Source organism: Schistocerca nitens, chromosome 1, assembly GCF_023898315.1.
Source record: "Schistocerca nitens isolate TAMUIC-IGC-003100 chromosome 1, iqSchNite1.1, whole genome shotgun sequence".
Classification (NCBI taxonomy): domain Eukaryota; kingdom Metazoa; phylum Arthropoda; class Insecta; order Orthoptera; family Acrididae; genus Schistocerca; species Schistocerca nitens.
In genome coordinates, this window is record NC_064614.1 from 793,112,764 (window position 1) to 793,256,942 (window position 144,179).

At 39.6% G+C, this 144,179-nt stretch overlaps 2 protein-coding genes across 4 annotated transcripts; one reads left to right on the plus strand and one right to left on the minus strand.

The window, feature by feature from the left end:
- The first annotated feature begins 23,539 nt into the window (after positions 1-23,539).
- LOC126262331 (histone-lysine N-trimethyltransferase SMYD5) lies at positions 23,540-102,371 on the plus strand. Of its 2 annotated transcripts, none has more exons than XM_049958890.1 (10): positions 23,540-23,669; positions 24,009-24,102; positions 40,369-40,496; positions 45,481-45,601; positions 57,104-57,216; positions 72,708-72,816; positions 74,414-74,542; positions 81,922-82,099; positions 96,649-96,871; positions 101,932-102,371. In XM_049958890.1, the coding sequence occupies exons 2-10, from the start codon at positions 24,031-24,033 to the stop codon at positions 102,107-102,109; spliced, it is 1,251 nt and encodes a 416-aa protein (XP_049814847.1). In that variant the 5' UTR covers positions 23,540-23,669; positions 24,009-24,030; the 3' UTR covers positions 102,110-102,371. The 2 variants fall into 2 exon arrangements, with proteins under 2 accessions (XP_049814847.1, XP_049814856.1); XM_049958899.1 differs by lacking the exon at positions 23,540-23,669 and adding an exon at positions 23,676-23,842.
- Positions 102,372-115,106: 12,735 nt separating this feature from the next.
- On the minus strand, positions 115,107-117,638 carry LOC126237104 (WD repeat-containing protein 5). 2 transcript variants are annotated; one of them, XM_049946919.1, is made up of 2 exons: positions 117,479-117,638; positions 115,107-116,279 (listed from the first exon to the last, which is right to left on the minus strand). In XM_049946919.1, the coding sequence occupies exon 2, from the start codon at positions 116,223-116,225 to the stop codon at positions 115,200-115,202; it is 1,026 nt and encodes a 341-aa protein (XP_049802876.1). In that variant the 5' UTR covers positions 116,226-116,279; positions 117,479-117,638; the 3' UTR covers positions 115,107-115,199. The 2 variants fall into 2 exon arrangements, with proteins under 2 accessions (XP_049802876.1, XP_049802882.1); XM_049946925.1 differs by lacking the exon at positions 117,479-117,638 and adding an exon at positions 116,486-116,659.
- Positions 117,639-144,179: the final 26,541 nt, after the last annotated feature.

Here is a 144,179-nt window from a genome sequence, read left to right on the forward strand (position 1 = left end):
GTTGTGGGCTAGCTTGCTTCACGAGAGGCTACAACAGCTTTATGACACCCTTCCCAACCAAATCAGTGCTTGCATCCATTTGGTTGGTTGGTTGTTTTGGGGAAGACCAGACAGCGAGGTCATCGGTCTCATCGGATTAGGGAAGGACAGGGAAGGAAGTCGGCCGTGCCCTTTGAAAGGAACCATCCCGGCATTTGCCTGGAGCGGTTTAGGGAAATCACGGAAAATCTAAATCAGGATGGCCGGACGCGGGATTGAACCGTCGTCCTCCCGAATGCGAGTCCAGTGTCGAACCACAGCGCCACCTCGCTCGGTTTGCATCCATTTCTACGGCTATGTATCGTCGTACCGATAAGTGGGATTATACTGCCAAGTTCTTGCAAATCTGACTCGATGTAATCACTGAAATAACGTTACGTACCCTCTCAGGCTGCGAAGTTTCACTTCGTTTCCTCCTCCCAGTCTGGGTGCCCCACTTCTTTTTCAGGCAGTGTGTTTTCTGTGCAGAACAGATGCAAAGACAAATGGAGGTAAGAATTCAAACGAAAAAACGAAATGTAATTACTGCGCAACTAGCCACCTGAGACCTCGACTCCCTTACACCAAGATACTCAGAAAGTACTCCTGAACAATTTCCGAAATTTTGTCTGTGAAGATAACGTTTGCACTCTAGAGCACAGAGATTAGTACTGAGAGTAGTCACTCGTAACGTACAAAGAGTATCCCTCGACACGGCGTTCCATGCTGGTTACACGTCATGAGGAGGTCGCAGCAAATTTCGGTAGTCATACACAAACCTCATCATTAGCATTAATCATATTTGGCAGAACCTGGCATTATCCTGAGTTATTACAGTTCAGAGATCGGATGGTCCTCCAAAAATAGTCCTTTTAAAATATGTATGACAGCAAACAGAAGAGCCTTCGTCATTTGGCAAGGTCTCTATATTTGTACGAAGGTTGGCGACAATGCAACATGAATATGTCTTGTGGGTCTTCCAGTCTAGTCCTAGCCTGTATTAAGATTCAGTGTCTATGATTCTGTAATTAATTCCGAAGACAGTGTCGTGAAACGTGAAGAAAGAAAGGGAAATACAATGAAAAAGAAGATGGTGGGCGAAGAGCACGCCAATTACTTTGTCAGAGGTGTTTTCACCAAACGCGCTGGAGGCGACCGCAAGTAAACACTTTCTGTTCTTTGCTTTTCTCCGTCTTTAAATTTTGCCGCCTGCGCGGTTTGACAGAAATGTGTGTAACTTCTTTGCAGATTGAAACAATGCCGGACCAAAAATCGAACCTCTTCCGCTGCCAAGTGCTCTGCCGACTTAGCTATCCGAGCACGACTCGTGACCCGTTTGGTACTGGTGGAAGGAAAGGTCTGAGTTGTGTTGGGATAGCTCAGTTGGTAGAGGACTAGTCCAGGAATGGCAAAGGTCCCATTTTCGAGTCCTGCTCCGACACACGTTTTAATCTGCCGGGAAGCTAAAGCGAGCACATACTCTGTTATTGAATCAACATTTATTCAGTAAGGTATGAAGGTTGCAGATACAAAAGACTGCAGTGCTTTCAATAGACAACTATTGTACAAAGAGAACAACTTTCCTCAGAGATTTGTAAGTCGGGCACAATAAAAGTTCAAGGCTCGTAGTTGGCTGGTATTTCCACAGTTGATAACGTGCAACGCCCAAGGCCACTGGGAAACAGCGTATGGAGGGGAAGCAAGTGGTAATAAGGCAGTGCACACAGTATCTCTTTTTATTAAAAAGTCGAAGTGACTACTGATGCTGCCACCAAAGAGAGGCAATCATGGCTTTGCATGCAATCCCTAGGTTGACTACGCACTGCACAGCTTCGTCTGAACTTGACCTTTTTTTCTCCAAAGGGGATGCAATGAAAGCAGAATAACAAGTTTTCAGTATCTGAGATTCCGTACTGAACGTCGACGTCTCTCTGTATGCCAGTGCAAATTGTGTAAATATATTATAAAGACTGACTATTATGGATATGGCCACTTCCACCACGGCAATTTGTATGGTAATAAAAATTGTTTCTGCTGCCATTATACAATTTTTGATTACAAAAGAAGTGATTGATCCAAATTCAAAATGGTTCAAATGGCTCTGAGCACTATGGGACTCAACTGCTGCGGTCATAAGTCCCCTAGAACTTAGAACTACTTAAACCTAACTAACCTAAGGACATCACACACATCCATGCCCGAGGCAGGATTCGAACCTGCGACCGTAGCAGTCGCACGGTTCCGGACTGCGCGCCTAGAACCGCGAGACCACCGCGGCCGGCGAATGATCCAAATTAATTGTGCCTTATTCATGTAAGGTGCACTATAGAAATTAGATTAATCTGCTCTTCTATCAATGTAATGCGAATCTTTAGTGAGATTCCAGAGAAAGAAAGCTTTGTGGATGAGTCGTATCGGCGTATTTTTGGGGGCTGATTCACACTTGGATATCTTGATGCTAAGGCATTTTTCTAAACTTATTCCATAGTATGCCAACGCGACACAGAGAAGTGGATGTGTGGCCCCCACATCCGGGAATGGATCCTCAGCAAACCAGGAATGGTCACCCTACATGCCTGACTTACCAGCCTAGCAGGACATTGTTCGAGGTACCAGACCTCTGCCCCCAACGCACCACGGCAGCCGAGTACGTTGTCAATGGGCCAGCTATAGGGATGGCACGCCACGGGAACAATACACAGTGGACAGCTGCCTCCCCATCCCTGTAGTGGACTAACTCCTCATGACACGGTCTGTCTACCTGCACAGAACCGAGCAGCTAAAGCACTTTGTGGAGGAATGAGGCATCAGCAGAAACCTCTCTTCCAAGACGCCCTGTGCTGATGACTTCAGCCCAACAGTTGTAACTGGTTGCCCTTTGACACTACAGCATGCTGACAAACACAGAGGTAGCCCAGGTTATACTACCTCTGCAGAATGGTGGACAGAGAAGGTTTCTTGGGTCTATATAAAAGTCTGGCCGTGAAAGGGTTCTAAGTATCGATGTGAAACATTATTTAACTTTTGGTCATCTGTAAGCAATGGACAGTTTTGAGATTATTAATCATCTGTAAGCAATGGACAATTTTGAGATTATCATCCAATCACTGGCAAAATCCTGCGACTTGGTGTGTAGAAGTTCGCCCTACACATTAACCCACACATTATTTGTTGTGTTCTGTGAACAAGTTGGTGTGTCGAGAAATAACGAACAATCAACGTTATTGCCATTCTGTGTGTCATGTGCCCTGAGTTCTGTAAGTGAACGGACAGGGTTTCTGTCAGCAAGGACAGTTAATACTGCATTAGACGAAAGATATAAACTGTAAATATAGAAAAGTATACCTTTATCAGTGAGAATTCTGCTGTGTTGGAGCTTTCTGAGAGCCTCCGCCATAAACATAATCAAGTGAGCATTGATGAACTAAATGCTGTTTACGAAACCAGTGTGCTCTTTGTGTGAAGCATGAACATTGAATAAGCTGTCTGTAAGAAACATATACCCTCCATTGATGTGAGGGTGTTGTGGAGATGAGCTGTTGAGGGAATCGGTGAGAAAGAGTAAAATTTGCCAGTGGTGTAAACTTAAAAGGCGATGTTGAGCATCTGGACTTGGTAATCTCTGAGTTCATAAGAGACACATCTGTGAAGTCTAAATCTCATACAGTTTCCACCTCTATCATCTCCATAGTTCTTCGAATCATTCTTTATGTAACAAGTGCATGCAGTGAAGTACTACGATCTAATGTTGTGCACGATGCTTCAGTAGTAGGATGAAGTGTTGCGAAAGAGAAAATTTTATTCAATAAGCATGATTTAACATTACCATTGACTTTGCTACAACTGAGTACCAAGATGGTCATGTTTACCTTTACTACTTTGTAAATCCAATGTAATCTGCATTTGTGTCCATCCTGGTTTCCCTTCAGTGAAAAACTTTGTGCAGTCCAGTGTACTTATTCATGAGCAAGATTTTTGCTATTGTTTGGTTGATTTAAATATTTATACATTGCGTGCTTTGTGTCCTTCTTCTTTGTATTCAAGTTTAATGTGTTTCCATTTGGTGCTTGTTCATGGATGAAAGTGCATAAAGAACTGTCCTAATGACGTGCACCTTCCACCGTGCTAAAACCATTCTCTTTCTTCCTCTCAGTCAGTTATTGTGTTGTTCTAAGTGATCTAATTTGTATCTCATTTGCTCCTTGCCCATAATGACTGCTACTAATTTGTCATTCATATAATGGTTAGGTATAAGACATAATTGGGTGATATGTCTGTGGTCTCAGGCTAACTTAAACAGTCCTCTTTGTGTGTATACTGCTTATAGATATATCAGTTGTATTAATTACTGAGGTCTTCGTGACAGTAGAATCATAGTCATCAGAAAAGATGCTTGAATGATGTATGCTGCCTGATATTTTACCTTCACATAACTCTTTGCTGTTGAATACTTTATTTTTATACTTTAATGTGTAACTTATGTTTGATTCTGCAATATGTAACACTTGAATCTTAGTCATCAGAAAGATGCTCTCACGCTACGTGCTGCCTGATATTTCACCTTTATTTAAATTCCTAAGATTGAATATTTTATTCTTTAACCTAGTGACTTGTATTTGAATTTACTGTCAAGTGGGCCGACCGGGATGGCCGAGCGGATCTAGGCGCGACAGTATGAAACCGCGCGACCGCTACGGTCGCAGGTTCGAAACCTGCCTCGGCATGGATGTGTGTGATGTCCTTAGGTTAGTTAGGTTTAAGTAGTTCTAAGTTCTAGGGGACTGATGACCTCAGAAGTTAAGTCCCATAGTGCTCAGAGCCATTTGAACCATTTGAACTGCCAAGTAATTGGAGACTAGGATCATGTGGTTCAAGGCCAGTTGGGATGGTCAATAATGTTTGCTCTTTATGTGTTATGACAGAATGATGCACCCATTGTGTCCCATAATAACTGACAATTCATGTAATGTTATAGCCTACGCTAAGTCAATGTTCACTGCAAAGGAAATGTGAAACATACGATTTGGCGGTAGAGTCACCTCCATATCTATTTGCACCCAGAGATGAAGGATCTAACAAATTTTCTTGACCCTCCTCCTTTATTAAAAAAATGAATCTCTGTGGAAATTTTTCTGTGGGGATCCAAGTGATGAAAGGTAAATGTTACTTGCGTGTACCTTTCGTAATGTGGATGTTACTTGCATGTATCTTTCATAACTTCGTTTTTGAGCTGTAGGGGACATTTAATCTTCGTATAATCGGCATCGTTCTGTCACTTGTCGATAACTCGGGAAGGATTTCTAATGGAGAAATTATTGTATTTAATTTCCTGGTGTGATTGCTGAGATCAGTGGCCCCCCTTCCATATCCAAATTCCTCATGTAGCCACTTGCATGAAAACAGTAAAATGGCGTCTTTGTGGCGAGTTTGAGGTGATGCTTAGATTATTTTCCTTCACAGTGGGGACAAAGGAAATTCGTTGGCTTCCTTAAAACTTGCATGGAGGGCACGAGCCACAAAGACTTTCACGCTCTTTCCCGCCATTTTCAAGACTCAGTCTTTCGACTTGTGTGGGAGATCATCTGTAGAAGCTTCCAGAAGACAATAGAAATTCCTCTGTCCTGAAGGCACTGTGGTTGTTACATCCTGTACTTTTTGCTGTCCTATCGATTGGCTTAGAGAGTGGCGTGTTGTGTAATAGGCGATGAAGATTGGGCAACACAGCCCTCATTATAAGATTTTTGCTTTGGACTCAGTGTCCAGTGGGGGACTTTAAGTTCTGGGGTTAGGGTATTCCTGTTCAAGGCTTTGGTGAGTACAGACGTTTCTGCTAGAATGTGGCTCTCAGAGTTAATTTCGGTTGAAATTTATACATTAGCTCGCTGATGGCATTAGTTCCATCAGGAGTAGGGGATGGTTTACTATGTTCGTTTTGACTAATGCTGTTGTTGTTGTGGTCTTCAGTCCTGAGACTGGTTTGATGCAGCTCTCCATGCTACTCTATCCTGTGCAAGCTTCTTCATCTCCCAGTACTTACTGCAACCTACATCCTTCTGAATCTGCTTAATGTATTCATCTCTTGGTCTCCCTCTACGATTTTTACCCTCCACACTGCCCTCCAATGCTAAATTTGTGATCCCCTGATGCCTCAGAACATGTCCTACCAACCGATCCCTTCTTCTAGTCAAGTTGTGCCACAAACTCCTCTTCTCCCCAATTCTATTCAATACCTCCTCATTAGTTATGTGATCTACCCATCTAAACTTCAGCAATCTTCTGTAGCACCACATTTCAAAAGCTTCTATTCTCTTCTTGTCTAAACTATTTATCGTCCCTGTTTCACTTCCATACATGGCTACACTCCCTACAAATAATTTCAGAAACGACTTCCTGACATTTAAATCTATACTCGATGTTAACAAATTTCTCTTCTTCAGAAACGCTTTCCTTGCCATTGCCAGATTACATTTTATATCCTCTCTACTTCGACCATCATCAGTTATTTTGCTCCCCAAATAGCAAAACTCCTTTACTACTTTAAGCGTCTCATTTCCTAATCTAATTCCCTCAGCATCACCCGACTTAATTCGACTACATTCCATTATCCTCGTTTTGCTTTTGTTGATGTTCATCTTATACCCTCCTTTCAAGACACTGTCCATTCCATTCAACTGCTCTTCAAAGTCCTTTGCTGTCTCTGACTGAATTACAATGTCATCGGCGAACCTCAAAGTTTTTATTTCTTCTCCATGGATTTTAATGCCTACTCTGAACTTTTCTTTTGTTTCCTTTACTGCTTGCTCAATATACAGATTGAATAGCATCGGGGAGAGGCTATAACCCTGTCTCACTCCCTTCCCAACCACTGCTTCCCTTTCGTGCCCCTCGAGTCTTATAACTGCCATCCGACACCATGAACCATTTGTAAATAGCCTTTCGTTCCCTGTATTTTACCCCTGCCACCTTTAGAATTTGGAAGAGAGTATTCCAGTCAACATTGTCAAAAGCTTTCTCCAAGTCTACAAATGCTAGAAACGTAGGTTTGCCTTGCCTTAATCTTTCTTCTAAGATAAGTCGTAAGGTCAGTATGGCCTCACGTGTTCCAACATTTCTACGGAATCCAAACTGATTTTCCCCGAGGTCGGCTTCTACCAGTTTTTCCATTCGTCTGTAAAGAATTCGCATTAGTATTTTGCAGCTGTGACTTATTAAACTGATAGTTCGGTAATTTTAACATCTGTCAACACCTGCTTTCTTTGGGATTGGAATTATTATATTCTTCTTGACGTCTGAGGGTATTTCGCCTGTCTCATACATCTTGCTCACCAGATGGTACAGTTTTGTCAGGACTGGCTCTCCCAAGGCCGTCAGTAGTTCTAATGGAATGTTGTCTACTCCCGGGGCCTTTTTTCGACTCAGGTCTTTCAGTGCTCTGTCAAACTCTTCACGCAGTATCGTATCTCCCATTTCATCTTCATCTACATCCTCTTCCATTTCTATAATATTGTCCTCAAGTACATCGCCCTTGTATTGACCCTCTATATGCTCCTTCCACCTTTCTGCTTCCCCTTCTTTGCTTAAAACTGGGTTTCCATCTGAGCTCTTGATATTCATACAAGTGGCTCTCTTTTCTCCAAAGGTCTCTTTAATTTTCCTGTAGGCAGTATCTATCTTGCCCCTAGTGAGGTAAGCCTCTACATCCTTACATTTGTCCTCTAGCCATCCCTGCTTAGCCATTCTGCACATCCTGTCGATCTCATTATTGAGACGTTTGTATTCCTTTTTGCCTGCTTCATTTACTGCGTTTTTATATTTTCTCCTTTCATCAATTAAATTCAATATTTCTTCTGTTACCCAAGGATTTCTACTAGCCCTCGTCTTTTTACCTACTTGATCCTCTGCTGCCTCCACTACTTCATCCCTCAGAGCTACCCATTCTTCTTCTACTGTATTTCTTTCCCCCATTCCTGTCAATTGTTCCCTTATGCTCTCCCTGAAACTCTGTACAACCTCTGGTTCTTTCAGTTTACCCAGGTCCCATCTCCTTAAATTCCCACCTTTTTGCAGTTTCTTCAGTTTTAATCTACAGTTCATAACCAATAGATTGTGGTCAGAGTCCACATCTGCCCCTGGAAATGTCTTACAATTTAAAACCTGGTTCCTAAATTTCTGTCTTACCATTATATAATCTATCTGATACCTTTTAGTATCTCCAGGATTCTTCCATGTATACAACCTTCTTTTATGATTCTTGAACCAAGTGTTAGCTATGATTAAGTTATGCTCTGTGCAAAATTCTACCAGACGGCTTCCTCTTTCATTTCTTAACCCCAATCCATATTCACCTACTATGTTTCCTTCTCTCCCTTTTCCTACTCTCGAATTCCAGTCACCTAGGCCGTTTTGGTTAGTATTACAGGGCCAGATCAGTCAATCATCCAGACTGTTGCCCCTGCAACTACTGAAAAGGCTGCTGCCCCTCTTCAGGAACCACACGTTTGTCTGGCCTCTCAACAGATACCCCTCCGTTGTGGTTGCACCTATGGTATGGCCATCTGTATCGCTGAGGCGCGCAAGCCGCCCCACCAACGGCAAGGTCCATGGTTCATATGGGGGGGGGGGGACTAATGCTAGTGTAATTTAATCATTTTATGTGATGTTTTAGATTGTGCCTGTGGGTCTAGTGTTAGCCAGGAACCACCCATATACTCATTTCATGATGTCAGTAGAGCGACCATTACTGATTGTTTTCTTAGGTTTCTCCAGCGCACTTAATGTTATGAAGCACTCATTCTGCAATGCTTCAGGAAATAATGTTGAATGAGGCTATGCCTGTAGAAAGATTGGATCGATTGCCATGTGGTCTTATGATGCCATCATAACGACTGCAGTTTGGACAGTTTAAGTGTGCCATGGGTTGTCTGTTCACAAAATGCAAATTACACTCCTGGAAATGGAAAAAAGAACACATTGACACCGGTGTGTCAGACCCACCATACTTGCTCCGGACACTGCGAGAGGGCTGTACAAGCAATGATCACACGCACGGCACAGCGGACACACCAGGAACCGCGGTGTTGGCCGTCGAATGCCGCTAGCTGCGCAGCATTTGTGCACCGCCGCCGTCAGTGTCAGCCAGTTTGCCGTGGCATACGGAGCTCCATCGCAGTCTTTAACACTGGTAGCATGCCGCGACAGCGTGGACGTGAACCGTATGTGCAGTTGACGGACTTTGAGCGAGGGCGTATAGTGGGCATGCGGGAGGCCGGGTGGACGTACCGCCGAATTGCTCAACACGTGGGGCGTGAGGTCTCCACAGTACATCGATGTTGTCGCCAGTGGTCGGCGGAAGGTGCACGTGCCCGTCGACCTGGGACCGGACCGCAGCGACGCACGGATGCACGCCAAGACCGTAGGATCCTACACAGTGCCGTAGGGGACCGCACCGCCACTTCCCAGCAAATTAGGGACACTGTTGCTCCTGGGGTATCGGCGAGGACCATTCGCAACCGTCTCCATGAAGCTGGGCTACGGTCCCGCACACCGTTAGGCCGTCTTCCGCTCACGCCCCAACATCGTGCAGCCCGCCTCCAGTGGTGTCGCGACAGGCGTGAATGGAGGGACGAATGGAGACGTGTCGTCTTCAGCGATGAGAGTCGCTTCTGCCTTGGTGCCAATGATGGTCGTATGCGTGTTTGGCGCCGTGCAGGTGAGCGCCACAATCAGGACTGCATACGACCGAGGCACACAGGGCCAACACCCGGCATCATGGTGTGGGGAGCGATCTCCTACACTGGCCGTACACCACTGGTGATCGTCGAGGGGACACTGAATAGTGCACGGTACATCCAAACCGTCATCGAACCCATCCTTCTACCATTCCTAGACCGGCAAGGGAACTTGCTGTTCCAACAGGACAATGCACGTCCGCATGTATCCCGTGCCACCCAACGTGCTCTAGAAGGTGTAAGTTAACTACCCTGGCCAGCAAGATCTCCGGATCTGTCCCCCATTGAGCATGTTTGGGACTGGATGAAGCGTCGTCTCACGCGGTCTGCACGTCCAGCACGAACGCTGGTCCAATTGAGGCGCCAGGTGGAAATGGCATGGCAAGCCGTTCCACAGGACTACATCCAGCATCTCTACGATCGTCTCCATGGGAGAATAGCAGCCTGCATTGCTGCGAAAGGTGGATATACACTGTACTAGTGCCGACATTGTGCATGCTCTGTTGCCTGTGTCTATGTGCCTGTGTTTCTGTCAGTGTGATCATGTGATGTATCTGACCCCAGGAATGTGTCAATAAAGTTTCCCCTTCCTGGGACAATGAATTCACGGTGTTCTTATTTCAATTTCCAGGAGTGTATATCTATGTCAGATGGCTTATTCATGGCTTCACTGAAGTCAGTTGGAGTTGGTGATGAAACTGTGTGCGATCCTAGTTCTGTTTAAGTTGGTTCCTTTCGTAGAGTGCTTGTCACCTCCCTGTCACAACATCACATATGCTACATACTGTTTTAAATATATGTCGTACACAGGGTGGTCCATAGATCGTGACTGGACCACATATCTCACGAAATAAGCGTCAAACGAAAAAACTACAAAGAAGGAAACTTGTCTAGATTGAAGGGGGAAACCAGATAGCGCTACAGTTGGCCCACTAAATGGCGCTGCCATAGGCCAAACGGATATCAACTACGTTTTTTTTTTAAATAGGAACCCCCATTTTTATTACTTATTCGTGTAGTACGAAAAGAAATATGAATGTTTTAGTTGGACCACTTTTTTCGCTTTGTGATAGATGGCGCTGTAATAGTCACAAACATATGGCTCACAATTTTAGGCGAACAGTTGGTAACAGGTAGTTTTTTTAAATTAAAATACAGAACATAGGTACGTTTGAACATTTTATTTCGGTTGTTCCAATGTGATACATGTACCTTTGTGAACTTATCATTTCTGAGAACGCATGCTGTTACAGCGTGATTACCTGTAAATACCATATTAATGCAATAAATACTCAAAATTATGTCCATCAACCTCATTGCATTTGGCAATACGTGTAACGACATTCCTCTCAACAGCGAGTAGTTCGCCTTCCATTATGTTTGCATATGCATTGACAATGCGCTGACGCATGTTGTCAGGCGTTGTCGGTGGATCACGATAGCAAATATCCTTCAACTTTCCCCACAGAAAGAAATCCAGGGACGTCAGATCCGGCGAACGCGCGGGCCATCGTATAGTGCTTCGACGACCAATCCACCTGCCATGAAATATGCTATTCAATACCGCTTCAACCGCACGCGAGCTATGTGCCGGACATCCATCAGTTGGAAGTACATCGCCATTTTGTCATACAGTGAAACATCTTGTAGTAACATCGGTAGAACATTACGTAGGAAATCAGCATACATTGCACCATTTAGATTGTCATCGATAAAATGGGGGCCAATTATCCTTCCTCCCATAATGCCGCACCATACATTAACCCTCCAAGGTCTCTGATGTACCACTTGTCGCAGCCATCACGGATTTTCCGTTGTCCAATAGTGCATATTGTTCCGGTTTACGTTACCACTGTTGGCGAATGACGCTACTGGCTACAGTACTACCACCTCACAGGAATCTTCTTTCACCGACTCTACCACAGACAAATTAACAGGCTTACGTCATTCGAATTTTTCAAGTCAGTCACGGCTATTATAATATCACAACTGCATTCACGACAATGTTCCAGAACAGCTCATAACATGCTGGTTGGACCGCATCACCTCATTTGCAGCCACGTCGCTGCTGTATGCATTCTTCTCAGCTGTGGACAGTAAAAATCAAGTTTTGCTACACTTTACTGGACTACCTAAAGAAGAAATGCTGCATATAGTGACAGACACATTATGGGAATAACTATAGAGAATAAGATAGTATTCTGAGTACATGTTGTATGTAAATTCTTCAGTTTCTCATTTCCATCGATCTATACAACATGTTTTGGACTAAAACTATCAGAGAAAACTTGTTTCAAGGAGTTAATTCTGCAGCACTTTACCAATAATTACTTAATGCTGAAGTACACTCAGTGCTTCCACAACATATTATCCATTTGTGACTCCCAGATGACACCACTGTGGAAGCAGAAACCAAAATACTTTATTTTTCCGCATAACTGTGATTTTATTTTCTTCTAGATTACAATAATTAGATGCTGATGCTTTGGCTCTCTATATGATTATCTTTTAGTGTCCATAATTATTCTTGGCGGTTCACTTTTTCTGTAAGTGAAGATGGAGCACAAATTAACAGAAAAGTTAATTTCTTAAACTTTATAAAAAATATGCTTGTAAAGCCATGGTTCTTTTTATGTATTTCTCTTTAAAGATCCCTCAACGATTATTTCAAACTTGCAAACTCCATGAGGCTTTGAAATTGGTGTATTTACTGAGAATGTTCAGTATGAATGTAAATTGTTACAGTGTGCCCCAGTGTGGGCCAGAGGGTAACACATACTGAGGTGCAGTATAACAAGCATGAAAAACTACATTCATATTGATGAATTCTTCTTGGGTGATCAGCCGAGTGGTGGCATCGTCTTGTGTACACCTTGCTTGACCATGATGGGTACGAAACTCACTGAAACGTTGCAACAAGACGACGCCACCACTCAGCTGCTCACCCAATAGAAGTTCTTCGTTGGAATATGCTGAGAAAGCCTGCAATTGCATTTACGTTCATATTGGCATAACTTATTATATTCAACTGCTGCAGAATACAAGCTACAATTATGTGCTAAAGAAAATTAATATTTAACATTTTTCAAAATAATTTCAATGTTTTTACAATTCAATATTCATTGGACATAAAATTTTTAGACTGGTATAACATTTAAGGAACCCTGCTGCCTTTTGGTTTACCCAAAAAAAACAGGTTTTGGTACAACCATTGCTACAATGTTGACTTTAATAACTGTAAATGTCACATTTATTATAGTATTCCACACTATTGTGCTGTGGTCAGACGAATTTCTTGTTCAAAACCACCAACAAGAAATTCGTCCAACCATGGCGTAATACCCAGGAATATTTTAATAAAAGCCATTGCTTCACTTTTTCTGACACACGTATTGTACCATCTGTATTTGGGTTACAAATGTTTGGATTTTTTGTCACCTATGAATAAATTCACTTCACAGTCACCATCATCACCTTGTTCCTGATCACTTTAACTATATAGTGATCTGTGTTCTTGCAAGGGAACTCTATGAAAACGTAATAAACTCGAACAGCTGGTCTAATATTTTCTTCTCTGCCCTTATTTTTATCTTAAATGTCGTCATTGTCTGCATAGTGTAAAGGGGCACACATTTTGTCTTTCATTATTCCAGAGAAATTGTGTTCTTTGGTAAACAGATTTCTCTTGCTAGTTTCAGTTTTCTTTTCCTGTATTATCACCAATCATCTTCAACGATCTTCAAATACTTTTTTTACTTTTTTTATATGTTGTAATGCAACCTATTCCATTCTTTCTATTTTTTGGTTACTCGTTCTTTCATCAGCACTAGGAAAACATCAACAACAAAAAAATACTAAGGCCAACCAGATCTTGGCATGTTGCATATTCCTCAGTTGGTATATAACATAGAAGGATCTACCTGTGACCAACTTTGGCTCTCATCATTGTCAGCGGCTACAAGTGCAGAGGTTGCTCTGGTCACGTCATTGTAAATGTGTTGCACTGTGCCTCTCATTAAACTGATTTAAACTGATTGCTGTGCCCCATAGGTGGTAATTTGTTATTTTGTAAGTTTCGAAAAAAGTGCAAAACATTACGAATTTTTGGAATGCAGTGTGATACACGAGTATATGACTATGACCATAAAACACACAATTACAGCATTTTTTCATGAGTATACATAACAGAGCGAATATTATACTGTGGTAAAAATTTACTCCACATACCTCAAAACGCATTTTTTCCACTACACACCAAAGATGGATTTTAATCACTTCCAAAGAATGCTAGCGAAAAGTGGTAACAATTGACAATTGTAGGAAGGCTTATTCCACATTTCATCCATCACCTTTCTAGGTCACATCTAAAATTATAAACCGACTTTGGAAGACACTTGACCTTTGATCAGACAGTCAAACAAACAGAGGGGTCTTCTATCAAAACAATCCAACGGTTTGGACAGTCACAACAAGCTCATCCAAGTGAAAATACCATTTGGATAAAAAACTAAGGCGAGTCGAAGCGCCTAGCGATGCACTGAATAAACCATCAAGCATGCAACATATTCCACGCAAGAATAGGCTAAAATTTAAGCAGCCAAGAAGTTTTTCCTATTTTGCAACAGTTATTTATGGAAAGCTGGTAAGTTGAAACATCTAACAGGTATCTTAGATCAGCATAAGATAGTTATTGTAGCCCTTCAAGAGACATGTAATAATAATCAGGTTCCAATCGAATCTGGAGGATATCAGCTTTATAAAGGACCACCAGGAGAACGATCAATAGAAAATTTTACCCATTTTGGGATGTGTTCCTTGGTACACAATAGAAAATTGGATTCCATTGAGGATTTTTCATCTGATTCCACATGAATGGTACTGCTAACTATTAACATGCAAAACAAAATCTACATACCAATACATGATCATGTTCCAACTAATATTGAAAATAGAACTGTTAAGGATGGAGTGCAAAAATTTTGGGATGAACTTGACCAGTTGGTAATGACCATACCAGATACTAATATTAAAATTCTACTTGGAGACTTTAATGCAAAGATAGGATGAGAGAAGAAATTTCGAAGTGTGTTGGTGTGGTGGCCAGCACATAAACTTACAAACAGGAATGGAGGACAGTTAATTGAATTTTGTACTACACATGAGTTGGTTTTGGAGGCAACAAAGTTTAAGAAAAGACCATATAAGTTAATGACTTGGAAATGTGCCAATGTCAAGATAGGAGACTTTCAGATAGATCATGTGGCCATGGATCGGAAATTTCATAAGGAAATCTGTAATGTTAAAGTCCTCCACGAAGTCAATATTGATTCAGATCACTACATGTCAAAAATCAAAATCAAACTGAAATCTGAAAGAAAAAACAAACCTCAAAAGTCAGATAGAAAGAGAACTTATGATCCTAGTTATATTATTAATAATCCAATTTATTACAAGAAATCTAGAGCACCTTTAAGTGACAATCTACGAGAAATTATCAATGGATTAAAAGTCTTGGCTGAAGAAGTTACTCCCTTATGGAAACAGAAGAAACATGCTTGGGGGAATGTGATATGGCAATCCCATACCAGCATGAAGTTTGATTAAGTGATCAACAAAAGAAAACCGGAAGTTCCAGGGAGGACGTAATCAGTACTAGAGGAAGAAAAAATTGAAAGGGTCAAATGGAATTTCATCAGGATTCACTAAAATCTATGAAGGATGCTTTCAGTCTCGATAAGATGAGGGATTCCAACCACACATTTAAACAGTACGAATCGAAATATACTCCACCTACTCTTATGATGGAGGATACATCTACATCTACATCTACATCCATACTCCGCAAGCCACCTGACGGAGTGTGGCGGAGGGTATCTTGAATACCTCTATCGGTTCTCCCTTCTATTCCAGTCTCGTATTGTTCGTGGAAAGAAGGATTGTCGGTATGCTTCTGTGTGGGCTCTAATGTCTCTGATTTTATCCTCATGGTCTCTTCGCGAGATATACGTAGGAGGGAGCAATATACTGTTTGACTCTTCGGTGAAGGCATGTTCTCGAAACTTCAACAAAAGCCCGTACCGAGCTACTGAGCGTCTCTCCTGTAGAGTCTTCCACTGGAGTTTATCTATCATCTCCGTAACGCTTTCGCGATTACTAAATGATCCTGTAACGAAGCGCGCTGCTCTCCGTTGGATCTTCTCTATCTCTTCTATCAACCCTATCTGGTACCGATCCCACACTGCTGAGCAGTATTCAAGCAGTGGGTGAACAAACGTACTGTAACCTACTTCCTTTGTTTTCGAATTGCATTTCCTTAGGATTCTTCCAATGAATCTCAGTCTGGCATCTGCTTTACCAACGATCAACTTTATATGGTCATTCCATTTTAAATCACTCCTAATGCGTACTCCCAGATAATTTATGGAATTAACTGCTTCCAGTTGCTGACCTGCTATATTGTAGCTAAATGATAGGGGATCTATCTTTCTATGTATTCGCAGCACATTACACTTGTCTACATTGAGATTGAATTGCCATTCCCTGCACCATGCGTCAATTCGCTGCAGATCCTCCTGCATTTCAGTACAATTTTCCATTGTTACAACCTCTCGATATACCACAGCATCATCCGCAAAAAACCTCAGTAAACTTCCGATGTCATCCACAAGGTCATTTATGTATATTGTGAATAGCAACGGTCCTACGACACTCCCCTGCGGCACACCTGAAATCACTCTTACTTCGGAAGACTTCTCTTCATTGAGAATGACATGCTCCATTCTGTTATCTAGGAATTTTCAATCCAATCACACAATTGGTCTGATAGTCCATATGGTCTTACTTTGTTCATTGAACGACTGTGGGGAACTGTATCGAACGCCTTGCGGAAGTCAAGAAACACGGCATCTACATATGAACCCGTGTCTATGGCCCTCGGAGTCTCGTGGACGAATAGCGCGAGTTGGGTTTCACACGACCGTCTTTTTCGAAACCCATGCTGATTCCTGCAGAGTAGATTTCTAGTCTCCAGAAAAGTCATTATACTCGAACATAATACGTGTTCCAAAATTCTACAACTGATCGACGTTAGAGATATAGGTCTATAGTTCTGCACATCTGTTCGACGTCCCTTCTTGAAAACGGGGATGACCTGTGCCCTTTTACATTCCTTTGGAACGCTACGCTCTTCTAGAGACCTACGGTACACCGCTGCAAGAAGGGGGGCAAGTTCCTTCGCGTACTCTGTGTAAAATCGAACTGGTATCCCATCAGGTCCAGCGGCCTTTCCTCTTTTGAGCGATTTTAATTGTTTCTCTATCCCTCTGTCGTCTATTTAGATATCTACCATTTTGTCATCTGTGCGACAATCTAGAGAAGCAACTACAGTGCAGTCTTCCTCTGTGAAACAGCTTTGGAAAAAGACATTTAGTATTTCGGCCTTTAGTCTGTCATCCTTTGTTTCAGTACCATTTTGGTCACAGAGTGTCTGGACATTTTGTTTTGAGTCACCTACCGCTTTGACATAAGACCAAAATTTCTTAGGATTTTCTGCCAAGTCAGTACATAGAACCTTACTTTCGAATTCATTGAACGCCTCTCGCACAGCCCTCCTCACACTACATTTCGCTTCACGTAATTTTTGTTTGTCTGCAAGGCTTTGACTATGTTTATGTTTGCTGTGAAGTTCCCTTTGCTTCCGCAGCAGTTTTCTAACTCGCTTGTTGTACCACGGTGGCTCTTTTCCATCTCTTACGATCTTGCTTGGCACATACTCATCTAACGCATATTGTACGATGGTTTTGAACTTTGTCCACTGATCCTCAACACTATCTGTACTTGAGACAAAGCCGTCAGGTACTCTGTAATCTGCTTTTTGTCACTTTTGCTAAACAGAAAAATCTACCTACCTTTTTTAATATTTCTATTTACGGCTGAAATTATCGATGCAGTAACCGCTTTATGATCACTGATTCCCTGTTCTGCGTCAACTGTTTCAAACAGTTCGGGTCTGTTTGTCACCAGAAGGTCTAATATGTTATCGCCACGAGTCGGTTCTCTGTTTAACTGCTCAAGGTAGTTTTCAGATAAAACACTTGAAGAAATTTCACTGGATTATTTGTCCCTGCCACCCGTTATGAACGTTTGAGTCTCCCAGTCTATATCCGGCATATTAAAATCTCCACCTAGAACTATAACATGGTGGGGAAATCTACTCGAAATATTTTCCAAATTATCCTTCAGGTGCTCAGCCACAACAGCTGCTGAGCCAGGGGGCCTATAGAGACATCCAATTACCATGTCTGAGCCTGCTTTAACCGTGACCTTAACCCAAATGATTTCGTATTTCGGATCTCCGTCAATTTTCTTCGATACTATTACACTTCTTATCGCTATAAACACGCCTCTCCCTTCACTGTCCAGCCTGTCTCTACGGTATACATTCCAATCTGAGTTTAGGATTTCATTACTGTTTACGTCTGGTTTCAGCCAACTTTCTGTCCCTCGTACTATATGGGCATTGTGACCGTTTATTAATAAGAGCAGTTCTGGGACCTTTCTATAGAGGCTCCTGCAGTTTACTATTAGCACATTAATATTGTTATTCCCTGTTGCATTTCGCCTACTCCTACCTTGCCGCGTCTCAGGGGGCGTCTTGTCGGGCCTAGGGAGGGAATTCTCTAACCTAAAAAACACACATGTGCACTCCACACGTACTCTGCTACCCTTGTAGCCGCTTCCTGCGTGTAGTGCACGCCTGACCTATTCAGGGGCACCCTACATTTCTCCACCCGATAGCGGAGGTCGAGAAATTTGCACCCCAGATCTCCGCAGATTCGTCTGAGCCTCTGGTTTAAGCCTTCTACTCGGCTCCAAACCAGAGGATCGCGATCGGTTCTGGGAACGATACTACAAATACACTCCTGGAAATTGAAATAAGAACACCGTGAATTCATTGTTCCAGGAAGGGGAAACTTTATTGACACATTCCTGGGGTCAGATACATCACATGATCACACTGACAGAAACACAGGCACATAGACACAGGCAACAGAGCATGCACAATGTCGGCACTAGTACAGTGTATATCCACCTTTCGCAGCAATGCAGGCTGCTATTCTCCCATGGAGACGATCGTAGAGATGCTGGATGTAGTCCTGTGGAACGGCTTGCCATGCCATTTCCACCTGGCGCCTCAATTGGACCAGCGTTCGTGCTGGACGTGCAGACCGCGTGAGACGACGCTTCATCCAGTCCCAAACATGCTCAATGGGGGACAGATCCGGAGATCTTGCTGGCCAGGGTAGTTAACTTACACCTTCTAGAGCACGTTGGGTGGCACGGGATACATGCGGACGTGCATTGTCCTGTTGGAACAGCAAGTTCCCTTGCCGGTCTAGGAATGGTAGAACGATGGGTTCGATGACGGTTTGGATGTACCGTGCACTATTCAGTGTCCCCTCGACGATCACCAGTGGTGTACGGCCAGTGTAGGAGATCGCTCCCCACACCATGATGCCGGGTGTTGGCCCTGTGTGCCTCGGTCGTATGCAGTCCTGATTGTGGCGCTCACCTGCACGGCGCCAAACACGCATACGACCATCATTGGCACCAAGGCAGAAGCGACTCTCATCGCTGAAGACGACACGTCTCCATTCGTCCCTCCATTCACGCCTGTCGCGACACCACTGGAGGCGGGCTGCACGATGTTGGGGCGTGAGCGGAAGACGGCCTAACGGTGTGCGGGACCGTAGCCCAGCTTCATGGAGACGGTTGCGAATGGTCCTCGCCGATACCCCAGGAGCAACAGTGTCCCTAATTTGCTGGGAAGTGGCGGTGCGGTCCCCTACGGCACTGTGTAGGATCCTACGGTCTTGGCGTGCATCCGTGCGTCGCTGCGGTCCGGTCCCAGGTCGACGGGCACGTGCACCTTCCGCCGACCACTGGCGACAACATCGATGTACTGTGGAGACCTCACGCCCCACGTGTTGAGCAATTCGGCGGTACGTCCACCCGGCCTCCCACATGCCCACTATACGCCCTCGCTCAAAGTCCCTCAACTGCACATACGGTTCACGTCCACGCTGTCGCGGCATGCTACCAGTGTTAAAGACTGCGATGGAGCTCCGTATGCCACGGCAAACTGGCTGACACTGACGGCGGCGGTGCACAAATGCTGCGCAGCTGGCGCCATTCGACGGCCAACACCGCGGTTCCTGGTGTGTCCGCTGTGCCGTGCGTGTGATCATTGCTTGTACAGCCCTCTCGCAGTGTCCGGAGCAAGTATGGTGGGTCTGACACACCGGTGTCAATGTGTTCTTTTTTCCATTTCCAGGAGTGTAGTTAGCTCTGATACCAACCCGCGAGCGAGGCTTTCCGCCTTCACCAATTCCGCCAACCGCCTGTACGAACTGAGGATGACCTCTGAACCCAGACGGCAGGAGTCATTGGTGCCGACATGAGCAACAATTTGCAGTCGGGTGCACCCAGTGGTCTCTATCGCCGCCGGCAGGGCCTCCTCAACATCTCGGATGAAACCCCCCGGCAAGCAGACAGAGTGAACACTGGCCTTCTTTCCCGACCTTTCTGCTATTTTCCTAAGGGGCTCCATCACCCGCCTAACGTTGGAGCTCCCAATCACTAATAAACCCCTCCCCCCGTGTGCCTGCTCGGACCTTGCTGAAGGAGCGGTCACATGTCCCCTCACAGGCAGAGCGGGTGATGCCACATGGCCAGCTTCCACATTGACCCTCCGCCTCGTGCGCCGCTAACGCCGCTGAACCCGCCACTCCCCTTGGGGTGAGGGTGGCCCAACCGCGCCCAGTACACGCGAAGATGTCACGACAGCAGGGACAGTGGGTGAAGCATGTGACACTTGGGGTGTACCATGCGACGCACCAGACTCCCCACTGCCGCTACACTCCGAGGCAGCAGCCTGAAGACGGCTGACCGCGGCCATCAACACATTCAGCTGTTCGCGAACAGTGGCCAGCTCCTCCTGCGTCCGTACACAGCAGTCACACATCCTATCCATCCTGAAAGATGGCACATAACAATTATGACAATTCAAAGATTTTGGCTGAATACTTCAAATAGTTATTAAATACTGTGGAACCTGAATGTTGTTTGGAATTTGACTCTATAATGCATCTAATAAGAATCAAGTAGTTGTAGAACTTTGGAAGTATGCAAATCTACAAACTATTCTGAATGTACATGAACATCTTATTGACATTTTGAATATTGACAAAATGCCAGAGGAATGTTGCAATAAACCATCTACTACACAAGAAAGGAGATAAACTGGATCCAAACATTCAAATAACTTATGGGTATTCAGCCAGGCAATATTTTCACCGACCACAGATATTTCGGCGGGTGTACACCCCACCCTTTTCAAGCCAAACTGCCCTGTGGGTGTGCTCCCGCCGAAATATCGGGGGTCGCTGAAAATATTACCTGGCTGAATGCCCGTAAGCTGTTTGAAAGTTGTACATGCCAGGAGAAACTCAAGTCTCACATTGGATCCAAATAATTACAGAGGTATGTCTTTGCTGGATACCACTTACAAAATTTTCTCTAAGGTTCTGATTTCAGAATTCATAAACAACTTGATGGTGAATTAGGTGAATATCAAGAGGTTTTCGTTTGGGACTCTTAAATGGATAATGAAACGCCGCAGTATCAGGAGCAACAAGCATAAAAAAAATAAAAAGTAAAAAAAAAAAAACTTATGACAGTATCCATTGTGCATTTCTCCTGTCTATCCTCACACAATTTGGTTTACATCAGAAACTTGTCAACCCCATTGACGTCACTCTTAGAAATATCTAGAGTAAGATTTGGGAAGGAATTCCCTGGACATCTTGACATTCCAACATCATTCGACAAGGTTATGGATTGTCTCCATTACTGTTTAATAGTGTGCTATAGAAAGTTATGCATGAATACTGCAAGATATATCCACTATCTCTTAAGATTGGAAGAAAGACTTGACTTAATTGTCTTGCTTTTGCAGATCATTTGTTGTTGTTAGGAAATAGTATTGATAAATCAAAGTTTCAGATTGAAGAACTTGAACGATTTGTGGTAAAGGAGGGGTGGAAAATTTCTTTTGAGAGAACATAAATGATACCCACCTTCCCAGTTGTCACATCCCACATTACACTCCACAATGCTCAAAAAATTAAGGTGGTGAAAAAGGTTAAGTGTCTTGCTGAGATGATTACTTAGAATGTCAGTGAAACAGCATCAGTAGATAGCAGGTCATCAAAATTGTAATGTGCACAAAGAACTACATGGCCAATTTACAAAAAAGATCACTTTCAATACATGTTAAACTTCAGCATTATTCCACTTATGTTAAACTGGAGGCAACGTATGCAAGTGAAACTTTATTTAAACTAAACACTCAAGCAACAACTGATAAACTGCAGAAAGTTGTTATAAGAATACTCAGAACGATTGCCAATAAAAAAAACAACAAATAAATGGTGAGTGGGAACTATTGCCCAATTCGGTGGTTTACCAAGAAAATGAATCCATTGTAGATACAATGCGAGAAAGAAGGATTGTATTTTTTGTCACATTTCACGCCTACCAAATACCATGCTCCTGAAACAACTTTTTGACTACTTTCGGAACAGTAAGCCAAAAAAAGTGGTTTTAAGAAGTACGTATGGATGTAAATGAAATGAACATTAACAGACATCAGATTGAACACAGAGAAGAGATGCTGCTACTGGAGAAGAAATACATATGACTGACATTCATAGCATCACAACAGAAGACGTATGTTGTATGTGCAGAAGAAAGATCACTCCGAGTGAGGATCTTTTGGTAAGGACTGTTAAGATGTAAACTTATTCATTGTGGACTCTGTTGTATAATGTTTGATTATAGTACTCCAATGTGGGCATAAATTACGTAACTAAACAAACAGATTGAACAAATACAGAAATACAATTTGAACCATGGTTGTCCCTTCCCTATCCATATTTTAAGCAGCAGCAATAAAAGTAACCATGGTTAATCCATCCTCGACCAATAAAATGTAGAAAATTTACTTTCATTCGGTCATGAGACCCAACCGCATAGTTAGCTGTACACAAACAACGATCTTCAGTGGTTTCCAGTTACCATTTAACAATGATTGCGGAACGCTAGTCTATAAGCTCTGCGATATGTATTACAAGAGCAAACGAAGTTGACACTCGGCGCGTGGCTGATGGGAGCGACCGTAAAGGAATTTTCCATTTACAGTCGCTCCCATCAACCACCGCGCCCAGTGCCAACTTTGTTTGCGCGAGTAATAATCGCTTAACACACCTGGAATATACATTCAACGATCTTCTGTGTTGTCAGGATTCAAAGTAGTCTCAAACAATAGACGCAGTATCGTCACATCTTGACAGCCTCACGCTTCTTAGAAAAGGATAATAATAGATTTTATAATCATGTAATATGCCTTCAAAACTAAAGCAGCGTTTGCCCAAAACCTTAACATAGCTGAATCAATTTAGTGCTAGGGATTAGTATTGGAAAAAAATAATAATTTTTCTGAATCTTATCTGTCATCTAAAGTGAATTTTCTTTACTGAAATATTTGAGAACTTTTCGTACGTTCGACACCCGTGACGTCAACATTTGCCAATATAAAACGCTGAAGTGTGTATCGTTAAAAATGAAATCACACAATGGATTACAAAGTAACTGAAAACTTACCGATAATTTTTTACACTAAACTGAGACATACACATAGATAATATTTCCACAACTGTCAAACCAAGAGTGATGTCAATACCTCGAACGAAAGTGAGGTACTCTATATCGAGATTGACAACCAGAGGCACAGGACTCGTAGCCAGAGACGTGTCTGGCTCTGTCGGCGCTGTCAGAAGTTAGCTGGACGTAGTGCTTGCGGGGGTTAGGGGACTTGTCAATTATTAATTTTAGATAGAAAGACAATTCTTACTTTATTCTCTAGCGCCTTTAGCTAATTTTCTACCCCTTCTTTGAATTTTGATCATTTCTCATTTTACGTTTGTTACGCGAACTTCTTACTTGGGAGATCACAACTTGCGTCGAAATAACTACCTGTTAGTTGCGCGTCAAAATGTATTGAATATTTAATACACGTATAGAAAGTTATTAGTAGAATATACATTAATGTACTGTAATGATTAATGCGTACTTGCATTTTATACGCCGTACCGGCTTCGTGCCATAGCAAGGTACCGCACGTAATGTAATTTTCTGTGATAGGTTTTCAAGTGAGGACTTCCCGATGGCTACAGAAAAGGAAGACGCCGGAGCAGAGGAACTGGGTGTGGAAGTGAGAGAAATTGGGGAGCCAAAGGTATGAAGATAAAATATTTTACGTTTGCCGGTCTCTGTCGTAGGGAGCCGCTGTTAAGGCGTGCCACACAGGCGGTGAGCTCTGCTCTCCTGTTCGTATGGCTACGGTTTCAAAGACGCTATAGTTTCCCATAAAAATGTTAGAAATTACGAGATTTAATGGCTGTCTTTTTTTTATTTATTAATTTTTGCGTTCCACAATTGGTGTTTGACTTGGGTAATTCCGGTTTAGAAAGGAATTACAGCCTGTTACATTTAATTTGCATGATCAGACTGGTTTAATACTTTTATGTGTTGGCCAAATAATTTCGTTCAGACCTAAGACTCCTAAAACTGAACTCTTGTTTTAATTGCCAAAGTAAACTGCATGTTCATATTCAGTTTTTGGATATAGAATTGATGATACCAATGACATGGATGTAACTCAATGGTAAACTAAGTACTATGTACGATAACAGCAAAACTGTTTAGCTTTCTCCACTTTGGTTAGTTACATATTGATATAATAGTAAGACTGGGTCTGACAGAGGAGTGCTGTTACGCGATAAAAAGTACGAGTTGCAATTCTTACAGAATACAGAAACTTCTTTGTAACTGTGCACTCACAGTTATTGATCAATGACAGACTGTTTTCAATAGTTCGTTGACTGGAACATTTGAACTATAGGATATAAGATTGTTGTTCAGTGTGTATTTTTGAAAGGAGGTGGGTAATTTTGTTGCTGTGTGAAACTGTTAATTTGGAGAAAGTAATAAGACATTCGCACGCTTTGACTTTTGTAATTGGGGGGCGGGGGGAGGGAGGGGAGACCCCCATGAAGTTTTTCCTAAGATAACTTAAGACTAAGTTTCTGTTTATGTAACAGTCTGCAGCATTTTTATTTATAAATAGTTGTAAGCTTTGCTTTGAGTATTTGCAGAGAATTATAGTTGACAAAGAAGAAAGCAAATGAAACTATCTGGCAGATTAAAACTGTGTGCCGGACCAAGACTCGAACTCGGGACCTTTGCCTTTCGCGGGCAAGTGCTCTACCAACTGAGCTACCCAAGCATGACTCACGCCCCGTTCTCACAGCTTTACTTCTGCCAGTACCTCGTCTCCTACCTTCCAAACTTTACAGAAGCTCTCCTATGAACCTTGCAGAGCTAGCGCTCCTGAAAGAAAGGATATTGCGGAGACATGGCTTAGCTACAGCCTGGGGGATGTTTCCAGAATGAGATTTTCACTCTGGAGCGGAGTGTGCGCTGCAGAGTGAAAATCTCATTCTGGAAGAAAGCAAATGTTGAGAAAGAAAATGGAATAAACTGGATATTATTTTCATATGGTAAAATATTTATTTTTCACCCTGATTAGCTAAACAAATGTTTCTAGAAGTACACTAAATCACCACACTGAGTCACATCAGCCACATAAATTTGAAGTCTTGGTCCAGAAGAATGAAGTTTTGAAAACATTATGTCCATGGTGATTGTAATTGCAGGTCAACTCAATGATCACTTTACTTGTACAAAGAATGATAATTGCCCATCATTCTGGAGGTCTCAAATGAATTACTTTAGTCAGTTTTCATTTTTTATGTACTTTTGAGCTTTTCTCCCTAAAAAGATATCAGACATTAAGCACTTGAGTATTTCATATTAAAGGGTTTCTTTATTGCTAGCAGGATAAAAATTAGAAGAAAATAAAGTAGTATTTTTATTTACAGAGCAGTGATATCTTTTGCAAAGGAGGACATTGTGTTAATTAAATTTCCATCAAATGTCTCTTAAAATTTCCTTCTTTTAGGCCTTTTCCTATTACTCTGTGTAGAGTACATATGACATGGTTGATGGATGCTGCTGTTTGTCCCATTGTTCTCTAGTAATATAGTACTGGCTATTCCCCCTGAGTTGTCATGTGCCTTTTGCCTGGTGTTTGAGAAGATATTTTTTTCAGTGTTTGTGTGACATGTAAGTGGAATTAGCAAACTTTGCACACGAGGTGCTTCGTGCAAATTACCAGTGCAACAAAAAATTGTTTTGCTTCTCATTACTAACAGAATGTTATTGGAGTGTAGTTTTACATGTACAGTCAACAGGGGTCTCAGATTAGCGTGGTGTTGTGACATGAACTTCGATGTTATTTATTGATGGTGGCTACCTTACAAGAACTGCTGTACTACCAGCAGTGAGTAAAGGCAGTTGTGCTGTGCTTCAGTCTTCAGTCCTATCATGCAGTAGTTGTACTCTCGCTGTTGCAGATATGGACTGTTCAGTGTCAGGTGTTGTTTAACTGAATAATGCACCAGACTGACTTAAGCCCAATCTATTGATCAGAATTGCAAAATTCAACTTGTATTAACATTTAGATTGCAACATAATTTGCCATTGATATTGGCTGTCTAATGAAACAACTGTTAAGGTATCTGTGTTTGGGTCTACTGAGTTACATGTTACAAATTTGGGAGATTTGCAAAGTCTTCTGAAATGCTGGAAAAATAGCTCCATCTTGACATATGGAGTAATTGCAGAGAAACAAAAACTGGGCTCAATGAATCATACGTACTTCTCAGTATCTCTATCAGTACTAAGTCATTTGTATGTGCACTTGCATTGCCCATGCCATAGTGAAGTGTAGGGCACAGGATTCTTACTATCATAGTGCCCAATATATTCCTATTAATGTAGCAGATGGACTGTACCAAAATATTTGGCATTAGGGAAGTGTCAGATTCCATCTGTCTGCTTTGACCCATGACATCATAAATATGGTGGAAACACCTACGTCCTGCATATACAAAATGGCAATGATGTTCCTATGTACATATGCCAACAAATCTGAACAAAAATTTAAATAACACGAGAACATCTCACTCACATAATATAGTGAAACTAATGGGATAACCGTGGGAAATGTGGGGTGTAGGGCGGGGACAAGATGAATGTATGAAAATACAATACCAAATTCCACACAATCCCAGAACAAATCATGTCCAAAAAAAATCTCAACTTAAAATGTAGCACTACAACCACAAAATCAACAGGAATAATACTCTTCACTTGACCTACATAGCTCAAACAAAGCCCTTGATACCAAAAAACCAACACCTGCAACTATGAAAAGTGGAATTGAACATTTCCCTTGACCTATATAGCTCAAATACAGCTCTAGATACCTACTGGTAGTCCACAAGTAAAATAACAAGAAACTTCACACACCTACATAACTTTCAGAATGCCACTGGAACCGAAACCCCTGTATTTGCTAGATCAATTAAAACACAACTGAAATACCAGACACATAAGACAGACAATATGTCACAATTATTACAGAATAAAACCAAAACAAAAATTACTTACCAACAAAAGCCTCTGATAAAATCATATAAGTTGGTCAAAATACACCCCTTGCGCCGCCCCCTCCCCCCCCCCCCCCCCCACACACACACAGGGATTAAAAAAAAAAAACCACGATGTCAAGTACCTAACTAATCAGACCTAACAAAAATGCCACACACATAAACAAACCCCAGTACCACACATTAAAATCAACAGGGAGCACTGTCGGAGACAACACAATATCCACCGCACTGCAGTGATGTCACACACACCACCACCATTAGGTCGCAAGTCAAAGCCTACGGAATATCAGACCAGCTGTGTGGCTGGATTGAAGAGTTTTTAAGCAAACAGAACACAGCATGTTGTTATTGATGGAGAGACGTCTACAGACGTTAAAGTAACCTCTGGTGTGCCACAGGAGAGTGTTATGGGACCATTGCTTTTCACAATATATATAAATGACCTAGTAGGTAGTGTCAGAAGTTCCATGCGGCTTTTCGCGGATGATGCTGTAGTATACAGAGAGGTTGCAGCATTAGAAAATTGTAGCGAAATGCAGGAAGATCTGCAGCGGATAGGCATGTGGTGCAGGGAGTGGCAACTGTCCCTTAACATAGACAAATGTAATGTATTGCGAATACATAGAAAGAAGGATCCTTTATTGTACGATTATATGATAGCGGAACAAACACTGGTAGCAGTTACTTCTGTAAAATATCTGGGAGTATGCGTGCAGAACGATTTGAAGTGGAATGATCATATAAAATTAATTGTTGGTAAGGCGGGTACCAGGTTGACATTCATTGGGAGAGTCCTTAGAAAATGTAGTCCATCAACAAAGGCGGTGGCTTACAAAACACTCGTTCGATGTCTACTTGAGTATTGCTCATCAGTGTGGGATCCGTACCAGATCGGGTTGACGGAGGAGATAGAGAAGATCCAAAGAAGAGCGGCGCTTTTCGTCACAGGGTTATTTGGTAACCGTGATAGCGTTACGGAGATGTTTAATAAACTCAAGTGGCAGACTCTGCAAGAGAGGCGCTTTGCATCGCGGTGTAGCTTGCTCGCCAGGTTTCGAGAGGGTGTGTTTCTGGATGAGGTATCGAATATATTGCTTCCCACTACTTATACCTCCCGAGGAGATCACGAATGTAAAATTAGAGAGATTAGAGCACGTACGGAGGCTTTCATACAGTCGTTCTTCCCACGAACCATATGCGACTGGAACAGGAAAGGGAGGTAATGACAGTGGCACGTGAAGTGCCCTCTGCCACACACCGTTGGGTGGCTTGCGGAGTATAAATGTAGATGTAGATGTAGAAAGCAGACAGGTGGAATCGGACACTTTCAGTTACCCAAATAATTTTGATCTAGTCAGTATTTTTGGAGCACTTGTTTAGCAAAACTAGCTCTATCCAGCATCTCTTTACAATAGACATCTGTCATCTTGGGGACTTTTACTGCCACTTCTTGACACATGGGCTAATGGTATCTGTTTAGAGGTCTTTAGCCAAAGACTGATTGGTAATCTAATGTTTCACTAGCATGAGTGCCTGAGAAAGCATCAGATTACCAATTAAACAGGCTTTGACCAAAGAATCCAAAACACATCTGCTTGCAGAATTTGAATTAAATATTTTTAAGGATAGTTTGAAAAGCAATATATGTACTACTGCTAGTTAACTAGCCTCCACAACTACAGCAGCTTTGGAGTTCGGAAAATGTATGCAAGAGTGTAAGGTAGCTGATTAAATCAATATATTCTGGTGACACAATGGAAAAATGGATGTCAGTTGTGCAGGAACATTACTGTGGATGCTCCTTTTGTGATAAAACATGCTCTAGTGAAACTGTTAGTTTGTATGTTTGAATGCAGTATTTCGGAAATTAGTTGACAGTTGCCTGGTGAATGTATCATACATGGTGGTCAGAAACAGTTTGAAAAGCTTATAAGGCTGTGTTGAGAAATAATTGTTAAGAAAAAAATTCATATATTTTGCCATTTTGGAGGTATTTAGCACTAAAGGTAGCCAAACAGGTCATTGTCCATGCAAATTAAAGCACTTGCATGCACTAAAGTGTAGTAATGTGTAGGCACCTTGGTGATATTGTCTTTAACAGGCTTCTTGAATTTGCATGTGCGATGACCTGGTTGGCTAAATTTCAATGGTAAATAACTTTGAAATGGAACAACATATTTAATTTTTTCCTTAACAATTATTTCTCAGCTCAACCTCCCCTGCAACACCTTTACAAGTGTTTCACACCATTTGTGACGACCTCGTATATGTCTTCCACAGACTATATTCATTACAAAATGTATGAGTGCATTCAGTAACATCAGAGCAATGTCTACTGAATTCAGAGAGTTGTAACAGAATTACTGGTGTTAACCACTGAAAGATCAAAAGCAGTGTAATGACACCCACAATATTTAGAAATTACAAAAATGCTTTGCAGATGTACAGTCGGCTGACTCTGTAGATAAAGAGGATTAACTCATTTAGAAATGTCTTCATGGCAATCTCAAACTAACTTCTTAAGACAGATTGCAGTTCGGTGTGGTTAAGTGTAAGTTAAAACAGAGAAAATGGAGAGTAAATGGTTAACATAGTAGAGCAGAATATAATTGCTCCAGAAAGGATAACTCTGTTTTGCTTGACAAAATGGACTGCAGTCAAGAATTGACTCATTTCAAATGTTTCTATAAAGAGCTTAAAATCTCATCTGAGCAGCAGAGAAAATAGGGGCAAAAGAGTGCTAAGCAAACATTTTCTGGGGAAATGTTAAGAATAAACCAAACTAATTGCAAAAGGTTAGGAGATGAATTTAAGTTAATGGGCATCAATGTGTTTTAACAAGCAATACCAGAAGGTTCAAGGTATAAAATTAAACTATATCTGCATGCTAATGTTACTCAGGTTAATATTGCACACACTAATACCAGTCATCTGTATTAAAGGCATGCTTGCATATTAGTATTTCAGAGATGATAATTTTTGTAACACGTTTGCTATAAAAGTTTGTATAAAAATAAGTTTTAAAATCTTATCCAGACTTAATGGTGTGATCCTGTTAAAAATTTGCAGTTAGTGGACACTGTATTTACACTTAAAGAATGCAAAACAAAAGTGGGAACAAACCATTTCCAATTACAGTTGCATATTGAGACAAAGCTTTGAGTAATTGGTCCAGACAAGTACCATAAGCAGGTTCAACTGGACACATGTTGCAGTAGTTATGCAGAGATACACACACTTGCACAGAACAAACTCACATGGAGGGCTGCATCAAACCAGTCTTCGGACTAAAGATAACAACAACGAAGCAAACATTGCGCCTCTAATTACAAATCAGTTTCGTTTCTTGTAGTTTATAGTTTTCATAAAGTAGCCTGCAATAGAATACAGAACCATGTCTCAGAAATTAAGTTTAGATACAGAACCAGTTTGACCACTGTATTGAAGTTATGGAGGGAGATGAACAAGACAAAAATGATCTTACTAGCTTTTTCTGTGAGCTACCAAAATGACTTATTGTGTACATCATAACATACTACAAGTAATGTTGGTGTTATGCTATTAATGAGATTGCTTTACAAGATTTAGAGAAGGGAGGGGGAGGTTAACCTGCATAAGCAAGATGATTACCTCAACATATGGTAAAGATCCACTCAAATGGTGGAACATAAAATGTAGTGGCTTTGAACATCAGAATTTGCTAGGTTCCATTTATTCACTGCGTATATTAACATGGCATATATTTAATAGGTTTTAAGTTACCTTAATGTGTTCACTGATTACATAAGTATGCTGATCAAGAGGTCAAAATAACAACTGAGCAAGATAATTTAAAAAGTAGTTCCTGTCAATAAAATCCTTGTGAGTGTGTGACCGCATTGTGCTGCTATTGCAAGCAGCTTTAATCAGAGTAAATTTAGCTCATTCTACAAGGAAAGAGCAGTAAATATATTGTGGTCTTTTCAGTGGAACAATCCCAGCATTCACTTTAAGCATCTCAGAAAAACCACAGGAAACTTAAATGTGGATGGTTGTGCAGAAGTTTGAACCCTCCTTCGTTCCAGGTCTAAGGCCTTAACACTGTGCCACCTTATGAGCTACGTGGTATTTTGTTTGCTTTAAGTAACAAACTTGTATCAACGAATATATCTCAAGACTATGAATAATTATAAACGAGTCACATAAACAGCTACATTCGTTACACTGCATGCAGCTTTATTCTGTTTCATATACTACAAGCCAATACACCTCAACTCCATTCTATATCAGACTGTCTTCAAGTTGCTGCTTATAAATCTATATTTGAAACACAAAAACGGCAGCAGAAATATGTAAACAACAGTGTAGGATAAGAATGGGAACATTGAGAATCAAATTACACTTTCAAAAAATAAACAAATTATTGGTGTAATATCATAGAGTAACAATGTGTAAGGTGCATAAGTATCTGAAAAATATACAATTATATTTTATACCATCTTCTTTCATTACAATAAAAATGGACTCATTAATTTTTACTGGCTGACACAGGAAGACATTGTCTCAAATCCTAGTGAAAATCATAAGAATCAAAATTTATCCGAAATGAAACAGAAGATTGATGTTTTGTCTTCCCATGTGTTTTGGTAGGGTTTGGTAATCAGTTTTATACAATTTTTGTCAATATAAAAATAACAGACAGTAACAGTACATAATATGATATAGAGTAATTTTCTGGATTGTAAAAGTTCCCTTTAAACACTAAGTCCTTTCTTTCAGCAATACTAGTATGCAAAGACTGCCATGCATCCAGAGACAACCATTCTTTCACATGCAACAGCTTGTCAAATATTTTTCTCAGTGAAAAGTTCTGAATAGACTCTGAGAAAGTTTAATTACATTGTCTTTCCAGTTTGGCTCAATGATATGTGGATGATGGCAGTAAACGAAAACATGTACAGAAGTTTCCGTTAAAACTTGAATACAGGTGAGAAGTTTATTGCCATATCTCAGCACAGTACACAGTGGGATTTGGTGCTTGATTGACGTTTTGAAACTATTTGCTGTTAAAATATTCCATGTGTGTTTAGGTTGAAAGCTAATTTCCAGATTTTATTCAGATATAGATATAAAGCTTCATGCAGCCAACAAAAATGACACTGTTGTTATTGTGTTATGCACTGAGTGAGATCACAACCTTAGTGTGCCAGCCTGGGATGTAGAATATTTAGTGTTAGTTTGCAAATACAAGTAATTTGTCACAAGTTTTTTTTACATATTATTCCCATTGAGTAAGTTGGATAGTGTAAATATTGTATGTGCCTCCAGAAACAGTTTTGTATGTGCCCCCTGGCAGGTACAGTATAATTTGACAACGTTGAAAATGAAATGCATTTTTTTTTGTACATGAAGTGGAGCAGGTTAAGTTTATATCAACAAAAAAATTCAAAAGTTGAACATGAAAGGCATATAAATTAGCTTTTAGTTCAATGGATCTGGTTTTGGCATTCAGAATCATATGCCATATTCTCAGAGCAGACGCTTGACACACAAAAGATCTTAACAAAAAATGATGTTAAGTCACTCTTGGCTATGACAGTCTCTCATGTGCCATTGTGAAACCTGTTATCAAAAAGGAGGAAATATTCAGTCTGTTGAAATTTATGGCATCTATCTACCATGAATGCTCACGTAGGCACACAGCACTGAAGAAGTGGGTCCAATTGAAACTGGTGGTGGTAACAAACAATAAAAGTGACAATAATGAGTAATCTATGCCATTAGCGTTCCCTCATTTTATTATTTTTCTGATGGTAATGATTTTTATGACCAGTTCTATGTAATTTTCTGTATTTTATTGTATAAATGTCATAAAGAAAATAATGGCAAAATATACTGTTTTATGCTTGAAATGTGTTTTTTTATTTATTTAAATTTTCTGTTCTTTTACATTTCAAACTGTTGTACATCCATTCCTTAAAGAACTGCCAAATCCAAAACATTTAATAGCTCTCTCATTTGATGTTGTAATTTTCTTACCATGTTGGTTTGGCACCCACTGATAATTTCACAGCTGAATGTTTAGCCATTAGTCCATGTTATCCATGAGAAACAAATGAGAATGTCTTGAACATAGCCAAGATACATGTTAAGTGCCTCACAAGATGAAATTTAATATGTAAAATTTCTGTGCTAATATGAATAACAAACTTAATGAACTACATATCCCTCGTATTGCCCATTCTTCCATTCCTTGTTATCTCTCTAATAAAGTTAATGTTGATGTCTTTTTGAACTTCAACCTTGATTTTATCCACTTCCTTTTGTCATGTGACAGCTTCTGGGCTAATGCTAGATAAAACAACGAAGTATTTATTCTCTCAATAGCTAGCAAATCTGATATCCATCCATCATGAATTAGTCTCTAAAAGAATCTTCATATTCAAAATGTACTGGATTTGCATGTCATATTTTCTCCTAAGGGCTATTTCTTCAAAACAACTAGTACATGATCAAAGAAACTGTGCCCAAAGTTAAATACTATATTGCATTTAGGCAGAACTGTGAAAATGGCCAGGACAAACAAAAACAGGGTGTCACAAGTGGAATGGTGAATCTTCAGGGATATGATAGGAATAATCATTCAAAACATAAAAGTCCAGTAAACATGGGGCTCTAAGGTGCACACCTCAAGAGTCTTGTGTTTACTAGATTTATTTCTTTGCCTAAAATGATCACTCCTGTCATTCCTGAATATTCCCTCTGGTAACCCTGCATAACAATAAAAAGCATCAATATACACAATGTTGTAGTTAAATATGTGTTGGCACACACGGTGTGGCATGCACCCTAGTACATGGTGTAACTCAGTTATACTACATTTACCCCCTTCTCACTGAGGATTACACATGGGTTGGATAAAAAGTAATGGCAGCTTGGTTATAATTCATACTAGATGCTACTGACAGATGTTCATTGTATTACATGCCCTCAATATAATCGTCCTTCATCTATCACCTTCTTCTGTAAAGATGGAAGGCATCATTCACTGTCAGCACATCCATCTCTGTTGAATTCTTGGAAGAATTGAGCTATGGCACAGATAATGTCTTCACTTATGTTTTAGCATGTGCCATGAAGAGATTCCTTCAAACTGGTAAACAGGTTGCGATTGCACAAACTTGTATCAGATGAATATGGTGGATGTTCCAGTATATTCCACCTCCATGTATGCAGTTGGAAGCATAAGGAAGTACCTGAATTACAGATCATGTGTAAAAATTGTCTACAGTATACTTAAGAAGACTGTTGCCTTAACCAAGAATTTTGATTTATTATTTTAGCAACTTGTGGAGAGGGATCATAACCATCCTAAAGGTGTAGCATTGAATTTTCAATAATATATGAAGTTTTAGGTGCCAAGTACAGGGTTATTACAAATGATTGAAGCGATTTCACAGCTCTAAAATAACTTTATTATTTGAGATGTTTTCACAATGCTTTGCACACACATACAAAAACTCAAAGTTTTTTTAGGCATTCACAAATGTTCAATATGTGCCCCTTTAGTGATTCGGCAGACATCAAGCCAATAATCAAGTTCCTCCCACACTCAGTGCAGCATGTCCCCATCAATGAGTTCGAAAGCATCGTTGATGCGAGCTCGCAGTTCTGGCACGTTTCTTGATAGAGGAGGTTTAAACACTGAATCTTTCAGATAACCCCACAGAAGAAATCGCATGGGGTTAAGTCGGGAGAGTGCGGAGGCCATGACATGAATTGCTGATCATGATCTCCAACACGACCGATCCATCGGTTTTCCAATCTCCTGTTTAAGAAATGCCGAACATCATGATGGAAGTGCGGTGGAGCACCATCCTGTTGAAAGATGAAGTCTGCGCTGTCGGTCTCCAGTTGTGGCATGAGCCAATTTTCCAGCATGTCCAGATACACGTGTCCTGTAACGTTTTTTTCGCAGACGAAAAAGGGGCCGTAAACTTTAAACCGTGAGATTGCACAAAACACGTTAACTTTTGGTGAATTGCGAATTTGCTGCACGAATGCGTGAGGATTCTCTACCGCCCAGATTCGCACATTGTGTCTGTTCACTTCACCATTAAGAAAAAATGTTGCTTCATCACTGAAAACAAGTTTCGCACTGAACGCATCCTCTTCCATGAGCTGTTGCAACCGCGCCGAAAATTCAAAGCGTTTGACTTTGTCATTGGGTGTCAGGGCTTGTAGCAATTGTAAACGGTAAGGCTTCTGCTTTAGCCTTTTCCGTAAGATTTTCCAAACCGTCGGCTGTGGTACGTTTAGCTCCCTGCTAGCTATATTCGTCGACTTCCGCGGGCTATGCGTGAAACTTGCCCGCACGCGTTCAACCGTTTCTTCACTCACTGCAGGCCGACCCGTTGATTTCCCCTTACAGAGGCATCCAGAAGCTTTAAACTGCGCATACCATCGCCGAATGGAGTTAGCAGTTGGTGGATCTTTGTTGAACTTCGTCCTGAAGTGTCATTGCACTGTTATGACTGACTGATGTGAGTGCATTTCAAGCATGACATACACTTTCTCGGCTCCTGTCGCCATTTTGTCTCACTGCGCTCTCCAGCGCTCTGGCGGCAGAAACCTGAAGTGCGGCTTCAGCCGAACAAAACTTTGAGTTTTTCTACGTATCTGTAGTGTGTCATGACCATATGTCAATGAATGGAGCTACAGTGAATTTATGAAATCGCTTCAATCATTTGTAATAGCCCTGTATTGTCACGCTACTGTATCAAATAGACCTGACTCCTTGAGGATATCTGCATTGAAATTGATATCTGTGACCATGAGGCAGTTGTAAAAATAATGAATACCGAAATACAAAGGGCTACTAAAACACATAGAAAGATTTAAGTGTTCAGAAAACTAAACAAAGACAGTAGTGTCATAACTCAATGAAGAATTTGAAACTTTTAGGTCAGGACAGGACCATGTAGAGGAACTATGGAGAAAACTGAAAAGAATAGTTGACCATGCACCAGACAGATGCGTACCAGTACAACAGTTCATAATGGGAGGGACCTTCCATGGCACACAATCACTAAGGAAGTGGAGATTACTGCATAATTGGTTTAAAACAAAGCATAGGGCTATAGACAGAGATGGCCAATGAAACTCATTTGGCTATCAAGAAACCAAAGCACAAGACCTTCAGTGACTACTGTAGCAGAACATTCTCAAAAAAGCTTTCACAAAACCTAAAGAAGTTGTGGTTACATGTAAATGCTGTTGGTGACACAAAAGTTAGTGTCCAGACACTCATGGGTGAGACAGGAACTGAAACTGAGAGTAGCAAAACAAAAGCAGAAATGCTTAACCTAATTTTCAAAAATTCCTTTATAAACCACCACCCAAGGGCATTGCCCCAATATCAGTTTCCCACAACTGAAAAGATAAGTGAAGTAGATATTAGTGTCATTGGCATTGAGAAACACCTGAAATCATTATAACTGAAGAAACCCCCAGAACCTGAGGAATCCATATTAGATTCTTTGCCCACTTTGTAGCTATCTTAGTCCCTCTGTTAACTGTAATCTATCATAGATTGCTTCAACAAAAACCTTGCCCAGAAGTTGGAAGAAAGCACAGGTCACATCAGTCTACAAGAAAAATAGCAGAAGTGATCAACAAAACTGCTGTCAAACATCCTTGATGTCCATTCATTGTAGAATCTTATAACATATTCCAAGCTCATACATAATGAGGTACGTAGAACAAAATGACCTCTATGCTAACCAGCATGGATTTCAAAAACATTTCATTTGAAATCTGTCTTATCTTTCTCACATGACATACTGAAAGTTGTGGATCAGAGCAGTCAATTAGGTGTAGTACTTCTCAATTTCTGAAAAGCATTTGCCTCAGTACCACAACTACACTTATGAAAAATGTGATCATATGGGGTAGTAAGTGAAATTTGTGACTGGACTGAGAAATATTTTGTAAGGAGAACACAGCACGTTATCTTGGATGTAGTAGTAACGTCGCTTGTGCCCCAGAGAAGTGTGTTGGGTCACTTGCTGTTCGTGTTTTATATTAATGACCTTGCAGAAAATATGAATGATAATCTCAGACTTTTTGCAGATGATGCAGTTCTCTACAAGGAAATACAGTACAAAAAGCAGTAGCACAAATAGTCAGTCAGGTTTTAATAAGATTTCATCATGGAGCACAGTTCGCAGACTGCTTTAAATGATAGGAAATGTAAAATTTTGTCCTCCACAAAACAGAGAAAATTTAGTGTCTTGTAACAACAGTATCAATGACTCTCAGTTGGAATATCTGTGTGGAACAATTTTTAGGGACATGAAATGGAATGATCAATGACCACAAAGGCTCAGTCGTGGGTATAAAGCATGTAGCAAACTTTGGTTTAATTGGTTGGCTGCAAGGAAAGAATGTAATCAGTCTACAAAGCAGACTGCTCACAAATCATTCATGCAAACCATCTTAGAATATTGCTCAAGTGTGTGAAACCTGTACCAGATGGGACTAACAGGGAGTACTGGGCTTATACAGAGAAGAGCAGCAAGCGTGGCCAGGTTTGTTTGACCAGTGGGAGAATGTTAGAGATGTTAACGGGACTGAACCAGCAGACAGTTGAAGATATACTCAAACTTTTTCAAGAACAGGTTTTAAATGATGACTTCTAGGAATATAACACAAACCTGTACAGATAACTTCCAGGATTAGATAAATTACAACATCCACAGAGGCATTTAAACAGTCATTCTTCCTGCACTCCATACATGGATGGAACAGGAAAAGACCTTATAACTGATACAGTATGGTGCATCATCTGCCATGCACTTATCAGTGGTTTGCAAAGTATAGATGTAGATGGTAACTGCAATACGGTCACCCATGAATTAAAAAAATAATTATACTATATATTTTTAAGCAGGGAAAAAATGGATTGGTTCCTTCTACAAAGATATGGGTAATTCTGTTTCCAATGACGTAGTCTCTACTGGCCCATATTCTGGACCAATAATTAAATACCACATCCGGTGATCCTCAGCTTTACTATCCTCTTCCTAATAAAATCTACAACAGTGCCACACAACAGATTGACACCAATTGTAACCGTATCTGGAGATGACTGCCTAATGGGAGAGATGTATGACGGTCACTCCAAAAGAAATGCACACTATTTTTTTTAAATCCATCTTTTATTCTACATGTTTGAAAGTTTTACAGTGTGTAGATACATCCTTTAGGAACAATATTTTCATTTCTCCATATAATTTCCATCCCCCTCAACTGCCTTACGCCATCTTGGAACCAGCGCCTGTATACCCACATGGTAAAATTCTGGACCAACCTCTTGGAGCCACTGTTTGGCAGAGTGCACAAGGGAGTCATCATCTTCAAACATTGTTCCACGAAGAGAGTCTTTCAGTTTTACAAAGAGATGATAGTCACACAGAGCCAGTTAAGGACTGTAAGGTCGGTGTTTCAGTGTTGTCCATCCGAGTTTTGTGATCGCTTCCATGGTTTTTTGACTGACATGTGGCCGGGCATTGTTGTACAACAGCAAAACATCGTGCTTTTGCCGATGTGGTCAAACGCGACTCAGTCGAGCTTGACGTTTCTTCAGAGTCGTCACATATGCATCAGAATTTATGGTGGTTTCACTTGGCATGATGTCCACAAGCAAGAGTCCTTCAGAATCGAAAAACACCATAGCCATAACTTTTCCAGCAGAAGGTGTGGTTTTGAATTTTTTTTTTTTTTTCCTTGGGTGAATTTGCATGATGCCGCTCCATTGATAGCCTCTTCGTCTCTGGTGAAAAATGATGGAGCCATGTTTCGTCAACTGTCACAATTCTTCCAAGAAATTCATCTCCACCATTCTCGTACTGTTCCAAATGTTTGCTGCATACCATTTTTCTTGTTTCTTTGTGAGCCACTGTCAACATCCTGGGAACCCACCTGGCACAAACCTTTTTTAATGCCAACACTTTCAGTATTCTACAAACACTTCCTTCCCCTATCTCAACGTAGCTTGACAATTCGTTAACTCTCTGCACATTGTGTGGCGTGTGTGCAGTACGAGGCCTGCCGCTGTGAGGACAATCCTCAATATTGCCGTGCCTGCTTTCATCACGTAACCTGGTTGCCCACTGACTAACTGTACTGCGATCAACAGCAGCATCTCCATACACCTTTTTCAACCTCTTGTGGATGTTTCCCACTGTCTCAATTTCACAGCACAGGAATTCTATGACAGCACGTTGCTTCTGACGAACGTCAAGTGTAGCAGCCATCTTGAAGACATGCTGTGACAGCGCCACTCATGCGAACAGGTTGAATGAAGTTTGAAAACAAGTGGGAAGGATGTATTTACACACTGTAAAACTTTCACACATGCAGAATGAAAACTGTATTTTTACAAAAATAGTGTGAATTTCTTTCGGAGTGACCCTCGTATATATAAATTTAAACCAGGTAGTACCATCAAATTATATTTTTCCAGCTTTGATGCACAAGAGGTGCTAAAGGCAGAGGGACGGGGGATGTTGCAAGACAGAAGGTAAAAATTCAATAATATTTTCAACAATTTTAAGAAATTTAAGTGTGATGTTAATGGTGGAAGCTATGTAAGTTGGATATATGCCCATCATCAGTGTCAAATACAAAAAGACAAAATCAGAAAATTGGTAAACAGTGCATTGTGTACGATCGGTAGACAAGACTGAATGACATTCTGACTAAAATCAAGCACTTAAATCCAAAGTATTCAAATAGCATCACAGAACTGTACTATTAAAATGGGTGTTTCACAACAGTCTAAGTATCTGGAAGTAATGAAACAGTTAGCAAATACATATTTATGCTGACCATTTTGTATCTTAATTTTACAGTTCTACAGATTTTCAATGTTGTTTTTGTTACAGGGAAAGGGACTGTTTGCTACAAAACATTTCAAGAAAGGGGATATATTATTTCAGGAAAGACCCCTAGTTTGTTGCCAGTTTGCTTGGAATGCGTCATATGGATATCTTGCATGTGGATATTGCATGAGGTGAGACTAACAATTCACATGTAGGAATTAACACTTTATTGTTTGAATAACTAAATAATTTGTGCTAGATAAGGTTATCCAAGATGAAAAAGTGAAGTATAATCATTTGCTCTACAGTGCATCCTAATTTTTATATTACATGAAACTAGAAACTGCACTGCAGAAACTTGTTGTATCTGTGTATGAAACTATTTTAAAGAGCTTTATTTTCAGTGCTTATTTTTGTAACATTAATGAATGAATTGTTGGTTGCTCATTCAAAGATCAAAATAAGAAGAAGTAGAAAGAAAAAGACATCAGCCATTGTACAAGAAAAAGTTCCAAATAAAAGGGTGTTCTGTTTGCTATGATGTTGCTTTATCTTCTTCATTTTCGATTCCCTTATGCTTCCAAGCATTGGGGTTGCTTCATTACATCCATTTCTTCCATTCCTCTCTAGTCTCACACAATCTTTTCATTTCTGTAATTGTTTTTTAACACCTTTTTCCCAGTTTCTTGACCCTGTCTTCCCATGTGGTTTGGGGGGTCTCCCTCATCCAGTTCCCTGTTCACACATTTCAAATACTTGTATAGTTTTTCTTTCCTCTCCCATTCTCTTAAACACCCGTATCAATTTAACTGATGCTCCTCAACCACCAGATGCATTGCTTTCTTCTGCCCAGTCTCTTCTCATATTCTTTCATTGCTAACTCTGTCTCTTCTGGTCTCCCCTACTGCTCCCCTCATGAACTTCATTTCTATGACATTAATCCTACTAGTGGCAGACTTTCCATGCCATACGCTGTAACTGATGCCATAATGCACTATAAATTTACATTTTAGTTTTCATGCTTACCTCTTTCTTCCCTACTCTTCTGTGATTCATCTGATAATATTCTGAGTCTGCTTTGTTAGTTCTGTTCTTCCTTAACTATGTAGTATGGCTCCAAGATATTCAAAACTGTCTACTTTTCCAAGAGGCTTTCCATTACAGAGTATATTGAGTTCTTCTTCCTGCCTGTTCTGTTTTGAAACTCATATTACTCTGCTTTTATCTGCATTCATTATTATTCCCCTTCTCATCAGTGTTTTGTATTATTCCACTACAGCCTACTGAAGTTTTTCTGGTGTTTCAGCCACCAATAGTATATCACCTGCATAAAGCAATGTTTGCAGTTAGACTGTTTGTAGTCTTCAGATTCAAAGCTTTGTTCTTTGACTTCCCCTCTTGCATGTTTTTGTTACTTCATCTAGGAAGATGTGAAAGAGTAAGGGGCTGAGGCTATCACCTAGCTAGTCTTTCCTCCTTTGGGAATTCTCCCAAAGGTTCCAATATACTAGATAAAGAATAATTCTATCCACAGCTACAACAGAATGTGGACAAAGAGAGAGCCAGAAGACATCAATTAATAATAGGAGGAGATTTTAGTGGTAGAATCACTCAAGACCAAAGATTAGCATGTGGTAGCATGGGTAGCCATGGTGGAGAGAGAACTCAAAACAATAGAGGTAGGTGTCTGATAGAAATCTGCATGGAAAACCAACTGGCTAACTCCTTTTTTCCCTCACAAACAAGTCCACAATACTACCTCTGAATCAGAATGTAAAAAATAAAGCATTATCAATTACTTTATATATCCATAGTGTATACAGAATTACATCATGGATGTGAAGGTTGTATGAGGAGTAGCACTTGATGCAGATCATAGACTGTTGGTGATGGACACTGGGTTCAGGAAACCAGCTAAACCTAAAACAAAGAATTCAAGTTGATTAAACTGAAAGAATTTCAGAAGGAAAAGAAAAAGGATCAGTATGCAGAATTGGCGACGACAAGGCTGCTAAGTAAAACTAATAAGATGACAATATTAAAGTAAAGTGGATTGTGTTGATACCAGTCTTACTACAGTCAGTAGAAGATATATGTGGGAAGGTGGTAGTAGATACAAGGAAGAAAAGAGCAAGTTTGTGGAATGCGGAAGTGAAGCAGGTGGTGAAGGATAAGACAGAAACCTGGAAAAGGTACATAAAATCTCATTTGGAGAAGACAGGTTGGAGTATAGCGAAAGAAGGAATGAAGTGGAACTTGTAGTGAAGAAAGCTAAATGGAAATCTTGGGAGCAATTTGGAAACGTGGTTGAGGACAGGGCAACACGAGGAGCTTCTGGAAAACGAGGCAAGCACTAAGAGGGGAATATGGGAAGCAAACAAGGACAATTAAGGGTGAGAGTAAGCGAGTGTCAGAGAAACCGGTGGTGCTTGAGTTGTAGAGAAGACACTATGAAGAAAAGTTTTTAAAAAATCCAGAGGGAGTACACAAAGAAGGAATTATTGTCCGACACTATGAAACTATGAAAGACCAAGAAATGGAAGGAGAGGTAAAAGAACATGAGACTGTGGAAATGGTGGTTAACCATGTTAGAATAGGGAAGGCTGCAGGACCTGATGGAATAGCTCCAGAAATAATCAAGTATGGTGGAGCAGAGGTGGTAAAGGATTCCTAAGCCATTCCAGAGAGAATGGTAGGAGAATAATTTCCCAGATGAATGGAAGAACTAAGTTGTTCATACCACTGCATAAGAAGGAAAACAGATCGAGTGCAATACTACGGGGCTATCTGTTTATCAGCAGTAGTCTTATAAAGTCCATAGTCATATATAGAAGAAGAAACCATCACTTCCATATTGCATAATTCTGTAAACCTGAACTGCATCTGCTGAGGGGATACTTTTCTGTTTTGTTCTTGGAGGAAATTGTACACAGTAGCTTCTGTCCTGAAGGATGATACATCAATGAAATTGCAAGCATTTCTGTCTTATAATAAATAATGTCATTGAAATCACTGAAGTGATACCTCATTGATGTAAAGCAGTGCTGGTCCTTTGGGGGCCATGGACTGTATTACAGTAGCTTTGATGTGAGCTATTATGCCATTACGTATGTTCTCCTCTCCTATCTTGAGTTATATTGACAGGACTACTTAGCACAGACATCATGTACCCCTTGTATATAATATTGAGTCAAGAAAGGATATTTTTATATTTGTTTGATGTGGGAAGGTAAAGCATTGTGTATATGGAAAATTCCAGGTTGTACCATTGTTATGATTCCATAATAAATTGGCTGGGTGGGCCTGTAGCCTAGTCAAAGGAGGCTGATGGCTCCTTAGTATTCAAATCAATCTCTGGAGAGAAAACAGTTTCATGACTTTAAAGCTCTAACATTTTCTTCTTTCTGCTGAAATACTTTGCCCGCTATTGTGAACAATGATTTCAATGTTTTTCTTGAAGTTTTAGCTCTCTATCAGCTTGTGAAGTACGTTAAAAAAATATCAAATCTGTGGTTGGCAGAAATACATTTATTGATCTGTAGGTACAGAACCCTAATCTCCTTCAAAGTAGTCTCTTTCAGAATGCACACACTTCTCCTAGTGCTCCCTCTGTTGCCAGAAAAATTCCTGGAATGCACCTCTTGGAATGGTGATTAGCCAGGTCAACACATTCTGCATGATATCTTCTCCTGACTCAAATCCCATTCCTTTCATGGGCATTTTGAGTCTGGAAAATAGCCAAAAGTCATGCAGAGCCATGTTGGGGAAGAAGGGAGCCTGACAAATTGCAGAAATGCTGTGCTTAGCATGGAAAATCAGAATCAGGTGCACAGAATGGGTAGATGTGTTATCATAATGAAACTGCTAAGTTTCTTCTGCCTACAAAGCTGGTGATTTGCATCACATGGTGTAACAAAGGTGATGAAGGCCCTCCTGGTAGCATTCCTTTCTGATGGTCTGGTCTTGGGGTGCACACACAGGATGGACCACCCATGAGAGTCAAAGAAAATGGTCAACATGGCCTTAACATTGCTATGGACCTGGTGTCCTCCTTTTGGCCTTGAGGATGTCGGATGTTTCCTCTATGATGACATCTTGGTTTCTGGGTTGTACCCATAAGCCCAAATCTCACCACCTGTGATCGTGTTGTTCAGAAAGTTGGGGTTACTGTCTGCATTGTCCAGCATGTTCTGTATAATTACCAGACAGCATCGTGTTTTCTCCATTGTCAGCAGTTTCAGTATGAATTTTGCAGATATTCTCCTTATGGACAAATAGTCATTCAAAATTAAGTATATTGATCCAAGGCTTACACCTATCTTGTTCACAGTTTTGTGTATTATGATAAGATGGTCTTTCATAGTTGAAGTCTGTACTTGATCAATTAAGTCATTTGGGCTTGTTGACTATCTGTGTGAATGCAGTTTGCTGTCCACTGGTGTGTGGTCATCTTTGAAGCAGTTGTAGTACTCCTTTATCCGTGAGTTGTTCATAGCATCATCCTCAAAATCCTCTTGAATCTTGCAAGTGGTTTCCACTTTGAGATCACCAAGCTTTTGACAATAGTTGACGCAATATTTCTGCTCAGTCTGTGTCCCCATTTTACCACTTGCTGTACTCCCACAAGTAGTCACTATGTGTCTTCACTCATTGGCTGTCGTCAGTGACTAATGCTTTCTGCTAGCAGGAAAAATTTCACTACTGTACATGAATGTCCCTGACCACATCTTCATTGAAGAAAGTCTCCCACTCTTCATTGGTTTCCATGTGAAAGAAGAAGGTTCAGTTCTTTTCGAATACACCTCGTACATTTGCATGTGACCATGATTTTGCATTATTCAGTGTTATGTCTGTGGGGTGGCCACATCATAATTGGTTGAGAAACCTATAAATGAAGAAAACTAGCAATATGTATCAGTATTGTGACAGGGGATGCATAACCCAAAAATTAAAAATGACAAAAGTAAAAAAGGAAGTATTAGATCTACCAGAATGTAACAGCAAAAGAAATTGGGAACAGTATCATTCTATTGGAAGGACAGAGAAAAGATAGCTGTTCATCAGCATAGGATACTGTTAGCAAATACACTGTAAATGAGCTAAGCAAGAAACGTTCTCCACAAAATATATATAGCTACATTAACTCTTAATGAAGGTCATTATGGTTACTTCTAGGCCACTGGAAGGTGCTGAAGAGAATGTTCGAAGACTTTCTACAAAAAATGATATTGTTCTACCACATCCAGAATGTTGTCCAACAAAGAAAGATACCCATACTGAGTGCTCAGTTTGCAAGGTAAGTTACTACATTTTGATTGTAAAGCACACATCATAGCACCTGAATCTTCAGTAAATTTTTGTGCCAATAAAATGATTATCTTTTGAAAAGCTTTCTGCTGAATGTGTTTTTACTAAAAGTTGAAAAAACTGTGCATATTTTGAATGTGAACTTAGATACTTTTCATGAAAGAAAAGAGAGAGCTTACTTAATTTAGTGAAAGGAAAAAGCAACTGAACCTGTTAGGGATAATGGATTTCCCATCATTATATATTGAATTGAACATGTTTATTCTATGTTACCATAAACATTTGTAAACTTCATTTTGTGTTTGCACAGTTCCATTAATGAAATGTCATTTTAGAAGACTCTGAATCAATGAGATGTTTTTCATAATCATTAAAGCCGGGTAATAAGATTTTAATGCACTAATTGTGAGGTATGAAAGATCTGGAATAAATATTACTTTTTATTCTTAGGGCTAGGTATGTAAGCTTCACTGACTGGAAAGAGATTTCAACTTTAGTTCAGAAAATGAACCAAGTCCACTAATTTCCTTCATTGTGTATGACCTAACGTTGACCAATGAGCAAGTTCAGTGTAGATTTAAATTAGCTATAGGCATGCCTGACACACGAAGCATGGAATGCATTTGAACTCTGAAGGGAAAAGATTTGTTTATGATTGTGTTAGTGAAATAATTAAAGAAAGACTTCTAAGGAATAGAAAAATCTGTCAGCTTCTTGGACATCCTTCCAACAACAGTGAGGAAACCAAAATGAACCAGAAAGAAGAACGAAAATACAACACTGCTAACATTCCTAATTTAAACTAAAGGTATGTGATGCTGTAAATATGATTCCCAATAACCAAATTGTGAATACGCCCGATCTAAAAATTTATCACCATAATGTGTAATTGCTGCATAATAAGATCGATGAAATGAATGTACTGTTAGCAGATGAACTTAACAATCTCTCTGTGTTATGCATTTCTGAGCACTGGTGTAACCTAGAATTAATCCATAATATGAAAATGAACAAATTCATTTTGGCTGCTTACTACTGCAGGAACAACAGCAAGCATGGTGGGGTAACAATCTACACAAAGGATTATGTAGATTTTATTACCCTACCTGACTTAACTAGAACAAGTGTCGAAAAGGATTATGAAATTGCAGCTATAAAAATTACTCAGTTCAACCTGATTATTGCTACAGTTTACTTATCACCATCTGGAAATTCTGAACTTTTCTTAAACAAAATGGAGCCATTGCTAAATAAAGTAAATAAAATGGATTGTGAGATGATAATCTGTGGTGACTTCAATATTGATTTCCTCACAAATAGTGAAAATAGGGAGACACTTTTGAACCTTGCAACATCCTATAATTTAAAGGCTGAAGTAAAAGCCGCTACCCAACTAACAGGAACTTGCCAAATGGCTCTAGATCAGTTTCTAGTCAAGAAGAGTTTACACAACACCTCACTAAAAATTGTCAATGCAAGTTTTGGTGACCATCTTGCTCAGATATTAAGCATAAAAGTACAAGGCAGTAGTATTAACAACATATCTTTCAGAACCGCATGTAGAAGTTATAATCAGGATAATGTAAGCTACTTCAAAAACTTATTACAGAAAGAAAAGGTCAGAAGTGTACAAAATGAATGATGTGAATGAAAAATTCAATACTTTCATTGATAGATTAGCCCATTTCTTTGAAATTGCATTCCCACTGAAAACATTAACCATATGGGGGAACTCTAGAACAAACAGCTGGATCACAAGGTGAATAAGGGTTTCATGCCAGAAGAAAAGACTACTTCATGAAATATGTAACTAAAAAAATTCCTCACCTAAAGTATGCGCATACTATAAAAAATACTCCAAAATATCAAGAAAAGTAATAAATGCAGCAAAAATAATGCATAATGATGAATTCATTTATAATTCTGCTAATAAATCGAAGGCTGTGTGGAGTGTTATAAAAAAAGAATATGGAGAATACAGTCCTGCAAAAATATAACACTATCACATAAAAATAAAAAACTAACAAATCCCTTAGAAATATCCAACACATTTAACAAATTTTTCACAGGTGTTGCTGATAATTTGTTACAGTCAAACTTTAAGAGCACCCAGGCAAATGAATATAAAATAAATAATTTTTAACATCTTGCAGCCCCATCAGCAACTGTGATAATTAAACATATATGTCAGCCTTAGTTGAAAATAGGAACCAGTCTTTACCAAGGTTTCAGCCAAAATAATTTGGCCTTCTTCAGAAGTTATTGACACTAAACTATTGCATGCCAAAGTTTACTGTCAATAGCTTCTGAAGAACAGTAAAAAAACCATTGCACTAAAATTCTACAATGTTCCTAACAAGGACATGTTTATCCCATCAGTCTTTATCAATGATGAACCAGTTGGTAACAATAGTGAAACCAAATTCGTAGGACTTTGGCTGCAGAGCAACGTCAGAAGGAATAAGCTTATTGAATATCTCAATGCAGAACCGAGCAAAACATGTTACCTTCTTTGCTCATTAAAATCATGCTGTAGTGAGAAAACAGTAACGAATGCATATCATGCCTACTTTCATTCTCGTCTTAGATATGGGGTCACCTTCTGGGGAAACTCTAAAACAGCTAACTGCACTTTTGAACTACAAAAAAGGGCCATTAGAATCTTGTTTGGGTGCCAGCGTAGAGACTCTTGTAAACCTCTGTTTAAGAAATCTGGTATTCCTCCATTAACATCTGTATACATTGTAGAAACCCTTTTGTCCTTTAAATTAAATGTGATAGGTAAGGACTGCAGACTGCAAAAATATTGTGATATACATGATCATTTTACCAGACAAAACAGAAACTTACATATAACTCAAATCAGCACAGCTCTGTGCCAAAAAGGTGCTTTTCACATGGGAGTTAAGCTTTATAACAAACTTCCTGAAAACATAAAAGCTGTTGCTGAGGTCAATATCTTTGGAAAATCTCTGAAGTCATATTTACAGCATCACTGCTTTAAATCCATTGAAGAATATTTAAATTTATGAAGTAATAGAGGGAAACATTGTACGTGGGAAAAATATATCTAAAAACAAAGATGATGTGACTTACCGAACGAAAGTGCTGGCAGGTCGATAGACACACAAACAAACACAAACATACACACGAAATTCAAGCTTTCGCAACAAACGGTTGCTTCATCAGGAAAGAGGGAAGGAGAGGGAAAGACGAAAGGATGTGGGTTTTAAGGGAGAGGGTAAGGAGTCATTCCAATCCCGGGAGCGGAAAGACTTACCTTAGGGGGGGGAAAAAGGACAGGTATACACTCGCACACACACACACACACACACATATCCATCCGCACATACACAGACACAAGCAGACATTTTGAAAATCTTACATCATAGTTGCAAAGTATTTATTATTGAGGAATTTGTGCTGTAAAGATGGATAAAAATAAGCAGAAAAATTTGCACTCTTCAAATTTGTTCACAGTGAGAAAGATATATTGCTAGAACCTGTGTTGTTCCAGTGTAAGGACATAATTCAAAACTAAAACATTGATAAGGCAACCAGGGACAACAAAGGAAAGAAGTGGAAAGAAACACTGGAACAAATTATTACTGGAAAAGTTAAAAAAAATATTTCAACAACATAAAGAAAAAACCATTATTGCTAATTTTTGTACAGTATTTCTGTACAAGCATAACCCCAGTTTAAATTGATTTATTGTTTGAGTCCAAAAATGGGTTCTCTCGTGGAACAGGTGGAGAGCTTGTTGGAACACATTGTCATCCTCAATAAACACACTGGAATAGTCAGATATCTGAAAAAAAGAAAGGGAAACAAACAGTACAGGGTGGGAAAAAAAATCCAATTTGGCATGTCTATATTTCTGAAACTAATTAACACATGCAACGAATTTTGTTTTTTGATGAATGGGAAACTCAAAAAGTTTTTTTTCATACCGTTTCATAGGTGTTCAATATGCCCCCCTTGAGATGCTCGACATATGTCAGTGTGGTATTTAAATTGTTCACATACCGCTACGAGCATGTCTTGAGTTACAGCTTCCACAGCTGCTGTTTGCAATGTTGCAGTTCATTCATTGTTGTTGGTAATGGAGGCTCACAGAGTCTTTTATAAACCCCCACATGAAATAATTACTTACAGTCAGGTACAGTCACCTTGTAGGCCAGTAATGTAAGGCTGAATCATTTGGTCCAGTGCAGCTGATCCATCATTCCGTAATCCTTTGATTTAAAAATTCCCACACTTGCAGATGCCAGTGTGGCAATACTCCAGCCTGTTGGTAAATGAAGTTGTTTGAATCAGTCTCCAACTGTGGGAAAAGAAAGTTCTCAAGCATATTGAGATATGTGCTTCCTGTAATAGTGTTCTCGGCAAAGAAAAATGGACCATATTCCTTTTCCCGCAAAACTGTACAAAAAACGTTGGAGAGTCCCTTTCATGTTGTACAACTTTATATGATTGTTATTGTACAACTACATGTGGTTGTTGTGTACCCTATTTTCTCACATTATGATGGTTAACCTTTCCATTCAAATGGAATGTTTCCTCGTCACTAAACACTAAGCGTAGAAGAAAACTGCCATCCTTCATTTAGCCAAGAACAAAATTACAGAATTCCACAGATTATCTGTCACCTTCACAAAGAGTTTGCAGTAGCTGAATTTTGTATGGTTTTATGTGTAACCGTCAACACAACACATTCCAGATGGACATTGGGGGCATTTTGAGCTGTCGAGCTACACGGCGATTGGATTTCTGTGGACTCCTTGTGATACTATCGTGGATGTGTTCGACGTGTGTCAGATGTTCGGGGATGACCCGGCAATTTGCCTTTACACAGCAATCTGCTTCTTGGAATTGTTCATGCCATCATCTAATGCTCTGTGCTGTAGGAGGAGCCACATCATACCTAGTACTGCAAAATGTAGAACACAAAATGCTTTCTGTTGTCCCTTCACAATTCTTACTAGAACTGAAGTGGGCACACATTGCTGCCACCTTGCAGGAACCAGCTAAAACTCGAGTGCACTTTCCAACAGAACGTTTTTCATGCACATCTCTCAAATAACATAATAGTTATGATTTAAAAAAAAATGGAATGCTTGTTTTTGATACACTCTGTATAATACTCAGTTGTTGCACTTAAAATGCTGCTCTTTCAAAATGTAGTGTTGTCAGTCCTGTGACGAATACCATACATCATTTGGCAGCTAAAAGATCATGGTCCTCTGGTGTTGGTAGTTGGACCACTTTGTACGATTTGACTTGGAACACATACAGTTTCCAATAGTGGTGCTGCATTGGGCTTTCAGCTGTTTGCTAGCATACGATGCATATGTATATACTGTAGATAATTGGCTATGAATTTAGACGGCTTTCTATGTGCATGAAATTTTCAACAGTTCACAGGTTTTAAAGCCAGTGTTATTCAGTGCTAAAGAAACTATCAGAGCAGGAAGCACAGAGTTATACATTTGCATTTTCTAAGCTAATAAAGATATAAGTGCTGATTGGCATACATGTACTTACTATTTCAGTTCATCTGCACCATTGCTTTTGCCAGGACAGTTTATACTTGAAGATGGTATTCAGTAGTTAAATTCTCATCCTCTTGTGAACACTGGCTTATGTGAGATTTCATATAAAATGTGTAGTTACTGCAGTTCAAGTCTAGAGAGCATTTGTGTATAATGAGATATTCTCTTGGAAGCAGTTATAACTTATGCTCATTGCTTGCATCAGCAGCAGTTTCCTTAAGTTGATCTTGAATATCAAAAAAATATTTTATATGTAAACTGAAGGTGGAGGGGGGAGAAAGGAAAGGAAAGGGAAGGGATTACTGATGTCAGTTGCATCGGGATGTTAAGTGGAATAACCAGCGACAAGCAAAAATGTGTACAGGACCGTGATTTGATCCTTGGATCTCGTGCTTACTGGGCAGGTGCATTAACTACTGTTCCATCAGGGACAAGTGTTATCACAACTGTACAGACTCGGCATGCCTCACAGCTGACCCATATTCCCACTGAGCGCCACGCATCTGCAGTCCCTGTTCATTTCCCTCATGCTCACTACTCTGAGATTTCCGAAGGAGGTCGGACATACTTGTGCATCCACACTGAAGAAGGTGGATCCATTGCCCAACTAGCTAAATCGACTACATGAATGCATGGTGTCTGTTCTTTTGGACATGTCAGAAAGAATGGAGGGAATGGACAGGGACTTGAGAGTAGGTGGTGCTCAGTGGGAATGTGTGTCGGCCGTGAGGTGTGCCGAGATAGTGCACACAGTTGTGATAACACTGTATCCCAGATGGCACAGTGGTTAACACACCTCCCTAGTAAGGAGGAGATCAGGGGTTTGAATCTTGGTCCTGTACACATTTTCACTCGTTGCTGCTGATTATGTGTAATGTCCCGATGCAGATGACATGTGAGATGTTATTTGGAATAAGCAGTGACGAGCAAAAATGTGTACAGGACCATGATTTGAGCCCAAGATCTCCTGCCTACTAGGCAGGTGCATTACTGTGCCATTGGGGACAGAATGTTATCACAACTGCAAGAACTATTTCGGCACGCCTCACAGCTGACCCACATGCCCACCGAGCACCACCTATCTGCAGTCCCTGTCAATTTCCTCCATTCCCACCTTTCCTTTCCTTTCTCCCCTCCTCCAACTTCATCGTGCATAACAATGTATCACAGCTGCGGAGGCCATGTGGTGTCTGTTCTTTCAGACATGTCCAAAAGAACAGACACTACACATTCATATATAAAAAAAATTCTTGTTTGCACAAAATTTAGACCATTATTGGGTTGTGAACTGATGACTGCAGCTGAACTTGACTTTATCCATGAAATTTGCCTTTTGTGGTGTGCGAATAAGAAGGTGGGTGTGTAAATCGCTGCAGAGAGGGTGAGAGAATGTGTTTTTTGGTGTCAGCAGTGTGCTCTCTCTTTATCCCACACCACTCTCTCCAGCAGTTGCATAGCCTGATAACTGGCAGCACTGGAACAAGTGCCACATTGGGCTACTGTTTATGCTTCTAACATGCCCTCGATAAATTTGTTTACTTGAAAAACTATCACTGTAGCATTTCCTTCATCCCAGCTGTAATAAACTTTACAGTGGCTAAGTACCTTCACCATACTAAAACTAGCATGAAAATCAGTGCTAAATTTTCTATGTGCACCCTGAGGATCTTGGTATTGACAGATGTGTCAGAATGATGCTTAGCTGGAGCACCATGTGGAAGATTGCACCTTGCCACTGCACATTGCTCCATCACCCACCTTGTTAAGTACACACCACTGATGCGAAAGTGGATCCAGTTTCAAGAGGAAATAATCTGGGATTAATTTTAGTCAACACTTATTCCTGACATCAGCCTGATTGAAGTTCGTTTTTTGTGCTAATCTATGACAGATATTTTATTCATAGGGCTCTTTATGTTCCCACAGCTGACATTTGATGCCCCATCTACAATGTTTAGTGCTGCCCCAAGAAGGAACATTGGGTTAGTGTTCTCTTGATAATGAAGTCATATGACAGAACTCCAGCTCAGATTAGACAAAGGGAGGGCATGGAGTAGGCTGTGGCATTTTTGAAGGAAAGAGCCCATTATTGTTCTGACTGTAATTCTAATGCCTTGACTCTTATGCCACTTTGCTAAGTACCTGCTCTCAATAGAGGAGTCCATGCAGTGAGCACATCTTAGATCAAGATTTCTAATGTGCCACATGAATAAGACTGTGACATGAATTATAGTATAAAAGCCCATAAGTCTTCCCAAATGTAGAGAGTAATTGTGCAGACTGTACCACACAACTGTATGGTACCTGCTTTCTGAAGTTCCATACTCTCTGAAAGATCCTTTTATTTGGAGATAACTTCAGCATTCTGGCAGAAGAATTATCTTCCTTGCTGATGTGCTGCTCACTGTTGTGCAGACTATATGAGAGTGACTTTTTGTGGAATGAAAGAGATGACTGCTGTCAAAATGCAAGTAGTATTGATGTTAGTGGGCTTGATATGGACTGAAATACAGATGAAACAGTGAGAGAGGTGGAGGTTGACCAGGAAGATGGCATATTGGGCTGAGGAAGACCAAGGAAGCAAATGGGAGAGTCTATGGAGAACCCAGGTGTAAGACCTGCCGAATTCACCCAACCAGCACATCTTATTCCAGTATAATCACAGGCTTCCCTATCCCTTCAGAAACAGGGGCCACCTGTGAAAACAGCCTTGTTGTATACCAACTCTGCTGCAACTTTTGCACAGCATTTAAGTAGGCATGGCCACACACCAACTGTCCACTCGAATGTCCATCACCAAACTGTTGCCAAGAGTAGAGCTGACTAGCTAGTGGCTGAACACAATGTGCACAATTCCAGTGACTGCTTCACAACCCATGCTATCTGGATCTTTTCCCAGCCTGCTGTTCTGAGCTCCATAGATGGGAGTTATCCTTGCAGCACATCCTTTGTTGCTGTAATCCTCCTGGCCTCAGTTTCAACTAACCCCTACACCATACCCTCTTCCCTACAGTCTCTCATTCTGTCAACTGCTCTCAATTGAATCCCCCATGTCATTATCACTGTGTGCTGCACAAACTCAGCAGTTCCAGTGTTCACTTGTCGCATTCCTATTCTGTCCACCTGCTGCCTTTCCCCCCTGCATTCCTATGTTGTATGCCTCTCTCTAAGCTGTCAGCTATCCATCTCCAACCCCCCCCCTCCCCCCTGCCCCCCCCCCACTCTTCTTCGATCACTCATTCAATTCAATTCAACACAACACAACACCACAACCCCTCAGCCCAGTCTACCTGCCAAACTGCAGTCCCAACTTTGTGTTGGGGGCAAGATGAAAGTGAAAAAGAGAGAGAGCGAGTCAGTATGATTTTGCCAGGATTGTTTTATGGTTATACTTTGGCAAAATGCTAAAGAAACAATCATTTTTGAAATTGCGATCATGCTTATGATGTGATGTAAAAGAACTAACATTGCAGACCATTTGCTTCTAAATTCGACAAATATTTCATGTAATGTGTGAGTGAAACATATCAAGGAACATTGTAAATTCTTCAGAAATATTTAGAAGACAGCAGATATAAAGAACAAAATTTGCTCTATGAATTAGAGAGCCAGAACAGGATAAATATTGATTAAGAAAGCTTATACCCAGAGAGCCCCCTCTTGCATCTCCCCCATCGCAACTGGATGTGCTCTGTGATTTTCCCCTTCCTACCCCATCTTACTCTGTGCCACTATCAGCATGAATAGTGAGTATAAAATGTTGAACATATGAAATGGTTTAATTTTTTATTCCCCTGTTTTCTCATCAAGGCTGATAGAATATTATGGAAGACAGGTACTGATGTGGGCAACTGGTGCAGATAGGGTACAAGAGAGAAATGTTGAATAGGCAAGCTGGTGAAGATGAAATAGAGCAGAAGTGTTTTAACATGTGAAAGCTTGAGGGGAGGAATTATGTATGTTCTCCACTGATGCTCTGATTTCGTTTTCTTTGAGTAGCTAAGTTTTACATTTTTCCTATCTACATTGGTCCAAGTTCTCTCAACCTCCTCCTCTTCCCCCCCCCCCCCCCCCCCTCACCCCCTTATGTCAGATCTAAAGATTTTTTTCTACATTTGTCCTATATGTTTTGTTCTTATTGTCATTTAGCTAAACAACGTACAGCATCTTTTGCGTGGTTACCTTCAGAAGCTGACCCAGCAGGGCAAAAATTCTAAAATTACCATTTCAGATATGTCTCAGTGAGCTTGAAAACTAACTAAAGAACTGAATCTTATAGGAACTATGTGATACATCTTCATCTTAAACAACTGATAGTTACACCCTTTCTGCTTTTAAGTTAGATTACTCGGACAACTAAACACACAGCATATTTGCATGATGCATGCAAAATACATGTGGATGCCACCTTTTTGATTCAATGATCTGAAATTGTATCCTCATAACATTAAATCCAAGGTATCCAACAAGATACAAAATTCACGTAGAAAATATTCACACAAACATTATTTATGTGACAATACTAATAGAGAGTTCTGCAAAATCCTGTTGTGTGGCAAAAATACTATCGAGCAAAAAAGTGATACATTAATACTCATCAGGGAGGAAAATGGGAAATAAACCTTAGAAAAACGTTATTCAACTGCATATGAAAGTGCACATCTAATCATGCGAAAAGGTTCATTAAGTACTATTATTTTTTCTATTTTTAATGTTGACTGGCAAAACTAGACGTGAAGAAAATGTGTTTTGAAGACTGTACTTTTGAGGTTGATTGGGTGACATGTTGTTCAGGGGCAGTATATGACTAGGTGAATGTCAGAAAGCTAAACGCTCTCAAGTTGGCCAGTAGAATCAAATTTTAACAATTGAATAAGTCTGAAGCAGGGCAGTCTTTGTCTCTTAAGTCTGTCAAATTACTGTGTAACCATGATAACTGGACTGCAGAGTTGATAGCTCCTTCACTGCTGTGTTGCAGTCCATGGAGATCAAGCAGGTCTCAGTTCCGGAGCAGGTCATATTTGACTTAGAATTTCCCAACCCCCCTCTTTGTTGTGCAGAAAATATTTTCTTCTTACAGTTGATGTATTTGGATCCATAAGTATAGATGTACACTTTCACAGTATAGCATATATGTGTTCAATAGCCCACTTCAATAACTCTGGTGTGTAAATCTGAATGTATAATTACTCAACTATCACAAGCCTTCTTTGTCCCTGGATAAAAAACTATTGTTGTGATTCCATTGTGCAGTGAAGGAAGGGGGGGAGGTGTTTTTAGGGGAATTGGGGACAGATGATTGGTACATACATGGCTGCCATGTTCTGCTGTGAACTGGCTTAGTAATACATGGGCCAGAGTGCTGGTCCTGGACACTTTCTGCAGCTCAGTAGCTGTACAAGAAAGTGAAAGAGAACAGGTTGAAGACACTTCAGCACAGCTCAGCAAAGACTTAGTTGAAAGACAGAGTTGAAACTGCCACCACATGAAAGAAATAGTATAATATCTTGTGAACAGCATGAGAACTAAACAAACCTAAGTTAAATAATAATGGCTAAAGCCACAAAATATCCTGTCATGCTTCGTAATATTGAATCTATTGTCTAGCAGAATTGCAGACAGTTATTTCTGTAATGTTCATGAGAACTCTGTAATGAATAAAAAGCCTGTACCCGGAGTGCCACCACTCCCCCCCCCCCTCCCCCCATCCCATCCTTGCCACTGCCCCACATGCTCTGAGGTAATCGTTCTCCTCCTACAATCTTACTCTGTGTGACCATCATCATAGCAGTTCGTGTGAAATGTGAGTAATGACCTGTTTTCTCTTTTTACTAATTGTTAGCTTTGTGTATTTAATACTGTTGGGAAAGTACATCAGCTGTTTGTTTGGTGTTTTTTAATACTTGTGAAACTCATTTTTGGACCATTTGTTGCAGATGAAATATTGTAGCACTGCATGCAAAGAACAAGCTTGGGAGCAATATCACCAGATTTTATGCTTTGTTTCTGGATCATCAAATCCTTTGGATGTTATGAATGAAACATGGAAGTAAGTAAATGGTTAATGGTGCAGTAGTTTCAATGAAAGTTCTGATTTATATTCTTCTCATACCATTTTCTTTTCTTGCCTCTCTAGAAAAGTGCTTATATTCTATTCATTTTGTCTATGCATTACCACAAAACACAATTTCTAATCACTTCTTTATAGTAATTCAAATGTTTCAGATGATGAATAGATGAGATGAGATTTGTTATCTAATTTGGTCTGAAAGTTTGTGGCAACAGAGCAAGACAACAACCTAAATTTTAAACATTTAGTTTGGTTTCAGTGAGAGTAAAGTAATAGAATTATTGGTGCTGTGTAAGTTTTAGCAGACACAATCTTCTGTTTCTTGTCTGGTGATATTGTGGCATATACATTAATTGTCTGCAAAACATATGTTGGAAATTTTCATATGTTGGGATTCAGGCATCAGCGACCAGTATCAGGTAATTTGTGGTTAATTTTGAATAAAATTTAATTTTTTCATCAACTTAAATAGAACCTTCCAAAATCAAAAGCTGCAGAAGTTTCAGTACAACTCCTTTGTGAACAAGTTGATATTCTGTTGCACCACAGAGGTGCTTCCCTCAGCAGAAAGAACCTGCTTGGTTTGCTAGTTTCAGTACTGCCTAAAATCAGTAGCTTCTCTACTCCAGCCAAACATCCCACTGGTTACCATTGATGTCGCATCAGTGTTTACCTCTGTCCCCCATGTGCAGTGCCTGATCAGTGCTAAGCACAAAATTTCCGTGGGCAATCCAAAGAAATCATTCTTTATCTTTTTATTAGATTTTCACTAATAATTGTAGTAAATTCACGATGAACAAAACTCTGAGAAGATTAGAGGGTTTCAGTATAATGGTTCCTCCCTTAGCAACATGTTGCCTAGAGGTATAGAGAGGGTGAAGGCTTTCTACATTTCTGGTGAGACAGCCATTAGTATGGAAAGTCTCCTAGGGTTTGCTACCAGGTACTAAAATCAGCTTGATATTTCAGCAATCCAACTGTTCACCACCTTCAGGAGAATGCTACTTCTGCTGCTGAGGCCCACTGAACTTGACCATCAGTTCTCAGCAGGACTCAGTAGCAGAAGCAGCAGCAGCGTTCTCCTGAAGATGGTTAACAGTTGGATCGCTGAAATATTGAATCAAGTTGATTTTAGTATCTGGCAGCAAACCTGAAGAGACTTTCAAGAGATTGCACCAGGCAAGCCTAAGGAGTCACAGTCATTAGTCTGGTTTAGGTTGACAGTGACATCTTTGTTGTGTGATCTTTTCATGAACTTGACATAATTAATTTTATCAAAAGGAAAATTCACTTGAGACAACTATAAAATTATGAGCCAACATTGCCTTCTGGAGATGAAATTTCAGTACTACTGACACACAAGTATGAGAGTACGTACAATATCCTAGCTCCTGGAACTAGTAGTTCCTTCTTCAGGGAATGAGAAGGGTTATTGGTGGAAGAATAAAACAGAGGATAGGTCACTTGGGTGGGTCGCTCTCATTCTGGTGTCTGAAAGACCTGCCATCCTTTTTACGAGAGTGGTTTGAAAAGTTCTCAGAATGGAATAGAAAAAGAGTACTTACATCACTGAAACTTTTTTATTTTTCAATGTAATCTCCTTGTAGATTAATGCACTTGGTCCAACGATGTTCCAGTGCCTTGATCTCATCTAGAAAATGAGTTTTCTCCAGGCCTGCAAAATAGTTGTCAACTGTGGCTACCAATTCTTCGTTTGAAGTGAATCTTCATCCACCAAGAAAAATTTTCAGTTTTGGGAAGAGATGGAAGTCTGATGGAGCCATATCAGGTGAAGAAGGTGGGTGTGGCAGCAATTCATACCTTAGTTCATGCAATTTTGCCATGGCAACAGCACATGTGTACGGGCGTGCATTGTCTTGGATGATGAATTTCTTCTTTGCTAAACATGGCCTTTTTTCGTGTATATTTTGTTGCGATTTGACCAGGAGGTTAGCATAGTATTCTCCAGTAATTGTTTGCCCAGTGGGGAGATAATCTACAAACAGAATCCCCTTTGCATCCCAGAACACTGATGCCATGACCTTTCCTGTCGAAGGAAGTGTCTTTGCTTTCTTTGGTGGTGGAGAATCAGCATGTTTCCACTGCTCTGACTGTTGTTTTGTCTCTGGGGTATAGTAGTGCACACCAGTTTCATCTGTGGTCACAAACCTGTGCGAAAAATCTTGTTTGTTTCTCCTAAAATGGGTCAAACATTGTTCCAATATGTCCATTCTCGTACATTTTTGATCCAGTGTCAAGAGTCGCGGCACCCATCTTGCAGATAATTTTTTCATTTCTAATTCTTCAGTTAAAATGTGATATACCCTTTCAGATGACATCTGGCAAGTGCGAGCAATTTCATGCACTTTCAATTGACAATCCTTCATGACCATTTTGTGAACTTTTGCAATGATTTCTGGAGTAGTGACACATCTTGGCCGACCACTGCAAGGGTCATCATCTAATCTCTCCCGACCAAATTTAAATTCATTTGTCCACTTGGCAACAGTTTAATGTAAAGGAGCAGAGTCCCCCAGTGTATTCTGGAAATTGGCATGAATGTCCCTTGTTTTCATACTTTTCTTTATGAAGTACTTGATCACTGCTGGAATCTCAATTTTTTTCCACCTTCGCAAATCACTACACAAGAACAACAACAGAGCCACGTCACCACCACAGCTTTCTTCCAAGAGCACTGACATGGCCTGTGTTTACACGCAACAGTCCAATGAAAATCACGTGAACAACTCGTGCTAGCACTGATCTCTCGTTGTGATTCTGTGAACTTTTCAAACCACCCTCGTATCCTTTCACAACTTTATTATGAGACTTAAGTTTAGACTGTAATTACAGGCAAACCAATAGACCTCTCACAATATGAGTTATACCAATATTTTTCTTGTTTTATTTTGCACTAGGCTGTATGAAGCGATTTGGTTGTTAGATAAATATATATTTTCATTATAGATTGTAGTAAGGGTTGTCTGGCTTTGGGGTATTCACTAGGAACTGTTCAATGTAAAACTATATACCTTGAAATATATTTGCTCAATCTTAATGAAATTTTAATATGTTTTAGGCACATATACTGGTAGTGAAAATCTCAAGTCTCAGAATTTTTCAGCCACCCATAAAAAAGATCTTATGATTTTTCCAAAATAACTTTTTTCAGCCCAGGATTTAACATATAACAGAAAGTGAGGTTTTTTTTCGAAGGTCTCTTTTGTGATTATAAGAACATGCAGGTATGGTGATATGGATTTGGTAAAGAATAATACAGAAGAGTGGTTGTGTGCGATTAGCAGCATACACAGCTGTGAAATTGAGTGCAGCATTGCCGTGTGCCCTCACCTTCCTCCAGACGGTTGGGAAACAGGATGCTATTGTTATTATCTGGAATGCTGTGTTTATTATCCGATTGTCTCCATCATGCAATGATACCTTCGAGGTCACTGCTGTCAGCACATGAACTTGCAATAGCAGAAAATGCTGCTTATTTCTCTCAAAGTGAGGGTGTAAAAGTTGGTGACAATGTGTTTCTTTGTATCAGAAAGTGGCACACTGTCATGGAATATAATTTTTGTCGATGAAGACAAAAGAGAATAATGAATATGTCACCCAGGTCAAGAAAGAAACAATGTCTTTGTCCAGGGCATCCGAAAATCCAGCTCAACATTTTACTTTATGCACAGCTTGAAGAACTATTCATAATTTTTCATGGTTAAAGTATTCCTCATCAGTTAAAAACCTCCACCTGAAACTGATAGAAAATGTGGCAAATTTTCCCAATATTTTAATCTCTGCCCTTCTGTAGGTGTTTAAAAACTTGAGATTATGTTTCAAAAAACTTAACAGAAAACCACTGCTAATGAAGGCTGTGACAGCTGCTTTTGCCAAAATACCTTCTTTAGAAGAATGAGAGCTACAAACACAGGGCTACAAGATGTTTACAGAACAGACCTGGTGTGGACAGAATTGCACAATGATGTATGGGTGGCAAGAAAATGTGCTTGAATCTTTAGAAAACAGTTTTGGCAACTATAATCAATACCGAGGATACAGTCAACAAATTTATGAATGGTGCAGAGGGTTCAAGACACCATCTGCAGCTTGGAAATACATCATAATTTTACACATCAGAAATAAAGAAGGAACCAAGACCAAATTAACTTGGCTCAGGTTAGTTGTTTTTGTAGATCAAGTGCTATACCATACAATAGTCGATCAATTGAGCATGTCATGGCTGAAAGGTGATATCATATCTTGGATAGAATCAAAGAATAAATCACTGCACCTGGAGTTGACTGTTTTAGAAAATTCTCTAAGGCAGAGGTGATACTCCCAGCAAGAATTTTTAAACAACTCTCTATATAAAATCCGCCACACACTGTACAGTCACAGTGGTTGTAAATTCTTACAACCACAAGAGAGACCTTCAAAATAAACCCACACTTTCTGTTACATGTTTATTGTGGGTTGAGAAAAAGTTACTCTAGAAAAATCATAAGAACTTTTTTATGGGTGACTGAAAAGTTCTTTAACTTGAGATTTCCACTACCAATATACTGTATGTGCCTATAGCATATTAAGATTTTATTACCATCAAACAAATACATTTCAAGCTGTATTGTTTTAAAATGAACAGTTCCTAGCAAAGACTCCCAAAACCGGACAATACATACTACAATCTAAAATAAAAAATATGTATTGAACATTAAAACCACAAAGCTCCATATAGCCTAATGCAGAATAAAACTAGAAAAATATTGGTATAACTCTTTCGTGAAGGCCTATTCGTTTGCTTGCAATTGAAGCCTAAACTCGAGTTTCCATCATAAAAAAAGTCCGACATTATTGATTACTGCTCGACCACCAGATCAGATTTAAAAGAAGGCACTGATATAATTAAGAGGTGAGCGGCTAGATTTGTTACTGGTAGGTTTGATCAACATGCAAGTATTATAGAGATGCTTCAGGAACTCAAATGGGAATCCCTGGAGAAAAGGGCCTTCCTTGTCGAGGAACACTGTTGAGAAAATTTAGAACCGGCATGTGAATCTGACTATAGGACAATTCTACTGTTGCCAATGTTCATTTCCCATAAAGACCATGGAGATAAGAGAAGTTAGGGCTTGCATGGAGGTATATACACTGTAGTCCTTCATTTTACAAATGCTGAAACACTGACTGAATAGACATACTGTCTTAAATGTTTTTGCGTCTTAATGAACACAAGTGCAAATAAATAACTGTGTGAGCCATTAATACCACATCCAATCTGAATGACACCCTACTAAAAATAGGAAACAAGTATTATTGCACTAGACCATCCTGTACAGTAATTTGGTAATGAGGAGATGCTAGACCACAGGTATAATTTCCTTCAGTTATGTACTGAAACTTCTTGAAATCCCTTCCCTCACCTACCAGGGTGACTTATTACCAGTTATATAATCACTAAAAAGCAGTGTGTGTGAGGGCCTATGACACTCTTGAACATTGTCACCCCACGAAGTTCTTAGTCACATGAATGTCACTATTGAAAAGTCTGTATTGTGCAACCTGCCAATACCAAATCCTCGTGCCTCACAACTGTTTAGTGCATCTACCACATAAATAGAAAAAGGAATTCTTAGTTTGAGGATATATCATTTCAGTGGTCATTAATTCAATGTCACTTTTGGCTTTCATAGACATAGATACACTAAACACAGTGTTGTCTGCTAGCATACATTGGTTGTGCTCAGTGAGCAAATTCAGTACTGGTTGATGTCATTTTATTTCTATTAATTCTACAATTCCCATCAGCACCTTGTGTGTGTGTTTCTCGCACCACTTAAATCAATAGTTTGAATTCTTCTGAACTCAGCAAGTAGTTGCTATAGTAACTATCGAACACTCTCACAGCTTCCAAAATCCTCCAGGTTTCAGTGTAGGGTACTTCCACTTCCTCACTCCTAAAAAAGAAATGATAGTAATGTCCTGTCCCTGATTTAATCTGAATCAGATGACAGTCTCGGATCTGACAATGCTGAGAAGGAAAACCAGCCACTTTCTTTTTAAAGAAATGATCTCTTTGTTTGACTAAATGATTTAAAGCACCTTGTAAAACCTAAATCTGGATGTTGACAGCAATTTTATTCCCAATTCCCTCAAATGTACGTTAAGTTTCATAACCAATTTATCACCTTGCTCAATTTTTCCTGCACTTTTGTTTTTTCTACTCTCTTCCATAGCATTTTTTCCTGTCATTTTGTATTTACATGCTACTTTCTTTCAGTCAGTAAACATTTACCTCTTTTCTTTCTTTTCTCGTCTTATACTCTCTTTTCCATCTTCTTCCGCCATTTGTTTCCATTTGTAACCTATGTTTTTTACCTGGTTATTAATGACACTTCATTACTAATGTTGGAGGTATTGCATTGTAGCCTTTCTGCACCTTCTCTCTCTCTCTCTCTCTCTCTCTCTCTCTCTCTCTCTCTCTCTCCCTCCCCCTCCCCCTCCCCTTCCTATGCCCCTTCTCTTTCTCTCGATTCAGTGGGTGGAGTATGTGCGAGTATTTTCCTGCCCTCCAGTACTTGTACAGTTCTTTCTCTCCCTATTTCTTCTCTCACCCTTTATCTTCATGACATAACCTACAAAAACATGTTCTGCATAATAAAAATTCAATCAGTTTTTAATTCAAGTGTATGCAAGCCCAGTTTCTTTTACCTCTGCTTGGGTGACTGGTAAGCACGCATTCTTCTTCGCATTAAAATTTGGATAGTATAGCCACTCCTACAAATTTTACACCTCTTTTAGTAATGGAACTACTGTTGATTGAAGTAAGCTAAAGTACTTCCTGTTACAAATGGTATATTAAAAATGTATGCTGAACTGAAACTTGAACCAGGACCCTCGACTTCTGCAGTGAATGCCATTACAGAGTAAGCTATCCGCAGAGGACTGTGACGTATCTTCACAACTTCAATTCATTCAGTAACTCTCATAACTTCAAAACTTCTCAAAGCTCTTCTGCATACCTTTCTGAACTAACACCCATGGAAGGAGGGGGAGGGGAGGGGGGGGGGCAAAAAGAATCATACAGAAATTTGCTTAGCCAAACCTTTCTTCCAGAAGTGTTAGTCGATTAAGGTATGCATAAGAGCTTTTGTGAAATTTGGAGAGAGGGGTGGTACTGTCATGGTCACCAACATTGCTGTATTATGGGGGGTGAAAGCGTTGATTAGATGCTGCTTCTGGTGAACATCTTGTTGTGTAAGTGAAATTAATTACACGAAACTGAATGAAACAGTGCAAATGAGAATGTATGTATGCACTAACACATGCACATGTATTGCAAGGGAGATTAATGGTGGGATAACTCACTTCATGGAGGCAGGTCTCATGTCAATGCATTGGCAGCAGTGGAGAGAGATCATGGACAGCCACATTGCTCAGTTAAGTACTGCAAAAAGCTGGGAGAGAAGAATGGCATGCTGGCAGATTTATAGACTTTCCTTTCAAGGGTTTCTGCTGAGCCAGCCCCCTCCAAGCTCCAGATACCAATACAAGTTGGGGGTGACCTGAAAGAACCACTCCCAACCCTAACCAGCCCAGGCCAGTGGCAGGCATCTCCCACAGGTGGCAAAATGTGGCTATATAGTGCCAAAGGCAGCAGAGGGGTTTCATGTTTGAGGCAATTGGTGCCATATTTATGGGACTGTACAGTATTCATCTTCCTAATGGCCAAAGTTGGTGCCCTTTTTAAAAGCCAAAGTCTTTCTAGTGAGTTGACTAGCTGCTGTGGCAGTTCACAATTAATATATTTCATTGGCTGATTAATTTTGATATTTGTGCTTTAACTTTCAAAAGAGAGGGTGGCAGCTTCTCTTTCACAGCCGCTTTAGAAATGAAGTATTACAAGACATACTGATGAATAAAACTGTAAAGACAGATCCATGACTCATACTGGTGTACCACACTTGATTTTTTATCTTTGCCTTTCCCAGGCAGTGCTCTGAGTCTCAGATTGGCACACCACTTTAACCTGTCAGGAAGTTTCACAGCAGTGCTCACTCCGTGTCTCTCCCCCCGCCTAAAGCCATGCAGAATATTTTTTTTCCAACTCAGGTCAAGGCACTAAAGCTTTATGAATTACCTAATATATAGAAGCAGGGTATGCCAGTAAGGTCATACACTACATAAATGAGACAGGTATTAAGCTTTTATAAACTGCTTTGAAGCACCTTTAGTTATCTTTCTGATAGTGTGATGAGTTGTAACATAGTTCTATTATTTATAAAAGACTAGATGCAAGTCATCACTAATGTACTCCTTCAGAAAATTGGCAGTCTTGTTATGCCACTTTCTGGTAATTATCTATTTCATATTAAACCTACTAACAACAAAATAGTGTTATCGTGGGAATTTAGTTAAATATAGTTAATTTTTTTCTTGAAAGAGGACACGATTCAGCAGCCTGTTGACCTACAGTATGTTATTCAGACAACTAAACATCCACTCTAGGATACAGGTTACAGAATAGAGTGGAAAATAAACAACATGCTTTCTTTGACATCCTAATAATGAGGAATATACAACGCATGGGGCTCACAAAAGAGCTAAATGTATCTTCATCTTGAAGATGAGAGACAATTCTTCAGCTAGATTGTAAGAAATGAAAAGGTTATAGTGCAAGTCAAATCTGGGTGTGCCAACTGAGCCTCCACTGCACAAGGCATTTTTCCCTACATTTGTAGCGAACAGACAAAATTGGTTGTATTTTGATAGAGAAAACTATTAATCATATATAGTTGATGTTCCTGAGACATATTGATTCTCATTTTCATCTATGATAGTAATGTAGACCAAAGTAATGGATTAAAATTTGTAGAAACACCTAGATTTGAACCTGGGCCTCCTGCTTACTAGGCAGATGTGATACCCTTTACACTACTGCGGCTAACACTGCTGCACAGATTACATCTCCCACCCTGATGCAAATTACAACTCATGTCTCAGTCCACTGCTGCTGCATAGTAAGCAAGAGACCTGGGTTCGAATTTGAGTGTTGGTACAAATTTTAATTCACTACTTCGACCTACATTATTATCGTAGATAAATAAAACATTACCCAGAAACAGTATGATGTTGACTAAAAAATTAACAATCTTTATTTGTAGTGTTGGGTTTCACTTATCATGTGCTTGCAGAAAATCACTTTTACATTACGAAGTAATGTTACCATTATGATTCTGAAATACAGGGCATTGCAGAAACCTAGTAAAAATCATGCATTAAGTATTTGTGATAATGTGTTCTATTTTTAATAGTATGCAAGTTCTGGCTAAAGTTAACATACCTTGTTTATTTGGACGGAATACAGTCAGCATTTAGAACTGAATGCTAGAAAGCCTAAATATAGAGCTCTGCAAATGAAAGTAGATGATCTATCTAAACAAGTCAAAGTCCCACAAATACAGCACTCCACGTGCATGTCACAACGATGACACTCTTTCAGTAGAAACAAGCATTTGCCCACAAAGGAGAATATCTGCTGGTATCACAGAAAATTTGGAGCTGCATCTTGACAGCATCAACCAACCCGCTGAAGCAGATTTCTTCACAGCTTGCAGCCTCTTCCCATATCTTCACCACAGACTCCTGCTTAACTCTGTAACACAGTTGTTTACTCACAGACTCCTGCACCCTGCCAACCATGCTGAAAACAAAGTGATCACTATTGATTAATCATATGATGACTTGCTTTGTCAACTTCCTGAAGTCAGTTGTCCATTGTCTACTCCAACACTGGTAAAACTCTCAACAGAACATCACACTGTCGCCATGCCAGAACCACCAGTTCATGCCCTATCTCATTGTCTGTCCCCAAAGGGCTCTCTCTTATGTTAATACCTGGAGTCAGTCCCCCTTTAGGTAGCTGGGCCTCGCCACTCCATATTACATCTAAGAATAGCAACGGGCTCAACGCCAGTATGATACTTGATCATTAACCTGTGCGACCTATTGAAATTTTCCTGTACATATTCAAAGCAAGTCAATTTTCTCCCTAATCAACCTCATCTGTTCTTTCTATTGTATATGTATTGCAACAGATGATATACTCAAAACCACTGTTTGCACTCCCATTTGGACTGTACAAATTTTTTCAAATGGCATTTGTACTGTACAGTGCAGCTCAGGCTTTCCAATGCTTCATGGACTGGCTTTCCATGCTTCATAGATGAGATGACTAGAGGCCGAGTTCTGTTAGTTCTCCATTAATGACTTGTTTCTAATGATGTCCAGTGTGCCAGGGTATCTAGCCCACCTATAGGAACTGTCCATTACACTGTGAGAAAATGGCTTAGTAATTATCCCATCAAAATGTGTCTTTGGGGCAATGGAAGTAAAAACTTGTATGAAATCCATCCACCTCAAGACGGAATGGAAGCTATTTCTCAGTTCTGATTGCCGCAACAGTAGATGAATTACTCCATTTCTTGCATGCATACTACATACATACGTGTCGGTGATCACAGGCCCTGAAGATGTGTCGACCTTACTTTGTTCCTCCATAGATGGTGATCTTGTGCACTTTGGATTCATTTCTCATGGACACCCAACTGCTGATAGTACATATGCAGTTCCTCCTCCCACTGCTTCTTCAGTCTTCCTATTGGATGAGTTCTATCAGGTTTTCCCATAAGCACAGCGTTAGCATGTCACATTTCTGGTCTCCTGTCAATGTGCCATGTCAGGCTTATTCTCTCCATTTTCTTTTTCTGCATGAGGTCCAGTTGCTTTATTATGTCGTACAGTTCCTGGTTCTTCCTACATCTCATTGTGTTCTCTTCATGGATTGGTCCAAAGATCTTTCTCATGATTTTCCATTCAAAGATCACAGGTTCTCTTCATCTTTTTTTATGGTACCATTTCTTGGGATTGACAATTCTGTATGAACATTTTATGCACAATCAAGCATTGTTGGCAATAAATTTCAACAAATTCCTAATATGTTCAAATAAACCTGGAGACTCACTGCAGTTGACTGATTTAAAGAAACCATCCTTCTCCAGAGTAAAGGCTGGGTTTGCAGAGGCTGTTGTATTAGCTCACCCTCTTCCTGATACACCTGTCTTTTATGATGGATGCATCATGAACTGCCACTGGAGTCATATTGCAATGTGCACAACATTTACATTCAGTAAAAAAATTATCATGAACACAAAAAAATTGGTCAGCTTACAGCCACGAGCCCTATGTGAACTACCCTTCAATCAGAAAGCGTAGGCATATGTGTGAAGGTAGGCACTTCACCATTAAAGACCATAAGCCAGTTGTGTTCACCTTCCATCAGAAATCAGGAAAAGCATGCCCATACTAGCTGCACCATCTAGATTTCTCTGTGCAGTTCACTACATACGTTCAACATGTTGATGGTGAGCAGAATGGACCTGGCAGATGTACTATCCCACATTGAACACCACTGTGGAGGAAAGAACTTGCCTTCATAGCACTACTCAAAGCACTGGAAAGAGGCAACAAACTGAAGACATAGCTCAAAGCACTGTCAGGCTTAGAGCTCTAACACATTCAAATCCCACACCTAAGTATAGTGCTACACTGCAACATGATCTATACCACAAGTATGTCATTTTGTCACATATTTTACATTACTATGTAAAATAAGACAAAGGCAACCATTTACCTATAGAAGATTGGTGTGTTGTACACAGAAGAGCATAATAGAAAATAGTTAACACTAGCTTGTGAGCTCTTGCTGTTTTTGTAGTAATATTACACACATTTACACATGCAACCACACAGACATCCAAACTTACACGCTTGCAGTAATGACGAGTCTCATTGCTATCACGAGAGTGTATATCTTGGTGTCTGTATTTGTGAATATGTGTACTCTTACTACAAAAAGAGCAAGAGCTTTGAAGCTAGTGTTAGCTGTTTTCTATTACATGTTTCTGTGAGCAGTGAACCAGTCCTATAAAGGTAAGTGGTTGCCTTTCCATTGTAATATATATTTTTCTGTCCGGGAATTTCTGTTGTTGTTTATCTAACATTAAGCATGTCTCATACTTTTGAATTTTGCAGGAGAAGTTAATTTTGGATGTGCTTTCACAACCCAGCTCTTGTATAGTGTTTTGTGTCAGTCTAGCAGAAAGTGGGCTGGCATTACCATGGAGTAGCATCACTTCACGCAGTCTTCCTGGTTGTTGTTCTTTGATTGCATCTGCAAGACATCTCAGCTGTTGACAACAAATGTCAGCAGTGATGGTTACACTTTAGAGAAGCAGTTTGTAGTATACCACACCACTGCTGTCCCACTAGATACAGAGCTTTTGTGGATGCGTGCAGTTCTTTGCATGGGGAGTTGCAGCTTTGTTTGAGCTTCTCCCATTCCTTTCTTTGTCTTACATTAGCATAAAGAAACCATTTCTAATCACCAGTAATGCTATGGGATAGGAATGGTAAATGTTGTTCTTGAGCCAATTGATGACAAGCAAGCAGAGATGCACATACGGCCACCTCCTGAGATTTTTGTGGTTTTGTCTTAGAGCATGCTGTACCCATACACCGATTTTTGAACCTTATCCATTGCATGTCACAGTTAATTATATTCACCAGTTCTCAAGTACACTGATTTTGATCATTGTGGATTAAAGCGTTTAAACGAACCTCATCAAACCCTGAAGGTCTTCCTGAAGGCGGAGAGTCACTAATGTCAAAATAATCCTTCTTAAAATGAAAAACTCATTTTCTTGCTGCGCTCTGTCCAACGGTGCAAATTTTTCTGGCTGCCTCCGCTGCTGTCACCCTCCTACTGAACTCAAACAGAAGAATATGTTGGAAATTTTCCAATTTCTCCACTTGCCACTCCATTTTTCTAGTGTCCACAGCTCCACTTACTATCTCCAAATGACAATATGTAAACTCAAACAGCGACAGTGAACTACAAACAAAAAATGATAATTAATAACACTTAGCAACCAGAATACCAACATGCAAAGCAAAAATGCTATGAACTTACGCACCAATCTATGCACCACCAAAGATTATATCTTTATACATTGTTCCTCAGTTGCGAGGGGCACACTATGATGAAAATGGGTAGCCTAAATGGTTTGTCAGATAATTGGGGAAAAAATACTCAGATTGTAGAAATCAAATAAGAGTAATGTTGCTGGAGAGAAAAAAAAGGTCTAGAGTTATGGGTCCACTTGCAGCACTGATACTTACAAAATTAAAAGAGATACTTTACAAATATAGTACTTTTCTATTAATCTTCACCATTTTCTTTGAAAGCTCTTTCCAATTATATCACAAGTAGAAATATAATATTTTGATAAGCAGCTTGTTTGATAACAAACGGCATCTTGTGGAAGGAAATTAAGTTATATAATATCAAACAATGGAAAATCCAGGAAGGAATTTTTGTTGTGCCTATCTGTGATGCAGCATCTCCACTATGTGTTAAGTTACATAATAATTATTAGAAGTAGTATCACAGTACAGTTTCAGAGTTTCACTAGAGATAAAAAAGTGTTATCCAGAATGTCCTCGGTCAGTCTATAAAGATGGTAGAGCTCATGCTATACCTCTGCAGTACAAAAATGAGAATATTAGTGATCAATCAGAAATATGAAAAACATTTATTAATCATAGCTGTGAACAGTAGGAAATGTACATCAAAATATTTTGCTGTAAGACAATAAAAACAAAATTTTTGAACATGGATGTTCCAAAGTTGTTATATAATATGCACCTGCAGAACTAGAAACAAAGAGACTGAGTTAATTACTAAAACTCAAATGAATTTGTTAAAATATAAATAGATTTCTGAATATTGCTGCACAAAACAATAGCACTTAGTAACTTGTAAGTAACATTGTTTTAGGAGTAATGTAAAATAGGATTAATCTTGACAGAATTTTATCATTGTCACTGTAGTGAGTCCATTGCTAAAGTAACTGTTGTTCCACATTTGTGCATGTGTTGCTCAAATCACTATCTGTAATATCACATATAAATTTATCTTGTCCCTGTGGGTGGGGCTACTTTGTGACAAGTGTATTTTTAACTTGAAATGCTAGAGGAAATATGACTGTTACAAAGTTAATGATCAGAAATTTATTTAAACCCATGAGGAGGAAGTTAGTCACATTCATTTTAAATGTAAGAACTTCATTATATCATGAATACAAAGCTTCTGCTTTGATAATCCTACTAATTACAATTTTCAGATATCTTCATCACTCCATAATGCCTATCAATCATTTTAGTGGAAAGAAGCTGCCATTCAGAGTTGACTATCACGAGGTCTGCACTTATTGAAATATGGCATGGTGATATTTATGAAACTAATGACTGAGGACTCTCTGGATCCGGCAAGGAGACACTGGAAAACCTCATTCTTATTCACTGGAAGTTCTGTTCTCCCATATCTTGGCTTCAGTTTCTTTCTGGCCCTTGAAAATTTCAAGCACTGAGAGAGTAACTCTGTCATAGGCAGATATTTTGCTTCTGTTCAAAGGCCTGTCATAAATGTTGCCCCACAACATAATTGATTTATTAGCAGCGAAAAATATTTGTGAGTGCTAATATGATCAGTAACATGAAACACATTAGCAAACAAGTTTCCGAAATGTGAACTACAGGATGAGACCACATTTCAGTAATACAGTGGCGAAGGTGCAGCCACTATATGACATATAATTAATGTATGCAGCATAAGTGTTTCAAAGTAAACTCTCAGACAATAATCATTTTCTAAGTAAAGTAAAAGAAAAATTTTGTTAATAGTACTGCTATATCTCCAGTTTTGACAAAGAGGAAACAAATTTGAACCCAGCTGAGGTACTGTAAAACAGAGGGTGCCTTATGATTTTTTTCATATTCCACTGCTTTTCTCGACAAACGATGATGTTGTCTCACTTCATAAGACTTTATTGTGAAAGATGTGGCTATAATGTGCCAAATACCCTGGTAGGTAACATCATCAAATACCTTGCAGAACACAGATCTTTACTTGAGTACTTCTAAATAAACTGCATAGACTTCAGGAAATAACAGTTATACAAAAGTGAAATTTTATTTTCTCAAGGTGATAAAATAATTGGAGAAGATCATCCTACATACTTGGAAGTGTGTTATACTATTTGTGTGGAGAAAGATACATTTAGAGAAAGTAAGTTTTAGGCACCATCCTAAAAAAAGGGGGCACGAGATGAGTAGCATCTTGCACGATGCCTGTTGGTTTTTGGGGATGTATGTTGTAAATGTCTCTGCACACAAAATGAGGTGAAATTGCCAAATAAAGGAGAATAACAATGTGCCATTTAGAATCTTTGTTAACAATCCATACTATTTGTGTACTGAACAAGCTGATATAATAACCTGATTTTTAAATATGCATGTTATTAAAACCCATGTCATAATTATTTGTTTTAATGAGTATTTATCTTCTTCAGGCAGTATCACTATCCTCCAGAGACAGCATCTATAATGCTTCTTGCTCAAATGGTGGCTACTGTGCGTCAAGCAAAAGATAAGGAAGGTGCTCTAAATCTCTTTTTGCAGGTGAGATCTCTTTAAAAATGTTTACAATCTGTGAAATTTGTTAGAAGTGGCAGTTGTGCAGTGGTAAAAGCAGTATAGTGTGTATGTAATTATACATCAACTCTGATGTATGTTGCATAGAAACAAGTAACAGAAAACAGTATTCACTCTAGCTTTCAAGCTCTTGCCCTTTATCTGCTAAAAGTGCACACATTCACACACACTGCCACACAGACACCCAAATGCATACTCTTGCGGTTAAACTGATAATTGATTGCTGAGAGCAGTTGTCCAGGCAGAAGGAGTTGGGGAGGGTTAGGGGAGGATGTGTGAAGCAAGGAGGGGGGGATAGCTGGATAATGTGAGGCAGATCTGTAGACAGATGTCTCAGCAACTGCACAACAAAGTGAAAAGAGTACAGAGAGTAGAACATGTAAGAGATATCGAGAGAAGGAGGGGAGAAAGAAGAGGAAGGTGGAAATTAAGAGGGAGACAGGGAGGGGAAAGAGAAAGAGAGAGAGAGAGAGAGAGAGGTAACCATCTGGCCATCACATGAATGGCCACTGCCAAACTGTGGCAAACAGCAAACTTGACCATCCATTTGCTGAAAATGTTGTACACCACAACACATACAATTTCAACAGTTACTTTACTATATTGACCATTTGGTTACTCATTTCCAGCACCTTTCTCTGTACTAAGTAGGTGGGAATCCTCTCCAGCATATCCTGCACTCTTACAATCCCCCTGGTTTAAACACTAACCTGTTTCCCACTGCCTCATCTTCCTCCCCCCCCCCCCCCCCCCCCCCCCGCTCTCTCTCTCTCTCTCTCTCTGTGTGTGTGTGTGTGTGTTTAGAAAAATAGCAAAGGCTCAAAGCTAGTGTGAGTATTGCTTTCTGTTATGTTTTTCTACGTGCCACAAATCAATCCGCTGTAGGTGAGTGGTTGCCTTTCCCTTATTTTACATGTTGCTCTATCGAGGAGTTCCTACTATTGTTATAGAGGGAATTGGTGGCACAATACTGGATTGCATTCTCAGTTGCAAGCAGAGGTTTCTGTAGGACTCCCTAGGACCCTGAATTAGTTTTTATTTTGTCAAACTACTGTAGGTGGGTGCAGGAAAGGTCTAAGAAACCACAGCAGACATGCCTAGTGTTTCTGTTATTTAGTATTCATTGTGAATGGGGTATATAGTAAAATATGTAGCCTCTTTTGTCATAAATGAGACTGTATTACCAAATTTTCCCAGAATTCTCTCAACACTCATCAATCAACCTTTATATAAAGTCATATCTTAATTTCATATAAGAATGTGGCAACAGACAAGAATTACTTGCAAAACTTTTAGTGATTTCAGTGTGGAAGTTTGCCAGATCTGTGGTAAAATAAAAACATATGTCTCATCAAAGTATCAAACACTTGCTTCATGAGAAACCTCAGTTATGATGAAGGAATAAAACATATACAAATCAGTTTGTTGTCAGTAATTGTTTAAATTGTCTTTTCGACATTGCTAAAATGAGACCTTTAATAATGATTAACTTGTAGTGTCTGCAGTCAAAGAAACATACATTTTCTACTTTTTAGCTTAATTATATATCAATATTTATTTTCAGTTTTGCCATCGCACAGTGAATGATGAAGAGGAAATTGCTCACAAGTTACTTGGTGATGAGTATAAAGAGCAACTGGAAACTTTGCGAGGGATGTTCACTGAAGCTTTGTATGATCCGTGTTGTGAACAGGTGTGTATCTTGTAAATTGGTGTTATGCATGTAAAACTTAGCCCTGACATTTAATGCAATATTGAGTCTGTTGATGGGCCCTTGCTCCTGTCTCTCACTGATGTGTACTGCTACAATATTTTGCTTGGGATCTTATTGCCAATCAGTTGGAGGTATCCTTTGCTCCAGTTTGTTAATGCTTTCCACTCCTAGTTATGCTGTCAACAGTGTTCTCCTGTGCGGATATTTATTTTGCTGAGAAATAGTTACTGATCCCCTGTAAAGAACGGGTAGTTTTAAATAAGAAAGGCACAAATATGAGTTCATCCTAATATTTTATTGTTTGCTATGGGGTAAATACAGTACAACAGACTCGGTTGTGAGCTCTGCAAGATCCATGTACTAATTTATATTTACGTGACAAACCCTAATTATAGAGCTATATTTCATTTTTGACAAATGGATCTGTGCCGACATTTGTAAAAACGGCGATGGTACATTAGTCCTTACTAATGTAAAATTGCCACCTTCTGAAGAAGACAAATTTATATTTATATTTGTCGAAACCTAGGTAAAGAATTCTTTATCCATTGCAACTGGTCGGCTGTTTATAATTTTATTACTTCCCATGTGTTACTTCTTGAATCAGGATGAAGTTGACCTTATATGACTCACAGTGGAAGCTGCTAACCACCAATCCACTTTGTTTTATTTTCATTTGTCATTTTGAAAGCCATCTTCTCATACAGCCTCTCCTCGGTACCAAAGAAAAATTTGCTCCTTTTTCTTGAATTTCTGTTCATATCATTGCTTACATGCTTCTTCTTCCTTCTTATCAGATGAAAAAAGATTGTAGCTGTTTGTAATGACAACAGTAAACCAGAAAAACTATTTTTTCATGATCTTATGAATTCAGTTTAAATCCTTTCACAAACCTTGTTTGCTTTTCAAACTGAACTGGCTGTTTCCTTTCACAATCAGCGATCAACTGTGCTGAGAACAATAGAGTGTACATAGCACTGTCATGAACATTTTGGATGGAAAGATAGACATGCCATTTACACATTGGACTTACTTGCGCACAGTTCATATTGCTTAAGTTTCTTCTTTTTCAAATCAGTTGGAAAATCTTTCGTCTGTGGCATAATTGTTGCTGTCATATGTCTTTTTGTTTTATGCAGTTCCCTAAACTGAGAGATTGTATGGAACTAGCCAGTGTAGATGTAAAAGCCCGAATCACCAGTGCAAGCTTGCAGAGTTTGTGCCAAATGAATTCGTATTAGAGACATAAACTGCAAATCAGGACAAATTTTCATCTTACCATAATATAGAATATGAGAAAATGCCAGCTGTTTTCTGAATCAGAGGCTTCTTTAACTTTAACCAAAACCTATAAATGAAATCTTCTGTGCTCATATCGGTAGCCACATGCCATGTGATGCAAAAATTCTTTATATATATTATCAATATATTCACTAACAATCTTCACTTTGCTGCATCTTGTGCATACGTTACCTTGGGATTTAACTGATGAGAACAAATACAGCATCTAGAATGTTTGGAAAAATCAGAAATGAGAGAGAACACCCTCAAAGAATGGGGATTCTGTCTAACCAATCATTGGTAGAATACCCATCCTAATTTCATCTTTGAATTCAGTCATATTCTGTGTTACATTTAGAAATGCTTTAATCTCATGGCTCACATTGTTATGAGTACCATATTGTATATTTTGATAGTGAAGTCGCCTTCTGTTTCTGAAAGAAAAGAGATTATCCAGTACTGGCTTGCTGGGCCTATCGTAGCTTCATCAGAGAATTCCATTGGCCATCACTTTTTAGAGTTCCTGCAGGACCTTCACATCTCCTATAGTGATCCCAGAGCACATGCACTGTACTGCCACTCTACAGTCTGTTACCTCAACTATTGCCTGTCTCCCATGAAGTGGACAAGGAGTAAATGGATGAGAAAGGATCACCAGGAAGATAAATTAAAGAGAATGGAGAAAAGACCAAGAGGAAGACCAAGGACATGTAGCTGAAATAGAGATGGACTGCTTGCAAAAGGAAGGAGAAGACTGGATCAAGCTGGAGACAGAGAGATGGTGAGAAGATAGAAAACCACTGAGAGGCTTATGTTCCAAACAGACCTGTCCAGCAGCTGGAAACTGTAGATGATGATGATGATGATGATGATAATGATGATGATAGTGAAGTCACCTTCTGATTTTTTTTCTGCCTTGTACACATTTGTTGCAGTCACAATTTCACAAATAAAGCAAGAATGGAAAAGAACTGTGACTGTCCAAGTTCTGTTGTTGGCAAAGCTATTTGAAGAACTGTGGATTCCAGTTGTCAGACTGTCAAATGGTTCAAATGGCTCTGAGCACTATGGGACTCAACTGCTGTGGTCATTAGTCCCCTAGAACTTAGAACTACTTAAACCTAACTAACCTAAGGACATCACAAACATCCATGCCCGAGGCAGGATTCGAACCTGCGACCGTAGCAGTCGCACGGTTCCGGACTGCGCGCCTAGAACCGCGAGACCACCGCGGCCGGCTGTCAGACTGTCACCATCATGATAAAGCTACCAGCTATATGCAATAGACAGTACATTATTTTTACTTTGATCAACAGCAGCAACTTCAGAGTCACTGGGACTCTTTTATCACTGCATAGAGGAAGGAATTCTTGTTACTACTTTTCATCAGTAAACTCTCCTTCATTCCCTGTATCCTCCAGGAGCCATTCCAAAGTACCATTCTAATTTATACTCCTTCTGCTTGCCATCTTCACACAAGTAAAAACTGTGTGAAAAGCACACGATCACTTGCACAATTGTAAGTATGTACCTTTTCTAAACAGAGCTGACTACTTGTTGTATCTATTGTTCACTCAATACTATGTAATTGGATAGATAAAAAAATTTACTCAACAAGCAAGCGGTGGAAGATTATGCACATAAAAAAAAGTTACACTTATGTGAGCTTTTGGAGCCAGTGGCTCCTCCTTCCAGCTGAAGGGGAAGGAAGAGGGGTGAAGGAAAAGGACTGAGAGGTTTAGGAAGGGTTGATTTCAGAAAAGTCACCCAGAACCATGGATCATGGAAGACTTAGCAGACAGGATGAGATGGAAAGACTGATTGTTGGGGACTGCACCGTACGAGATTTGAAAACCTGAGAGTTAAAAAGTGGAAGACAGGATAATATGCAAGACAGAGATTACTGCTGAAACACGTGCATGAATTAATAAGACTCAAAAGTTAAGTGCATTGTGCTTAACAAAGGTGGGAGGGGGATGGTGAAAAATAGACAGGTCAGAAAATGAAAGATGAAGAAAACTAAAATGGAGTAGTTACTGTGAAGAAATGTAGAGTGTCAAAAATTAATGTAAATTAAGGCGAGGTGGGTTAGTTTTCTACATCTTTCATTTTCTGACCTGTCTATTTTTTGCTGTCCCCCTCCCACATCTGTTATGTGCAATGCACTTAACTTTTGACTCATGTTAATTTGTGCACGATGTTTTAAAAGTAATGTCTGTCTTGCATATTACATCGTCTTCTACCTTAAAAGTTCAGAGGTTTCCAAATCTTGTCTGGAGCCTTCTCCCCAACAATCAATGTTTCCTCCTTATCCCGTTCGGTAAGCCTCCCCTGCCCCACAGTTCTGGGTGACTTTTCTGAAATCTTCCCCTTTTGCTAAATCTCTCCAGTCCTTTTCCTTCACCCCTATTCATTTCCCTTCTGCTGGAAGAAGGAGCCACTGGCTCCAAAAGCTTGCATAAGTGTAACCTACGTGCGTGTCCTGCTGCCACTTGGTGAGTAGATTTTTTTATCTGTTCTATCAGTACTGTGAGATCAAATGTGTTGAACTACCTGTGATACCAGAGCAGGTGAAAAAGGAACAAATAGAGCATGTTGGATATTAACAGGTATTGGAGCCACAGTGGAAAATCATTATTTTAGGTGATATCCAACACTGGAGTGGAAACAGCTAATGTTTCTTAACTGTTTCGGTTTGTGTATTTAATGCCTTCCAGGGGCAATGAAAATTTTATTTTCAATAATTCACATAATTTTGACCAAATTTAGAATTCTCGTATACCCTGATCATACTGTTACGTTAAATGTTTAACACAATAAGGCAAATATTACACTTAGAAACTGTTTGTTTGTCTTCAGGCAGCATAACTGATGGAACGGAAATGGCCAGATTTTATTCATCTCACATTTGAGGGTGAGAGCACTTGGCAACTTCCAGCAAACTTTGCACACAATCTCAAACCTTTATGAAATGTTTTCTCACTGAAGTGGTGAAAGAAGTAAATTTACCCCTTACTATATTTTTGCTGTTCATGCAGTAAAACCTCAGCATCAGACATACAGCAGTTTATTATTTCTTTACTACCAATTTTACGTGTGACATAGTCTGCAGACAGTATGCTCAATACCACTGAATGTCGCTGCAAAATTATAGCATTCTATGACATATCGTTCAGGAGAGATTATGTCGTAAACATTGAGGTGTGTAAAAAAACTAGCTTTCGCTTAAAATAGAGTGAAAATTACCCAGAATATATTCATCCAGTGTTTCATATTGAGAACACTTAGCCACTTTCAGCAAACTTCAAGAATGATTTCAGACCCTTTGTGAGCTTTTTCTTACATATTAACTCATACGTAAAGTAATAAGACATTTGAGGCTGTCTTGTACATGGGAGTTTGATTCTTTAGGACAGGCATGGGCAGTCTTTGGTGACCTGCGGGACTGATTAATATACTTACTTAACTTGCAGGCCGGCTCGTCACTTTATGCACTCCTAGTGCATAAAGTCAAAACTATAGCGCCCATGATGCTAATGTTAATGGGGCAACACACTGACATGAATGGTGTCCCTTCTGCGACATGCCAGCCAACAAAATGTTGCCTCAAAACACACCTTTTTGAGAGTACATTCCTTCAATGTTTACATTCATGTGTGCATTGTAAATATTGTTTCTTTACTTACAATATTTCATTGAGATTTGATAGGTCACCATTTTAATAGATTCTAATACACTATAAGACAAAAGAAAGATGCACCACAAAGGAGCTATGCAAAGTGGCAACAAATCGATATTTATAAACATATCAACGGAAAATGTAAAATTCTGTACTGTTGGCTGATGGATGAATGTGTGATGCTAAAGTGCAGTTTTAGCGCATAGCAGGCAAGGATAGTAAACAGTGGACATATTGATATCAGGGCATAAAGTCTTTGCAAATTTCATTCCATATACACAGTTGGACAGTAACTGCACCTTGCAAATAAGACACATGAGCAATATACCCAGACATCAGGATTTGAGAGGGACGTGATGTAATTGGGGTCAAAGAAGCTGGTTGGAGTAATTGGCAATTCGCTCAACATTTGAACAGGATAAATGCCACTATTCAACAGTTTTGGCAGGAATGGGTGAACCATAGCCGAACACAGCATCAAGAAGGAAGCCATCAACCTACAGAGACAACACAATACGAGGACTGAGGAGTTGTCAGAGAGGCACTCAGAGCCACGAATTTGTCATTACCACTGATTGGATGTGCAACTTGTGCTTCAGTGACCACAAGGACCATTAATAGGTGGCTCACAGAAAGGGGGGCTAAGCTCATAGCACCCCTTGTGCCATCTACCATTTGCCACTGTACACCAACAAGCCCATTTGCCAGTGTTGGACACATTCAGCCTGGAATCTCATTGACTGGAGTACAGTTGTCTTCAGTGATGAGTCCCATTTTGAACTGAGTTCCAATGGCCAGCGAACACATCTGGAGATGTCCCATACAGCAGTGGGATACGGACCTGACTGTCACCTGTAGTTCAAGCACCCTTACAGCACAGTAGTTCATCAATGTATTCTATGCCCCTTTTTCTTGCCCTTCATGGCAAGCCATCCTGGGCTTACATTTCAGCAAGATAATGCAGACAGTGAGAGATTCTACTGTTTGTCTTCAGACTTGCCAAATCCTATTTTGGCCAGTAAGGTCACCAGATTTCTCCTCAAATGAGACCTGTGGAGGATTATGGGCAGCAGAGCCCTCCAGCCAGCTCGGGATTTTAATGATCTAATGTGCTCATTGGACAGAAGTTGTCACAGTATCCCTCAAGAGGATTTGCAACAACTCTATTGATCAGTTCCAAGCCAAGTTTGCATAGGGGCGAAAAGTGAACCGATGTGTTACTGACTTGCTCAGTTTGTGAAGTTCATTCTCTTGAATAAATCACCTAATTTTTCTGAAACTGTAATCATTTGTTTGTCTGTACTTGTACATCACACCTACTGATTTCCATCCTGTTTGGATAATTCTTCATGGTGCGTCTTTTTTCCCATTAGAGTGTACAAAACTTCACTCATTTCTTACACAGCTACATTCCGTATGATTGTTGTTGTCAAAATTATATTAGTTAATGGGCCTACATCACTGGGCACTCCCCATTGTTGTGGATTCATTCCATTAGAAAAACATGAAAACTAGTCTAACGGCTGGAAAATGTGGAAAAACATTTTATATATAAGTTTGTTGAATGCAAATTTGTGTTTCCAAGCCTCAAACAGCTAACATTCACCTTTGAAGTAGTTAGGTTGTGCTATAGGCAATCAGTAAATTAATAACAGAAAAGATAGTCTAGACAGAAACGAGGGGTATGAGTAAAAATGTGGAGGGAAAGGGTTAGGGAACTATTTTTACAGATCTGTAAGCTGGAAACTAGAAATTTATTTGTTACTACTTGTTGGGATTGCTTTACTACTTGTTGAGGTTGCTTTATTAGCCAATGAGTAATTGGGTATTCCTCTGCAGCCTCAAATAATATTCAGATGCACTTTTGATTATTTTATTTTTAAATCTAAAAGTCCAGAAGAGAATAACAACAATATGGAAAGGATAGATTGTTACTCCCCACAAAGAAGAGGCATCAAGTCACAGACAGGCACAATGAAAAAGAATGCAGCTGGGCCTTAGCACCTGGAGGCAGTTGCTGTGTGTGTGTGTGTGTGTGTGTGTGTGTGTGTGTGTGTGTGTCTTTCTGAAGAATGACTTGCCTGAAAGCTGAAATATTTCTAGCATTCTTTTCCATTGTGCCTATCTGCAACTCAATGCCTCCTCTGTATGGTGACTAGCGGCCAGAACTTTCCGTATTGTACATGTGTGTAAAACTTGATTCAATGTTTAAAATGGAAAATCCATGAGAAAACCTCTTTCTCCTTCAAAGTACATGGTAATGTATGCAGTCATTATGAAGAATATTAATTTAACTAAATAACAGTTGTTCCTTTCCTTGTATGTTTCATATTTACACAGATGTCATTAAGAACAAAAATTAAATACTGAAATCAGTTCGTCTTTTCATGCACCACAGTGGTTTACACCAGAAGGCTTTCGATCATTGTTTGCACTTGTGGGGACAAATAGCCAGGGAGTTGGTACAAGTCCTCTTACTGAATGGGTTAAGAATACTGGCATGCTGGATATTTCTGAAGAAGAAAGGGACAACCTTGATACTTTCATTGATGAACTCTATACAAATCTTGATGATGGTAAGCATTTTTAATTTTAATCATTTTAGAACCCAGCTCAGTATTATAATCGGGTAATTTCTTTCAAGATTCCTTATTAAGATATTGCTTAGTGCCATAATTATTGATGCTCTATAATTTCACTTCTCTAGTATACCTTTTGATTGTTGTGGTAGTGAAGTGATCCTTTCAGCACTTGGTTTTTATTGCCTGCACTACATCAAATTTATTAGCCTGCAGCACTTCAAATTTATTAGTGCTGTGTTTTATTGGCAATGGGAGATCCCAAATATGCTTGTGTTTACAGGCCTGCTCATATAAGAAGGCAAAACTATGATACTATGCTGTGCCAGGATAGGTGAGAAACATTAAGGCTTTGAAAACAACAACAAACTGCCAGATTTAACATTACACATTAACTTGAGGTAGTAAAAAATCTTATAGACCATGTAAGTTTTTGTAATATCAATTATAATTATAATGAATTTTTGCAATGATGCCTATGGGCACAAACACACTTTTCTATTCCTTAGAACCACTTGCAAAAGATGTTACTCTCCCCTTTCTTAAGGATGCATTCACTAGGGCAGTTGAAAAAATCACATTCTCATATTCTCTGCTGTGTTTACAATGAGGATTTGTGTGCTAGGCCACACCATCCAAGCCAACCAGCAAATAATGTTGCCTGTATTGTCGATGAGGCAGGGAATGACCATATCTTTTGCTGTGGGTGTTGCAAACCCAAAATCTTTTATGTTAGTTTTTTTTCTTTTCTTTCTCTTCATCAAGGAGCATGCAAGATACAGTAGAGTCATCACTCCCACTCATTTCTTCTCTGTCGCACAGAACTGTAGCAGAAGATGAAAAAGAACATGATGTTTCAAACTGTGCATTGAGAAAATATGACATATGGACTTTCTTGTGGCACTATTGATGTTTCTAAATAACTGCTGTTCTCTCAAAGTGTGAGTTGAATGGAGTGCACTAGTCGACACTTACATTCAGATAACCCCATTCAAAACAGTGATGCAGGTTGCTACATTTTTATACAATATAAATGGTGCTATTATATGTTTCTTTTGTTCTTAAGACAACAAGAAGCCACGGAATGCAAGGTCAAGTAACTAGAGTGAATGAACCAGCACTCTCACATTTTCCATTCACAAAATATTGACAGTTCATTGGTATGTGATGTGGTGTGTTGTCACAACACAAAATGAAATGACTTATACTTGATTTCAGTTACTTTAAATTCCAAGAAAGAATTACAATAGGCGTACTGGGTTTCACAAAGCATTCAGTGTTTACTAAGCATTTACTGTCAAGAGGAAGCGATGACCAGTCTTAATGAAGAATAAAGTGAGCTTTCATTGAAGCAGCAACAAAAAAATGTATTGCCATTTGTTTTCGGTTTCATAGTTGTATTATTACATCTTGCCACCAGTCATTGTATCCTGTATTTCCTTACTGTATGCCCCATTCGATTTTTCAAGCATGAATCAACAGCAATCCACTTGCACAGCTCCCTTACTCTGTCGGTGAATGCAATATCCACAGGCACATTACTTTATAATATATAAATTGTCATGTAAAATGGTGCTGCAATTGATTCAAGAATTGATCTATTCAGTTCCTACAAATGTGACATAAATTTTCTTTCGGTACTAGTACTTTTGGTATGGTGGGGGAAGCTTGAGGAAAGTGGAGAGTTTCAAGTACCTAGGCATACAGGAAGATGGAAAAAACGACAGAGAAATTAACAAGCAGGGGAGAAAAGCAAGCATTTCAGAGAGCATCAGAAGCCTGATATGGAGCAAGGATGTACCTCAAATCAGTAAAAAGGATATATACCAGTCATACTATGTCCAGATCCTGACATATGCATCAGAAACTTGGGTTATAAAAGGAAGAGATAAAAGCAAAGTACAGGCTAGTGAGATGAAATTCTTGAGAAACAGTATTGGAGTGACAAAGATACACAGGTTAAGAAATGATAGGATCAGAGAGTTAATGAAGGTGGAACCATTACAGGAGGGGGGAGAGAAATCAAGGCTGAGATGGTATGGACACATTAAGAGAATGGAGGAGAAGAGGGTACCAAGGAGGATACACAAGATGAAACTGGAAGGAAAGAGACCAAGAGGAAGACCGAGAGACAAATGGCTGATACGAGTAGAGGAATGCGTCCAGAAGAAAGGCAAAGACTGGACCAAGGTGAAGATGGAGAGATGGTGGCAAGACAGAAGACGATGGAGAGGCCTATGTTCCATACAGACCTGGCCAGAGGCTGGAAACTGTCAAAGATGTGTATATACACGTACTTTTCTTGTATCACTGACAAAGTGTGAATTATTTTTGAGAGAGAGATTCTAAGACTAATTTCTGACAGTCAAAATGAAGGGGCTACTGTCTGCAAAAGACCATCAAAGAGATTAATAGTGTTATGTCTGCAGACCTTTCTTATAATTACTAAAAATTGTGGTGCAAAATCACATTATGGTAATTATATCTTCAAACTGGCTGATTTCCAAGGTTCATTTTCTTATTTCTGTTTTTGGCACTGGATTATTAGAAATCAATGCAGTATATGGCTGAAATGAATGTCCACTCCGCTCTTGTAAAGATTTCTGTTCTAATAAATAGACTTCTGTGCAAATCTTAAGGACAGAAGTAACATTCACATGATGCCAAGTAGCAGAATAAAGGTGTCATTTCTGTTAATCTGATTGCATACCTGTTTCAGTTGTCTACTGTACTAAACTGTAGTAACTCAGTCTATGCATGGCCCAAGTCTATGCATGGCTAAAGTTAGTTTTGTCCTTACATTTTGCACATCGGTGTAATTTGTGTGAGCCTTTCCTTGTTTCTTTCCAGTGGAAGAATGTTATAATTAATGTATTCAGGGAATACCTGGTGCTTATCTGGTAAAATATGGGAAAGATGGACAAATTTTAACTCAGTTGTAACCTTTTGGCCTTCTTATATGAAAGGAACAGTTAAGTTACTAAAAGGTCAGACTGGAAAGACAAGCACGGCCTGAGAGATATGGATATTCTGTGAGAACATTACAATGAAGTAGTTTCTACTGCACAAGGAAGGAGTGAGAACACGTAATTGGAGTTGTAATTACTCCTCCTTAGTTTTCAGTCAGTAATCGTGCTAATAACAGTTTTGAAAAGGCAAGCCTAAATTCGTTGAATTTGTCAGATGTTTTCAGTTCAGTGGTACAGCCAGAAGTGTTCTCTGCCTTGGAAGACCAACTGTTTAAAGTAAGAGAGGATGTTACAGCTGTAAAGGCGATCAAAAAACTGGTGCCAGGACATGATTCAAACTAATTGCTTTCTCTGTTGTTATTAATGTAACAAAACAGAAAGGAGAAATCCAGACTTACTCTTTCTATCTCTATTTTTAATTACAAGGTTTGACTGAATAGTAATGTCTCCACCTTCGTAACTCTTCAAAGTTGGCATCATTGGTATGTGGCAGGTACTGGCTTGTTCCGTAGCCTCTTCTCTACAGCTCCAGTTGGCAGGAAGCCTTAGCATTGAACAGTTGTGTTGTTTCAGTGTAAAGTATGGAACCCTGCGCAGGCGGGCAGTCAATGCGATTTAAGCAACATGCAGTCATTGAATTCTTGACAGCATAAGGTGTCACCCGAAAGGAGACTCATCAGAGAATGAAAGCAGTTTATGGTGATTGTGTTGATGTGAGTACTGTGCATCATTGGGCAAGTAAGTTTCAAGATTTTGAGGCAGGAACATCAGACCTGAATGACAAACAAACAGTTTGAGGTCCTGTGACAGCAGCCACTGAGTTCCACAAGCAAAACGTTGACAGATTGGTTCAGGACGATTGTCGTATCACTCAGAGAGAAATTTCAAGCACAATTGGCATTTCACAAGAATGTGTGGATCACATTATTGCTTTGCTTGGCTATCAGAAGATCTATGCACAATGGGTACTCCAGATGCTGATTCCTGAAATGAAAGTGCACAGACTTGAAATTTGCCAGGAACTTTTCTCGCATTCAATTGTAACAGCAGATGAAACGCGGGCATACCATTACGACCCAGAGACAAAACGTCAGTCTATGGAATATCAACACAAACACTCAACCCAGAAAAAGAAATCCAAGACGCAGCCCTAAAAAAATCATGGCCCCAGTGTTCTGGGGCGCAGGTGGTGTTACCTATGTTGATTTCCTTGATCGTGGAATGACAATAAATTCAGAGTGTGACATCACAACATTGCAAACTGTGAAACAATGGCTAACAAGGGTCCAAAAGGAAAAGGGAAATATTTTCCTGCAGCATGACAATGCCAAACCATACACTTCACGTGCCACCGCAGCAGAACTTAAGAGACTGAATCTCACCACTGTATGGCATCCTCCATACAGTCCAGATTTAGTACCATCTGACTTCCATCCGTTCCCGATAATGAAAGACAATCTGCGGGGACATCATTATGCTTCTGATTAAGATGTTGAGAGAACTGTGAGACTGTGGTTGCGGAAACAGAGTGTCGACTTCTTCCATGATAGCTTCAGAAAACTTGTTCATCGTTGGCAGAAACATATCCAATTGTCTGGTGATTATGTGGAAAAGTAAATATTGGTAATTGAAGATCACATTCTAAGGATTATTTCTGCATTTGATTTATTAAAATATTCCCACCCAAACACAATTAATGAAGGTGGAGAAATTACTTTTCATTCAACCCTTGTACAAAATAAAATAGAAAAGCAATAAAAGCAATATGGTCTTTCACAAAATGGTGAATTAATGTGTTTGTGAATAAATATTTCGCAATTTATAACTAGACCTGTGACTATTGTTGTAAATGTTACCATTATATTAACTTTACTGTAAAGGAAGCAGCAGAATGCAGGTTTTCAACATAAATTTGTAACAGAACAGATAATATAGTCAGAAAAAGATATTTAAGAGAAAAACGATAATTGGTTGCACCTTTTCCCATGTTTTTATGGGATTTTATATGAGAATATATGACTTGCCTTTCATTTTTTAAATTTGTTATCATTTTCTAATTATTGAAAATACACAATTACAAGTGTGGTGAATCACCAGCAGTGGAAAGTATGAAAATTTATTTTTGAAGACAAAGGGAAAGATAAGAAATGGGCTGAAAAAATGTATTATTGTATGAGAAAAAGAAAAGATTTTGAAATTATTGATCAAGATATGTGTTGCACACACAAACCTATCTTCTCTTGTTCTCTATCCTCCCCTTTATCCCATTGAAAGGACATTAAGGGGCTCCGGAAAGGCTCAAAATCACGAAAAATTCAATTTTTATTTTTTTGCGTTTTCTGAATCTGCAGACTATTACCTTTTAATAGATATATAATTTATTCAATTCCGAAGACTACAACTATTTTTAAATTTTTTTTGAAATGTGTTCTACATGGGCGTGACCCACTGTGGCGCTGTTAAACTGCTGTCAAATGGTGTTATTTTTAACGTCCGTGTTCATCAGGTACATTTTAGTGATGTGAGATAAAGTATGTGTTGTGGCTAACCTGTGATGGTTCAATATATATCGCTGGTGTGATTGTCGATTGTTTCATGTTTATTTACTCTGTCGTTATCTCGAAAATATTCGTAATTAATTCTGTTTCTTGAGTCTCTGTTTTATTGAAGTATAATAATGAGTAAAAGTAAAGTTATTAGAAATCCTCTGAAGGCTTTTAAGAAAAGGAGAAATGTTGGAAAGCCAAAGGTATGTGTTATTACTGTAAACAATAAAGACGATAACCAAGTGAGTGAACCTAACCTCTCAAGTACACCTGCGCATAGCAGTCAAAGTGGGAAAGAAAATACTTCACAGAAGAAGCTTGGTTCAATGAGTGAAAACTATGAATGTTTTATGGGCGAATTGGATGTGAATGAAATATTTGATATGTCGGTTCTCAAAGGAATTTTTTCAAACTGTGTAAGATGTATTCATTGTAGTGAAGTTGGTCTGGAACTCTCCATAATAAAGCACGTAGGACTTGCTAGTGAAATACAACTGAAATGTGATAAGTGTTCATACATGACCACCTTTTGGAACAGTGTTGCAGTAACTGCAACTGAAGAAAGTGGTAGCAAAATCTACGAACACAACATTAGATTTGTTTATTCCTTGCGTTCAGTTGGTAAGGGTGCTACTGCAGGTGCAATTTTCTGTGGCATCATGAATCTTCCAAATCCCCCAACCAAGTTTACGACCTATAATAAATTAATAGGGTCTAAAGTAGAAGATGTCTGTATAGAATCTATGAAGAACGCTGTGGAAGAGGCAGTAATGGAAAATAATGGTAACAGAGATTTGACTGCAGCGTTCGATGGTACCTGGCATAAACGGGGACACACATCTCTTCATGGTGTAGTATCTGGCACCAGTATGTATACAGGGAAAGTTTTAGATGTAGCAGTAATATCAAAGTATTGTAGATGTCCACAAAAATATAAAGGTACACATGAAAATAATTGCAAAGCTAACTATAGTGGCAGTAGTGGAGGAATGGAAGTGGCTGGTGTTGCCAGTATATTCCAGCGTTCTGAGGCGTGTGATAAAGTGCGATATGTTAATTACCTTGTTGACGGTGATTCTAAAAGTTTCAAACATGTTCAAGGACTGAAGCCCTATGGTGATGATGTTGTAGTGCAGAAATTTGAGTGTATTGGACACGTACAGAAGCGAATGGGAACAAGACTTCGGCGACTGAAAGCTTCGTACAAAAAACAAAAACTCAGTGATGGTAAAGGGTTGGATGGGAAGGGAAGGTTAACTGACAGTGTAATTGACAAAATACAGAACTATTATGGAATGGCTATTAGGCAAAATACACAAAGTGTCGACGAAATGAAGAAGGCTGTTTGGGCTCTTTTTTTTCATACTTCTTCAACCGATGAAAATCCCCACCATAGCTTGTGTCCCAAAGAAGAAGACAGTTGGTGTAAACATAACAAAGGATTGCTAACTGGTGAAGTGTACACTCATAAGCATAGTCTGCCTCATGCAATAATGGAGGTGATAAAACCTATTTTCAGAGACTTAGCAGCACCTGAACTGTTGAAAAAGTGTATTCACGGAAAAACTCAAAACCCCAATGAAAGTGTAAATAGTGTTATATGGTCGAGAATCCCCAAGACTGTATTTGTTGGAATAGAAACACTTCACTTTGGTGTGTATGATGCTGTTGCGACTTTCAATGATGGCAACATTGTAAGGTGCAAGGTATTTAGAAATATGGGAATGAAGATAGGTTCTAACATGGTACGAGCGATGCTTGCTTTAGACAAGGAATGCCTTCGGGCTGCAGACAGGGCTGTAAAGAGTCTAGAAATACAAGCAAGAGTAAACAGGAGGAGGAACAAGAGGAAGCTGGAGGAGGAGTTTGCAGAGGATGAAGATAATCCATCCTATGGACCTGGAATGCACTAAAAAGTTAATCCAATCTTTGTCGCTCGATTCCCAAAACTTATATTTTCTCATACTAATTACATGTTTTCTAAGGATCTTCCAAACATATTTGTTTCAAACTTTCAGTAAATGTTACACAGTACCTTCTGCATAATTTAACACAGCCTTTTTCCAAAAAACTGTATATTTTTGAATATATAAATAAAAAATTGCAAAAAAAGTTGTGAATTTTCATTACAATTGAAAAAAAATCATCTTTAATAACTGAACTAAAATTTTGTAAAATTCCTGTGTTAAGTTGTAGACCATATTCCAATAAATAATCTGTAAAAAGTTCAACTTCCTACCTCAAATACTTTGTGAGGAAAGATGTAATTTATAAGCGTTATTTTAACATTGCAAGTATAGGGCGTTCCGGAGCCCCTTAAAAAAACCTGAAACCTACGTGTCCAACCTTTATTTTATAATTAATTTGTTTGTGTTGCCACTGTGTTCTAATTATTTGTTCCTTTAGTGGTTGGTAAGCTGATCATCTTCTATCGTAAATATTGTTCATATTGTGACATAGTAAACGTTCATATTTTGACATAGTAAACACAATCAAGTCCATGTCTGAAAGGGTCATCAGTGATTTACAACACTTAACACTGAAAGTACATGTATTATAAGTACCAACATACAAACAGAACTGAGACTTTTACGGATTTAATTTGCCAAGCATAAAGTTGTGTACAGCTCTGGGACAGCATATTTATGTGGACGTTCACTTATATTGCTAGTTTTACTGCTCATTGTTGGGTACAAAATACTGGGATACTCTCTTGCTTTGGCTGACTGATACTGGTTATTTCAACTAATGATTTTTTCAGCTGTAATTTCTTGGATGATTTTTTAAATCGGTCCTGCCTTTGAGCTACCACTAGGCCTTGATGAAGAGCCCAATCTCATGGGTATCAGAGATGATACTGACCCTTGCTGGATGTTAATGTTTCATGTCATTTTTGAAAGTCACATATTTCTCACTTTTGCATTAATTTCCTTACTTGTTGCCATCAGTAAAACAAAACTGTCAGTTATGAAAAGACACTCATAATACAAATACTTTAAACAGTCCAGTGCACAACAATCCATCTTTCTGCTGTTCAGCTGGAATTTTTTTATTGCAGCAATGACTAAAACGTCATCCATGCTGCTGTGTTCTGCCAAAAGATCCCTTGTTAGGCAGTCAGTGTTCTTGAGTTTGTATCGAATTTTGTATACCGCTGTGACATACTCCCGAATCCTCAGTGCCCTTCTCACCAGTTGATCCAATAGGTCGTTAGGGATCATCAAACCAGCGTAGAGTGTGATGAATGGTTTGCCAAATAAGCATGGTCGGAACTTGTTGATGGCCTAAACAACTGCAAAGAACTCTTTCTTATTTTGTGGAGTAAGTCATCTGGGACTTCATGAGTACTCTGGAAGCATAAGCAATCATCTTTTCAGCACCTTCCTGAATTTGTACTAGAACTGCCAGCATCAGTGTGGAGTTCTGTCTTGGGATTCTTGTCATACAATGCTAGGACTGGAGAAGTTTTTACTACCTCCTTAAGGATGAAGAAAGATCTTTGTTGCACCTTGCTCCAGGAAAATGTCATGATTTCCTGCAACAGTTCTCACAGGGGCTGTACCTTGGCACAGAGTCCTTTTTGAATCACCAGTAGTACGAGCACATATGAGAAAACTTCCCACATCACAAATGTGTCAAGTAATCAGAAAATCAGTGATTGCTCTTACTTTCTCTGAATCGGAACTGACGCCATCATCATTTACTAGATTCCTCGCAATTTTTATTTCTTTGGTGACAAAGAGGTACTTCTTGGGTTCAGGTGCAAGCTTGTAGTCTGACCACAGTTCACATGGTTGTCAAATGGCTTAGATGTTCTTTAGTTACCTTCAAAAAATGGCACTGTCATCCAAATAGCAAATTTATATAATCTATTTAAGGTGTCAAAGCAAGTTTTTCATCATACTGTCTAAGATGTTTGGAGCATTACATAGTCCAAACAGCCTAACATGGAAATCGTAGAGCCCGTTAGGTGTTATGAAGTAGTCTCTTCCTGGTCACCCTGGATTTGCCAGCAGCGTGTGTGCAGGTCCACAGCTGTTATATACTTCATTCCTTTTAAGAAGTCTGGGATGTCCTCAATACGTGATAATGATTAGACATCTAGACACATTTTTTGTGATTTTATTTAGTCATCAATAGTTGATACAGAAATGCCACGTGCTGTCCTCCTCCTTCACAAGGACTACAGGAGAGGACAGAGCACACTCTGAAGATTCAGTGATGACCTGCAGCATTTTCTCCACTTCTTCCAAAATTATGTGCTATTCAGTCAGACTACCTCTTCTCCAATCTGGATTTGAAAGTATCCAAAAATTAGTGCAGAATGGCTAATACTTGACAAAATTGTTCCTTGGTTGGGTGAGATCCTACTGGCAATCAACAAAAGCTTCATAGTTTAACTGATACCCAAATCTCCAGATTTCAGACACTCAGGTCAGTACCAAACGGTGCACGTCAATACAGTATGAACCAAAGCTCTGATTTAGTTCATACTATGTACTGTCATCCTACAGAATGTGTGTAAATGTTAATTAAAAGTAACACCATAACTACGGAGCACGTGGAAAGCGTATCTGTGAGGATGTATTGTATATAACGTCTGTGGGGAAGTTGGTAGAACATTAGATCACTGTACCAAAAGTCCTGGGTTCAAACCCAAATAATGACAACTTTTTCTCGCTGCATTGTGCATGAAAGTGTTACATGGGACATCATGTTTATGACATATAAAAGAGCTGTTTGGAATTTACAGGAATGTCCTCTTGGCTATCTGCTTTTGCTTTCTTTGAAAATAGTAAACCTGTAGATTACATTTGTAGTTTTACAGAATATACAGTCAGAACAGAAAAATAAAGAAACAATTGCATCATGTGTGCGGAAGTGTGCTGCAATTGTTTCTTTATTCTACTGTTCTGATTTTTTATGTTTATTCTGTGAAACTACAAATGCACTAACTGCTTCATCACGAGTAGTGTCTGTTCTGTCTCACATGTCCGACAGAACACCTCACCTATCTACACAAGTGTTCTCTACAGGTTTGCTACTTTCAACTAACAAAGCGAAAGCAGACTGCCAAAAGAACAGTGATGTACACTCCAAACAGGTCTTTTAACTCTGAAAAGTCATTTTACACGACAGGAAAATGTTGGTAACTGTTTCACATGTCAACAGTTAAAAAAAATTTCATTAGTAAGATTAAAACACTGGACTTTACGTACAACAACGTACATGCTCTACCAACTCACTCACACTGACATCTACAATACAAACACTCACGGATAAGATTTTCCTGTCCTCCATAGTTCTGGTGTTACTTTTAATTACTGTTTATGCATGTTCTACTAGACGGCAGGACATAGCATGAACTAAATCGGTGTTTTGATTGACACACTATCGACATAAAACATTCCGTACTGATCCGAGTGTCTGACATCTAGAGGTTTAGGTGTGACTCTAGATTGACGACTAGAACTCATCTCATTGGTGACAGTATGATAACAGTGTCTTCAGTGGCAGACAAATGCCCAGAGCACTCTTCATTGTGAGTGTCTTTAATGGAATAACTTCGTCAATATGGAGCTCTCTGATTTTCTCCTGTCTATGACCACTTATGATACCTTAAAAGAAGTTCCAACTGAGAGTAACATTTTGGCTACATTTTAGTAAAATGACAAATTTCAAGGGCTGTGTATTGCTACTAATAGTTATTGTTGCAATACATTTTTCTATCAACTGGACATATTTCCCCATTTGCAACCTTCAGCACAGTCACTTTCATTCCATGGAACATAATCTTGCGTACAGTGGAATGTCGTTTAACCAAATTTCAAGGGACCAAAAAATAGCCAGTGTGGTTTAATGAAGTCTGAACTAATGAGGTTTTTTTGACTATACAACTGTTGAGTTCTTTCTTCTCTTGTTATGTGTACCAACAAATGAGAGTGCTCTATTTTCAAGACCTCTAAGAAAAAATAAAAATAACTACACAGTATATGTACAACAGGCATCATTGTACCCAATGAATTAATGCTACAAATAATACAACAAATGATAAATCTTAAGACACGCCTTAATGCAATGTTCTTTAACATACTAAATAAAGTTTTAATTAGAACATGTTTTAGTTCATAACAATTCTTATCTATTACAAGTTTTCCTTCCATACTCACACAAATGCAACTCACACACACAAATGACTGGAGTCTCAAGCAACTGTAGCCACACTATAGTCGCCTGAGACTGCAGTTATGTATGTGTGAGGTGTGTGTGTGTGTGTGTGTGTGTGTGTGTGTTTTTGACAAAGGCATTACAGGCCTAAAGCTCTATTTGTGACAGTCTTTTTGTTGTGCCTACCTGCGACTCAGCATCTCCACTATATGGTGAGCAGCAACTGTCCTTTTCATAAATTGTTACATTCCATCCTGGATTTTCCATTGTTTGAAAAAGTTGGTATTGTTTATCATACGATTTTAAGTTGTCAGGATGTTAACAAAAAGGTCAATGTGGGTTTTTACCCAACTGAATCATCACTTACCAACTGTTCTTGCAAAATGCATTAACTGTTGTCATTAATAATGGTCTGCTTATATCACTTCTGAGGGGCATATTTATACATATGCTTAACATTATCTTTACAGGTATCCTGGTCAGTTAGCCTGAAAGATACTATTGTGGAAAAAGCAATTATTTTCCCAATAATAATGATTTGCTATTGTTTATCTCACTTGGTTTTTCTATGATATTTGATAAAGATCCTACATTTCATATTAAGGACTATTTTCTGTGGAAGTTTAGTGAAGAAAGAGTACCCATTACATAATATTCAGCAGTAGGATACTTCGTAAAGATCATAGCTCATCTTGCAGACATCTCTTCAAAGATTCTGGAATTCTTACCACTTCTAGCAGGCACTTTCAATATATTACTGATTCATTCTGCTTCCCTGACGATTCTCCTTCACAGTATGTCTATAAAAGATGGACTGATGGATGAATGAATGGCTACTGTCATTGCCACATTGCTATTGTTCAGGTAATTTATCAGAGGGATAGATGACAAAGCATTAAGTTTTGAACTTTCTGGACAGCCTTTAATTCTTGTCCCATGATGCCAGTATGTACCTGTGAATTTAATTAATACTGATATGATTATAATAGAGGGAAACATTCCACGTAGGAAAAATATATCTAAAAACAAAGGTGATGTGACTTACCAAATGGAAGTGCTGGCAGGTCGACAGGCACACAAACACAAACATACACACAAAATTCTAGCTTTCGCAACCAACGGTTGCTTCGTCAGGAAAGAGGGAAGGAGAGGGAAAGATGAAAGGATGTGGGTTTTAAGGGAGAGGTGCAACTTGACATTTTCCATGTTAAAAAATCATTGCCAAAAGTTAAAGAAATGCTGATGTCGCAGTCACTGTAGCAGCAGTAATTTTCAGTCCAGAAACCGGTTTCATACAGCTCTCCCATGCTGGTACATCCTGTGCAAGTTTTGTCATGTCTGCATAACTACTGCCATTTTAACATGCTTCCACTCTTGGTGTCCTACTGAAGTTTTTCCCCATACACTTAACTTTATTTACCAAATGGATTCTTTCTTGATGCCTCAGGATGTGTCTGTCAGCCTTTCTCCTCTCAAACAACGGAAACTCCAGGTTGGAATATCAACAGTATTAGGGAAAGGATAAATTGCTGCTCATCATAAAGATGACCAGTTGAGTTGCAGACTGGCACAACAAAAAGCTTTATAGCTTTAGGCAAAAGGCTTCTTCAGTAAAGAAAACATACACACACATTTACACAAGGAAGCACACCTCAGGCACTCGTGACCGCTACCGCCAGCAGCTCTGACTGGTGGCCAACTGTCATGAGCCTGATGAAACTGACAGGTGCAGCATGGGGAGGTGGTGTGTGTGTGTGTGTGTGTGTGTGTGTGTGTGTGTGTGTGTGTGTGTGCGCGTGTGTGTGTGCGCGCGCGCACCTACAAATGTAATCTTCATCATTCTTTTATGTCTCATCTCAAAAACTTCTGTTATCTTCTTGCCTGGACTATCATCTGTGTTTCACTTCCTTAAAAGGCTACACACCAGACCAACATGTTAAGAAAAACCTTCCTGATATTTAATTTATATTTGATATTAACAATTTTCTCTTTTTGAGAAATGCTTTTCTTGCTAATTCCAGTTTGTGTTTTATATTATCTCTACTTTGGCCATCATCAGTTATTTTGCTGCCTGATGATGGCTGAAATAGGGTGGTCTACATGGCATCATTAATGAAGCTTTTAAAAGATACTTTACTGTCTTCATAGCTACCTTGATTCATTCCACACCTCCTTCGAGATGGGATATACAAAATGTGATGATCATATGAATGGATAAACTAGTATAAAGTGTGGTTTCAATTCTCTATTATGTTGTACCCCTGTAGTACAGTGATTTCCTGGATTATCTAGTTCAGATGGAAATGACTGTTTCCACTAGAGAACAATAATCAGTTCATCAGGGTAAATTACCCTTGCAAACATATTGTTCATTAATGTCATGAGTTCTGAGTGTCTTTAATAACCATAAAGGCCATATGCTTGTGGATGATGATGAAATCTAATATAAGGAACAGCAGAGCAGAGCTGTATGTTAGAAACAGATAAAACTTGTCATTCTGAATATATGAAACTAAGACTAAATACTTAGTAAAAGAGACTGAAGCCCTGGATGTAAAGGTTAATTGACTCCTTTATCACATGAGTGTCATTTCCTGCTGAGTGATTAAGTGTAATGTTTTGTCTTAATGTTTTCCTCAGGTTCCTACAAGTTATTTACTAACACAGAAGAGCAGATTAAATAGTAATAAACAATTTTTCCTTCTGCCATTCCTGTTCTTTAACAGAGGAAAGCAGCAGAATGACAACACATTGTCTAGCATAAACTTATGCAAGCAGGAAAATGTTGCTACCACAGTATGACATCATTATAAATCTACTTGCTTTTAGTGTATTGTGGCTGTAATATTCTGTATAATTGCAGAATGTGGTGGTTTTCTAAACAATGAAGGATCTGCACTTTATACTCTCCAGAGTGCTTGTAATCATAGCTGCACACCTAATGCACAACCAACATTCCCATACAGCAATTTTGAATTGGCAATGTGTGCCCTGGAAGATATTGCTCCAGGTGAAGAAATATGTGTTAGTTATTTGGAAGAATGTGTGCTGGACAGGAGCAGGCACACCAGACATCGTATTCTCAGGTAAATTAACATGTTTTCTATGTGGTAACAGAGATTGTGATAACAAAAAGAGCTTCATCCCAGAGTCAACTGCTATACTCTTAATAGTTTGTTTTTATGGTATGACTTTGTGTGATAAAACTTAACTTTGTCTCATTTAGGACCAAGCACAATCAATAAACGATGATTGGTGTAGTATTTTTCTATGAAGACATAGTATTTCACATCTGGTTTTACTTGTATAATTTTCTGTACCCCAATGGTTCAGTGGTGCCAATGAGGATATGTAGCTGAATGAAATGCCATGACTGATTAACACACATTTTATTATAATATCGATGAATGACTTGGTGATTGCTGTTGTTGTCACCAGTAGACTCGATCAACATGCAAGTGTTACAGAGGTGCTTTGTGAACTCGAGTGGGTACTCCTGGAGGGGAAAACTATGTTCTTTTCATGGAACGCTATTGAGAAAATTTAGAGAACTGGCATTTGAAGCAGACTGCAGAATGATTCTCCTGCCATCAATGTACATTTCACATAAGGACCACAAAGATAAGAAAAACTGGAACAGGAAAGAAAATGACTGATTAGTGGTACAAGATTCCCTCCACCGCCCACAATACAGCTGCTTTCAGAGCATGCAAGCAGACGTAGAATGTCTTTGACAAGGCCCAACTGATTCCTTCCTCTACCCTCATCAAAAATGAACTCACTCTTGATATGTTGAAACAACTAAAATATAATCTTTTCTTAAGATATTCTGTGATCTCACGTCAAATAATGGTTCTGTGCTAGTGTTAATTTCTGAAACCTTGCACATACAGTCCAGAAAAAAAAGCGAGGGCAAAAAGTTTGGATGATTTTATTAACACCCACTACTTTATAAACTGTGGCAGAATTCTGATAGATGAAAAAATTGTTTCACGTCAGGCTACCATACTCATAAACAAAATAAATGCCCAACAGCAGGAAAGTTGTGCCTATTGGGCAGTGCAGAATTACTGTTTTGTTTGAGTCAATGAAGTTTGCAGTAGGATGAGAATTGTCAGTCGTGCTTGAAAAATTTCACTTGCCATTATTTTTGCCTCACCAATGTTATGTGAACAGCTGTATTTCATTCTTGTCTACCGGCAAGTATTAATGCCCATAAGAAAATCACACTATAACAGAAATTGAAGTGTAGTAAATGAACAGTAAGTCATTCAATTTTGTGTGTTACATTTACGACTTACCTATTCAGTTGAAGAAAGAGTTTAAGAAATACTACAACAAAGGAAGATTTTATTTGGGTGAATATTGAGATTATAGCACGTAGTTAGGGTCTGAAAAAACATAAAACTTAAGTCAGCTTCATTCTCAGCACATGCAACAGAATTAACGTAAGACTTCTAGCATATGTAATTAAACTAGCAACTGAAGGGAAATAGTGTGTTCTTTTAGTGACCAGAAAATAGCCTCTGGTACAGTCTTTTGATTTATATTAATTTAGAAGCACCATCTGAAGTTAAATTAGTTTATAGTATGAAGTAAGTAAGTTGGAAAGAATTCATGAACTAGAGCAATTGGAAGGTAGACTTCTGGCTGAGGAACACAATGAGATTGGCAAAGAATAACATAATTAGAACTGTAATTATAAAATATAGTAGCAACAAACTAAGTTATTTACTTAAAACACCACTGCGGCATAATTATTATATCAGAACTAGTTAGCACCCACTGCTGCGCTCACATTAACTGTATGGCCTGCAGAGATTTTTTTTGTTTTTATTTAATCAAATTTTTATGTTGTTCCACTAATTGCAACACCTTCTAAGCTTTTCATTGTAATAAAGACCATATAAGCATGGACTTTTCTGAATGTATTTCTGACCAAAAAGCGATTATGGCTGCTGAAGTCCAAAGTTTTTGTTAGTAATGCTTTATGCATTCTTGTGGAGATATTTCCATAGCAACTTTCATTACCTATTTCTTTGTATCTAACTGAGAAGTGAAATACCAATGTTCATAAATTTAGTTTCAAATTCTTTTTAATGTAACAAAATATTTTCTTAATAGGTTTCCTTTCCTATGGCACTCCCTTATGGGTTGATTCCAGAAACAATGAAATAAACACTCTTTTTTTTTAATTTCTAATCAAGAAGTCAAATGCCAATTGCCATAGATGTAACCTTAAAAACCTTCAGTAGTTCTTTAGTAATTATTTATTTTCAAAGAAACTTTCACCCACTATTTTACCTCCCTAGTGGTTGAATTTCCAAAAATGCTGAAACACTTTCGCCAAATGGGCAACCAAATCCAAGTTTTCATAGTTCTAGCTTCAAAATTTTCATAGTAGCAATGTACTTTAAAAAAGCCTTTCACCCCAATTTCACCCCCCTTATGAGTGGAATTTTCAGACAGTCCCTTCTTAAACAATGCCTACAGTATAAGATCCACACACTCTCCAAACTTCCAAGTTTCTATACTTAGCAGTTTGCGCTGGGTGACCGTAGGTTGAATTTCCACAAACAGTGAAACACGTATTTCATCATCTCTAACAGAGAAACCAAACACTGTTTTCAAAGATTGAGTTTTAAAATGCCTCCGCAATGAAATATTTTCATAAAACATTTCACTCCCCTTAGGGGTTGAATTTCTAACAACTGTTAAATGTATGTTTTATTTCTAACAGGGAGCAAAAATACAAATTTTCAGAGATTCTGCTTAAAAATGTTTGTCCAATGAAATATTTCCATAAAAACTTTCCTCCCCATTTCACCCCCATAGGAGTTGAATTTCCAAAACCAGTGAAACATATTTTTTATTTCTAACTGAGAAGCCAAATTGAAATTTTCATAAATTTAGCTTTAAAAATGCTTTCATAATAAAATATTTTCATAAAAAATCTCATTCCCTATTTCACCCCCTTAGGGGTTCAATTCCAAAAACAATGAAACACGTATTTTTTTATTTTTAACCGAGCATTCAAATACCAATGTTCACTTATATACCTTTAAAAATATGTTAATAGTTCTTTAATAATTATATATATTTTAAAAAAAACCTTCACCTAATTTTTTTCTGACCAAGAAGATAAATACCACCAATTTTCATAGTTCTAGCTTCAAACCTGCCTCATAGTGAAATTTTTCCAAAAAAACCTTTCATCTCCTATTTAACCCCTTAGGGTTCTTAAATGACACATTATAAGATCCACACCTTCTCCAAATTTCAAGTTTCTCGCCTTAGCGATTTGGGCTGGGTGGCGATCAGTCAGTCAGGACATTGCCTTTTATATCTCGAGATTAATTCCTGCATGTTGCTACTAATAGCAGTTAATGAGTGATACAGAATTATCCATTGTGTTGCAAAATTTGTTGTTTTGTAAATGGTGATTAATATCTAAATATAAGAAGGAAGAGTTGCATATCAGCGGAGAAGAGTGTGACACTGAAACTGAGAACCAGCAACTTTAGCTAAAGAATTACAGCACTAGAACACTCAAAATATTATAAAAGATAATGAAAGGAGGAAACTCTCAAGAAAACTAAGATATTTAGAATTTATGTAGGCTATGGCTAGAGCAATGATATATTTATAGAAAACATTTTTATTTGCCAATCAACTGTATAAATTATATTAATTCAACTGGTTTTGGTGTTTTCAACCATCATCAACTAAAGGAACTGAAAAAACAGAAAAAACCATACTTCATATACACAGACAAGAACGAAAAAAATTAAAGTCCTACTTCTGAAAATCAACTGACAAAATGCAACGCTATCAGGTTTTGATAAACTCATACAAATTGCACTTGCACACCTGAACAGTTAACAGGCCTATGTAGCAACAACTGTCATATGATTGTGCTGCATTTACTTTTTGCCAATGCTGTATTTGGTGAATATAAGTATCCTCTGTGAAAAATATGCGTTTCTAAACCAACAGGTGGTATAATTTTGTAAGTAGGCCCTACTGCATATTACGATGATGTTCACAGATACAACTTTAATTGGACTTCAGTATTTGAAGTAACACTGTGGAAAAATAAAAAAAAATAGCCATTTTGTACCGGTGGACTTATCAGTGTAACTGAATAGCAAAATTGCGTGTGATAAGATGCATAATACATAGGTGCATGAGACAAAACATTTTATTTGTTAGAAAGTGGATTTTTTTTCTCTCCAAAGAATGCTCACAGGCTTCCATTCAGAATATAGGGACATAGATAAGGTATTCAGCTAACTCTGAAGAAAGCATACTGTCTTTGTGGGTTTCATCTATGACTGCCATTTATATGTGCAATAAAACCAATATTATGAAGGAAAACAACCACTCGTCATGTAGAGGAAGCATTGAGTAACAAGTCATAAGAATAATACAGTTTGATTATTAAAGTGAAATGAAACAGGAAATACATGCCAGGAGACTATATTCTATGATACTTGACAGTATGAAAATTTTAGTTTGTAGGTTGATTTATAAGAGCCTCTTGTGACAATTGTACCTCTTTAGTAGTTTTATTATCTACAGTAAGTTTTTGATATATTTGTGAGTCTGCATAATTGTACATGTTAGCTACATTGAAAAGAATGTAATGAATTTCCAGGAGTGATGAAATTGTATTGTTGGTAGCACTCCCATTAAAATCCTAGATTAATTTCACATAAATGGTGATGCCCTAGTACATAATTGCTAGGATGTGTACTTTAAGTGTATCATGGTTATTGGCAACTTCTTCAATCTTACTTTTCCGGTCCCTCAACTTTTATGCCATATCCAAAATACATTATTATTATTATACTAAAAACTGAGGATTCAAAGACGGTAAATAGTGAGTCCCTAAATGTCTTTTTTAGTAAGTATCATACAAAATATTTTAGTCATGTACTGGGGCAAATTTTAGAACCAATTATCTACATCTATTTTATGTGTTATTGATCACTGCTAAGGGGATTGAACAAAAAAATCTCTAAAAGTTTTTATTTATACCTGAATTGACAGCCCAAGATATTAATGTTGCAGGATATACCATCACTAAGCAATCTACATGCTAGTTCAGAATCTGAGATAAACAATAACTTCTCTTTTTATACAGGGAACATTATCTATTTATCTGCTATTGCAGTAAATGTGAGGCACAAGCTAATGATCCTGATCTTACAAGTGATGATGAAGAGGAGGAAGAAGAAGAAGAGGAAGAGGAAGAAGAGGAGGAGGAGGAGCAGGAGGAGGCAGCAGAGGAACGTATAAATTGTGAAAATGAGTCTGATTAATTTACTATTTTGTACAAGTTCATATCATAAAGAATGCATATATATATTTCATTGAAGAACATATATATTCATTAAAGTGTCACTCAGATACAAAGAATCTATGAAATACAATGTAGCGGTTATTGTATTGAAACTATTATTTTATACGTGTTAAAGTTAAACCTGAAATATTTGTATACATTTTATTGTAGCAACACATGAATTTACCTGAATGTAAACTATATCAGATTAAAATAAATAAATTATATATGTCTATATTAAATGCACAGTGTAACTGATTTATTTTTTAATCATTCTATACTGTCAAAATATCCACAGGTGTACTGCCGGTCTACAGTGTCCAACGGGCACAATATTTTGGTGATCATACATGTCGCCGTCATCAGGTGAACTGACGGACTGAGCTCCTGTGAACGTGCCGGCACGGAGATCCGTACACTATGGCTGCTCAGGGGGAACTGGGTTCGGTCACGGCGGCGGCCAATTTAAATACCCTCCGCCCACAGCGCGCTCACTCCGCCGTCCGCGCCCCGTGCCACGGTCGCGCGGTGGAACAGATTGTGACGGCGTCTGAGATGACGTCGGTGTGATGGCTCTGTCCACCGTGGTCATCACAACTATATATTTGCTCGATTCACTCTTGATTAACCCAATCGCTGGTTCCCAAGCCTTGCTAAGATTATAGCCACAGTCACGTTTATGAGGTCGTCATTGGTGTGAATTTCGATGGCCTCTCTAACAACGCTGTCCCAGTATCTCGACGTTTGTACCAGAATCCTCGTGCGTTCATACTCCATAGCGTGATTTTCCGACAAACAATGTTCAGCGACCGCCGACTTGCTCGGATACATCAGTCGAGTGTGCCTCTGGTGTTCACGGCATCGATCCTCGACGGTATGCATCGTCTGACCAATATACGACTTGCCACACTGACACAGAATCTGGTACACGCCGGCCTTCCTCAAACCGAGGTCATCTTTGGCGCTCCCCACCAGTGCACGAGTTTTATTCGGAGGACAAAACACAGTTCCGACCCGGTGTTTCTTCAAAATGCGGGCGATTTTCCCCGAGATATACTGTGTTTGAGAATGTCAGTTCCAGTGTTTCGTGTGTTGACAAGTGCCTTTAACTGATCCATTAATCGACATGTCCACAGAGTTAAATGAGCCATGACTGACCAAAATGGACCCCCCCCCCTCCCCCCCCCCCCCACAAGATGCTGAACTTGAAGAATAATGTAGAACGATCTTTGTGACAAAAACATCCTTAAAATGTGTGCATCACCATGTAACACAGTTTCAAAAGGCTTCTGCAAGAGTAAACGTTGCTTCGGAGTTACTGTTATCTCATGAAAGTACTTTTCCAAGTCCGTCAAAACACCAGAAATTTTATAGTAACAAAAATGGTCTTTTACAGTGATATTACAGCTTCTTTTATCTAACAACCATACATCTTATAGAAATGGATGTGTGTGTGTGTGTGTGTGGTGTGTGTGTGTGTGTGTGTGTGTGTGTGTGTGTGTGTGTGTGTGTGTGTGTGTGTGTGTGTGTGTGTTTTTCACACCACCACCTAAACCATTGGACCCATTTCAACCAAACTTGGTACAATGAAAGTGCTCCCAACAAATGTAAAGCAGCATGGGATATCATCAACCAACATAATTCACAAACCCATACACAATATGCAATGCTGGTCCGAGAAGAAGTAAATAATTACTTCCTAACCTCAGTGAGTGAGCTGAAAAACAAAATCAAGCAAAATGGCACTTGTGCACTAGATCTTGGTGCTCTGCCCCATAGGATGTATACTTTCCACTGGAATGTTGTCACCCCAGAGGATATTGTAAAAGCTGTGGCAAGGTTCACCAACTCCAAAAGTATGGACTGTTATTGGTTTTCTAACTATGTAATGAAAAAAATAATACACATTATCTGTCAACCTCTTTCTTTCATTTTTAATATGTGTTTAGAATCTGGAGTTTTCCCAGATGCACTCAAAACTGCCAAAGTGATACCAGTCTTTAAAAAGGGAGATACGCACCTGCCCCAAAACTATCGACCAGTTTCTATTGTCCCAATTTTCTCTAAAGTTTTTGAATATTTAATGTACAGTCAACTAAATAACTATTTTGATAAACATGATCTCCTCTCCAACAGACAGTTTGTATATCAACATGGTAAAAATACCACTACTGCTTTCACTGAAGTTGTTAACCAGGTGTTAACTGCATTCGAAAATAAGGATCTAGTATCAGTCGTACTTTGTGATCTTAGCAAAGCCTTCGACTGCATACCATCTAACACCCTACTTGCAAAACTGGAATTTTATGGCATACACAAACCATCTTTGGATGTAATCGAATCATACTTAAGTAACAGGAGACAGTTTGTATCAATTAAAAATAGATGCTCCTCACTGAAGGAAGTTCGGACTGGAGTGCCTCAGGGCTCGGTCCTAGGTCCTTTTCTGTTCATTAATGACTTACCTTACCATGTAGGAGCAAATTCAATTGTATGTTATGCAGATGATACAACATTGCTCAATACACACCATGACAACAGAACTGCATCAGGCAACACAGGAAAAACTAGAACTAGTAATGGATTGGTTTTCTTCTAATGAACTCCTGTGTAATCATGATAAAACACAAGAACTAATTCTGGGTTTAACTACAGCTGTTGAAAGCAAATCAATAAAATTGTTAGGATTCCACATTGATACAAAATTAAACTGGGAGGAACACATTGGCCATATCTGCAAGAGAATAGCAAGAGTGTGTTATCTCATCTGGAGATTGACAGATGTAGTCACTGATGAGTATCTAATGGTGGTATATTTTGGCCTCTTTCAGTCACACATTTCCTATGGCATATTGTTATGGGGACATTCTTGCTTTGTCAGTGAAATTCTGAAAATTAAAAAAAAAAGTATCAGAATAATGAGCAAAGTTAAGCCCAAGGAACACTGCCACCCCCTCTTTATCAAGCACATGATATTAACTTTTGTGAATCTATACAGCACTACTTTATGTCAAAAGCAACTTAAATGAGTTCGGGACCAGAGAGAACATACGTCCCCACAACACCAGAGGCAAACTAGACTTCGACATACCAAGACACAGACTCACAAAGACTGCAAACTCACACAAAATAATGAGTTTAAAACTCTTCAATAAACTTCCAGCATCTGCTCGGTCACTGACCAGTAATATTTTCAAATGTAAGGTTTATGACTGGTTACTCAAACACCCATTTTATAAGATAACAGAATATTTTGAAATAATCATTGACATTAGTATATAAGAATATTCCTAAAAGAAAAGGAATTACATTGTAAAAACTTTACTGTAAAGTTATTGTTAATTGTATATTTAATGTTCGGACCTATTCCGCTGTAAGTGGTCAATGGTGAATAAACTGAATACTTACTGTCAGGCAACAATCACTGTAGGTATAAAAACCACCTACCTATCAAAGGGGTGGGATTTGGGTGAAAAAGAAGTGTAGTCCATGACGTGTAGGTTCCCAGACTTTATTCATCCAGTATCTAGGAATGAGAGCACTTAGCAACATGCACGTGATTTCAAACCTTAAGAAAAAATAATAATAATAAATCTCACAGACAGCCCCTACAAAATGATGAAAGGAAACATGTTTATTGCTTACTACTTTTCCGCATTCATGCAGTGAAAGCACTGCATGTGGCATGACATAATTTTTACTTCTTTATTAATATCTGCATTACAACACTTTTATAGACTGTGTGCGCATATACCACTGAATGTAAGTGCAAAATTACATAGTTGTGTGACACATAGTTGGAGACATTTCATAATGAATGTGATGAGTGAAAAACTCGTGAATCAAGCACAACATTAAATTTATTACTATGTTGCTACTAACTCCATTTTGCAACTTATTTTGCAGACAGTATTAGCCACATACACCGCTGAATATACTTACAATGTAATATTGCACAACACTTAGTTCACAAGATAAGATGTCATAAACATTAAGCACAAGGCCAGAAGTCGTCGAGTACAGATGTGGACACACAACTGTACCCATAAAGTAATACCTTGGCAACGCCAAGTTTCTCCACTAGTACTAATAAAATCACCCCAAGGTTAAAAACAGTAACAACTCTGCTTGTGTCTGTGTATGTGCGGATGGATGTGTGTGTGTGTGTGCGCGAGTGTATACCTGTCCTTTTTTTCCCCCTAAGTCTTTCCGCTCCCGGGATTGGAATGACTCCTTAGACTCCTTACCCTCTCCCTTAAAACCCACATCCTTTCGTCTTTCCCTCTCCTTCTCTCTTTCCTGATGAAGCAACCATTGGTTACGAAAGCTTGAATTTTGTGTGTATGTTTGTGTGTCTATCGACCTGCCAGCGTTTTCGTATTGTAAGTCACATCATCTTTGTTTTTAGATATATTTTTCCCGCGTGGAATGTTTCCCTCTATTGTATTAATAATAATACAATTAATATTAAGCAAAAACTAGATTATTAGAAGCTGGAATCTTTTAAAATATAAAACTATAACCATATCAGTGTGATCATATTTTAAAGTTACCGTATGCCATACTTATGGTTAATATTAATCCTGAGACATCTCAAAATAATACCACTTTTAATACTTGTCAGAGTTTTCAAGGGTGCCCATACCTGTCGGCAAGGGATATGGCTCTCAGGGAAAGGAAAAAAAAAAAAGTGTAGACAGATGTTTTTCTTTCAAGAAAATGCTATAAAAGGCAGTATTGCGCAGGCTTTTAACAGAGTTGGAACTGGAACTTTGTCATGGCTACTTACAAGTCATCATTCATCTTCCAAAATATTCCACAAACACCCCCCCCCCCCCACCAAAAAAAAAAAAAAAAAAAAAAAAAAAAAAAAAAAAAAAATATGGGCACCACTGAACGTTTTGTCAAAATAAAAATAAGGTACAGAAGGAACTGAAGCTAAATGGGAATGAAATGAAACCCTATGGAGAAGATAATAGGTTATGTTAAGTTAATCAATAACTTAAGAATATGGCACAAATAACTTGCGGGGTGCAGAGCAGAGCCCATTTCCTATTGTGCCACTTATTAGAGCTGCTTCTAATTCCATTCATGTATGGAGCACAGGAAGAATGACTGCTTGAATACATTTGTGCATCTCGTAATTACTCTTAATATTGTCTTTACAGTCCCTGCTGCAGCAGTATGTAAAGGGTTGTAGAGCAGTTGTAGATTCCTGACTCATTGTAACTTTGTAGGCAGCCTTTCGCAGGATAATTAACATTTATATTCAAGCATCCACCAGTTCAGGATTTTCAACATGTCTGTGGGTTAAACAAACACATCACTACTTGTGCTGCCCTTCTTTCAATATGTTCAGTGTCCCCAGTTAATAGTATTTGGTGTTAGTCCCATATATGTGAATAATATTTTAGAATGGGTTATAGACATACTGCATTTCCCCAGCATAATAACAATGAGCATAAGTCTTCTCTCTGCTTTACGTACAACTAAACCTATGTGATTATTTCATTTCACCCCAACAAACAGGTAGATCATTCCAAATTCCTTTCATCGGTTCAATATTATCTTCTACAGTATGAGAACCATTGCAATATGACTGCAGAGAGGAAGAAGACCTAGGAAAGCAGCAGGGTTAAACACAGACACATTTTTTGTGTGTGTGCGCGCGCGCTCTAGAAACGATGTACGAACAAGTGAGATTAACTCATAGTTGTCAGGAAATGTAGCAATTTATGTAATAGTGAACTGGCTCTACAAAGAGGCACAATAAAATTCACCCTAGCCAACCACACTTTTGTAAATTTTACCAACTTCCATATAGCATCTCTCTTCCTTCCAGAAATAGTTGTATATCCATTTTCATTCATTCTGTATAGGTGTCTGCAATTTCTGCATCATCTCCAATATTTTCCACATTCCGATGGACTCTCTTTTCGCAATTTCTAACCAACTTCACCCCAGTTTGCACCTGCTTTCTTTCTTAGGCCATAGTTCTTCAAGAGGCATTTATTGGCAAACAGAGATTGTTTTGATAATTGTACTGTAGTGCCTAATTTTGATGCTTCTGTAGATGACCTATGTATAGTAGATTTTTGATCAATCTGTATGCCCTTTCAACTTCTACAATTTGATCCTCAACAGCTACCTCATCAAATCCAGTCCCTTGTATAGTTTCCCAAAGGTTCTTAAACCTCTTGAACCTTTCACTGTCTTATCTCTGTTTCAAGGAACTTTAGTACTTGTATGAGATAAATTTGGTTATTTTCAACTGAGGTCTTGCATACTGTTTGGAATCCAATATTTTCTAAGAGGGTGACTGGTACTTTTTTACAGTTTTCTGATAATACTGCAATATTAGCAACAAATGCCAGGCACTTGACTATAATTCCTCCCAACTTGCTTCCAATGCTAATTACATTTATTATCTGACTCTTCAGTTCTGAGTTTCAAATTCTCTCTCCCTCTTTGCCTTGTCTTACCCCTGTCTTAATTTTGAACAGATGAGATATGTGTCATGAGCTTTAGACTGGACATTATGTTGGTTAGGGGTGTCTAACTATATTCTCTAGCTTGGCTTTTCTTGTAGCTAAGAATTCTATGACAGATTGTCAACACAATATACCATTGTTCTCCAAATGCAGGGTCCAGCAAAAAGCCCTTCCATATTTGGAGAGGGTGCTGTTTGAGTTGTAGTGGAGGCACTCAGGTAGAGGGGTGTATTGATCGATAGCAGTGTACATGCCATTTTCAGTAGGCGCAATCACTTGGCTAGGTGAGGATCGTGTGTTTTTGTAGAGGAGTATTTTCATAATGGTGGTTCTGAGAATTGCTACTCGGCAAGCATTTTATATTCGGTTTGAACGTGACTGACATGGTTCTGTTTCTGATAGAAAAAAAAAAGAAAAACTATTTGAATTTGGGTATCACGAGCACCAGGTTCTGCACGAAAGAAAATATAATGGCCGACCTCGGACGGTAACGTCAGAAAGTGCGGGCCATGTTAAGAGCAACCAGTAAGCAATCTCCAAAGCATTCAGCACTTAAACATGCAGCTGTCCTGGGGATTATTTGAGAGGAGTGTAAGAAGAATCCTGCACAAAGATCTTCACATGCACCCATACCAAATGATGGTTACCCAATAATTAAGTGAGAGATATTTTGAAACTCGCAGAGCTGTGTATGAGGAAATTCTTCAGAACATTCTCCCTGGTGCTGTTTCAGCTTCTTCTGATGAGGCCCATTTCCACCTGTCATGTACTGTAAACTTACAAAATTACCCCTATTTGGCAGCAGGAATCCATCAGGTACTTCAACAAAGACCCGTTCACAGTCACCATGTGATAGCTTGGCGTGTCACTGGTGAATCTGGTATGTGAGGTCTATTTTTTTGAAGATGATGGTGTAATGCTGACAGGTAATTCAAATCGCTACTGTCACAGGATAGAGATCTTCCTCTGACGTAAGTTAAACCAGTTCGTTGGGGGCCACGAAGAGGGAGGAGCCTGGTTCCAACAAGACATAGTGACAATTCACACTTCTTCACATTCTCTATAAATTTAGAGGCATTTGTTTCTTGGATGTGTTCTCTCTTCGTGACAAGATGGTGCCTGGCCACCAAGGTTACACGATTGACCACCTGTTGACTTTTTTCTTAGGGGACACTTACAGGTCCAAGTGTACAAATATCACCCCGCAAACCTGCAAGCAGTTAAGGAGGTATCACCCAGGAAGTGGCTACCATTCTACTGGAAATGACATAACTAACTATGGATAACTTCTGGGAAAGACTTTTTCAATGTCTCAACAATGGAGGACACAACTTATGGACATAATTTCGAAAACCAATGAACGTAAAATTGATCTTATTGGTTGTTCACAAAAAAGTTTTTTGCCTGTATCTTTTTTGTTTGTTAGTACCATTTGAAATATGGGAGTTCTTTTTGCCAGATCCTGTATTTGCAGACGTCATTACTTGCAGTAATTCAGAAATGAGATGCTTTCACCTTATTCTGCTTAGCCTCATCCTCAAGAAGTTTTGAAAATTTACAGTGGTCAATTTCAGAAATGTTCAACTCTGAGCATTTTGAATATCTGATGACTTTCAGGGGATAATTTACACTGATAAACATCTAGCAACTCCTAAAGACATATTTAGATTCTATGAGTTCAGGTTTCTCGAACACTGGAATCTGACCCCACCAGATACCAGTTGTAATCACACTGCTTTGCTATTGGCATCCAGAGAGAGAGAGAGAGAAAGAGAGAGAGGGACGTGTATATCCTTTGTGGATAATGTATAAGTACTTATCAGAACTGACAATCAGGGGAAATGATCAAGAACAGAAAGGTAGGGAGCAATGGTAATGAGGTTACAGTGGTATGTAGCAGCCTACATTTTAAATCAGTGTCCACAAGAACTGGCAGAATTGGAGGAGGAGGAGGGAACAAAGAATGATGTAGAAGGCCAACTCTTTGGGATACAAGAGAAACTCTTCACTGACAATTGTTCCACAAGATAGAACCCCCTAGAACATGACTCTTAGCAAGCGCACAAACATAAAGACGTACAACAACCTACAGCAAAAATAAAATTCTCTCCTTATGTTTGAAGCTTTCATTTTGACTCATTCAAGTTTTAATGTATTTGTCTTCGTTGTTGTTGTTGTTGTGGTCTTCAGTCCTGAGACTGGTTTGATGCAGCTCTCCATGCTACTCTATCCTGTGCAAGCTTCTTCATCTCCCAGTACCTACTGCAACCTACATCCTTCTGAATCTGCTTAGTGTATTGATCTCTTGGTCTCCCTCTACGATTTTTACCCTCCACGCTGCCCTCCAATGCTAAATTTGTGATCCCTTGATGCCTCAAAACATGTCCTACCAACCGATCCCTTCTTCTAGTCAAGTTGTGCCACAAACTTCTCTTCTCCCCAAGCCTATTCAATACCTCCTCATTAGTTACGTGATCTACCCACCTTATCTTCAGCATTCTTCTGTAGCACCACATTTCGAAAGCTTCTATTCTCTTCTTGTCCACACTAGTTATATTCCATGTTTAGCTTCCATACATGGCTACACTCCATACAAATACTTTCAGAAACGACTTCCTGACATTTAAATCTATACTGGATGTTAACAAATTTCTCTTCTTCAGAAACGATTTCCTTGCCATTGCCAGTCTACATTTTTTATCCTCTCTACTTCGACCATCATCAGTTATTTTACTCCCTAAATAGCAAAACTCCTTTACTACTTTAAGTGTCTCATTTCCTAATCTAATTCCCTCAGCATCACCCGATTTAATTTGACTACATTCCATTATCCTCGTTTTGCTTTTGTTGATGTTCATCTTATATCCTCCTTTCAAGACACTGTCCATTCCGTTCAACTGCTCTTCCAAGTCTTTTGCTGTCACTGACAGAATTACAATGTCATCGGCGAACCTCAAGGTTTTTACTACTTCTCCATGAATTTTAATGCCTACTCCAAATTTTTCTTTTGATTCCTTTACTGCTTGCTCAATATACAGATTGAATAACATCGGGGAGAGGCTACAACCCTGTCTCACTCCTTTCCCAACCACTGCTTCCATTTCATGCCCCTCGACTCTTACAACTGCCATCTGGTTATTGTACAAATTGTAAATAGCCTTTCGCTCCCTGTATTTTACCCCTGCCACCTTCAGAATTTGAAAGAGAGTATTCCAGTTAACATTGTCAAAAGCTTTCTCTAAGTCTACAAATGCTAGAAACGTAGGTTTGCCTTTTCTTAATCTAGCTTCTAAGATAAGTCGTAAGGTTAGTATTGCCTCACGTGTTCCAACATTTCTACAGAATCCAAACTGATTTTCCCCGAGGTCCGCTCCTACCAGTTTTTCCATTCGTCTGTAAAGAATTCGCATTAGTATTTTGCAGCTGTGACTTATTAAACTGATAGTTCAGTAATTTTCACATCTGTCAACACCTGCTTTCCTTGGGATTGGAATTATTATATTCTTCTTGAAGTCTGAGGGTATTTCGCCTGTGTCATCCATCTTGCTCACCAGATGGTAGAGTTTTGTCATGACTGGCTCTCTCAAAGCCATCAGTAGTTCTAATGAAATGTTGTCTACTCCCGGGGCCTTGTTTCGACTCAGGTCTTTCAGTGCTCTGTCAAACTCTTCACGCAGTATCTTATCTCCCATTTCGTCTTCATCTACATCCTCTTCCATTTCCATAATATTGTCCTCAAGTACTTCGCCCTTGTATAAACCCTCTATATACTCCTTCCACCTTTCTGCCTTCCCTTCTTTGCTTAGAACTGGGTTGCCATCTGAGCTCTTGATATTCATACAAGTGGTTCTCTTCTCTCCAAAGGTCTCTTTAATTTTCCTGTAGGCAGTATCTATCTTACCCCTAGCGAGACAAGCCCCTACATCCTTACATTTGTCCTCTAGCCATCCCTGCTTAGCCATTTTGCACTTCCTGTCGATTTCATTTTTGAGACGTTTGTATTCCTTTTTGCCTGCTTCATTTACTGCATTTTTATATTTTCTCCTTTCATCAATTAAATTCAATATTTCTTCTGTTACCCAAGGATTTCTATTAGCCCTCGTCTTTTTACCTACTTGATCCTCTGCTGCCTTCACTACTTCATCCCTCAGAGCTACCCATTCTTCTTCTACTGTATTTCTTTCCCCCATTCCTGTCAATTGTTCCCTTATGCTCTCCCTGAAACTCTCTACAACCTCTCGTTCTTTCAGTTTATTCAGGTACCATCTCCTTAAATTCCCACCTTTTTGCAGTTTCTTCAGTTTCAATCTGCAGGTCATAACCAATAGATTGTGGTCAGAATCCACATCTGCCCCTGGAAATGTCTTACAATTTAAAACCTGGTTCCTAAATCTCTGTCTTACCATTATATAATCTATCTGATACCTTTTAGTATCTCCAGGATTCTTCCAGGTATACAACCTTCTTTTATGATTCTTGAACCAAGTGTTAGCTATGATTAGGTTATGCTCTGTGCAAAATTCTACAAGGCGGCTTCCTCTTTCATTTCTTCCCCCCAATCCATATTCACCTACTATGTTTCCTTCTCTCCCTTTTCCTACTGACGAATTCCAGTCACCCATGACTATTAAATTTTCGTCTCCCTTCACTACCTGAATAATTTCTTTTATCTCGTCATACATTTCATCAATTTCTTCATCATCTGCAGAGCTAGTTGGCATACAAACTTGTACTACTGTAGTAGGCATGGGCTTTGTGTCTATCTTGGCCACAATAATGTGTTCACTATGCTGTTTGTAGTAGCTAACCCGCACTCCTATTTTTTTATTCCTATTAAACCTACTCCTGCATTACCCCTATTTGATTATGTATTTATAACCCTGTAATCACCTGACCAAAAGTCTTGTTCCTCCTGCCACCGAACTTCACTAATTCCCACTATATCTAACTTTAAGCTATCCATTTCCCTTTTTAAAATTTCTAACCTACCTGCCCGATTAAGGGATCTGACATTCCACACTCCTATCCGTAGAACGCCAGTTTTGTTTCTACTGATAACGACGTCCTCTTGAGTAGTCCCCGCCCGGAGATCCGAATGGGGGACTATTTTACCTCCGGAATATTTTACCCAAGAGGACGCCATCATCATTTAATCATACAGTAAAGCTGCATGTCCTCGGGAAAAATTACGGCTGTAGTTTCCCCTTGCTTTCAGCCGTTCGCAGTACCAGCACAGCAAGGCCATTTTGGTTAATGTTACAAGGCCAGATCAGTCAATCATCCAGACTGTTGTCCCTGCAACTACTGAAAAGGCTGCTGCCCCTCTTCAGGAACCACATGTTTGTCTGGCCTCTCAACAGATACCCCTCCGTTGTGGTTGCACCTACGGTACGGCTATCTGTATCGCTGAGGCACGCAAGCCTCCCCACCAACGGCAAGGTCCATGGTTCATGCGGGGGGTATTTGTCTTCAGGAGATTGAAATACTGAACATAACTGCAGAACAATTTATTCTGCAGCAAACAAACGTGCACTGAAAGTGACAGTGGCTACTGAATGAACAGCTAATTAGAACGACAAACATAGGCACAAACGTAAAATATCACAATGGAAATTGAATGTAGATAGAGCATAAACAGGGTAGAAACAGTAATACTGAGGGTAACAAGTGTGTAACGATGAAAAAGAAACAACACATGTTATTTAAATACATAAAATGGAGAAAGAAAGGAAATACCGGTAACAACAAAAAGCAACAACAAAAATCTCTTCAATTTGAAAACTAAAATGTGTCAACAAGATAAAAGAAGAACCATGAAGGTAGCAGAATAATTTCTCTAAAATCACAGGCTAAATCCCTGTCTATACAACATTAATTGGTTATTTTCAGTATGCCAATTTTTCTTTCTAACATACTTGATCTACATGTTGCAACTGACTGAAAACGTAAGGTCTGACTATGGTTCTAATTAGAAATGTACCTTTCATTCAATATACCAGTGTCAAACAACGTAAGTGTTGTAACATTACAGCTGATCACAAAAATGATTTAAATATATAACTTAAAATCTAATACAAAATATTACTACTATCCATGAAGTTTTCAAATAATAAATAGTAGAATGTTAAGCCTCTTACCCCTTTGAAACACATTGATTAACAAGTAATGTGTAAAATGCATACAACCTTACAGAAAAAAAGTCACAGCTTATAACTCTCCAATTGGAAGAAATAATTCAGTGTCGCAACTTGTACAGTCAATAATATCTTCTACAACCACATAACAAAGAGTATTTCTGTATGAGAAAAAGTTATCAGGAAATGAAGACAGTAACAATACACAAATTTGCTTACATCCACAAACTAATGAATCAATATGAAGAGTAAATAAGCTGTACACTTTAAAGAATGGTTTAGGAGAGAAAAAGGGGGAGAGCAGCACAGTAAAGGGTAGGCTATACAAATAACACATTAATTCTACAAGCAATCTTCTCAATAACTTTTAATTATCTAGTTATAAAAATAACACAAGCACATTTTAATGTCCAAAAGTGATGATAAAGCATGGGAAGACTTTACACTATGAATCACTTTTCCACAGTTTTATTGTTTTATCATTCTCCAAAGCAGCAGAAGCTATAATGTTCTCCGTAGGATGGCAACCTGTGCACAAAACTATGTCTGTATGGCCCTGGAGCTTCTGGACAATTTCTTTTGTCTGGAGATTCCAGATGTAGACCATATTATCTTCAGAGCCAGACACAATCCATTTACCACCAGTAACAGAAAAATTTGCAAATATACAGTACTTCTCATTTTTATGTCCTGTGTATGTCTTAAGACATTTTCCTTTGCTATAGTCCCAAAGCTTAAGCGTACTGTCCAATGTTGCAGCAAGAATATATTTACCATTTGGTGAAAATTTGACAAATGAAACAGGAGGGTTATCATCATCAATTAGTGTCTTTAAGCACTGTCCTGAGGCTGTATCCCAGATGCGACAGAGGCCATCATAGCTACTTGATACAATTAGAGAACCATCCCTGTTGAAATGTACAGCACTAACAGGGTCAGAATGGGCAGGCAGTGTTTTCAGACATTTCCCAGTCCTTACATCCCAAATACGAACACTTTCATCAAATGAGCCAGAAACTATCAAATTAGACTGCGGATTGAAATTGCAGCAAAACACATAATTGCTATGTCCCTTAAGAGTCTTCAAACATTTTCCAGAACTTAATTCCCAAATTTTTAAAGTTTTATCATCAGAGGCACTTACTAGCAAACGACTGTCACTTGACCATGAAACATCTGAAATTCCAAGCTTGTGACCGGAAACAGTTTTTTCAAACTTCCCATCATACGCTCCCCAAATTTTTATTAATTTGTCAGCAGATGAGCTGGCAAGCCATTCACCATTCGGACTAAATTTCACTGACGAAACAGCTTTTGTGTGTCCTGCCAAAGTAAATTTGAGGGCGTAATTTGGCCTTACAGCAGACGCCGTCTTCGTGGTGGCACTACCAGATTTGCTGACTGGTGCTGGCGTAGACTGATTGCCCGACCCATTTTGGGCACTGTTAGGATTAGATCCAAGTGGTATCATAATGAGGATCTTGGCATCGTTCAAGATACTACAGCAACGTCAGCATAGTCAGTCCTGGGAGAAAAAAAAAAGAGTTAGCTCTGAAACAACGTTTTTTGACAAGAGTTCACATTTCGAATGCATCCTTATCAACATAACAACTCCAGTATCGAGGACTTCTGTGAATAGGTATGTTTTACCTTCAAATAATGCGCAAAACTATAAAAACTCTTACGCTTACTACGATAGCATGGAAAACTGTCCGCGAAAAAATAACTTACCACCACTGCAAATCTTATACTGAAGACGTATATCAATTGTACGGTACGTAATAACGCTTTACCACATAAACGTCAATTCTGTCACATATATTCCTATCATCACACTATATTCTCCAGTTTTTAATACGGAAGCGTCCGATCTAACCCGTCGGCTTTGACCCATGACGTCACAAATATAGCGGAAACGACAATTCCGATATGGCGGATATAGAAACGTTGCATACGTATCACAAAGACGAAAACACATAGAAAAACAACACACACAAAGGTTTCACAAGAACAATCTGCTAACATTGATAGCAAACAAAGATAATAATAAAAAGTTGTACTCAAGCCAGGCAGGGGGGGGGGGGCTGCGCCCCCCCCTGACCCCCCCCCACCCCCCCGCCAAAAAAAAAAAAACTCCCAACCTAACCTCGTATTCAGGGCTACGCTACAGATCAATGTGTAGGTCAATCAAAAGATAAAAAAAAGAAACAAATGGAAAAAAAGAAAAAAACAATATTGATTCATTAGACATAACGAGTAGCGACAAAACATATAGACCATAAAGATTGAACAATCTAATGGCAAACTGATAAAAGCCTCATAGACGACGTTGAAACAAAAAGTACAGTAAAAAGGTAAACTATATATTACAGGCCCTAAAACTCCTACTAAGGTAACGTCAACGAGGCAACATCTACAAACACGCCACACTAACAAACCAAACTCCGCGCCGTAATGACGTCACACACCACAACACCCTTACGTCACGGGTCAAAGCCGACGCGTGAGATCGGATGTTTCTGTTGACCCCTAAATCCAGATAAACATAGAGAATACGTAGACCAGAGCAATTTGAATATAACAAGGTTAAACACACGACCAGAGATCTGACAAATACAACTGGAAATCAGCTTGGGTTATAAAATGAACACAGGGAGATGATATACATTTATGGAAATTTTAATGCTACAGACGTGAAATTACACAGTTCTGACATGCACTCACATTGCAAAAAACCACATTTCATCAGACTTAAATTACCAATCACTGTTTTGTATTTGAAACTTTCGTCATCACTATTCGCGCCTTCTGGAGCAGTTTTGTTTTGTATTTGAAACTTTTGTTTACCAGCTTATACAATATACCTCTCTGACTCGACTGTCAATAGCTTCTCTTTGGTCAACATTAATTATTGCTGAACAATCCGTCATCAGTGACCTCTACAGTGCTGGCAACAGTGCTTGTACAGGGCTTCGTTTTCGAAATGGTGTTGTAAATTGATTTTTTTTTCATTTGATAATGCATGAATCATGACATGAACCTGAATTTGTTTAACATTTACATGTTTTGAGACGAGTTATTTCTTACCTTTTAAATGAAAATATGTGTTAAGACCTTTTTCTTGAGTTGCAGGACATCCACAAGGCCATGTTACTTGGGATTTGTGGAAGGTAAATGAGGATATTTGTTTTTTATTGTAAATATTTATTGTTCATTCTTGTTTTTCCGACTTGTCGTACATCGTGAAGGATCTCGTCAGTATATGTATCTATTGGAAGGAAAATGACGCTATATCTAATCTAATAGTAAGAGTGTACATGAATTAAAGAGTAAACAGTCAATAGGTCTAGTTGAATTTAAATGTGACTACTAAATGACTCCATTAGCAGCATAAGAGCACCCCTAACTGACACTATAAATGAGTCATTCTCATCAGGTTGCTTCCTTGGTTACCTAAATTGTACAAAAGTTCTTTCCATACATAGAAATGTGATATAGAAAACACAGAGAATTGCAGACTAGTGGTATTATTGCCTTCCTTTTCAAATATAACAGATACTCTTATGAAGAACAGACTTGGACTATTTAGATGAATACCAACTTCAGTACAAAGAACAGTATGGTTTTGGGTCTGGAAAGGAAAAGAAACTACTACAGTAAAATTTACAAAAGTAGTTTTAGGACCTCTATATAAATGAGAATAAGTAACAGGCATTTTCCTAGAACTCAATAAAGCATTTCACACAGTTGATCATGAAATACTTCTAGATAAACTTGAAGCACTAGGAATAGGGGAGTGGTAAGTCAATGGTCTAGGTCTTACCTAGAAGACGAAGTGCAGAGGTAGATATAGCCCAAATTTCAGTGAGTCAAATTATATGGTGAAACATTTTTGGTTGGTTGACTGAGGTGGGGGAGGGGGACCGAACAGCAAGGACATCGATCTCTTCAGATTTTGGAAGGATGGGGAAGGAAGTTGACTGTGCCCTTTCAAAGGAACCATGCAGGCACTTGCATTAATCGATTTAGGGAAATCACAGAAAACCAAAATCAGGGTCACTGGAGGCACGTTTGAACCATCGTCCTCCTGAATGCTAGTCCAGTGTGCTAACCATTCCGCCACCTCAATCAGTGAGACATTTTTCAGAACAAGAATATTTGAACATTGGAGTCTCTCAAGGGAATGTGTTATTCCCAAATACTGTTTCTCAATTACATCGATGACTTCCCAATGTAGGTCAAGCAAGGAGGAAATGTGTTGTTTGCCAATGACAACAATATAATGAAACTTCCTGGCAGATTAAAACCGTGTGCCCGATCGAGACTCAAACTCAAGACCTTTGCCTTTCGCGGGCAAGTGCTCTACCAACTGAGCTACCGAAGCACGACTCATGCCCGGTACTCACAGCTTTACTTCTGTCTGGTCCCGAGTTCGAGTCTCGGTCGGGCACACAGTTTTAATCTGCCAGGAAGTTTCATATCAGCACACACTCCGCTGCAGAGTGAAAATCTCATTCTGGAAACAATATAATGATTAGAGATAGGACACAAAATTGTTGAAAGTAATAGCTGGAAAGACACTTATGGTGAGCAGCAAATGGTCAAATAATTAACTAAAAAAAAAAAACTAACTCCGTCTACAGGCCGCAAGCGACCCATCGGGACCATCCGACCGCCGTATCATCCTCAGGTGAGGATGCGGATAGGAGGGGCATGGGGTCAGCACACCGCTCTCCCGGTCGTTATGACGGTTTTCTTTGACCGGAGCCGCTACTATTCGGTCGAGTAGCTCCTCAATTGGCATCACGAGGCTGAGTGCACCCCGAAAAATGGCAACAGCACGTGGCGGCGGGATGGTGACCCATCCAAGCGCCGGCCACGCCCGACAGCGCTTAACTTCGGTGATCGCACGGGAACCGGTGTATCCACTGTGGCAAGGCCGTTGCCCAAATGGTCAAATAATAACAAAATAATTCGTAATTTGGAAAAGACTAATAAGATGAACTTCTGCATAATTAAAAAATCCAATACAACAAAACTTAATGTACATAACGAAACCATAGAGTGTGTTGCTGGCACAAAATTTTTAGGTATGTGTGTTCATCAGCGATTAAAATGGGATGTATGTTTCAAAGTACTTAAAAAAAGAATTGGGTACAAAAAACTCTGCCTTACGAATATCAACCACAATGTGTACTATCTCATGCCGGAAAGCAACATACTATGCACACATACATTCTATCATCATTTATGGCTTAGTATTCTGGGGTGCAAATGCTCAGAATGGGGAAAATGTATTCAAATTTCAAAAACGAGTCATCGGAATAATAAACAACAGTCATAAAAGTGCACACTGCATTGTGCTATTCATAAAATGAGGTATTCTGACAGTTTTAAGTGAATACATATTTCAGACTGCAGTTTTAATACCGAAAAAAAACATTGAGCAATATGCAGCAAACAGACCCATACATGATCATGAAATCAGATACAGCAATCAATTGTACCTAGATGAATGAATAGTGTAAATAATGAGATCACTATGTTTTACTAACGAGTCAAGATATATAATAAACTACCAAAAGAGATGGAAAACATAAAACACTCCTTAAATTGAAAACATGACTTAAAGAATATTTACTAAAAATAGTCTTTTCTCCATTAAAGATCTCACAAAACATAAAATAATTACAAATAAGTAACGAGGCTGACCAATTATAAAGTAGACAAAGAGGATGGAGTATGCTTTAAGCATCACAACACACTGTAGTTTGTAATTTATTCCACACAATCCAAGGTGTGTTAACAGAAGAGTCTTGTGATACATTTCTCTTGTTTGAAGCAGGCTCTTGCTGTATTATTTAATTCAGCGATAAGTTATATATATATATATATATATATATATATATATATATATATATATATATATATATATATATACAATGTGCATGTGTGGTGATGATATTGATACAGAAAAATCTGTCTATGGATGAATAAACAAATAAATAAAATAAACTACATAGCAATGGCATTTAATACTGAGGACTTTGTGGATTCACTGAGTATTTCATTCCGGACTTTCTTTTAGTTGAATTATACATTATAATTTATTACAAATTTTCAGGGAGAGTATCCTAATGTCTATTGTTTGAAAATTTGAGTTAAAATATAAAAATTTACTTAAATATGACTGAAAATCAAAGAAAATACCTACCATCCTACAGTTTTAGAAAGTTAAAAATTATATGGTACAAAAGATACCGGGATGTTTCTAAGTACTTCATGGGCTCTCTATTCGATTTAATCACTGCCTCAATTCTGTGTAGCATTAAGTCTACCAGAAACCAGACCTCTTCTGATTTGATCACTCTGAACCATGAATTGAAGGTGGCCTCTTGAAGTTGCCTCTTGTTACTCGGATTCTGTCGTGAAACCATGATTTCTCAGGCGCAACCGTAAAGTTCTTAGTTGCCACGCCAAATTATTCTAGCTCAGTCTTCTCGACTCCACTCAAGAGTGCAAATGCCTGTTACATGCATTTCTGCCTCTGCATCTTATTCCTTCTCAGTCTTCGCTAACAAGCCAGTTCCAAAAAGTTCTTACCTAATCCTTCGATCAGAAACTTCGTCACCTGAAGTTTTCAAGATACTGTTTTTCTACTGGCTCTTAGAATCTTTATCTACATCAATATTCTGCAAGCCAACAGACGGTATGTGGCGGAGAATACTTCTGTTACCACTAACTGATGTCTCCTTCCTTGAATGGCGCGTGGACAGAATTATTTTCTGTAATCCTCTGTATTAGCTCTTATTTCTCGAATTTTTTCATCGTGGTCATTTCGCGAGATGTATGTGGGAGGAAGTAATTGTTGTCCGACTCTGTCAGGAAAGTACTCTCTCGAAATTACAAAACTAAAACTCTCCATAAAGCACAATGTGTTTCTTGAAGCGACCGCCACTGTAAATCGTTGAACATCTCTGTAACGCTCACGCGCCAATTAAAGGACCCTGTGACGAAACGCGCCGCTCTTCGCTAGATCTTTTCTATCTTTCTATCTCTTCTATCAGTTGTACCTGCTAAGGACCCCATATTGATGAATAGCACTCAAGAATAAGGTGAACAAGCGCCTTGTAACCCACTTCTTTCGGAGATCAGTACCATTTCCTTGAGATCGCTCCTAAGAATCTCAGTTTGGCGTCTGCTTTTCCTACTATTTGTTTTGTGTTGTCATTCCACTTAAGATCGCTCTGCATGGTTATGCGTAGATATTTTCTGGTATATATGTTTCCAGCAGTTACTCACCAATACTCTAGTTGTACAAAAGTGGCTTTATCTTCCTGAGGTGGCGCAGTGGTTAGCACACTGGACTCACATTCGGGAGGACGACAGTTCAATCCCGCGTCTGGCCATTCTGATTTAGGTTTTCCGTGATTTCCCTAAATCGGTCCAGGCAAATGCCAGGATGGTTCTTTGAAAGGCACGGCCCACTTCCTTCCCCATCCTTCCCTTACCCGATGCTTTCTGGTAGATCATTTACATACATTGTGAACAGTAATGGTCCTATCACACTTCCTTGGGGTACTCTGGAAATTACCTTAGCATTTGTAGATTTTGTTCTGCTAAGAGCGATGCGTTGAGTTCCATCTGCAAGGAAGCCCTGAATCCAGTCACAAGACTGGTCCGATACTCGCAAAGTTCGTATTTTTTTCACTAGACAGCAGGACAGAATGGTGTCATATGCCTTCCTGAAGTCAAGGAACACGGCATAAACATGAGCGCCGTTGTCTTTAGTGCTATGGATCTTATGGAGGAACAGAGCGAGCTGAGTTTTGCAAGATCTCTGTTGTAGAAGTCCATGTTCATTTTTATAGAGGAGATTTTCATTCTCTAAAAAGTCACAATTCTCGAGCATAAAACATGTTCCACAACTCTATAACAGATTGAAATTAGCGATACACGCCTATAATTATGTGCATCTGTCGTACAATCCTTGAAAATGGCAATCATCTGCATTTTTTTCAGCCACTAGGTAGCCTTCGTTGCTCTTGCGAACTATGACAAACTGCTGCTAGAGCGGGAGCAAGTTGTTTTGCATAGTCATAGTCTTTGTAGAATCTTACAGGTATCTCGTCTGGTCCATAGGGATTGCAGTTGCTTTACTGTTCTGTGGTCGGTTATCCCCTATCTGCCATGTCGACGTCCATACGAAGATTGAAAGGAAGGACTGCATTACGATGTTCCACAATCAAAAATTTCAGAAGAACGAATTCAGTTTTCGGCCTTGTATCTGTTATCTTCCGTTTTGGTGCCTGTATGGTCACTTCGTGACCGACTATATGAATTCGGTCTGCTTGCTGATTTTATATAAGACCAAAACCTCTTAGGGCTTTCAGTCAGATCAGTTGACAAAATTTTACTTTCCAAGTCACTGACCACTCATTGGTTTTGGTTGGGCCATTTTCTTCATAATGCTTGCATACTTCCCTCACACCTGACTTTGTAACGCCTTTTTGCTATTTCTGTTTTCTAGAAAAAAGTTAGGTTGTTCTCTGAGTGATTCATTGTGGATACCAACGTTTTCAGAGCACTGCTGTAAAAAAATTATAACATACTTATAATATTACCTCAAAATAAGCAGATGTTTCAGATTTACACATAATATCTAAAAGCAAGGCTGAAAGGGGTACCTAGCAGATGAACTTGGAGGTTTGAAACAGGTTTCAGATTGGCATCAGAATGTAACTATCACATTTCTCCTGTTTTCACTCCTTACTTTTGCCATCTGTAGCCTGGTGTCTTCCTTTCAGGAAACAGAGTTCTGCATAAACAGTTGGGTTGAACAGCTATAATGGAGGTCCTACTAATTTGATGAACATCAATTTGCCAACAATCTTGAGATATGGTGACACTCTTCATGGGGTTAAAACTAGGTTCATTTGAGAAGATTTCCTCTCGCATTTACTTATGGATGTTGATATGTAGCTAGTTGTGTTTATCAGAGGCAGTAGAGATGCTGGGCATTTGTTTTCTTCTAGTTAATCTGAACCTTTCATATTTTTTTAATTGTTTTTTTCTTCCTTACTAAAAGTTACCGCAAAATTGTCAGACCAGTAAGAAGTACCCAGTACTCTAGCGCATGGAGAAATATTATCTTCATCACTTAAAAATATCTTCTATTTGTTTGCATGACCTTTCATGAAATGAAGTTGGGTCAGTGGAACTAGTGCTAGAGCATTACACCTCTTTTTATTTCCTTTCTGAAGAGAAATTTCCTTGAACTGTGAATGTTCCTTTGATTTGAGAGCTTTATAATAATATGGACCTCTTTTTACCTTTCTCTCTTCAAACACTCTGAGCAGTGTTTTTATTTATTATTTTACTTTATTTTTGGTAGAATACAAAGAGTGATATCAAGACCCTGGAGCTCTAAACTGAGGTCAGACAACTCCTGTAGTGCATGACACATTAAACCCAGATCATAAATGAAGTCAATACTTGTTATTTTGTTTAGAAGTCCTTCACGAAGTTTTCTGTCAGTGTTGTCTCTGATCATATCACTCTTAGCATTAATAAAACAATTGAACTAGGTCTCATAATTTCTCCAAATTGCTGAAACACTTCTAAAGCTACAGGCAACACACTGAGGATCCAAGACTAAGCCAGTTTTAAGAATTTGAATTTCAAATTGTCCTGTATGTCTTCTTAGTTCTCTGGCATTTTTGGGCAAATGATGGTGGAGGGTGTACAGCTTATCAAGGAAAGAGTTAAAATGATTGATTTCTTAAGGAAATCCTTTCCTTTTTATAACAGATATCTCTAGCTTATGATTGGTACTGTGCCAACTTAAAATTTGTTAGAAAGCATGTTTCTGCAATGCAGCTGTGCCTTTCTTTTTCCTCAATATAACTGATGCTCCATCAGCAACATAAATTAAATTTTCATTCAAAAACTCTTGGTGGAAACCTTTTGTGTTTAAATCATCCATACCTTCAGCTGCCATGTATTCTATTTTAAGGAAATCAAGGTAAATATTAGCTTGAACCATTGTAACAGGTATCATTCTTAGAACATAAGTAATCAATGAAGATAATTGGCTGGTTATTGAACTTCCAAAAAGTATCAAGGAAATTTTGCTGTGTGACTCTGTTATATTATTGATGAATATGGCTTTCGCTTCTGCTGCAGTATGACTTAATATGTTGACATAAGCAAACTTGGAATAAAGATAGTCTCTAATTACCTTGAAATCAACCCTAATCTTCCTTCCTTTCTGGAATGAAAAATATGACTCATGCCCACTCCATTTAATTTCTGAACATCACTTTCTGACTCAGAATCGTTTAATGACTGATTCTTTTTGGCAACTCTGTAGACTGTTCTGAAAACATTAGCTGTTACTGACTTGTCATTTACTAGTGTTTTAACACAGGAAAATTCCAGAGATTTTTCACTCACTTTAAATAATATTTTAAAAGCAAATCTATGCGATGAATATCCTTTGTGTTAAAAGATTTTCTTTCAGAGAGATGCCATCTGGTCTACTTTACTTTCTCCAAATCATGACACCGACATTTCCGACCACTGTTGTGAAGTATTCATTTCTTATTTACTGCTTTCTGGCCCTAGTCTCCCAACTTCCTTACAATTTTTGTACCACAGTTTATTGTTTCTTACTATCAACAACTCATTTTCTTACAGAAATCTTTTTGTTCTGTAGTCCAGCAGTCAGGATTATCACAATCAACACTATTTACATAAGTAGGACTCCATGTGAATGTCACATGTTCAGAACATGCAGTTTCGTTTCCACTCTTTTCCTTACCTTCTTTACTTATGTCATTTTCATCATCACCCTCAAATAATTTAATATTTTTGTAAGTGCACGATTAGTTTAGACATTGAAACTCTAATAGAATTTCACACTTTCCCTTAACATTTACAACACCAAATACAGAAGTGAACAAACGACATTAAACATCACTGCATAACAACAAAAGCAGTCCACGAAATGTATTTTAAAATCTGACGAATTTTTGAGTATTATTTATTTCTGTGGCTCTTAACATTCACATGTGAAACGAATTCAGTAATATCGCACAGGTCGACATTCCAATCAGATTATGAAAAAGCTGTAAGATTAATTGTGGGGACACCTAAAATGAATACCAACGTACAATTTATAAATGACCCAAACATAGATGAAATCTAATATCATTGCCTGCTTTTGATAACAATGTAATTAGTGTATGATTTTTGTATCTTTTAATATGATAAAATGTAGCTCTTCCTACCTCTGAGTATTCAAGAAGTTAAAGGAGATGCATCCCTGAGAATACTCTCAGGAACACAGCGCTGAGTGTAACCTTCTTCATGGAGTATTATAGTGTTACTGCTCTTACTTGCTACCCAACCAGCACGTTTTGGTACAGGAGACAGACCTTTCAGTATATTCTTCTGTCTCATCTCACTTTAAAGCAATCTTATTTTTCAACAACAATCAGATGGTTTTTCCTCTCTGGACAAAGCAGTAATAACAACTTTGTTGTTTGATTTGTTGGAAGAGAACAAAGGAAAACTTGCTTCACAGCTGCGCAAGCATGTAAAACAGTGGAGTTTATTTTTAATAAATAGTAATAAATTAATTTTTAATAAAAGCACAACATGTCATATTTTCGATTTAGTATACATATTTTAAACAAAAAATAGAAGTATAATTCATGATAATTGGCGCTCAGTGCATGGCCCAATAGAGAGAACAGAAAAGAAAATACATTGATTTATTGTATTGTATTGTCGTTAAAATTAATTTGTGCATATTTTTTACGTACGCTCATGGACTTATGCTTGGATGGAAAACTAATGAGAAGCCTTCCTTGCACTGATGAGAGAAGTTGTACCACAAGGAACTAAATGTTACTGGACAAGACTAAATTACAAACAACCAGGACCTATTCCTGCACTTAAAGGCGGTAAGGCACTAGGGGACGTTCCTACTGTTTTTGTGGTGATACTGCAGAAAGATACTGTGATAGCCCACGGTATATTTTCATTTATTGTATGTACACTACTGGCCATTAAAATTGCTACAACATGAAGATGACGTGCTACAGACGCGAAATTTAACCGACAGGAAGAAGATGCCGTGATATGCAAATGATTAGCTTTTCAGAGCATTCACACAAGCTAGACGCCGGTGGCGACACCTACAACGTGCTGACATGAGGAAAGTTTCCAAACGATTTCTCATACACAAACAGCAGTTGACCGGCGTTGGCCGGCCAGAGAGGCCGAGCAGTTCTAGGCGCTACAGTCTGGAACTGCGCGACCGCTATGGTCGCAGGTTCGAATCCTGCCTCGGGCATGGCTGTGTGTGATGTCCTTAGATCAGTTAGGTTTAAGTAGTTCTAAGATCTAGGCGACTGATGACCACAGCAGTTAAGTCCCATAGTCCTCAGAGCCATTTTTTTGACCGTCGTTACCTGGTGAAACATTGTTGTAATGCCTCCTGTAAGGAGGAGAAATGCGTACCATCACGTTTCCGACTTTGATAAAGGTCGGATTGTAGCCTTTCACGATTACGGTTTATCGTATCGCGACATTGCTGTTCGCAAAATATGGAATCGGTGGGTTCAGGAGGGTAATACAGAACGCCGTGCTGGATCCCAACAGCCTCGTATCACTAGCAGTCGAGATGAGAGGCATCTTATCCGGATGGCTGTAACGGATCGTTCAGCCACGTCTCGATCCCTGAGTCGACAGATGGGGTCGTTTGCAAGACAACAACCATCTGCACGAACAGTTCGACGACGTTCGCAGCAGCACGGACTATCAGCCCGGAGACCATGGCTGCAGTTACCCTTCAAGCTGCATCACAGACAGGAGCGCCTGTGATGGTGTACTCAACGACGAACCTGGGTGCACGAATGGCAAAACGTCATTTTTTCGGATTAATCCATGTTCTGTTTACAGCATCATGATGGTCGCATCCATATTTGGCGACATCACAGTGAACGCACATTGGAAGCATGTATTCGTCATCGCCATACTGGCGTATCACCTGGCGTGATGGTATGGGGTGCCATTGGTTACATGTCTCTGTCATCTCTTGTTCGCATTGACGGCACTTAGAACAGTGGACGTTACATTTCAGCTGTGTTACGACACGTGGCTCTACCCTCCATTCGATCACTGCGAAATCCTACATTTCAGCAGGATAATGCACGACCGCATGTTGCAGGTCCTGTACAGGTCTTTCTGGATACAGAAAATGTTCGACTGCTGCCCTGGCCAGCACATTCTCCAGATCTCTCACCAACTGAAAACGTCTGGTCAATGGTGGCCGAGCAACTGGCTCATCACAATACGCCAGTCACTACTCTTGACTACTCTTGATGAACTGTGGTATCGTGTTGAAGCTGCATGAGCAGCTGTACCTGTACATGCCATCCAAGCTCTGGTTGACTTAATGCACAGGCGTATCAAGGCCGTTATTACGGCCAGTGGTGGTTGTTCTGGGTATTGACTTCTCAGGATCTATGCACCCAAATTGCGTGAAAATGTAATCACACATCAGTTCTAGTATAATATATTTGTCCAATGAATACCCGTATATTATCTGCATTGCTTCTTGGTGTAGCAATTTTAATGGCCAGTAGTGTATGTACCTTGAGGGTATAACAGCAATAGACTATAACCGTGTAAGCCTGAGTTACATTTCCCCTGCGAAAGTAGCTATTCTCGCTCGCAGTCAAATGACAGATGACTCGACAACTGACTATGGATTTACACGCTACATGATACATTTTGTATATCTTAGCATTATGAAGCGTGTTAGATCACGTCAGAAATCTAGAAAGGATATAAAAATGTCTGATTCCGAATCTTTAGGTAATTTACGAGGATTACACAGTAAAAGCAGTGAATAATCCGAACCCTTTTTTCCAAGAAAACATGATAGGAATGCAATCGGAGGAGCGAGTCCGAAACCAAGACGTTAGCGGATGATACTAAATCAGTAGCATCAACTTCTGAGAAAGCAACGTTAAATCCAATAATAGTTAAACCACCACCGGCACGAATGCAGGGTGATTATTTCTTCACACTATTTTTTCGGAAATTAGAACTCAGAGAAAAGGAACGTGAAGAAGCTCTTTTAGCAAAGTTAAGTCAACCCCTAGAGGATTGCGATAAGCAAATGAATGGAACATTAGCGCTTGAGGAGAGGGAATGAGAAGAGAGATTAGCTCTGAATGAAAAAGAATGTGTTGCGAAGTTAGGGAGGCTAGAGAAAAATTACGAAATGAAAACATTACCTGTCAATTAAATGAAGCTTTATTACAAAAGTTGAATGAACAGCCAGGAACCATATGAACTGAGGTGACTGCTATGAAAGAACCTTATCGTGGGCTACGTAATGCAGTAATCAAGGTGATGAATGAGGTACAAAAGTGTCAGGAAGCACAAAATGCCCTGGATACTGAAGAAGAGGAGATCACTGGCAGATTAAACTAGTTTCCTCTACAGCAAACTGAGCAGGTAGGAGAGCACATGAAAGCTCAAACTGAGAAAATAGGAACTGAAATAAGTCAGTGGTTAGCAAAGAAAGACGTTGATTAAGATTAGAGAACACGTGACCACTGAAGTACAAGCGGTAATACAAAGAGTCACTATTGAAGCCACGTTCAGTAGTGGTGAATCTACAACCGAATTAAGAACCGAATTAAACCAGGTCCAACAAACGTTAGATGAGGAACTTACACAGTGGAAAAATGAAATTAAAGGACGTAATGCACGTCTTGAACGAAAGGAATATAGTATGCAGGATAGTGATCAAAATATGATGCAAGATCGTAAAAGATAAGGGAACGGAAGCTGTTATAAACCGATAGCTTTCCTGGATCGGAAGAGCTACAGTCCGGCTCCCGAGAGGGAAGTAGTTGTAGCTGAGGAACCAAAACCAACTACACAGAGATCAAATTACATGAAAGCATTATCAAACATAGGCAACTTCAGACCTTCTCAGTGAGAAGAAGACTACACATCCCGTTACTTTTATCAAGAGTTTTAGACATATTCTGCCCAAAGTCTGGACAGAACGTCAGAAGGTACAGTTTGTAACTTTGCACAATGTGTATGAAGTGGCACTGTGGGCTATGGAGATGGCAGATAGCTGTTCAACCTTATAACAGTTTGAGAATGTATTCTTAGCCAAATGTTGAAGCCCGCACATCCAAGAACGATTGAGCCAGGAGGTGTACAATCCCACACTGTATAACTCAAAACTGTAGCATTTATAAACTCATTGAAAACTACATCAGCAAAACTCGTTATTGGGATGAACCCATTGCCACAAAAGAAGTATTACGTATCCTTAAACCGAAACTACTTATCCCAGCGAGGGAACAGCTGGTAAACGTCTCTGAAGATGATTTAGAAAAAATTCTAGCCACTGTAGATTCTCTCGATCTTAAACAGGAAGATTGGAAGAAGAATAACACAAATACCGGTAGTTATTCTCCGCCACACGTGGGAAATAATAAAAGAAATAGTGATTGTAATGGGAATTAAAAGAGGAACGATTACCGTAACAACAACAGTAAAATGGCAGTGGTGGTTATAAGCAACCGAAAATATTGTTGCATATCACAATCCAAATGTGAACGGATACAACAACCAACAAGGTGGTAAGAGGAAGGGCCGCGGAGACGTCATAGGGAACAATAATCCCAACTTCCAGCAGTCAAAAATATGTAGATGCAATTCCGATAGGTGGCCAGACCAACAGGTAAGTCAACGTAATTGGAGTTGGGGGTCAGCTGCTAGAGCCAGTCAATACAGTAATAATTCTGAGCACAGTAACATGCAAGGATAAGTCGCTCACATGCTGCAATAGCATCAAGATCAAATAGTAAGAATGGTGAAAATGTTAGACAATAACCAACCTGACCCATCTACACCTTTAAACTGAAGTCAAGTACCCTGTGCTTTCCGGCAGTGGTCAGGGAGTAAAGTGAAGGCCCCTCTATGGATGATATAAACTTGCTGCAGGGATATAAGCCGGAATATAAGCAATGAATTGTGTGCTGAGCTGAAAGTCTAGTCAGGTGGGTAAAACCGTGATGCAAGCTGCGGTCCATTCCAAGATAGTCAGTACTCCGACTACTGTGATTTTAGACACAGGAACAACAACAAATGTGATGAGTTTCGCTTTATATAAAGAGTTATGTCAGCAGGAGGACAAGGGCGGTGTGGCCCCACTCTCCATTGTTGCCAGATGTATACAAGATGGCGGTGATGACGTCATCCAAGATGGCGGCGTGTAGACTTGGCAGCATCGCATGTCGACATCCCAGATGGCCACCATGACGTCATCCAAGATGGCGGATTTTGGTGGGAAGATAGGTCAGTTGGGCTACCTCCACTAATCTAACCTCCCCTCCCACAGAAAATGGCGGGAGGTTCAAATTCCATCAGGACAATGCAACACACCTAAGAAAATGGCGGGGAAATAGGTCACTCAGGCTGCCTCCACTAACCAAAGTCATCCGACCACCACCTCTTCCTAGGGATTGGTGGGAAAAGGAGTCGGCCTGTGCTGAACATAAGTCTTTATTATTTTACATGCACTATTTATTTACACAATTAGAGGCAGTAAAGTAGGTCACTTGGGCTACCTCCACTAACGTAGGTCATCCGACCACCACCTCGTCATAGGAAATGGCGGGGAAAGGACTTGTCCTGTGCTAGGCATAAGGCTTAATTATTTTGCATGCGCTATTTATTTAAACAATTTGGTGAAGTCCAACCATCCAGTGTATTCACCACGAGATCCGGACTCCAACTGGCCTAGTACACAGTACCACCAGCAGAGAGCGCTCTTATCTCAGATGTAATCCAAGATGGAGGCCATGACGTCAGCTGATGAAGCAAGTACCGTTATCCAAGACGATTGCACTGTGTTTGTCCAGGTCTAGTACACAGCACCACGACCAGAGTGCACTGTCGTCCATTCTGTTACATAATCCAGGATGGCGGCCATAATGTCAGATGACGATGAAAGTACCATTATCCAAGATGGCGGCAAACAGTGTGTTCACCACAAGGTCTGGATCCAGTACACAGTACTGCCACCAGAGAGAAATGGCGTCCGTTCTGTGATGTAATCCAAAATGGTGGGGGTAAATGGTGGGAAACAGTGTGGTTGCCATAGGGTCCAGAGTACAACTAACTTAGTACACAGTACTGCCACCAGAGGGTGATGTCATCCATTCTGTGACATAACCCAAGATGGCGGTCTCGGGTGGGAGAAAATGGTGGGAAAACGACTCTGTCTGTGCTGGACATAAGTCTTTATTTTGCAGACAGTGTCTCCACCATGAGATCTAGACTCCAACTCACCTAGTACACAGTACAGCCACCAGAGGGTGCTGTTATCCCTCCTGTGACATAATCCAAGAGAGTGGTCTGGAGTGAGAAAATGGCGTAAAAATGACTCAGCCTGTGCCGGTTTGCTGGAGAGAGTAAGGAAGGAGTGTACTTCATTTATTTTGGAACAATTTACTTAGGGATGGAGTATATTTATCATACTGATACAAGACACATGCTTGGGGTCACGCCACACAACCCACACACCTGTAAACTACTCCTAAATAACACTCTGCAGACATGCAAACAACTTCTAATTCTGGAAACTCCTGTCGTTGTTGTTGTGGTCTTCAGTCCTGAGACTGGTTTGTTGCATCTCTCCATGCTACTCTATCCTGTGCAAGCTTCTTCATCTCACAGTACCTACTGCAGCCTACATCCTTCTGAATCTGCTTAGTTTATTCATCTCTTGGTCACCCTGTACGATTTTTACCCTGCACGCTGCCCTCCAATGCTAAATTTGTGATTCCTTGATGCCTCAGAACATGTCCTACCAACCGATCCCTTCTTCTAGTCAAACTGTGCCACAAACTCCTCTTCTCCCCAATTCTAATCTTCAGCATTCTTCTGTAGCACCACATTCCGAAAGCTTCTATTCTCTTCTTGTCTAAACTATTTATCGTCCATGTTTCAATTCCATACATGGCTACACTCCATACAAATACTTTCAGAAACGACTTCATGACACTTAAATTTATACTCGATGTTAACAAATTTCTCTTCTTCAGAAACGCTTTCCTTGCCATTGGCAGACTACATTTTATATCCTCTCTACTTCGACCATCATCAGTTTTTTTGCTCCCCAAATAGCAAAACTACTTTACTACTTTAAGTGTCTCATTTCCTAATTTACTGAAATAATTTCAGTACAGACACGCATACTCCTCCTAAATAATGCAGTACACTGATGTGTAGACACGCTCATTGCTCATAAACTGTCCATATAAAGCATAGTGCAGCCTACAGACCTATTTGCAAAATAATGCAACAGACATGCAAACAACATACACAGACACTGCCCGCCACTCTCTGTCCATTGTCCCGCACAGGAGGGTATCGCACACACTCCCAGAAGTCGGGATCCACTGACACCCCCCGTGAAGTGATGCACAGATGCCCATTCGGGTCCCGCATGCATGAGGAGGAGACATCCCTTTCATACTTGCTACCCGAGAAATTCCTCTCGAAATACGTGTTCACCTAGGCACCATTGCCAATGCAACTGGACAGGAGGAAAGACTAGTTTACAAAGCGCAGATGCTCCATGGTGGGCCGTGGGCTGTCTGAGCATGTGTTCCCCACTGCTGGTGTGGACCCTCCGTCTACCTGCAGTCCAACGAAGAGGTAATTGCCAAGCGACGCTGCAGAAATCCATTCCAGAATAACACAAGCTGCTTTCTCCCTAGTGATTCTAATGGACCATGTGTGACATGCAGTTGACGCATCGCCGTGCGTTGCTACACACCATCACAAGCGCATCTGGGAACGTTCTCAATGTAATACTGAAGCCACATGCCTGTCTAAAATAAGAACCAATTTGCACTCTAGTAAAGTGCATAGTGTCCCAGTAATACTTAACGTGCAGTTTTGTAGGAGTTTTCATGATGTCTCAGGTTGTATAAACGGAAGATGTTGCCCTCACAGAAAATGTTTACGAAAATAGCTCAGAATTACATCGAAAGCAGTCTTCCTAGCAGTCCTAACGGGGCACCCGATACATCACATATTAACCCTCCTGATTTCAACACAGACAAACGTTCTCACTGCTATGTAGAGATTCCTATATCTCTGCACAAAGGATGTCAGGTGAATGAATGGGGGCTTACGATTGGCTCTCATCGAATTTACCCGCCGAATTACTGATGCTGTCGATGTGGAAGCACTGTCCGCCTTTTCTTTATAATTCTGCAGACGAGACTTCCAGCGGCAAAAAGTATTTTACACTGATCGCCATATTGCTCCGACAACTAAATCTTGCAATGTGCCCTACATATCATCAAATACGGAAAGACTCTAACTATATTACACTGCCCTCCCACTGAGGACAGGAGCTTGAATATTAGAACGTGAAACCGATCTTCAACCCAGAAATATATCGCTGCATACCTTGTGGATGTAGTAAACATACAATTCGTATTCTGCGCCATACAAAAATCGCCCCTTTTACACCATTCATACATATACCACCAAAACAGACAGCACCATAGATATACACGCAGCACTAGATACTTCCAAGCGAGGTCGGTGGTCATCCACACCCCCACCAGTCAAGAGCGCCCTCAGCAGGCCAAAGTCACTGTCAGAACTGTTCTACAAATTCAGGCTCTTAACACAAACGCATTACTGTTTCTGGTCCGGCCCTGCTTGCTTTTTTTCTACACCAATCTCCAGGCCCTGGGATTACAAGAAGAAATATATTTTCACTTGGTTCGCACACAGCAGTATCCTACTGATCAATCATGCAACATAATTCCGAAGATGGAGACTGGGAATTATTTCTCAACAAACCCTAAACCTTTTAAGCTTATTGTCATATCGCTGGCTTAGTTGTGGAGTATCTTTGTGGGCAGCCACATCTGTCGAGTCGAGCATGGGACACGGAACTGTTATGTTGTGTAGTGTGTAGCTCTGCATGTGAGAGGCATTGTTAGTATGCGAGTTGAAGTGTTGCTACAAGTACTATTACAGTAAAATGATAAAATAAGTAAATGATTCAGAGGAAAGTGCGTCAAGAAGTAATTTAAAAATGAGCAGTGCTGCTGATAACGTATTTGTGTATCCTCTCATTGCGTGTCGTACCATACTGTATCAATAATCAGCACTGTGTTCGGCCTCCCAGAATGAACTGATGTGAATCAGTAGAAATTAGTTACCATAAAAGAGTGCAGTCAAGTGCCAGTGTCTTGTAGCGAGCGTGAGGACATGCGTTCGGTCATCGCGTTCCGCATCATCAACAATCAACCGCGCCGCGACGGTTACGCACACGCTTGTACAACTGAGAACTGTGAACTGTAAATTTAACTTTGTGAACAGTGTTAAAATTTATTACTAGTGACAAGGAGGACTGGTACCAAATATTTGTGTATGCGTGACGAGCGTAACAACTTTCGTGCGAACATTCGGCTTCCGCGTCATCAACAATCACCCGTGTCGTGTTGGTTACGCGTACGCTCGTCTGAGTGATATTGTGGACTGGAAATCATACACTAATTGGGATAAACACTTAAGAATTAGAATGTAAACAGTGCAACCTGAGATTTTCTTTAATCGTCTCAGAATAAAGTTGTTCATACCAGACGTCGAACAGTGTTGTGTTTTAACGTTGAGTGGCTCCCCTAAACCCGCTTGCATATTTCGATAGATAATTTCAGGCAAGCCAACAGCCATGTGGAGCAAGACAATACGACAGCCGCGGGATTATCAGGTATGTGGTGCGGGTTAGGGCACACGGTCGAAACGACAAACAGTTTAAAGATACCCCACCCATTTTTAGTCCCAGGCGTGTTACATGGCGACGTGTATTTAGGACCTGCAATTTCGGATAAGAATTGCCGTATAATTTATTAGGTGAGTGAACCATTAGTGTATAAACAGTGATTGTTAGTTTATATCATTGAGCGACGTCATGCGAGCTGTGGGATGTGTACGTCAAAGAACTTGTGACACAGTGTATATACTCGTCCTATCCGTGACAGTGCAAAGAACTAGTGCTACGAAGTAAACGTACTCCACGGTGTTGCCCTTTTGACGATGCTAGCGGCATCTATGTGCGAAAGGGAACAGTTATCTGGCAGCCATTACGCAAGACGACACTAGTGGCACCTATGGGCAAAAGTGAAAACTTTTTGGCTGCCATTACCGTATACGACGTGAGCGGCACCTAGGAGCGATGCAGCAAATATTACCACGCTTTGCATAGAGGGGGCAGTGCTGACAGCCGGATGGCGCCAACTGAGACGGCGTTACGCAACAGCCGCGACTACTCAGCCAGAAGACAATACAAAGTAAGTCGAGCATCACAATGTTACCTCACGCAAATGAAGCAACCAGAGTAATTAATTGGCAGTGCAGATTGTGTTCTATAATTAAGTGATTACAAACAGTGACAGCTAAAATTCTTTTGTATAACCAAAAGTACGAGACATTACTTACTTTGCCGATCATACAGTAAAGTAAATGTCACTGCCAGACCCTGCTTACTTTGTAGTCTAACATTTTTTTTATCAACAAGTTATTACAACTGCACAACTGTATTTACGTTAGCTTATATTTCATTCTTTTTCTTCTGTTACTTGATCTTGTACGTTATGTGCGCTTCTGTACACGAATTACAGTGTTGAATGTGTACGGCGTTCTAGTTTGGTTGTGGTTATTTCCATCCATTCTGCGCTACAAGTGTTATTGTGACTTGTTCATTTCTCGCTTGGGTGACTTTGTGGTTCAATATGGCAACTAATGAGCTTGGTGCAACTGCAGTAGACAGAGAGCTGAAAGCAGACTCTTTAGGCGAAAGTAATCAGGTGGAGACGAAAACAGAAGCAAGGAGTAGTGAAGTGTCGGATTCTGGTATAGGGGACAGTAGTCTATCAACAGAGATGGGAAGTCCTAATGCAATGTCATCACCAATCATGGAGACGCCTAGATGGGATAAGGGTAAACTTAGGCCTGACCTGTCCATCGTTGACATGCTCAAAACCTTATTGCAGGACAACCAGAAACAATTAAAGGAAGAAAACAAACAATTAAAGGAAGATATTCGTAGGTGCAACCACAACGGAGGGGTATCTGTTGAGAGGCCAGACAAACATGTGGTTCCTGAAGAGGGGCAGCAGCCTTTTCAGTAGTTGCAGGGGCAACAGTCTGGATGATTGACTGATCTGGCCTTGTAACATTAACCAAAACGGCCTTGCTGTGCTGATACTGCGAACGGCTGAAAGCAAGGGGAAACTACAGCCGTAATTTTTCCCGAGGACATGCAGCTTTACTGTATGATTAAATGATGATGGCGTCCTCCTGGGTAAAATATTCCGGAGGTAAAATAGTCCCCCATTCGGATCTCCGGGCGGGGACTACTCAAGAGGACGTCGTTATCAGGAGAAAGAAAACTGGCATTCTACAGATCGGAGCATGGAATGTCAGATCCCTTAATTGGGCAGGTAGGTTAGAAAATTTAAAAAGGGAAATAGATAGGTTAAACTTAGATATAGTGGGAATTAGTGAAGTTCGGTGGCAGGAGGAACAAGACTTTTGGTCAGTTGACTACAGGGTTATAAATACAAAATCAAATAGGGGTAATGCAGGAGTAGGTTTAATAATGAATAAAAAAATAGGAGTGCGGGTTACCTACTACAAACAGCATAGTGAACGCATTATTGTGGCCAAGATAGACACAAAACCCATGCCTACTACAGTAGTACAAGTTTATATGCCAACTAGCTCTGCAGATGATGAAGAAATTGATGAAATGTATGACGAGATAAAAGAAATTATTCAGGTAGTGAAGGGAGACGAAAATTTAATAGTCATAGGTGACTGGAATTCGTCAATAGGAAAAGGGAGAGAAGGAAACATAGTAGGTGAATATGGATTGGGGGGAAGAAATGAAAGAGGAAGCCGCCTTGTAGAATTTTGCACAGAGCATAACTTAATCATAGCTAACACTTGGTTCAAGAATCATAAAAGAAGGTTGTATACCTGGAAGAATCCTGGAGATACTAAAAGGTATCAGATAGATTATATAATGGTAAGACAGAGATTTAGGAACCAGGTTTTAAATTGTGACATTTCCAGGGGCAGATGTGGAATCTGACCACAATCTATTGGTTATGAACTGTAGATTGAAACTGAAGAAACTGCAAAAAGGTGGGAATTTAAGGAGATGGTACCTGGATAAACTGAAAGAACGAGAGGTTGTAGAGAGTTTCAGGGAGAGCATAAGGGAACAATTGACAGGAATGGGGGAAAGAAATACAGTAGAAGAAGAATGGGTAGCTCTGAGGGATGAAGTAGTGAAGACAGCAGAGGATCAAGTAGGTAAAAAGACGAGGGCTAATAGAAATCCTTGGGTAACAGAAGAGATACTGAATTTAATTGATGAAAGGAGAAAATATAAAAATGCAGTAAATGAAGCAGGCAAAAAGGAATACAAACGTCTCAAAAATGAGATCGACAGGAAGTGCAAAATGGCTAAGCAGGGATGGCTAGAGGACAAATGTAAGGATGTAGGGGCTTGTCTCACTAGGGGTAAGATAGATACTGCCTACAGGAAAATTAAAGAGACCTTTGGAGAGAAGAGAACCACTTGTATGAATATCAAGAGCTCAGATGGCAACCCAGTTCTAAGCAAAGAAGGGAAAGCAGAAAGGTGGAAGGAGTATATAGAGGGTTTATACAAGGGCGAAGTACTTGAGGACAATATTATGGAAATGGAAGAGGATGTAGATGGAGATGAAATGGGAGATAAGATACTGCGTGAAGAGTTTGACAGAGCACTGAAAGACCGGAGTCGAAACGAGGCCCCGGGAGTAGACAACATTCCATTAGAACTACTGATGGCCTTGGGAGAGCCAGTCATGAATAAACTCTACCATCTTTTGGGCAAGATGTTTGAGACAGGCGAAATACCCGCAGACTTCAAGAAGAATATAATAATTCCAATCCCAAAGAAAGCAGGTGTTGACAGATGTGAAAATTACCGAACTATCAGTTTAATAAGTCACAGCTGCAAAATACTAACGCGAATTCTTTACAGACGAATGGAAAAACTGGTAGAAGTGGACCTCGGGGAAGATCAGTTTGGATTCCGTAGAAATGTTGGAACACGTGAGCCAATACTAACCTTACGACTAATCTTGGAAGAAAGATTAAGAAAAGGCAAACCTACGTTTCTAGCATTTGTAGACTTAGAGAAAGCTTTTGACAATGTTAACTGGAATACTCTCTTTCAAATTCTGAAGGTGGCAGGGGTAAAATACAGGGAGCGAAAGGCTATATACAAATGGTTCAAATGGCTCTGAGCACTATGGGAACCAACTGCTGAGGTCATTAGTCCCCTAGAACTTAGAACTAGTTAAACCTAACTAACCTATGGACATCACAAACATCCATGCCCGAGGCAGGATTCGAACCTGCGACCGTAGCGGTCTTGCGTTTCCAGACTGCAGCGCCTTTAACCGCACGGCCACTTCGGCCGGCCGGCTATATACAATTTGTACAGAAACCAGATGGCAGTTATAAGAGTCAAGGGGCATGAAAGGGAAGCAGTGGTTGGGAAAGGAGTGAGACAGGGTTGTAGCCTCTCCCCAATGTTATTCAATCTGTATATTGAGCAAGCAGTAAAGGAAACAAAAGAAAAATTCGGAGTAGGTATTAAAATTCATGGAGAAGTAGTAAAAACTTTGAGGTTGGCCGATGACATTGTAATCTGTCAGAGACAGCAAAGGACTTGGAAGAGCAGTTGAACGGAATGGACAGTGTCTTGAAAGGAGGATATACACTCCTGGAAATTGAAATAAGAACACCGTGAATTCATTGTCCCAGGAAGGGGAAACTTTATTGACACATTCCTGGGGTCAGATACATCACATGATCACACTGACAGAACCACAGGCACATAGACACAGGCAACAGAGCATGCACAATGTCGGCACTAGTACAGTGTATATCCACCTTTCGCAGCAATGCAGGCTGCTATTCTCCCATGGAGACGATCGTAGAGATGCTGGATGTAGTCCTGTGGAACGGCTTGCCATGCCATTTCCACCTGGCGCCTCAGTTGGACCAGCGTTCGTGCTGGACGTGCAGACCGCGTGAGACGACGCTTCATCCAGTCCCAAACATGCTCAATGGGGGACAGATCCGGAGATCTTGCTGGCCAGGGTAGTTGACTTACACCTTCTAGAGCACGTTGGGTGGCACGGGATACATGCGGACGTGCATTGTCCTGTTGGAACAGCAAGTTCCCTTGCCGGTCTAGGAATGGTAGAACGATGGGTTCGATGACGGTTTGGATGTACCGTGCACTATTCAGTGTCCCCTCGACGATCACCAGTGGTGTACGGCCAGTGTAGGAGGTCGCTCCCCACACCATGATGCCGGGTGTTGGCCCTGTGTGCCTCGGTCGTATGCAGTCCTGATTGTGGCGCTCACCTGCACGGCGCCAAACACGCATACGACCATCATTGGCAGCAAGGCAGAAGCGACTCTCATCGCTGAAGACGACACGTCTCCATTCGTCCCTCCATTCACGCCTGTCGCGACACCACTGGAGGCGGGCTGCACGATGTTGGGGCGTGAGCGGAAGACGGCCTAACGGTGTGCGGGACCGTAGCCCAGCTTCATGGAGACGGTTGCGAATGGTCCTCGCCGATACCCCAGGAGCAACAGTGTCCCTAGTTTGCTGGGAAGTGGCGGTGCGGTCCCCTACGGCACTGTGTAGGATCCTACGGTCTTGGCGTGCATCCGTGCGTCGCTGCGGTCCGGTCCCAGGTCGACGGGCACGTGCACCTTCCGCCGACCACTGGCGACAACATCGATGTACTGTGGAGACCTCACGCCCTACGTGTTGAGCAATTCGGCGGTACGTCCACCCGGCCTCCCGCATGCCCACTATACGCCCTCGCTCAAAGTCCGTCAACTGCACATACGGTTCACGTCCACGCTGTCGCGGCATGCTACCAGTGTTAAAGACTGCGATGGAGCTCCGTATGCCACGGCAAACTGGCTGACACTGACGGCGGCGGTGCACAAATGCTGCGCAGCTAGCGCCATTCGGCGGCCAACACCGCGGGTCCTGGTGTGTCCGCTGTGCCGTGCGTGTGATCATTGCTTGTACAGCCCTCTCGCAGTGTCCGGAGCAAGTATGGTGGGTCTGACACACCGGTGTCAATGTGTTCTTTTTTCCATTTCCAGGAGTGTAGTTTAGACAAGAAGAGAATAGAAATTTTCGAAATGTGGTGCTACAGAAGAATGCTGAAGATAAGGTGGGTAGATCACGTAACTAATGAGGAGGTATTGAATAGGATTAGGGAGAAGAGAAGTTTGTGGCACAACTTGACTAGAAGAAGGGATCGGTTGGTAGGACATGTTCTGAGGCATCAAGGGATCACAAATTTAGCATTGGAGGGCAGCGTGGAGGGTAAAAATCGGAGAGGGAGACCAAGAGATCAATACACTAAGCAGATTCAGAAGGATGTAGGTTGCAGTAGGTACTGGGAGATGAAGAAGCTTGCACAGGATAGAGTAGCATGGAGAGCTGCATCAAACCAGTCTCAGGACTGAAGACCACAACAACAGACCACAACAACATTAAGCGATCAGTAGACAACCAGAAACTGTTATTTAACGATAACAAACAATTAAAGGAGAATATTACGCGATCAGTAGAGCAAATAAACGAACGACTCAGCAAAAAGATCGACGAGACTAATGAGGCTCTAAGGAAACTGGCTGAGTCCAGTCATCAAAGGATAGATGAACTTAGCATTCTGTTTGAGGAGAATGTTGCAGGCAACACTAAATGTTTTTAAAAGGTAGAGTCAGATGTCAAAGAAGCGACGGTAGAACTTACTAAAAAGGTTGAGGCTTACGATGAGCATTTTGGTTAACTGGGTGGGGAAGTGAAACACTGTAAACACAGGATATGAGCTGTTGCGCTAAACCAGGATGCGTACGCACGGCGAGTAGAAGAGGTGTACAGTGAGGTAGGAAAGACTAAAGAACAGGTCGGTCAGAAGGTGAAGAGTGAAGTGAAATCACTATTACGTGAAGGAGGCATTGTTGGAGGTGGCTTAATTGGTATACAAAATGATAAGGTCTTCCTTGGCTTAGGGAATTTTACGAACTTCGAACCAAATGGAAGATGGCATCCTAAAAATTGCTGAGATCAGTTTAAGGGCGTGTTACCTGAATTATGGGATGAGCAAAGAAAGGTACGCTTCGTTGCAGTAAGATTGGAAGGTGAAGCGGTACCTGGGGTATTAGAATAGGACTTAAGTGTACAACCTTTGCTGAATTTTAAAAGGATTTTTTGCAACAATATTGGTCGAGACGGAAGCAAAATGAAGTACGTAACAGTCTATACCAGGGAAGAAGGTTTGAGAGAGGGCGTGGCCAGAACGTAAAGAAGTTTTTCGAAGATTATTATGAGAGGAACTCGTATTTAGATGAACCGATCACGACAGAGGCAATAGTGTCCCTGATCATAAGTAAATTACCGACAGGAGTTCAGGAAAAGTTGTTAGCAGTCCCTAGAGATGACGTAGAAGCAATGAAGTCAGCCTTAGGACAATTAGACACGTTTTGTGCTTCACGAGGAACAGGAGGAAGAGAAGGTGATAGAGTATCAGGGAACAACGAATCCAATACAGATACCCATTTAAACCATAACAATAGACATGATGGACGATATTGGAATAATAATGGTAGGAGACATGGCGGTAGTTTCCGTGGCAATGGTGGTCACAGAGGACACTGTGGTGGCTATGGATATCGGAACCCATGGCACGTTGTATCACATGACCAGGTGCGAAGCTCAAATCATAGCCCGGATAGACAGCATAGGGAAGGAACACCGGAAAACTAGAGGAGGTTCCTGGTGCGGCCCGATTAGGAATGGAGGATGGAGGGGCCCATTATTATGTCTATTTGCAAGCTGGATAATGTGACAGAGATTGTGGAAGACCTATTGCAAGAAGTTGGTGAAGGCCATGAGGAAGCTATACAGCCTATCATTGAAGCAGAAATCTTTGGTACTCGTATCGATGTTTTAATAGATTCTTGTAGCCAGGTCAATGCAGTATGTCAGAAGCTCTATATGAAGTGGTTAGAGCAAGGAAAGAGGATACCCAATTTTTCTGTTCATGGAATATGTATCACAGGTGCCATTGGTGCAATGAGCAAGGTTATTAAGGAACAGATCTTAGTTACAATGAAGCTAGGTGATGAAGATGATGATGTGTCGGCACTAGTCATGCCCGGGTTGGCGTTGCCCATGATCTTAGAGGTCAACTGGCTAAGTGAACAAAAGGCTCAATTAAACTTTGGAAAAGGATGTGTGAAAGTGCAGAAAGGAGGAACGGAAGTTGTTATTGCCTTTAAAGAGAGGATCAATGTCAAAGAAGTAGTTGGAACGACTAAGATATGCTGTGATATCGATCTGCAACTAACACCACAAGGCACTGTGAAAGGAGATTCGGGAGCTCTGAGCAAGAAGCAGTGGAGATGGGAAGGCAAGATCAGCACGTAAGACATTGAACCTGTTGTCAAACGGAAATTCCAGTTATTAGAGCATCAAGACTGTGAGACCAAAGAAGAATTGATGAGGGTCCTGCGAAGGTACAGGCAGGTTTTTTCAAGTGAACCTGGTATAATCAAGCTAGCTGAGTGCAAATTATAAGTGAAGGAGCACGAACCATTTTTTGTACGGCCTTATGCGATACCTCAATCGAAACGTGAAGCAGTGGAAGAAGAACTCCTGAGAATGTTGCGAATGGGAATAATAGAAAGGTCAACTAGCCAATATAACAACCAATTGTTTGTTGTGGAAAAGAATGGCGATATCAGAGTAGTATTGGAAGCACGTCCAGTGAATAAAATTATTATTCCAGGAAGGGACAGACCTGCAGAGTTACTTCAAAAGTTTCATGGGGCAAGAGTATTCAGTAGTATTGATCTCAGATTGGGGTACTTGCAGGTCCCTCTACATAAAGATTCAAGGCCGTTCACTGCATTCCTGTATGGAGGAAGAAGCTACCAGTATCGTGTACTACCATTTGGCCTTAATATTTCCACATCTGCCTTTGTTAGAGCATTGGATAAGGTACTGGGCGAGCAGTTGAGTAAGAAGGTCACTGTGTACGTTGATGACATCTTGATAGCAACTGCAAACTGAGAAGAGCATGTTAAAACGCTTGAAGAAGTACTCATGGTCTTTGAGAAAGCAGGAGTGACAGTGAATTTGGAGAAATCGGATTTTGGAAGGAGTGAGGTTAAGTGTCTTGGC

Coding starts and splice junctions, on each gene's coding strand:
- LOC126237104 (XM_049946919.1), bottom strand. CDS start 116,225: ATGATACCACTTGGATCTAATCCTAACAGTGCCCAAAATGGGTCGGGC.
- LOC126262331 (XM_049958890.1), top strand. CDS start 24,031: ATGGCTACAGAAAAGGAAGACGCCGGAGCAGAGGAACTGGGTGTGGAA. Junction 74,543..81,921: donor ATGATCCGTGTTGTGAACAG/GTGTGTATCTTG, acceptor CATGCACCACAG/TGGTTTACACCAGAAGGCTT. Junction 82,100..96,648: donor CTATACAAATCTTGATGATG/GTAAGCATTTTT, acceptor GTATAATTGCAG/AATGTGGTGGTTTTCTAAAC.